The 144179-nt window shown below is 38.6% G+C and overlaps 10 protein-coding genes across 13 annotated transcripts in view; all 10 read right to left on the bottom strand.

The window, feature by feature from the left end:
• Window positions 1–19769: 19769 nt before the first annotated feature.
• hoxc1a (homeobox C1a) lies at window positions 19770–28832 on the bottom strand. Its single transcript, XM_072697230.1, has 2 exons — window positions 28289–28832; window positions 19770–20125 (listed from the first exon to the last, which is right to left on the bottom strand). Exons 1-2 carry the CDS (start codon window positions 28830–28832, stop codon window positions 19770–19772), a joined length of 900 nt encoding a protein of 299 aa, XP_072553331.1.
• A 13436-nt stretch (window positions 28833–42268) lies between these two features.
• On the bottom strand, window positions 42269–87900 carry hoxc4a (homeobox C4a). Of its 4 annotated transcripts, XM_072696865.1 has the most exons (5): window positions 87754–87900; window positions 69047–69097; window positions 46852–47030; window positions 46404–46662; window positions 42269–43922 (listed from the first exon to the last, which is right to left on the bottom strand). In XM_072696865.1, exons 4-5 carry the CDS (start codon window positions 46522–46524, stop codon window positions 43324–43326), a joined length of 720 nt encoding a protein of 239 aa, XP_072552966.1. In that variant the 5' UTR covers window positions 46525–46662; window positions 46852–47030; window positions 69047–69097; window positions 87754–87900; the 3' UTR covers window positions 42269–43323. The 4 variants fall into 4 exon arrangements, with proteins under 4 accessions (XP_072552966.1, XP_072552969.1, XP_072552968.1 ...); XM_072696868.1 differs by lacking the exon at window positions 69047–69097; XM_072696867.1 differs by lacking the exons at window positions 69047–69097; window positions 87754–87900 and adding an exon at window positions 63702–63739.
• On the bottom strand, window positions 77562–79205 carry hoxc5a (homeobox C5a). Its single transcript, XM_072696971.1, is given in 3 exon segments — window positions 77562–77799; window positions 78610–79147; window positions 79149–79205. Coding segments are annotated over 3 exon segments (810 nt in total). The 3' UTR covers window positions 77562–77584.
• hoxc6a (homeobox C6a) lies at window positions 80309–83828 on the bottom strand. The gene is made up of 2 exons (XM_072696616.1): window positions 81882–83828; window positions 80309–81431 (listed from the first exon to the last, which is right to left on the bottom strand). Exons 1-2 carry the CDS (start codon window positions 82279–82281, stop codon window positions 81130–81132), a joined length of 702 nt encoding a protein of 233 aa, XP_072552717.1. The 5' UTR covers window positions 82282–83828; the 3' UTR covers window positions 80309–81129.
• Window positions 87901–92031: 4131 nt separating the features above from the next.
• Window positions 92032–95774, bottom strand: hoxc8a (homeobox C8a). Its single transcript, XM_072696518.1, has 2 exons — window positions 94969–95774; window positions 92032–93708 (listed from the first exon to the last, which is right to left on the bottom strand). The coding sequence occupies exons 1-2, from the start codon at window positions 95402–95404 to the stop codon at window positions 93386–93388; spliced, it is 759 nt and encodes a 252-aa protein (XP_072552619.1). The 5' UTR covers window positions 95405–95774; the 3' UTR covers window positions 92032–93385.
• A 3717-nt stretch (window positions 95775–99491) lies between these two features.
• Window positions 99492–102283, bottom strand: hoxc9a (homeobox C9a). The gene is made up of 2 exons (XM_072696577.1): window positions 101333–102283; window positions 99492–100395 (listed from the first exon to the last, which is right to left on the bottom strand). Exons 1-2 carry the CDS (start codon window positions 101868–101870, stop codon window positions 100154–100156), a joined length of 780 nt encoding a protein of 259 aa, XP_072552678.1. The 5' UTR covers window positions 101871–102283; the 3' UTR covers window positions 99492–100153.
• Window positions 102284–109366: 7083 nt separating this feature from the next.
• Window positions 109367–113636, bottom strand: hoxc10a (homeobox C10a). The gene is made up of 2 exons (XM_072697015.1): window positions 112797–113636; window positions 109367–110261 (listed from the first exon to the last, which is right to left on the bottom strand). Exons 1-2 carry the CDS (start codon window positions 113557–113559, stop codon window positions 109987–109989), a joined length of 1038 nt encoding a protein of 345 aa, XP_072553116.1. The 5' UTR covers window positions 113560–113636; the 3' UTR covers window positions 109367–109986.
• Window positions 113637–118992: 5356 nt separating this feature from the next.
• hoxc11a (homeobox C11a) lies at window positions 118993–121943 on the bottom strand. Its single transcript, XM_072696837.1, has 2 exons — window positions 121250–121943; window positions 118993–120055 (listed from the first exon to the last, which is right to left on the bottom strand). The coding sequence occupies exons 1-2, from the start codon at window positions 121941–121943 to the stop codon at window positions 119823–119825; spliced, it is 927 nt and encodes a 308-aa protein (XP_072552938.1). The 3' UTR covers window positions 118993–119822.
• Window positions 121944–131109: 9166 nt separating this feature from the next.
• On the bottom strand, window positions 131110–132810 carry hoxc12a (homeobox C12a). The gene is made up of 2 exons (XM_072697166.1): window positions 132213–132810; window positions 131110–131348 (listed from the first exon to the last, which is right to left on the bottom strand). Exons 1-2 carry the CDS (start codon window positions 132808–132810, stop codon window positions 131110–131112), a joined length of 837 nt encoding a protein of 278 aa, XP_072553267.1.
• Window positions 132811–141303: 8493 nt separating this feature from the next.
• hoxc13a (homeobox C13a) overlaps window positions 141304–144179 on the bottom strand; it is a 2958-nt gene continuing 82 nt past the window's right edge. The window contains exons 1-2 of the mRNA XM_072696831.1: window positions 143598–144179; window positions 141304–141560 (exon numbers count right to left, since the gene is read on the bottom strand). The exon at window positions 143598–144179 is cut by the window's right edge and continues 82 nt beyond it. Coding sequence (XP_072552932.1) covers window positions 141304–141560; window positions 143598–144179 — 839 coding nt within the window. The remainder of the gene's footprint in view (window positions 141561–143597) is intronic.

Raw genomic sequence — 144179 nt, 5'->3', positions numbered from 1 at the left:
GAAGGGTTCACTAGGTGAACCCAGTTAACCCAACTACAACTTCAGCTAGCTAACTGCTTTCTGCACCAATAAGACACCATTATAACACCAAGAGGACCATGCTGTTTACTACGACTAGACTAGGCTAGGGTAAGGTGACTATAATTTGGGGGGGGTTGGGCCATAGTTTGGGTGTTGTGCAGCAGCAGCAGTGCTTCAAGTAGGACTGGGTTCATTTGTAGGACCACAGTGTGAGGGAGGGAGGGAGGACATTAAATAGCTCTAAAATCATGCAAGTATATTAGCAGTTAAAAAGGCTGATAGCTTACACTACTACTACTAGTATGAAAAATCATAAGGGTTGACCAGGTGCTGGCCTATAAGTTAACCCAGCTGACCAATTACTGCTTCATTTGCTCATTTACCAAAACTAATAAATAACCTTAATAGCCTCTATGGCCAAATCCTAAAACAATAATTAAAATTAAAGTCAAACTACTTTAAGTTTATTTACATCGCCTGTTGTCGGAAGCAGTTTGACCAATGGGTGATGTTGATGCAGGTATATAAAGACCAATTGTGGCGGTGAGAACGCAGGATTTAAACAGATGTGTTTAAAACGGTATAAATCCGCACATGGTTTGTAGCGACGGTTTTACACAATTTAGAAATCCTGAAAAATTTACATCCCAGAAAGGACATGTTCGGGACATGTGTAGGCTTTGCTATGCTACATGGTGACATAAGCCAGCCAAAAAATCAGATATTTTCATTTATTTTTATTTTAAGTCCATCAGAAAGAAAATCAGCACATTTTATTATGAGGCTAAATAACAGGGTGGTAAATAGGCTTAGTAAACTGCATCTGAGCACCCCGACCAAAGTCAGATACTTACAATTTAAAAAGTAAAAAAGTTATTATATTAGATATTTAAGTGGGAAGAACCTTATATAGGTTATAAAGGGTTCTTTACAGTCACATATTATATTTACAAAAAAATATTCTCTAAAGAACCACCCATTAAAAGGTTCTTTAAGAAACCAAATGTGCTTTTCCATGGCATTTTGTAAAAAAAAAAACAACTTTCTAATAGCGTTTAAAAATGGCAAATGAAATGAGTTAAATAGCAATGTGTTCATTAAAGCATGTTAATGTGTTTACATCTCACAAAGCAGATCAATTAGCTTTTCACTCCTGACACAGATACAGCCAAGCTTTAGCGTAAATGACAACATTGTTGATTATTTAAAAAAAAAAAAAAAAACGCTAATCTACTGTATGTCCATAGTTTGCTGATCTTCTTTGATTGATATATCTGCTGTTGTTTGGGTTAAGCCTGCGCAGTTAATCATATATTAACTGAACCATGTTTTTTGGCCTCCGCAAAGACAGTGATGTATTTTATTTAGTAACATTCCCATCAAGATGAGTCATTAAAAGTTACAAACAGCCTCACGCTCTTCATAAAAAGATGTCACAAAGGATTCTTTGAAGCCATGTCTGGTTCCATGAAATGGGAAGGTTATTTTGCCTGCAAATGAGATTAAATGAGTTTTCCCTGTCATGCAAAAAACAAATTTTTGCATTTTTCACTAGTTGACATTTTTTGAATCTGGCAGCTGTTCTGTATGTGTGTCAGATTTGTTTTGATATATGGAAAGTCCAGTACACTTGGAAAATGACTTGAAACAAAAACCTTTCTGCATTCACTTCCATTAAAAGTTAAGAAAGAGGTTCTATCTACTGTGAAGTTGCCATTTTGGAGATTTCTGGAGGATTTTGTGTGGCAGATAAAGGTACAGTTCTACCTCTATTTCTACCTCTAACCCTTAACTGTGTATATATTACATTTGTCAAACAATATCAATATCAGATGTACTGTAAATACTAAGGTTTTTGTAGAATGGTTTGAACCATGTAGCTGCTTCTGTACACTGTGTACACAATTCTGGCTGAATGGACCAATAGAAATGCTCTAAATGACTTGGAAAACTCTTATTTTACATGACTTTCTTTTATAGTGCAGACCATTTTTGCCTTCTCCTGTTAAGTCACCATTTCTGAGATTTATGTTTTTCATTGGGCAGTGACGATAAGTGGACTAGCGGTTTGATAGATTAGACACCAATCAGCCATAACATTAAAACCACCTACCTAATATTGTGTAGGTCCCTATTGTGCTGCCAAAACAACCCTGATCCATACTAAATACCAGGGATGTACTCCACAAGACACAGCCAGCATTAATGTTTTCAACTATTTGTGCAACAATAGCTTTTCTGTGGGTTAGCCTTTGCTCCCCATGCTCATCAATGAGCCTTAGACACCAATGACACTTGCAGGTTCACAGTTTATTCTATCTTGGAGCCCTTTTGGTAGGTTCTGACCATTGCCAGTTGATGTTCTAACCATCACAAGCTGGATTTGTTAGTGGTTTTAATGCTATGGCTGATTGGTGTAGGTGCTTTCATGCAGTTAGCCCTGACTGTGGGAAATATTCATGGATATTCACAGAAACAACTGAAATCCAGGCACCAAGCTCAAGTCCTAAAAACAGGTGGGAAAAAACAAGCCCACTAAAGTGTTCTTACTTGGACATCCTATGTTCGAGTAAGATGGAAATCTAGCAAACCTGGAGGCACTGTACTAAACGTGTCTGAAAACACTCAATGTGCTCTCAGATATGAGGTTTTATCCTCTAAACAGATGTGATTTGAGTCTTAGTTAGCTGTACGTTACTGGCTACACATCCATGTCCATGGGCCATTGCTTCTTTGGTGCTTTGGATGGATCGCTGCCGAGCCCAGCTGCCTTTATCTGTAGCAGATAATCACTTCTTTAATTCCCATTCCCATTAATTCCCATAATTTTTTGTGTTGCAGAATGTTTTGCCACTGAGTCCAACTAAAAGGGGCGTGTTCCAGTGGGACCGTGACATCAAAATATCGCCTTTGATTGCCTTTCTAAGTCTTCATTTTCACCTAATCCACAACTGTATTTAACTGTACGCACCATTGCTCAACTAAAAACGCATCATGCGGAGATGAACCACCAGATTTATGTAGCTCTTTTCCTGTAAGAGTTCCAGAATGCTTAAACGGCTGTCTGGTCCTAAGATAAATACGACTGAGACAGCTTTGCTCTGTCACTCCCATAACGTAAGAGACTCGTAACCTCAGAACCTTCTCGTCCGCCCCCCACTGACCCTCTTGAGAAACCACCATGGTGTGTCAGCTGGGAGTTGAAGAAGCCAAGTCTATGGTAAGTGCTGTTTTCACTGTTATTTACATCTGCAACAGCGCCAAGCCCTTATTCCAAACGCTGTTCTCATAAACACAGAGCTTTACCTCCCCTTACTTCATAATTCACCATCCTTTTTTTTTTATTTAATATCTCACTTATCCCCATGTAATATACCTTTGAACTTGCACTGGCTAATGCGCTGCTAATTTCTCTGGTATAAACCTCCTAGCTTTTATTTTTCAGCTCAGTCTCTTTATATTTGGCAATCAGATTAGTTCATGGACGAGGCCCAATTTAACGGTGCTACAGTTAGCGTTAAGAAGACGATAATCCAAATGGGTCAAATGAGCCCTGGTGCGCGAGCGGACGGATGCAATGGGTTAACTAATTACTGCATTAGCTGCTGCACAGCACAGGTGATCTGTCAGTGCTAGCATGTTCCAGACCCACAGCTCCGGACCGCTATCTTCTCCAAACACCTGCAGCGGTGTATCCCACCAGCTCGCTTCTCCTTTCTGTTTCTCCTGTTCCCCTCACCTCCTTTCTCTTGTTCCTCTTTCTTATTGTCGTATCTTCTCCTATTTCCTTCCTTTCTCCATCCCACCAAATCTTTTACACCCCCTTCTCGCCTCCTTCTCCACTCTCAATCCCCTCCTCTTCTCTCCTTACCTTGCTCCACCTCTCCTTTTCTCCTTTCTACATCTCCCCTCTACTTTGCCGCCTTCTTTCCCCACCATCCCTCACCTCTTATCCTTTCCTGCTTTCTCCCCAAATCTTTTACCTCTCCCTCTCATCTCCATTCTCATTCTCTCTTCTGCTCCTTATTTCCATCTCCTCCTACTACTACTTTTTGCCTCCCCTCCTCCACTTCTTCTCCTTTCTCCATCTTCACTCTACTCTCTTTTTTGCCTTTGCTCCCTAGCTCCCTTCACCTCTCCTCTTCTCCATCTACCCTCAACTCTCACTCACATCCTCTCACCACCGCCTCTCTTTTTCTCCCCACCTCATTTCAACTCTCCCTCTGCTTCTCCCACCCCCTTCATCTACCATATTCTCCTCCTTTCTCCTTCTACCATCTACTCTGTCACCTGCTCTTCCCACCTCCCTTTATCTCTCTTTTCTCTTCTCCATCTCTACAAAACTTTCTACTGTCTTCTCCTATTTTCGCAATCCCCCCTCTACTCTCCGTTGCCTCCTCTCCCCACCTCCCTTCAACTTTGCTTTTCTCCTACCTTCTCCATTTCTCCTCTGCCTTTCATCTCTTCTATTTTCCTCCTTTTTTCTTCTCCACTCTACTCTCTGTTACCTCCTGTCCTCACCTTCCTTCATCGCTCCTCTTCTCTTTACTCCATGTCCCCCTACTTTCGTTATCCTCCTCTCCCCACCTCCCATTAACGCTCCCTTTCTCTTGTCTTCCCTAATTTCTTTGTTATCTCTTCTCCCCACCTCCTTTTCTCTATCTTGTCTTATCTTCTCCATATCCCCTCTATTCTTATAGTTACCTCCTCTTTTCCCACCTCCCTTTATCTCTCGCATTGTCCTCCTTTTTGTCTCCCCTTTATTCTGTCACCCCCTCTCCCCACCTCACTTCATATTCCTTTCTTATATTTCCCCCTTTTTCATCTACCTGTATTCTCCTACCTCCTATTCTCCTGCTCTTCCCACCTCCCATCATTTCTCCTCTTCTGATTTCTCCCTCTCTCACTACTTCCTTTGGCCTTCTCTCCCCACCTCCTTTCTTCTGTCTTCTCCCATTGTCTCCATCTCCCCTCTACTCTGTTTATCTCCTGTCTCTCCCTCCTTTCAACTCTCCTCTACTCCTCCGTCTTCCATCTTCATCTCTATTATTCTCCTCCTTTCTTCATCTCCACTTTACTGTCTTTGTCACCTCCTGTCCTCACCTCCTTTCACATCTCCTCCTCTTCTTTCTCCATCTCTCTTCTACTCTCTTTGTTGCCTGCTCTTCTCACATCCCTTTATCTCTCCTCTCCTTCTTTCTCCAACTCTCTTCTACTCTCTGGCACCTCCTCTGCTCACCTTCTTTCATTACTCTCCCATCCCCCTCATTTTTCTTTTCTCCTCCACACCTCCCTGCTCTTCTCCTGCTCCCTTCATCTCTACCATTCTTCTCCACATCCCCAGTCCCCTTCTTTCCTCCTCTCCTCTCCTTACCTTCCGCACTCTAACTCCCCCAATCTATCCTCTAGAATACTCCTCACTCCTCTTCTTCATCTTCTCCATTATTCCTGTCTCCTTTTCTCCTCACTCCTCTTGTCCTCTCCTGGTCTCCATTCCTCAACTCCTCTTCTCCACCTCCCCTATACTTTCCTTATTACTTCCTTGCACCACTTCTGTTCCTATCCCCCCCCTCCCCCCCATCTGCTCCACTATTTTTCATTTCTCTGAACTCTTCTACACTGTTCTCTTCTCCTTGGTAGTTTTTCCTTATTCCTACCCTCTCCTGTGCTCTTCTCCATCCTTTTTTCTTGTATTCCTCCCTCTTCTCAATATTTAAGCTATGTGCGTTTTGAACTATCATTTATTGACACCAGCAAATTCAAGGAAAGAAATTCACAAGCAGCACAATCAATGGACTCAAATCCCATAGAAAACTTGTGGGACCGTGCTTGGGAATGTGTGGAGAAGACAAAATTGATCATTGATCAAGGCTATATATATTTTATTTACACGTTCCTGCTGCCCTTTACATTGCGGGAACATTTCATGATGAATGGACCAATAGAATTGGACAAAGACACTTAGATTCAAATCATTGATACACATTTCTAGTTTGCATGTCCAAGGTATCTCCTTCCCAGTCCAACGTCCTCTACTTCCCCAGACCAAACAGAACAGGCTTGGCCCATCATGTCAATCTGAGCACCCTGTTTATATTTATGTATGGAAGTGAGCGCAGACAAGCCACAGCACTCTAGGCTTTATTGACTAAGCATTAAGGGGACATTATCTGGTGATAGCAGAGTTATTTATGATGCAGCATGGGGGGAGGGGGGTTGGAGAGGCGCAGGGACTGAGTTATGTGAGAACCAATGTGAGGATGAAAGCTGCTCATACAGTCACAGCTGATAGCGGCCTGCCTATGTCCCTACGCCTCACTGTGCACACAGCATACTGAAACAGAGCCACAGATTTATGAAGAGCTAGTTTATGCCGGCCCACGGGTCAGCAGTGGCCTGCTTATCTGGCCCTCGCTGCCACGGCTTTGGGCCGGGGAGCCTTGACAGTATGCAGAGCAGTTGCAAATGCCCCCCAAACAAATATGACAAGCATATACGGCTGAGGAATGAGGATGGGTGTGTATAATGTGGATCCAGGCGCTGGGAGGGAGGCAGTGGTGCTTGGACCCCTGACCCTAATTCTAAGCTAGAGGACAACTTGAGAGGCTGGAATATGAACAGGCCAGTGATGAATTATACATTGAATATCTGTAGCGTGAATTATGAATTTCATACATCTAAGCAGCCTCTTTTCTTTGCCTCGCAGTATCGTGCTGAAACCAGGCAAGGCCTGCCAGAGAGAATTCAAATTGGCGGCTACGCAGAGTGTTCGCCAGCACAAGCTAATCGATCATTATGGATCCACAGACGTTTCCCATGATTCGCGCTTCTTCTCCCTCCAAACGATATGGGCGTAGTCCAAGACTCTTGATCCATTTGTGCGGCCTAATTGCGAGTTCTGCCTAAAATGCTCCGCCCACCCCTGAGAACGCCAGCATTCTTCGGAGATCTGGGTTATCATCGACTGATTCATGTGAGACCAAATGCATGCCTTGTTTACAGACGTGTAAACAGCCAAAGTGCTTTCTGACGAAAATAAGGGTTTGTTTGAAGATAGATGTCTGATGGAAGAGGAAGGGAGCTTCGCACGTTCAATTCTCCGTTTATTTCACATTACTTATTACAATCACAGCTGCTCATTCAGAAACTTCATTCCAGATTTATTCCAGTCTCCTGTTTACTTCACAGTTGCCAGGGAATCACATAAAAATGAGAAACGAGCAAAAGCACTTTGCAAAATAAAACAAAATTCCTCTCGGCCTACCAAACTTCACACGTGTCGGCCCCCGGGCCTTGAAGATACCAGGAAGATCAGATATCGAGCTCAAGACACTCAGAGTATGCAAGATAACTGGACGAACCCGCAATTACACACACACACACACACACATACCCTGCCTTACCTATACCCTCTGGCACTTTCACTCAAAAACACACCTACTCACGCACTTCACCTACAGAAAGCCATCTTTCTCTGCAGTAAACCAGGTCAACAAACAAAAAGCAATTATGTTGGGCAGCTGCCGCCTGGGAGTGGGTAATTACAGTGTGGTGTGGACAGCTTCATTCTAAACAGGTACTAAAAGCATCATTAATCATCTCCATGGTGATGTCTCAGCCCGCTCGCACTCATGTGACTGCCTGCCAGCGCGGAGGAGGCACCTGATTGGCTGCAGGCACGAGTCCTTGCGGAGGTCAGCCAGTCAGCTCAGCTGACCTGCCAATGACCTTGTATCACTTGACCTCTACAGACCTGGAGGTCACGCGTTGGTATCGGCTTGGAGAGCAGGTCAAAAAAAAAAAAACAGAGAGAGAGAGAGAGAGAGAGAGAAAGAGGGAGGGGAAGACAAATGAAGATGGATAAAAGAAATAGAGGGAGTGAGAGAAGGTGAAAGGGGGGGGGGTGAAGATGAAAAATAAAACAATGTCTTGATGGAGCACCTGGGTCCTGTCTTATGCACCATCTGACCAGTGGAAAGGAAAATTATTATTACAACTTACACATGCACGTCCGGCCTAAAGTCAGAAATACATCACATTAGAAGGGCAGCATGTGTCAAGCATGCCAGAATAATGTCATTTACCAGCTTAAACTCTTGAGGTTTTCGACGATTACTGTTTCGAATTGGATTACATGATATATCATCTGTTAATCATTATTGCGAAACTTGCGTCTTATGTGACACTGATATAACAAGAGGTCACGATACACAAAGGAGCCCTTAAACCAATCCAAAAACTTGTAAATTGTGTACAGGCCATTTACAGTCATTCTTTAATAAAGAAGTTAGTCTTTAGACCCCCTCTGTATGCTAGCCCACACTTAGTCATTCTCAAAGCTACTTCACTGTCATAATAAACATCAGTTTCATAGGCCCTAAAATAGAACTCTGTGGGACTCCACAAGATACGCAAAACATTTACCAAATAATTCACAACAGGTTCCGCATTAAGAATGACAACTGGATATTAAACCTAGTGTCATATCAAATGTTCTCCAATGCAATTTTAAGGGAATCCTGAACGTTAAGACTTGTGTGCTTTAACTTAGTGTATAATATTTTTATTGGACAAAATTCCTCTACTAGTAGATCATCATTGTTGTCACATGGCTGCACTAAACTGGTTGTTCTCTTGGGTAACGCTCTAGCTAAAGCTGTCAGCTATTCTTAGCTAGGGGGGTAACTTAGCGGTTAGTATTCTGGCTAATTCAGTTACCATAAACAGTATGGTTTAATTCGTTTTTTTAGAGCCAGTGGAGAAGAGACGTTCATGCTTAGACACAGCTAGCGTTAGCATTTTTTCTGTTTTGGGTCTTCAGAGCTGGGCTACCCCCTCAGAGGTCAGCGCAGTGGATGTGCACTCGAGCACAGTTCACCACGTTTACTGCTGGTTTTAGACAGTAAATAAACGGCTATATTTGTGTTGTAGACGTCTGCAGTTCCCTATCACCATTACTGTAAAGAAGTCTCTACACTGAATGATTTAGTAGAATTCCCCTTTAGGTACAGATGGAGGTATTGTCCACTTCTGGCAACAGGATATTTCGCCCATATTGTCCATATTGCCCATTTGCTGTCAGTAAGCTGGGGTTGGTAATGACAGAGAAAGAGCCTGCCTCTCTGCAGGGGAAAGGAGATGGAGGATGTATAGCGGTAATGGCTGTGCAAAGACTCGATTTGGGGAAAGTTCATGAACTGGGCCTCTATTCAGCCCAGGCGAGATTGACGGATGGAGCACAGCGGCTTATCTAAAAGACAGACAGAGAGCATCCTCACACACCCGCTGCCTGTTTCTATCGCCTTCCCCTCCCTTCTTCTCTTCTCTCCTCTCCTCTCTACCCTTCTCCCACCTCCACGACCCCCCCTTTTGCCCCCCTCCATATGTCTGTGTGTGTGTTGCCATGGCAACCTCACCCAGGGCAGCTTGGGTGGAGTGTTGACTTCAGACAAATAGAAGCATCGCGGGGCTCGCCTCGTCCTTGCTGTTGGAGAGAGAAGAGGAAGGAATCTGAAGACGAAGAAAAGTGGGAATCTGCTTGCGTGTGCTTGTGTGCGGCACTTTATGTACAGTGGGCTCTACTTGAACACAACATATGAAAGGGACAAAAAGAAAGGTAAACATAGTATATCATCTCCTGGCAAATTAGCCCCACAAAATGTGTTGAATCAGCCTAAAAAAAGGTGCAAAATGCACACAATGCTCTCACACGGTGCCCCCAAAATGTTCTTTTTAGTGCAGGCTGGCCTACGCCACTCTCCTTTTGTTAATTTTTGTTCAATTTGACCAGATACGGTTCTGCAGACTCTGCAACGCTCCACGTTATCTCTTTTTACCGTCCCTCCCATTATGCTAGCCTGCAGATTTCCAAAGGGCAACTCCAACCGCAGAGCCGCACCATAGAGGTCAGTGCTGTTTTCCCAGAATCCACAGCCAAAGGCTGTCTTTATTTATGCCAGTGATGTAGCGTGTTGAAGGCCACCCAAGTTGTTCGGCGCCCCTGTCTGTGTGCGTGGCAGATATGTGCTACAGAGAATTAGCGAAGAGAGAATTAATGTGGAATTGGTAGCACACTTATTATGTATAGTATACAGTGTGTGTGTGTGTGTGTGTGTGTGTCAAGTTAAGCACATTACACTTCTTTTATAATGCTTTTATTTAATAAAGTCTAAAAATTTATAAAAAATATAAAAATGATTTGCCATGTATGGTATAGTATAGCTTATTAGTGCATTGTATAGTGCTGTATATATAATCTTGTATCTTCATTATATCTGACATAATTTGAAACTGGCCAATAGAAACGCTCCAAAGTGGCTTAAAACTTTTTGTACACTGATATCCATTGTTTTTCTTTGTCTTTAAAGGTGTCGTTTGTGCCCAAAAGCAGTGATGTAGTATAGCATGTAAAGCATGTCATGTAGTAAAGTACAGTAATGTAGGAGTGGGACAGTAGGTTTAGTACAGTAAGTGTAATATGATATACTATAGTATGCTATACTACTGTAGTTTAGCATGTACATCATGACACAGCACAGTGCAGATCAGCAATGTTTGAATAGTACTGTATATCTACTACAGTATATACAGTACAGTTTGTATAGTAGAGTATATCTACTACAGTATGTACAGTACAGTACAGTTTGTATAGTAGAGTATATCTACTACAGTATTTACAGTACGGTACACTTCAGCACTGTTTAAATAGCATGGTATATCTACTACAGTATGTACAGTACGGTATAGTTTGACACATTTAGAATAGTATAGTATATCTACTACAGATTGTACAGTACAGTATAGTTTGGCACTATATAAATAGTACTGTATATATATACTACAGTATGTACAGTACGGTACAGTTCAGCACTGTTTGAATAGTATGGTATAACTACAACAGTATTTACAGTACATAGAGTACAGTACTGTTTGGCACTGTTTGAATAGCATGGTATATCTACTACAGTATTTACAGTATGGTATAGTTCAGCACTGTTTGAATAGTATGGTATAACTACGACAGTATTTACAGTACATACAGTACAGTACCGTTTGGCACTGTTTGAATAGTATGGTATATCTACTACAGTATTTACAGTATGGTATAGTTCAGCACTGTTTGAATAGTACGGTATATCTACTACAGTATTTACAGTATGTACAGTACAGTACAGTTTGGCACTGCTTGAATAGTATGGTATATCTTCTACAGTATGTACAGTACAGTACAGTTTGTATAGTACAGTATATCTACTACAGTATATACAGTGCAGTTTGAATAGTATGGTATATCTACTACAGTATTTACAGTACGGTACAGTTCAGCACTGAATAGAATGGTATATCTACTACAGTATTTTCAGTATGTACAGTACAGTTTGACACTGTTTGAATAGTACGGTATATCTACTACAATATTTACAGTGTGGTACCGTTCAGCACAGTTTGTATAGTATGGTATATCTACTACAGTATATACAGTGCAGTTTGAACAGTGTGGTATATCTACTACAGTATGTACAGTACGGTATGTGTAATTTGGAATGTAGAACACAGCACAGTGCAGTATAGTATCAAACTATTTGAATACCATAGTATAGAGTAGTATGCAGTTTTGCACACAGTTTAGCTAAAAGCAGTCAAATAACCCTTCCCTGATCTATGCTAGCTTATCGTATATATTCGCTTACCGTCATGGTTGATTTTCAGTGTTCTAGAGCAAAATAGTTTTGGGAATAAAACACTTTAATGCCCATTTATAATGTTTGTAAGAGCTGCATTCACTTGTCACAGATAGCATAGCCTATTTAAAATTCCATAACTCAGATATTTAAGCTAGCTAAGATTAAATATGTTTTGTTTATTTCAAATCTCTCTCCCCACTCTGCAGTGTTGAATTTCGCCCCTGTGAGGAGGGTAGCAGTCGTGTGACCTGGCCTGTATCATCTGTAGGTAGCAATAAAGAAGCAATTTGTGAGCACCGCTGAAGGCATTAGAGTGCTGCTTCTTGCTAACATACAGCACTGCTAAGAAAAGCTAACCCGACAACATAAACTCCACAATCGACTCCTCTGTCTTTCTTTTGACTCTCTCTTTTTGGAGCTTCGTCCTCCCTCACTTCCCTTCCTTCCTCCCTCCCTCCATCCTTTTCTCCCCTCCCACCAACCCCAGAGCCCATTTTCTTCCCCCCAGCCCCAGAAGTGCTGAGTGCTGCTGTTTGCTCTGCACACAGATTTTCGCTGAGGCTGTAAGCTGTCCCCAAACATCTGTTCTCAGGAGTCATGTAAAGGAGAGGAGAAACAAGGGCTATGCATGCGCACCCTACTTCATGTGTGCCTACCTATACGGCTCTTCATGCGGCCCACTGACATCGAACAAATGGGTGGCCATTCTTCATTTTAGAGGCTCCTGCTTGAGCCGGGGGAAAGCGATACTAAGTCAGTGCGTAGGTTAGAGAGAAAGGGGAGGGAGAGAGAGGCATTATGAGACGAAGAGATATAGCCAAGAGAACGTAGGAGGATAGTGTGTCCTTAAGGATGCAACAGCAATCAACCATTTTGGGAAGCATCCGTTCAAATTTTAAGCAGCAGAAGTGAAACCTTCAGCAAACTGACATGTAGGTACTTTATTGACACTGCACTTTCACGTTTCCCTCATATTTCTGTCACTTTTCAACGGTGTAATGGTGTAACTTCAGGTAAGAGCTGTTATTGTTTTATTAGTGATGAAGGCAACAGTAAAATCACAGTCAATCACACTACTTTACCCCTCTGCAGTTTGGAAGTTTGGAAACTTCTCTACCACCTTTGTTCATCAACTTCAGCTCTGTTGAGGCCTAACTGTGTTTAACTGAGATTACACTATATATATATATATATATATATATATATATATATATATATATATATATATATATATATATATATATCGATCACTGCCATGATAGCATTATAGCTCTGTTGCTGGATTGAGGTCTGTTTAATTTATATATTATTTTATTAGTGCTCACCCATTAAAACAAATCTGTGGGTAAAATAAAGAACTAAATATCCAATAACCAGTATTATTTAACCAGTATAACCAGTATATTTTAAATTCTGGGATTGAGAAAAAACTTGAATAAGTGAATTGTGTTCCACTTAAGGGTTATTTTAGCAGTTTACTCAAGTAATAATAAAACTGAATAATTTAAACTAATATTCCCAATTAGAAAATGACAAAATGACAAAAAAAAAAACTCAAATTGCAAGAAGTTTTTTTCTCTTGAAGTCAGTTGAATGTATTCCAAACAAATTCCTACTTCTGTAAAACGGGACTGCCTACAACTATGCTCATTTATCATTGTGCAAAGATCAGTACCGTTTATAAATCCCCAAACTGCTCACCACTGTTTCACACATCATCATATTCTACACTGATAAACAAAGAAATAAATTACTCATATTGAGTAAACATATTGGTTGCTTTATTTTTCCATTTTAGTGTAAAAATGTTTAAATTATAATTTGCAGTGTTTTCTCCAGACTTTTAGATTGTAATTACACACTTGGATGCAATTATTTTTAGACAGTACGGAATTGACAGTACCTTTAACTTTACCAATTCAATGCCTGTCAGCTACACAGGTGGTAGAAATTTTTATTTTGGTGTAGGGGTTAATCCATTTTTTTTTTTGCAATAGTTTATTTGTTGTCATTATACATACACACAGGTGCAGTTCATTCATTTGGAAACTGGTCCAACTGTTTTGGAACAAGCAGTACAATGTCATTTTAAATATGAAATCTTAAAGAGATCAATCTTAATATGTACGAAAAGGCAAAAGCATACAGAAAACCAACAGGTTAGAAATTATGTGGGGTTACCAGTCTACCCAGTGTCATTACAACTTTGTCCACATAGACAAACACATTGTTACATAAACTGTCAAAACACTGGAGGCAACATTGGATAATATCATTGCATTGCTTCCTTTTCCTACCTGGCCCGTGCTCACCTACTCTGTCACACCCTGCTGTATTCTATTAGTCAGGTTTACTAACATCCATATATTTGCATAAACTTTGTTTTGAGCTGCATAGCTGTAGCAGCTGTGCCCTTTTGATAGTGCTGGAGGTAATGCATTGCACACTGCTGCCATTTGATTTGACCAGTGGCCAGTGTACATCTTAGGAGAGTGTGTTTTGGGGTGTTGGGGGGGGGGGGTGGTTTGGGTGCTCATGAAGATCTATTGTTGAATAAGTAAGTTCCAGAAGGTGGTATTTTGGTCATGTAAATGCGTGCAACTCAACTCAACTTCATGTGGTCACAATCAGTTTAACTAGGTTTAATTCAGCTCAAAAAATGTCAACATCAGGAGCAGGAGAAAGCATTGTAAGTGAAATGACATCACATTCTGATCTGTATGCATATATGTATCTTTATGCATATACAATATGACTGGAAACTGTACCAGAAAGTGTAAAAATGAATATATTGTGCACCAAAAGTAATTTAGTTCTTAAACAATTCTTGATGAAAGTATACTTTATTTATTTATTTTTTTTATATGTATCTTTATGTATCTTTCTTTTATTTTTTTAGTAGCCAAAAATACCCAAATAGTAGTCTTACTTTATCAATATCCCATATGGACATGTAATATGTGGCAGTATATTTCAAACACATGACATATATTATAAGCATATATTTGTCACATATTTGCCAATTTATTTTCAGCTATGGAACAAAAAGTTCCGCCATATATCAACATATACAAACATATGTGTAACACAAATATGCAACAATATATGGTAGAAAGTGATACTACTATTATTATTATAAACACTATCATGCAAAAATCTCCACAGCTGTAACTTTACAGAAAAAGTAAAAAAAAAACGTTTTGTCTTTTAATGAAAGTCAAAGTAAAAAGGTTTGAATATATGCATGATGTGTATCATACATATATTGCATATATGTAGTATAATTAACATTTACTTAATGTTTACTATATATAGTTTACATGTATGCATTTACCCATCAATTAAACATGTATGTATAATCTATATATTATGCATGTGCCCAATATATGATACTGACATATATGTACACAATATATATGTACAGACATTTTCAAATGATGCTCTATTCTTCACATTTGTCAGATTTCTGTATGGGATGCATTATATCCAAGTTGCCAGGCCTGTCAAATAAAAATGTAGGCGGTACAGCAATCCAGAGTTGTTCTGTCTTAAAACGATACTCTAACAACGTTTAAATAAACGTTAGAGACGGGTTGTTCTTGTCGTATAAATGTCATTATATCGAGTAGCGCGAGTACGCCGTTATAACCCGCACATTATCGACTGTTTTAAGTCATTAAAGTCGTTTCTTTCTTCTAAACTTTGATGTCTTTTTTCTCCTTGAATAGGCTGTTCTGACAGACCGCTAGCCAGTGCATTGTATGCAAATGTCTTGCGTCTCAAACTGTGATGGCTTTGTATGAAGAGAGCCATTTCTGCTCGCTCAGGCGCGCGCCTTGCTTCGGCTGCTAATAAAGAGGAGCGGTGCAAGATCGCGGTCATCAGCGGCGGATTGCAGTGCGAGCTAATGGCGCTCCGCTCTCAATTACTGAGCAAAGAGCAGCAGTGCGATGAGGATTATGCGCCATGCCTTTGCCTTCTCCACCCTCAGCTCGCCTCCCACTCCGGCAGAATGAGCATTAAGCCTCGGCAAGTGCTTGTAACGCGGATGAAGTGCGCGCTGAGTGCGCACTGAGATTGCCGTCTGCTCGTGTAGGTGAAAGCTAATGAGCTCTGTGGGTGGCACGAGGAGGATTTTTGGAACTCTTTAAAACTGACACACGACGATGAGAAGCGTCTAAACGGGATCTACAAGTACCATTTGCCCGGGCCTGCACCAGCCATTAGCTTCCAGCTAAACACACGCAGAGGGAGGCCGAGGGGCAGCAGAACGCCAAGAAGTTCATAATAACATTTAAGAAAGTGTGAAGATGACTCCAAAACGATCCCAACTGCGATTATGAGTGTGAGAAAAAAAAACGTGTTGCTTTAGTTGTTTCAAACTTTGGCAAAAACAAAAGAAAAAGTTAAAAAACATGATTATTTCTTTTTGGTGACGTTGCGGCCCGAAGATAGTAAAAGTCCAAAAGTAAATAATAATAATAATAATAACAGTTAAACTATGTAATAATAATGATTATTCTTTATAAATAACCGTTTTTTCTACAATTATTATGCCTTTTTCACATCATTATTATTTATGAAATATTTTGTCAAGAAGAATAAAAAATAAGAAACATAACATAATCAAAGAGGAAAAATAATAGGTTGAGTTTGTTCTTTTTTCTGATAAAATATATTAAGAAGAAATACAATACCAATAACAACAACAACAACAACAACAATAATAATAGCAAGCACCATCATCATCATCATAGGTAGTGGTTAAATATTATATTTAGAAAAAGACGACAAAGAAGTAATGGAACAACAATAACCATACTAATCATAATGATTAGCGTATGTATGATTATTTCATGTTCTGATGATTATTATCAATTTTTTTTCTTTATTTGATTATTTTTTGACAACAATCATTATGTCATTATTAATAATAATAATAATAATAATAATAATGGCCATCATAATCACCATAATGATGTGTAAAGTTAATAGTTATTATTAGTGATTAGATATTGTGTAAAAATAGTAATATGTATGTATTTTTACTAATAATTTACAATTTTTCTAATTCTTCTTGGTCTTCTTCATCATCTTCTTATAATAACTACTACTGCTGTTTTCATGTTGCAGCATTTTGCACTATAAATCATTAATGTAACAGAAGTTTTAATAGGGGTTTAATCACGTTAGCTTTTCCTGAAGCCATTCTCATACAGTGTGATCGTCCTCCAAGGACACGGAGCTCAGCCCACATCAATAATGGAGCCTTCTGTCAGTGAGGCGCTGACCGGGTCACCGCTGTCCCGAGGCAAAGCCGGGGTCAAGAGGTGAAAGGTGAACTGTGGAGTAAGTGCATACATTAGCAGGCCAAGGCAGGCTCAGCGGCGCTTCATGCAGTTCGAGTGCACTTCAGTCCACCAGCAACGCCCTGTAGAAACAGTCGGAATCAGATCCAGTGGGGTTTTATATGGGCTGTGTTTTCCTTTATTGGCTAAACTGGATAAAGCCTGGATTGGTTCTCTGATAAGAAATGGCACAGTCCAGTTCTCAGCTGTTGCTTCAGTGCTATACAGTGTATAGATCCGTTAAAGAGGCAATGCAGAAAGCGTTTCAGATCGCATTAGCACCGTTTCGGCCATAACAGGTGAACTGTATTAGAACTGTATCTTTATGATGACATATTATCTTTACAGCGCTCTGCAGTGGAGTGGGCTTTTTTGCTAAAGCTGAGACCCATCAAACCCAATCAATTAAAAGTCAATATACTTAACCTACCTGTCGATAAATCTATTAGCCATAAATCTGGATAAGCCTCGTGCGCTTGTGAGATAATTCCAGCAATTATTTCAGAGCTAATGTCAGGCAAAACGAGGCCATGGAAAGTGGAAAGACTGTGACTTCGAGTAGCATTTCGTTTATATTGCGTAAACCATAAATATCGTCGCTGCTTTTCTTTTTTTTTACATTGTGTCCAAATTAGATGATGAATGGTTCAATAAAAGTCCTCAAAATGAATCAGAATAAAATTGACTTCTATTAAAAGTAAGATTTATCCTTCTACTGTAAAGTTACTATTTTTTGGATATTTATATATACATATGTGTGTGTATACACGTGTGTGTTTGTATATTATATGTATAATACACACAGATATTATATATAATATACATACAATATATGTTTAGGGTTATAGATAGGCCAGTACCAGTAAAACAGCCCAACAGGTCCTCTTATTCACTTAAGCCTTTTTTCGAAGGACAGGGGAGAATTGGTGAGCGTTTCCTCTATCACTCCATCCTTCTTCTAACACTCTTCATCTCAGCTCCACAGCTTTGATGTCATGAAAATGAAAAGTTGGTATCGGAGCAGGTTCAACCCGTGGCACTCGGCTGAACCCCGTTCTGGCCATAAATAGCTGGAAATCCGCGGATAAGTGGAGGCACTTAGCTCCGTGACAGCGTTTGGCCATTAGTTAGAAAGACGAGGAGCAGCGATCATGTTGCAGTGCTCTTTATTCGCAGATAAAAGCAGTGGCCGCGTAAACGTGACACATACAACATACAGGAAACTACCTGATGCTTGTGTGTATTGGTTTGGAGGGTGGTGGTGGGGGTAGATGTATTTTCAAACATTTACAGGTCAAACGAGCCTACAATATTAAGACTGATCCTGAAATTGTAAAATGACTCTAAAATTGTAAAGTGCGTTTTACACAAGGTATATGTTGTTTTAATATTTTTGTTGGCAAGGAAGAGCAACATGTTTTGTTATAGTTAAGGTTGTGTTTGATTTGTTAAATAGAAAGTAGGTACTTATATATCTTCATTTTCACGCAAAAAAATCGCCTATCCATTTGTATCGTTTTTCACTGTTTCACATCGTTTGAGTATGGACTGTAGACTGTTTTTAAGAAGTCTCCTGTAAAGGTGACATTTTTTGGAAGTTTGAGTTTTTTTTTTTTTTTTTTTTTTTTTTTTACCGAGACAGCGAATATATGCAACATTGTGTGAAAACAAAGTTGTGTGAATGTGGTTTCGGTGTGACCATAAGTAAAATCTGGCTCGTCGCTGTTACTCAAAAACATTTATCTCCAAAAATTTACATGAGAAAAAAATCTTCTTCCAATAAAAGCCAATGTAACGATAGTCAAATTATGTCTAAAATAGAAAAATAGCAAAAATTAAGATGCGATATAAGGGACGATGTAATGAATTTTGGACGTTGCATACACAAATGTGTGTATGTGTGTTTTATCCCCGGTGCTCGTGGTGGTCTCGGTGTGACCATAAGTAAAACCTGTCGTTCCCTAATAATCCAGATGCATGCAATTTTGTTTTATAACCCATTTTAAGATCCATATGTTGAAGTCCCATGTGACGAAGTCTTATTTCATGTTTTGAACTTGAACTTTAGGCTATAGTATAGATAGTTTCACTTGTGGATAATTTCAAGTGCTTAATAAAACCACAGCACGGTTCTAAATAAGAGTATTTATCATTTAATCATCACGCCTGCTTTTCGTCTGTTCATCTTAAGAACCATTTTTAAAAGCGCTCCTTCGTCTTACAATTATAAAAACCTACATCTTTGTGTCGTTAAATGATTTTTCTCTGGCTTTGTCTGGAAAGGCTGCTGATTATTAATATAACTTTAAAGTTAATATAACTCTAAATTAAATTCTCCTATTGCTAGCAATCATAGAACCATTTTTTGATGCGGTATAGAACGATTTTCCTCAATAACAATGCATTTATTATCATTTTTAGGTCCAGTCTGAAAATAAATCAGCAGCAGAACACGAAAACGTAAATGGCAAAACAAGAAGCTCACGTGTAAATAAAACCCATACAGTTGAATTTTCATCAAGTACGACAAATAAAGTGCGTTTAACGATATTTAAAAACTTTTGGGATGATTCAGCAGGTGAGCAGTTCTTTCGTCTTGTCTTTGATTTAATTATCTTCGAGTCTCTTCGAGATTCTGATTGTGCCCAACATTGTCTGTGCATAGCTTATAGTCTTTATATTTCAGTTCCATCCATTAAAAGCCTCTTTTAACTTCTTAACTATTCTCTGGAGAGGCGCATGGCTCTGCTCCGCTGGCTAGGTAGTCCTGAGTGCGCTCCTGTCCCCGTCCCAGTCCTTCCCTCTGTAGTTTCTTCTGCTTCATGCGCCTATTCTGGAACCAGATCTTCACTTGGGTTTCGCTGAGCTGCAGCGAACTCGCGATCTCCACCCGCCTCGCGCGCGTCAGGTACCTGCTGAAGTGAAACTCCTTCTCCAGCTCTGTCAGCTGCTTGGTGCTGAAGTTGGTCCTTGGAGCTCCGGGTTGTCCCGTGGAAGCGTCATCACTGCTGCCCTGTCCTCCACTAGTCACTTGTCCGAGAACATCCTGTCCACAGGCTGGTGATGTTCTGACTGTAGACAACACAGGGAAAATATCAATTAGTCGTCAAGACAAATCCAGAAGAACCACCTTGATGAAGAACCAGTCCAGAAGAACAACCAGTGGATGTTTTGAATTAATTATTGATGTGAAGAATATTTTTAAAGTTAACGGATCGTCCACATTACGTAAACCTTCTACCAAAGAGATATTTTTCATTCATCAATTTGGAATCCTTAAGTTTTAGGAGTGCATGTAAGCTCACCGTGACAATAAGCCTCAATTATATTTCACTACATTATTTTTTGCCATCAGGATTTAGCTCGTCTACAAAACAATTAGGAGTTGGCTCACCCCGAACATATGGCACCGAAATGTAATTTGAATTAAAACAGTTTGCGGTCTCTCTAATTGAAGATCAAACCGTCAAACTGCCGTCTGGTGGCTATCAAGCATATTTCCCAAATTATGAGGCGTACAGTTGTGTTTGTGGACAAAACATGACATTTGATTTAGCAAATAATCGTTTGCAGATGTTCTGTTGCACATTATTGACACCAACCAGTTTCTATTTTGTTGCTAAATAACTAAACTAAGTTAAAACTGGACGTAAGTGTTTCTTGTTTCCAGCTATTTTCATTTTGATTTGTTTAATGTCAACTTTAAAATAGTATTTGCTTGATTTCCTTTTTGGCCTTTGCAACAAAGGACAACTTGCTGAATGATTTGATCTAGTTTATTGGAAGAAGGCATCCACTGTAAATTATGGCCAAGTGTAGTACCATATGAATATAAAGGCTTAAATATAAATATAAAGGCTTAAATATAAATATAGGCAAAGGTGTGTTTTACCTCAAGAATACTATTAATACCTTTTATTTGCAATGCCCTACATCATACAACATTTGCATACTCAAAATCGGGTTTTCTAAATGTTCTTGTTTTGGGCACATGGCTATAGGACTGGTACCTTGAACTGGTATACACTCTTAAAAATAAAAGTTCTTGTAATTGCAAAAGAGATGTAGATGAATTATATTAACATGAAGTGGTTCTTCTATGGCATTCCCATAATTGCTGCCATAAGAGGATAAAACCTTGTACACACTCCCAAATCTTAGGAGTGCACTTATTAAAAAAACAGAGTAAATTCTGAACTCCACAGACTTCCTAGAATGCCACAGAAATGTAACATGTGAGGTTACAAATACAGTAAAACAAATAAAATGCAGAATGTAAGGTTCTTTAGGCAATGGATATACATAAAGAGAGAATCTTGACAAGAACCATTTGAATGCTGGAGTGGTGCTTTGCCTGGTTAAATTAATCATCTTTATGATGGAGAATCTCTTGCTCTTTAAACAACTTTTTAAAAATAATCATTTTGCTAAGAGTGTATTCCAGAATTATCCAAATTTTCTACTTTTCCAGAGTACAAATGACTACTTCTTCCAATTTCAGTTTGAAGAGACTCAATTTAAGCCTCTTTACGCATTTATTTGTCAAAACCGATGATTCCGGTGTTATGCTTTCCTCCTCTCAAATTCTTTTTACAAAAAAGGTTCATTAAAGAATTACCCATTTTGAGGTTGTATAGGAAAAGGTGTCTATAACATTCCATTTTCTTTGATTCCATTTGGCGACTTTACTAGAATTATTTTTTCTATTTTGGAGTGTACATGTTAATCAGTTCACCAAGGCTGTGATGGTGAAGGTCATTTTCATGTGGTCCTGTATGAGCTGAAGAGTGGACTGCCACATTGTTCTTGAACCCCCCGCCTCCCCACTATAGATGACTGCAGGACAGGGGTGGACAGGGGGGCAATTGGGAGGCTGAGTCACCGTCTATCACTGTGTCAGAGGGACCTTCCAGAGACACCTCCTCTGTGCACTGAACTATTGGCTGCTATGAATCCAGCATTCCAGCAATGAGATTAAACCAAGCTACATCAACCCCACTTCACAGGTCAAGGTGTTTCTACTCCTGGGTTCAAGATATTTAATGCAGCATGAGGAAAGAGGTCATACACTCTTAAACATTAGGGTGCCACAAGAGATTTTTTGAAGCTATAGAACTGAAGAACCACTTTGGGTGCCCTAAAGACCAATAGATGGTTCTTTCAAGAAGTATGAGCGTGAAGAGCCTGAAGTTTTAAGAACCTTCACATCATGGTTAAAACCACTTAAAGGCTTAAAGGTTTTTCCCAGAATTGTATTTTTAAACCAAGAACCACTCTGGGAGCTTAAATAGGTTGGCTGTAGAACCGACCACTAATATATTAAAATCTGCCAAACCCTGCATTGTGGCCAGTCTAGATTTTAATTGCTTGATTTAAAGCAATTCTTGATTTGCACTGAATTAAGAGTCAGAGAATTTTATGAGACCACAGGAGTAAATGCATGAGAAGATAGAGCTACTGCTAAATATCTCAAGTCTCAAGTGCAACACACACACAAACAATGTACTGTTTCCAAAACTTGCTATTTCTTGCAGATGTGGTTTGGCAGCGAGTCTGTTTCTTTCATGAAGCTTGCAGTAACCTTTGCCTTTATGGTGCACATTCTGCCGGGTGGAGATGCATGGAGGGAGAAGGTTTGCAGACATAAGCCCACATTCTGCTCTTGGCTAGGACTCGGTTCAGAACTGTAACAATTTCTATGTCTGGGTCACTCAAACTTTTGAACCACCTGCTGATTTTGTGTGTATGTAGCTTAGAACTCGGGTAGGGTTCAATTCCCTGGCCAGGCAAGCCCAACATGCTACACTAATAAGAGTCCTTGGGACTCCCAACACTACATTTGCTCACCTGTGTAAAAAGATTCAATTGTAGGCTGCTTGGATAAAGGAGTTAACCAAATGATAACACCATAACACATAACACAAGTGTAACAAAAAATTAATAGCCATAAAGTACAATCATGCCTTTGACATAATGCTAATTGATACTGCTGGCTACATCATTTTTTCGATATGATTGAAGAATTAGGATATAAACAAATCAGAATTATTTTCATACATATTTCCTGTCTGATGTTCTTTCCCAGAGTGATTTACATTTGTAAAATGTTACACAGGTAGGCAAATGTAGTGTTAGAAGTCTTGCCCATGGTGTAGCATGGTATCCCTGGGGTTCCTGTCTGGGGAATTAAACTTTAGTCTTTAATTTGGTCACATAATGACCAACCTTCAGTTGTTCACAGTTATTAAAAGTGGTGGTAACAGGAACCAAATACCCAAAGCTTTTAATTCCTCCTTAAATGCTTTAAAGCTCCCTCACAACAAGTAGTAGGGATGTAAAGGCAGGACACTACAAGGCAATTCAGTTCCAAAGAAGAAAACATTTAGGTGTAGCATCATTTTACCAATGATTATCAATTTTACACATACACGCTACTGTTGTCGACACTGTGACCCTTAGTCCCAAACACAACCATTAAAAATGACTGACACACTTGAGGAATTTCCCTTAAATGTGAATGTAAGTCTTTGAGAAAACATCTCAATGGGTCATTTGGTTATTTTATTTTTATATTCAAGAGTGAGCTTGGCAAAGCTCCACCAAAACAAGACAAGAAAAGCCATTGTGAGGCTCAGACATTTACTTAGTTTCTGCTTTCATTAGCATAATTGATCAAGATATGGCTTAACTGGCAGCTGATGGCAGTGGAATGACGTTTAACCTCAACCACCTTCAGGCAACCTCTACAAAACATACACACGCAGACCTCATAGACATAGTCTCTGTGGCGTTATCTGCAGATAGCACTGTAGTGAAATATAGTATGTATATGACAACTCTTGGCACACTTTTAAGGCCCCACTCATTTCACTGGCGAAACAAAAACAGCTCAAGCCAAGCCAAAGATTGACAAGCAAAAGTAGTTTTAAGGTCACCCCTAATACTCAGGGACATTCGAACACACTGTGCTTTCAGTGTGAAAAAGTAGAAATATAAAGTAATTAAGGAATTTTCTTCTGAGAAGCAAAAAATTGTTCATGAACACTGACAAATGAGGGCTTGGATAATAGAATTGGCAGTAGCCAAAAGGCATAAAGGAATCAAACTAAATATTTGAGGAATGGCTGGCCTCCACTTGAAGAAGGCCAGCCAGTCAGTCAGCCAGGGGGATGACGAGGCCCACTATACGACTTGAGTGAGAGGAGAAGAACAGAGGAGGAAGATCGATACAGATCGCCTCAGTCATCTGGGCATCCAGCCCACAGTAATTCAGGTGCTGTCAGAGCATAATTGAACAATGACGCAGTGGGAATATGTACAAAATGCTGGGAGATCCAGTTACACAGAGTTGGTGCAAGCTTTTATGCATGTTTTGAATAGGAGAGAGATACGCCAACATTACCCAGCAAGACAAACAACCCATGGTGTGTCTGGGATTTGTTATTGATCATCTGTGTCACAATTTATTTCTCAGAGAGTTGAATCATCAAAGGTGATTGCCTCTACAAGTTAAGGATTCTTAACTGTACTGAGCAGTTAAGAATGCACTATTGTAGCACCACAGCCAATGGGAAATGCTTCCTACCAGGTGGTGTGCAGCTAAACTGCATGATACCTGCATGAGGCCAACAAGGCACCTATGAGGCGCTGTGTGTGGCCAATTTTTAGTAAAACAAACAATGTGTGCCGCAGGCCTCAGACAAGTTGTAGCAGTGCTGCAAAAATGAAACATGCTATTGTAATGCTTTGTTGATGTATATCAACAAAAATAGGTACAGGAAGAAATTAGCTACAAAGGCTTTTTTTTTACTCAAAAACAAATTACACCCCCCCCCCCCATTTCTTTTTTACTACAGTTAGATAATATTTCATACAGTAACAGAATGACTTAAAGAACTAATATAGGAGGCTTTTGGAGGTTCTTCTGTTTGAAACTGTCCACGATCAGTGTACAAATCAAGTCAAATCAGGAAAAAAAAAAAGTTGAAACTAAATCCACCAGCAATGGATTAGCATTACAGATAAATATAACATTTATTTCTGTCGGATTACAAATCCAGTAAAATGAATGTAAACCAGACACTTAAACACACAACTCAGCGTGACATAATTCAATAAACACATAATTAAATATCAGTTTTAAATTTTGTTCAAAACTAGTTATCTGCCAATACTAAAATTAAGGTTATATAATTGTTATATTATAAATTGTAGGTTTTCTACAGTATTTGGTTAGCAAAGTCTGGTTAGCATTTATAATATTGTTAGTGCATTGCTTGTTGGGTAGTTAGGTCCCCTTATTGAAACATCCTTACTGACAACCACATTCCAACTTTCCCTTAGTCTTAAACTGCCTGTGCATTTAAGACTTCAATTCTGTTCTGGCTGTTCCCTAAAGCAGTCTGGTCTGAAACACCCCATATAACTTTAACATAAATGTTATACAGGTGGGGTAAACTGTTGCAGGCTGAATAGCAAGACATACTGTATAGCAACATCACTTTTACTATGGTAGAATGGAGTCTGATATACTATATGCAAATGCATCATCTTTTATGACATCACAAAAACAGCAACTTCAAAATGGGCAGTTTTTGCAACTTAGTATATGGATTGTCTGGACTGGTGGACAAATGCTTATGAACTATAAATGTTTACCCACCACATTTGCATTGAGAAATATGAGGGAAATTCCTTTTTCTCTGGTATGGACCCTTTGAAAGACCTTATATTTATAAGATAATCTTATTCTATTATGGATATAATATGGGTAATTATCATCTGATATTGTAATAAAATTGAAAATATTGTGACATTGGAGTTGAAGTTTAGCAATACCACTCAGCACTACATTCATACATTCTTCACCCCATTACCTTGGTGTTGACAGACATGTATGATTGCTGTAATCAAACATTGGGAGCAGACATGAAGGGGACATTCTCAAGCTTTTTACTTCCCTTCTTTAGAACACATTGATTCCCAGAGCAGCTAGAGACATAGTTCCCATTCTCAGCACTTCTGCGGTTTCCAAGGGTTTGGTGGATGTGCACCAAAACGCCAAGGAACAGATGCTCCTGAGCACTAAACAAATCGTGGGCCTCTGGCCTTGCCTCCATTGCAGCCTATGGGATTTCATTAAGCATCCAATTCTCCTGACCACAGCTGTCTGGGACTGTCAGGGCAATGTAGCCCCAAAAGGCCTTTACTCTGATGGATATGCCTCTGAGTTATTTTACATCATCAGCATGGCCAGCAAGGACACCCTTCCACTTGACAACATGGACACCACATGTGTGGTAGATTGCTGATTTTAAAAGAGATGACATCTTAAATAAAGATTATCTTGGGTTTTTAACTGTTATTACCATTCTGATTTATGATCAGAAGGACAGATGATCCCCAGGTTAACAAACTTTGCTCACAACAAATGTACAGTACTTCTTAGATAATACAGGTCAAATGTCAGTTGTGAGAGTGACATTTTATGGGAAGCTGTCGGATATTTAAAACTCAAATTTCAGCACAGAAGGCTCTGTTGAACATAAGGATTAGGTTTGGATCTTGGTTGATGTGTTTTTCTCCATTTTTCAGAACAGATAACTGCATTAAGTGCTAGGACTAGGAGCTTTCCACATGATGCTGTTTGGCTCTAAATAGACAGGGAGCTAGGGGGAGCTGGACTCCCTTAAATGTACTCCACAATTTTAGAGGGATGTGCTGTGGAAATGTGGTCCTGTAAAACCAGAGGATGATGTTTCTCACTGATGTGTTTTCATTGCTTTTTCTTCTGGGTATGAGCAGGTTATAGATCACCAGCTCTCAGGTTTTTGATATTTCTAACCCCTTAAGCTTTCCCATAAAGGCTTTCATCACTCTGTTTCCTTGATTGGTTGCCTAATTTGTAAAAGTGAAGTCTCAGACGCTTGCCAAGCCTGTTTGACCAAGAGTTTGGCCTTAAGTAGACTGCCACACACCATTTTCTCTTCTGCTGCTTGCTTCACTAGACGTATAGTTCACTGTATGGTTTAGTCTCTAGATAGCAAAGCGGACATACACTTTTTTTATATGCATGGGATTTTAAACACTCTGAGCAAAAGGTTCAAGGGTTCTACATATTACACAAAAATGACCTCAAAAGCAAAAAAAAAAACATTTTTAAAAGGTTTTCCATGACAGAGAAGAATTATTCTACTAATGTGTTAAAACAGGTCATTGAGTGTTCAGGGCCTACACTCTTAGAATGCGGTTCTAAATAGTAGGCTACAAAAAATATTTTACTTAAGAATTACAGAGCACCTTTTAGTGCAATAGAGAACCATTTTATAACATATTTATACACAACTGGTTTTCTATCATACAACCATGCAAAGAACTATTTATGCAGTGAATGCTGTTGTGCTGTTCATGGTTCTATGCTTTTAGCACAAGTAGTTCTATACTAAACCCTTGCTAGTGCAAAAAGGACCCTTAAAAGAGGTTTTAATAGAAAAGAATGGTTTAACTAATGCAAAGGAGCATATCTGGTCTATGTTCATTTATGGGCCTACACTTTTAGAAAACGTTTCTAAATAGTACCATAAAAGATTCTTTGATTTTACAATAGCAGAACCCTTTTTGCACTATATAAATCTAATTTTAAAACCATGCCCAACATGTAATCATATAACCATGCAAAGAAACATCTATGCAGTCAGAAGTTGATATGTCTGCACTTTTAGCAAAAAAAAACTTCCTATAGAGCATTGATTGAAAGGTTCTTTGACACATAACCATAGTATTACCCTTTTTTGTGATACAGAACAATTTTCACAAGGTTCTTTAAAGAACCGGCTTCAGACGATGTCCCAACATAGAGAAGAGCTATTTAACAGGGTTTAGAACCATTAGTGTTGATAATTATTGCCTTTACCAAAGGTCCCTTGATTTGCAATGTTTCAATGTGTTTGATTAGGAATCACATAATTTCATGTAAAATAACATTAGACGTGTTAAAAGTATCAAATGTACCAACCAGTGAAGTCAAACTCTCTCTACTTTGATTCAGATTTCATGTAATTGAATGAAACATGTCACGTGATAAACTATAGGCTAATTCCATTCCTATATGTCAACTGGAAAACCCTGAAATGCTCAAATTGTCAATAAGACAAATTGCCAAAGACTCTGGAATCCTGTCGAATTCAACACCGCCCTGTTAGGATGCCAAAAGTTACAGGAACTTCCCAAACTTACCTACTCGAGGTTGCCTTCGCTTCACCTTCATCCACTCGAAAGTTTTCCCACTTTGGATGCTCTGGTGCAACTTCTGGGGAAGTGCGAGCTCGGTGTTGTCCACGATCGCAAGGCGATTCCTCGGGTCATCGTTCGGGTGGACCTGAGTGAGCGAGTGCACCAGTCCGAGCTTCTGAACAGACGGACTTCTGAAAGTGTTTGAGGAGGGGCACTGCTCCTCTCCGGAGAGACCCTGTTCCCCAGCGCACATGAAGGAGGGGACTTGGGGTTGACCGGGGTAGAAGTCTCCGGCATCATTCTGGGGAAATGGGGGTGTGCTCGAGCCCCCGCACACGAGGTCCCGAGAGCGTTTGGAGCCGTTGTCCGAGAGAGGTGCGAAGCGGTGGTGGGCAAAGTCCGCGAGGAACCGTCCTTCTACCCTGAACTGGAGTTCTGCACTAGTCCTTTGATCGAGATTTTCGCGCCTGGCCTCGCTCGCACATTTGCCTTTGGGGAACTGGATCCCTTTTCGCCTGTCACACGTGAACTCATGGTAGGAATCCATGACAGCCTCCCCCTCGTGGAAGCCTCCGTCCGGCCAAAGCCTTGAACCCCGTAGTAGACCCATCTACAGATGGCCGGGACCGTGGACAGACATGCCTTGCAGTGACCAGAATCTTTCGATCTGTGATTGATGGGGGATGACGTGCCCTCTAACTGTGGGCCAATAGCCGGACATCTCCTTCATCTGACTGAGCTTTTATTAACCAAAGGCAGCAGGTTTTGGACCACTCCTATGACCTGGGGAGTGAGGTTATTGTAAATAGGGGGGGGGGGGGGGTACTTATTAAAAATAAAGGTACTACAACGGGTACTTTTTTGCCATAGACAAAACACCTTTTAGCAATGACATAAAAACCTTTGGCTCCATAAAGAGACATTTTCAGTGTGAAGCCAGTTGCCCTTAAATTTGGTGAAGAACCTTTGCATCAAGAGAATGTTATTATTTTTTTTAGGAAACTAGACATGGCTCTTCTATAGCATTTCCCTTTAGATCACATTGGTATAAGAGTATAACAACACATATTACAACAAAATAATAATATTAATATTAATAACAACAATAATGATGTATATATAATTGCTAATATATTTTCTAAAGATTAGATTATAAGCTTTCAAAACTAAATATATACACTATATTATATATGTATATACTACATTAATATGATAGTTAATATATAATTAATATGTGTGTGTGCATCTTCTATATATTGTTAGAAGAGCACATATCATATATGAAGTAGGCCTTCTTGTCGTAGCAGGTCAATAATAGTGGCTATTTTGTCGGCTCTTAAAGTCTTAACCAGGGGTCAATAGCTCATGAAAAAGAAATGACCTATCTAAGTTCTAGTGCTTATTTCTGTGCTTGCGTTTGAATGATTTTCCCAATCATAGACAATTTTTTTTCTGTTTTAAGAATAACATTATGATACTAATTCCTACAATTCCACGTGATTATATGGTATCCATAGTTGTCGCCGTTTCTGTTAATATGTCCTGTATTTGACCACATCAGTATTTTTAACTAGCCTATTGTGAAAAACACAAGTAGAATTTAATTAGAAAGATTGCATTAAATATGAAATAATATGGAATTCAATAATATGACATTCAAAACTGAGCTTTTTATGTGTTCTGAAACACACACACACACACACACACACACACACACACATATATATATATATATATATATATATATATATATATATATACACACATAACACACATGCAATAGCTATAATTGTATTTTTGATTGCAGTTTAAAGTTCTAAGACCTTCCTAAATTATTTCTCTCCCTTTCTCTCTCTATCTTTATCTCTTTCTATTTCTCTCTCTCTCTCTCTCTCTCTCTCTCTCTCTCTCTCTCTCACTCACACACACACACACACACACATACACACACACACACACAGCAAATGATGCTGACATCCTAAAACAGGACGCCCTGTTAGTTCCGTTGGACTCAGAGCAGCAGCTCTTGTATTTGGGCTCATTGAATGGGGAGCTCCTGCTTCATGATGCCGATTCTACACACAGCTGCTGCTCACAGGTCATCCACCGGCCAAATGATAATTAGCAGCTGCCTTCTATAGGAGAACCATCAGCTCTATACTGCCCGTAGATTCTGGAAAAAAACGTGTGGAAGCTTCCCGTACAAAAACGTAATATTTTAGAAACGATATCACAATTCTTTCTAATATGATTTTCCTTACCATATAATCCTTCATTTTAATTTCCATTTCACCCAACAGCCAAACGGAAAGTGTAAGAACGTGTAAGAGAAAAGTGCCTCACTGCTTGAAATTCAGTTTGCAATATATAAAAGAAGGTAACTGGCGAACTCTGCGCGAATTACAGTCGTTCAAAACCTAATATCAACAAAATTTTAACATATAGTTTTTAGAAGAGTACCCCACCTGCTCCACATATCGCTCGTCACCGATAGACGGCCCCAGAGATCCCGCTGAATTTACATGCAATTGTTTATGAACGTTATTTAATCGTTGGTCTGAGTAATGGTCGTATTGCCTTAACACAACGGAACAGCCACGACGTTTATTCTCATCAGTGTGAAACTGTTTAGTCTACTTCACTTGGGTCTGCTGTCACACTCAGATGTGTGTGCAGATATCCAAATATTTAAGAAAACCATTCAAACCTTTTTGATCACAGAGAGACGTTTATGTCAGTTATGCTGGTTAATAAATAAGGAAGCGTTAAAGCAGTGTTAGAAATATTAGCTGGCATGAAGACAGTAGTGTATCAGATAATACATCTTATGAAGTATCGAAAAAAAGGATTTTATACCCACACAGATCCACACACAATGTATATATATAATACAACTATATATATATATATATATATATATATATATATATATATATATATATATATATTGGGCCGTGTTTTTGATGTGTTTTGATTTACTTTAACACTATTTTTTTATTTAAGACTTTTATTGTAGATTATTAAAGATTAATGATTAATTACATTATTAATTACATGTCCATACCTTGAGGAAATCCAGTAGGTTTGGGCCACACTTTATTTTTAGGGTCACATATATATTATGTAAATGTTCAAAAACAAATACTTTCTATTGAAACTGAGTTTAGGTTTGGCTAAAAGATATAATTCACTGTATGGTTAGATTTAAGATTTATTACATATTACATAGAATTTACAGTTTAGCTGCATTTAATAGACATTTACACAGATATTAATTCAAGGTAAGCTGGGCATCACAACATTCACTGTAACTGTTTCCATCATTTGTAGTTATCATCCAGTGTAATTGTTTGTTTTTGTCAATCTGTTTTTCACCAAATTAAGTCAAGGGGATGCAGATGGATTAGAACTAGTTCATGCTATGGTTCAAGGTAGCGTTGAAAAACAAAAACTCTGGAAGCAATTCTGTCAAGAACGTCTGTTTTTCTAACAAGCTCAAAAGATACCAAGTCCTTCTTAAAATAAAACAAGAAATGTATGTGTTGCATTTATGCTAATTATTTTGGTATATTCAATTATTAGAATATGCCCCTTTTTTTAACTCTGATGTCATGAGCCTTGGGATACATTCCCAGAGGTCAAAAGTCTTCACAGTTACCCCCCCCCCCCAAACCCCCATCTTCAATGTCAAAAACATTATCACTGCTGAAACAAACCAGAGAGCTCTGCAGATGACTTTCTGTCCAGAAGGGAATCCTCCTTCATTCATTAAGTTTGAAATTGCTAATCTTCATGTTTTTATGAACTCTGCTTTGCCTCACTCCAAATAGCGCACTAGTTTCTACAGTCAGCTGGGTTAATAAAGTATGCAGCCCTTCAGCAAATAAAAACAAAAAAAGAAGGATGCAAAACATGCACACAGAAATCACAGAGATATACTATTACATGCAAAGTGCATACGCAAACCCTCAGTCTGACATGCAAAAGCTACACACACACACTATCAGCAGCACTAGGCCTATATTGTCTGAGGTCCAGTAATATCTGCAGATATTACTTCTACGAAGTTCAAATAAAAGCAGCAAACATCTCATAGAGAGCAAATCAATGGAATGCATTCTGTTTGTCAGTAACAATAACAATAATAATAGCAATACCTGTGAGAGCAGGCTGTCTAAAACTGAGAAAAATTAAGATCAAATGCTCATGATCCTATTCATTTAATTTACCCATAACCTGTAAGTGCTCTATCTAAGGTACAGCCCTCAACACAGGGAGGAACATTCACTTATAGGTTCCATAAAGGTTCTACTATTGCTTGGCAGTGATTAAAAAACAATTGGAAATAATCATCAATGTATAGTAGTGCTGGTACAAGCCCAGAGATACGGTCGCAGCTGGAGGAGTTAATGGAATTCTACAGGCGGCGATGTGCTGAATGACTGAGTGCAATATATCCCTTCCCTCCGTACATTTGCATGGTACACTTATCCATCTTCATGTCAGCTGTGGGGTTACCCAGGGTTCACACGCTAGCTTGTTTCTCTCCTCTCCGCTCAATAAATAAATCTCTGCAGCTCTCTGTTTACGAGCTGAATATAAATTTGTTTGCAGTCGATCGCAGACCTGTGTGAAGGCATTAGAAATTGTATTTCTGTAATGGCTTTCAGCAGAGTGAGGAGGGGGGCTCAGGGGATGGTGGTGGGGTGGAGGGGGGTAGTATGTGGAGGCAGAAGTGCTTGGCTGGAGGGTGAAAAAAATAAAAGAAAAACAGGTGTGTATATGCCTCCCTCTATGGGACTAACATGTTTTTTTTGTTTTGTTTTTTTATTGTCCGGATAAGTCAACCTAGCTCCAGGCCAAAATTGCAATGGATTTTGACTAAATTGTAATGTTGTTGCATTCTCACTTTATAAAGAGGTGGAGGGACGGGGTGGTGAGGAGGGGTGGTTTGCTGGTTCATCTCAGTGCCATATGCTTGATAAACATAAAGCAAGAGGCATGGTGTTGGCAAATTTACCTGGGCAAAATGCTGCCTGATCTAGGATCGGCTCCTAATTGACTGTTGCAGTTGGGAGATACCTTTCAAGAGCTGACCCTAGAACACCATCCCCTGAAAGTACTTAATACTATTGGCCTCAGAGTGGCTATGCTTTAAAGCAGCAGGAGAAGTGCTGGACCTGGCCATTGCAATGCCAGCTGGCTCCCTTCAGCACCTAACAGCTTGTATCCTATCTACAGACACATCCGCCAGGTCAGATGGCAGGGAATTGTCCAGCTCACGTTCTGAATGAGGTGAGAAGATGTTCATTGTTTTCCTTTTTGTGTCTGGAAGCAGACCAACCAGCGTCGCCATCTCACATTTGAAGCAGTTCCAATCGCAACCTGCCAAATGCTTTCAGTGCACTGGTGGTGAAAGGAAATAGCAGCACTATGTCTGTTACCTAGGGGTAGGACAATGTGACAGTTTCGTATCGTGATATCACTGACCAAAATTATTACAGTTTTCAGTGTTATCGCAGACCAAGCAGAAGTACCAGGCCTACAAGCAAAGGAGGAATTGATATGAAAATGTCTTTCAGAAATTACCTCGGTTTTCAATATCATAGATGTATGGTAACAATATATTGGAAAAGTCTAAGAAATTATTTGGGTTTCAAGTGCCTCATCGATTTAATATGCTACCACTGTGGCCCGGGGGTCATGAGTTCAAATCCTAAGCCATGCCACATCAACTGCCAGAGTCTGAGAGAGCACAATTGGCCACGCTCTCTCCAGGTGGGTAAATGGCGCTGTCTCCCCTCATCACTCTTAAGCCATGTTGGCCGGCACAGGCTTCCGTTAGCTGATGCGGTATAGCTAGAGACCTGGTGCCTTCCTTCGAGCATGTTGGCTGCCTGGTAGTTGCCGACAATTGGAAGAGAGGCTGGCTTTTCATGTATTGGAGAATACATGCTTTAAGTCCTTACCCTCCTATCTCAGAAGTGTTGCTAGTGCCAAGGGGGCTATGAGTGAATGGAATAATTGGCAATACCAATTATTCAACAAAGGGAAGAATTCAACAAAAAAACCCAAAAAACAGAAATGACTGAATCACTTGACATATTTTTTTTTTATTTTTTAGTTGAAGATAATTATCTTTGGATTTATATTGGAATACATCATCAACCACCCTATTCTTATTGGCCCAAGCTTAATCCTTATTTCTGCATTCAAAGGACTGACCTCTAAATCCCTTATAAAGAGCATTTTCCACTCACTTCCCTTCCCTCTTGCCAGGGAAGGGCGATGAATACCACACAGTGTGAAAGGTGGAGTTTCATGTTGAGTTGAATGCTTCCCTCCAGTCAGGGTGTGCAATAACACCATCCCTCTTCAGTGATCCCCTGTTCTTGAACCAGTGGATTATGCTTGTGGTACCCAGATCATGTCACTGGCTGGTGTTGACCCCTGACCCTTGCGACAGGAACAGTGAAACGATGCGGCTGCCAAGGCCACACGGCCCCGGTTTAACCCCGCTGGGCTGGCGGGCCTAATTATTTCTCCTCTTGGGGCGTGGAGAGGGCCGGGAGTGAGATGCTGCTGACAGATGACTGTCACCACCAGCGGAAAGGTCACTGGCGTTAATGTAGTGTGGGCCTGTCGCAGATGATTGGTTAAGGCCTGGCAATCTGTGCGCCCACACCCTCCTCTTACTTCATCACAGGGGTAACATGCATGGCAGGTGGAACGACGGAGCCCAGGGAATTTCAGCCCACCATGCAGGGAGACAAAGAGAGAGAAAAAGCTAGAAAGAGAGAGAGAGAGAGAGAGAGAGAGAGAGAGAGAAAGAGAGATAAGTCTCCAAAGCCATCGAAGAGCCAGCATGATAGCATCAACAGCACTAAGTGATGGGAATCATCAGGAAGCTGGTGCTTTGTTTCAGTGTGTGCTGGTGATTTCTCCTCTGGTGGATTATGACTGATGTCACATACAACACAAACTGAATGACTGGAGGTTTACTGGTCACATCAACAGACAAAATTATTTGTTTTAAGAGATGCAATCAGTGCATCTCGAAAAAGGTCTTTCTTTTAGTTTATGACAATCAGAAATCCAATATCTCAAATTATTTTAGTAGTTTTAGTTTTAGTAAATTACTATTCATACAGTACACAGTGCTCTAGTTTAGCACACACAACCACAGTCATGGGGACTTGACAGTTGTCAAGAAGACAATCACTGACATCATGGGGGGGAGTCACAGAAGGTCATTGATAAAAAGTCTGGCTGTTCACAGAGTGCTGTTTTAAAGCATATGAATGGAAAGTTGTCTGGAAGGGGAAATGTGGTAGGAAGAGGTGCATAAGCAATGGATGACTGCAGCTTTAAGAGAACTATAAAATCCATTCAAGAACTTGGAGTGAGGCTGGAGTCAGTGCATCAACAGCCTTCCTCCACAGACATCTCCAGGAAAGGAGCTACAACTGCTGCATTCCTATTATCAACCACTCCTGAACCACAGACAACATTAGAAGTGTCTAACCTAGGTTAAGAAGAAAAAGAATTCTAGAAAAATTCTAAGAAACAATTACAATTTTATGGAAAACAATATAAATATAAGTATAAATATAAATGTTTCAGGTAGTTGTAATGTAAAAATGTAAAAGTATTGACATTATCTGTATATTAACATGCCAACTGTTATTTTAAACATTATGCGAATAATGACAATTTACATGTGTTTTTTTTTTTGCTCTTTAGATTAAAACATTTGACTTGTTGCACCTCTGGCAGCACACAATCAGTAATGTCACACATGATAGAAACTCACTGCCAATCAAAAACAGCAAAATTACAGTCAAATATTCAAATTCAGTGAAAAAAAACTATACATTTACAGATTATTTTATTTAAGGTATTAACCTGTTAATTTTGTTGTATGAAAAAAACCTATTGGTCAGCAGGTGCCGTTCACAGTACATACACCACTGATTCTTACAGTCTCCTCAGCAGTCACAGCTTGCTGATACAGAAACATCTCCAGTGAGCCTGAGTTTTGTGGCAGAACTCTATATCTTGTGAGCTGTAACCCGTCTAAGAATATGAATGCCTAGAGTCCTTACTTCCTGCTCGAGCTCAGCAGGCTGCAGCCCAAACAGAGTGACAATAGGCCATCCGTCATATCAGCACACTCTGCACTGTGCTTCCGGAACTCCTTACTGCGGGACATTAGCAGGGTTAAACATGCGCTGGGAAGCAATGCTCTTGTCATCATACTGCCATATGCCTCATCTGCTTATTTGATAGCAAAAGTGGAGTGTTTTCCAGCCTCAAGAGCAGTGCTTTTCATTCGCTGTGCCTTCACTTACACATACAGCACAGTGCTGCATCAGATAGATGCTGTTTACTTAGGATTCAAATGTGGTGAAAGCTTCTTTTTCTTCTTCTCTTGAAGACCATTTTGATTTGAAAGGGCCTATATTATGGAAAAACATTCGGATTTTGAAATGTAATATTTAATAATTGCTAGAGGTTTGAAAATGTACCATTTACTCCCCAGTTCATTGCTCATGAATCCAGACTAAACAAAGCAGCAAAACTTTTTTTAAATTGGCTGTTTTTGTGATGTCACAAGAAGCAACACATTCCCAAATTACACAACTGTGTAAACAGCTGTCAGCAGTTTAACCCTGACAATTAATGCTGAGTTCAGCCCGAACTGCTTTTTAAATAAAGCACAATACAGGACAGCCAGCCATTATAGAAGTCATTTACATATATCAGTTTTGACCTCTTAAAAAACATATAGCTGCCAGTGGACCAAAAGTATTATTACTAAACTTCTATTACTAAAGTATAGCCCCACTGGTTTGTACAGAAGTCCCTGTTGTTAATAATACACCTTAGTGTGTAATAAGCCTTTCTGCATTAAGGGGATAAAGGCACAGTACCGAAAACAGCCTGTTAAAGAGAGGTTGAAAATGGTACGGCAAAACTGAATTATGACGTTTTGGTACGTTTTCAACTGTACTATGAAAAAAAAAAACATTTAAGCATCCAAAACATATAAGGATCCAAAACCATGGTTTTAGAAGCTCTGAAGATCCCCCTTTTTAAAAGACATATAGTATTGATCAACTGAAAGATGCTTGTTGCAACTTGATTCATGTGCCGGCATTAGGGTAAATGTTATTGTAGCCCTTGATGTAGAACCGGTGGGCTATAATGGGTAAGACACCTCATCTGGACGACAGTCATCAGTGCAGCTCCTAGTTCATCATCAGCAATCACCTTTAACTGGAGCGCATTTAAAAAGTCATTGATCTTTATAATGCATTGCTTTAATATGACAGTAACAGTTGTACGTGATGCAGGAAGTCAAATTGTGGGGATTGATGAGTGCTTGCAGGTGAGTTATAACCCATCTACCTGAGTGATGCTCACACTGCGTTCCACACCAGCAAGCAGACAAATAAATAAAACCCATAAAGGTGACACTGGGAATTGATACTTAACAGTCCCTCTGAGCAACAAGCACCAGAGGCTGATCCGTGAGCAGTAGACAGAGGAGGAGGAATACTGCAGAAGAAAGGAAGAATAAAAGAAGACACTACCTTGAAACACTACAGTAAAACAATCTTTGGTTTCCTAAAAAGTCTTTTAGTGACTGGTTCTTGAAAAGAATACCTTGATGCTGACTTTGAAGCTTCTACTATCAGTGTGTTTAGAATCAACTGCTTTTTTTATGTTGTTTAACTACCTACAGATTGAGCAAATTAATGATTCGTCTGTAATCAGGCCTGTTATACTGTATGTTTGCATGGTGTTTCTTCTCTGCATGGACATCATTTTCCTTGAGTGGGTTGTTGTGATTAAGGTGACATTTATGCCATTTATGCATTACCAGACATGGTGTTGTGGAATTGTCTAAAGCTTGACCCTCAGAGATGATTCAGGAACATTTAAGGTCTTGGGCTTGGCTGAGAGTGACTGTTGTGGATGCTCCATTGTGGACATTATCTGACTAATACACTTAATCAGTGATTTTGTGTTTAACTATGTTTTTGCACCAATCTTACCAAGCCGTTTAATTGTGTAGCAATTTGCGTGGTCAAATCTTTTCCTTTTTGGGCTATACTGCATCAAAGGAAGTATGAATGTGCATTTTCATACACTTATTACTCAACAGTACATGGAAATGTGCTGAACTTATTGTCCATGTTAACTGAACATATGCTACAGATGCAGCATATTAGGCTGAAAAATGCTGAAGTATTCATAATAATATGCTCTACTGAACCACCAGTGGTTCCAGACTTGAATTTCTCACTTCTATAACTATGAGGAACACCTCAGGCAGTCTTCCTGTATTCCATGTCATTGGCAAAGAAGTTTTAGAATCTAATAACATTTTAAGAGTTGGCTTGACTCTTAATAAAACACTTTCCAGCAATAAGAGTCCAGAAATAACATAACTAAGAAAGAAAGAAATGAAGGCCCATAGAATATAGATATTGTTTACATTTCTTATTATTATATCTATAAGTATTGTCACATTCTATTGAAAGACAATGGAAAAGAATGACCTTAGCCTTGTACACTCCTAAAAATACAGGTTCTTTGAATGACTCTAAGTAGGACCATTATTGGTTCCACAAAGAATGTCTGTAATAGAGATGTGTGCGTGAAGAACCTCTTAAAGGTAAAGAATCAAAAGTGGTTCTTCTAAGAGTCATCTAAAGCAGCTTTATTTTTAAGAGTTCACAGTCAGCACTTTGTTTATAATTATTTGGAGAGGTCAAGCACAGTGCTTGTTTGTGCAAGCTAATATGCCTTGGATTGCTGTTGATTAACGCTTCTGAAAAGAAGGCACCATGAATCTGTTCCTGTACAGTTGACAGTGCAAGCACAAAGAGGGCTGGATGAGCTTTAATAGCAATTTAAATAGGAAAAGCTTGGTCACATGGTTTGATCTCCACTTTGTGTAATTGGTCCTTGGAATTATATTTCATTATAATTCATTACATTTTGCTCTCCAATTTTCAAAATTGTAGTCAGCCATGAGATATCCGAGGACAAAACGTGAATTTTAATGCCTGGTGGGCCATCTGTTATGCTAATTGACTGTAGAATGAATTGATTACATCTAATTTCCAGATTCTTAACTAGATTGTGGGATTACTAACTAAATCTGGAATGTGATGTATAGATGGTGTCCTGTGGCTTGTGTGGTGGAGGCTGTTCCACCATTTTTTCTAAAAAGATATATATATTTACAGAGAAACAGGGAATGTTAGAGAGAGAGGGAGTGGGATAGAGAAATATGGGATCCTATCAAGAGAGTGCTCTGTAATTTCATTCTTTGTTCAGGATGTGTATTTGATTGGTATTTTAAGCGTCAAGTTCAGGACTTTTGTGAACTGGCTTGTATTGTTAGCTATATGGCCTGCTGTTTTGGGGTCTACTCAGGGTACATACATAAACATAGAACATTTATTTAGTCTGCATTTGGTCTGTTTTGTCGGTTTAGTCTGTCTCACTGCTCTTCAATGTAGTAAATAAGCATCCAAATAAACCTAATATAAGCAGAGATTTTCTTTGTTAGACGACAAGACATTGGTTAAAATCAAACCCCTGGTAGTGCTGACCTTTAGATGAAAGAAAGAGGCGAAGGATGTGGCTGAGAAGAAACCAATAACCAATTAGTTTTCTAAAATGAATAGGTGTATGCACATAATTGCTTGATATCAATAACCAGGTAGCAGAGGGGTAAAGATTATTCCTTCATGGAAAATTGATATTGATATGGAGTTATGCGTGCCTCTGTTTATGCAAGGGGTATGGGTATGTGCGAGTATGTTCATGTGTTTGTGTGCTTTTCTGCAGAACACTTTCTTTAATATACAGATATCGAGTTAGTGTATTTCCATACAAATGCCAGGCATGCACAAAGAGGCAAAATCTTGCTAAGAGAAAAATCTGTTTGCTGCTGCTTTAAGAATAACATGAGTTATTATACACAATGAAATCATAGATCATAGCAATCAAAAAACAATATTTTAAGAGTTTGTACATTGATAGTTCTCAGGGCCATTAATATATATTTTAAAGAACTGTGTGGGCTGTGGAGTGCTGTAATTAGGTTTGCTCTACGTATTACACAGTTGAAGAAAGAGGCAGCATATCACATTGTGGGCCTACAGGGGCTCTGCTGGCAGTGGGGATTTAACAGAGTTTATCCTTTGTAGTTTTGAGTCTCTAAAAATAGCCCTTTTTTATTCGATGTGCAGTCTGGATGAGCTCTTTCTTTGTCTCTGATCTTTAGCCAGGGCACATGTAATGCTCCTTAATGTGCCTATAAATCACTACTGGTCAGCCAGCACACGCAAGAATGTAAAGAATTCAATGCAGCTTCCATCTATTTTCCCCTTCCTTCTTTTCGTTGAAAGTCTATCTATAGCAAGGCATTGTCCCTGGGCTCTCACTGGGAGATTTCTCTCTGTCTGCAACTGATTTTCTGTGAATTAATTACGTATTGAATTCAATGATGGATTCAGGAATGTACTGTAGCCTATTATGCCGCTCTCCTGTCCAAGCCCTTTGCTGATGCAGTGATATGTCTGAATTAGGCCTGACCTTCTTCGGTGCATAACCTGGGCTCTCCAACTGAGGTAGAACCCTGCTGTGAATAAACAGGGTGGCTAATGTGGTCTTCAGGCCTACTGTTGCTCAGCGGCTTGCTGTGACTGCCTTACACAGGCACTTTGACCAGATCTTTGCGAAGACTAAAAAGGCCTCCTGCACCCAGCAGTGCCCAGCAGTGGCCCAATTTCATTTTTTGCTAAGATGACGTTCACTATGAAATGCTGTTCTAGATCAAAAACACAATAAAAAAAACTTTCACTATGTGCTACATCTGAATTCATTGCAGAAACCAAACAAGGGTAAATTTGATTTCAATGCAACCGTGGACTCAATAGAGTGTGCAGTCCTTTTAGTTGCACGAAGGGGCCACCGGGAGGCCAGCTTCTGCTTTGCATAACGAACGCCGCTGCCTGGTGATGGATGGTAAGTAAGACACACAGCAGGGATGTTCTTCAGTCTCTAGTGGCCACCAGAAAAGAGACTGGAAATGGGATATTTTGGGAAAATTTGTTTTTTTTTCCCACCATACATTGAAAACTGTCAAGTACTGCCTTTTTGAGAACCTTAGATGTTTCAAGAACCATTTAGAAAGCTTAACTTCTTAGAGAATGCCATCACCTACAATTTCTTTTCTGCACCACATTTTAAAATTGAAAAGGGTTTCCCTATCATATTGACCAGATTCAAATTACTGAGGTCAATTAGGCCTGAATCAAAAAATGATTTATCGCCTCGTTTAAAATGGAACTGAAGGCAATATTTCTGCAAAAAAGAGTAGATTTTGCAATTCCTTGCTTAGTTTATAAAATGACTCACGATGACACCTTAATTAAACATAATTAATCAAAATGAGCTATCGCCCACACAGCCCGGCGCAGCGCCCACAAACGTTGCCCTGCCGATGCTAACTTCACTGTTGTGTCGAAATATTTGGGAGATGTGAAGATAGAAGAGCTGCAGGTTTTATTGTGCTCCACTGAGGAAGAGCGGGTTGGGGGGGTACAAGCAGCACCCCGGCAGCGATGACGTGTGGCTGCACCGCTGCAGAGGGATAGAGAGAGAGTGAGAGAGAAAGAGAGAGAGAGAGAGAGAGAGAGAGAGAGAGAGAGAGAGAGACTTGTCCGGATGATTAATGTTGGTGGAGTGGTAGGCGGGGGAGGGGGAAGGCATGTATGTATCTATAGATTGTTTTACAGAATACAACAGACACTTTTACTAAATGCAAAAAAAGTATTATGAAAAAAAAAAATCCAAAGTCACCTTACTGCAAATGGTTAGAATTTTCTTTCTCTACATAATTACGACCAGGATAAAAAGTATTACAAAGAGCAACATCATGCTTCTGGATTTTGGTTCATGCATTTGTTAAATTTATTCAGATTTTATTGCTTTTAAACAAAGACCACAGCCACAAACACAGATTGAACAACATATAAACAAACAAAAAACAACTGATGATTGACTGCCTATTGCTAAAATGTGCACCTGCACTGAACACTTGAGGTAGTTTCCTTTAAAATTTACCACCATTCACAGAATCTAATAATGCTAAATTAAATCAACTTAGAACTTCCTTAATAGAAGGTAAGCATTTTATCAATGTGTGCCAAACGGTTTACCTGTCAGTTTATTACAGAATAGAGAGTACATTGAACGATTAATCAAAGCAGAAGTGAAATTAAATCTTTATCTAAGACAAAGTATACATGCCTTCTTCTGCTCAAATTTTTCCAACAGGGTAAATAACTGAAAACCACAAAGTGTCCAAAATTGATTCTAGCTGTCAAAAGTTCTTCTCAAAAGTGTCTCTGAGCTTGTAGCCACAGTCTGTCCACCGAAAAAAAACAGCATTATTTAAAAATGTAAACCCTTATAGCACTACTATATGCTTCAGCATAATTTCTGGAAAACATAAATATGGGTTGAGACAAGCCTCAGAAAATGCATTATCTCGCCTGATTTCCCATTAAAGTTAAAAAATGGATGCACTTGTTAACGTTAGGAGGGTTCTTATGCTTTTTTAAACATGCTGTTTTCTGCACTCAGTAGATAAACTCTCAGAAGTGGGCCTGCATCCATGTGTAATAAATCTTTTTTCACAGAGTCTACTGCAGCTTATCCACAGAGGAAAACCCTCCCCGCTTTGCTGCATATTGGCTGATAACATGTAATTCTCCTCTGGCCCTTCGCCCATGACAGTGAACTTGGCTCTGCGGTTCTTCTAAGTCAACGTTCTGCCTGTAAATCAGCTTGTGAGGGCAACAAATCCTGCCTCTCCTCAAAGCGGTGGCAGCTGGGGAAGCGCATTTAATCAGACTATGGCATGGGCATGGGCAAACTGTCAGGCAGAGATACAGCTGAAGGAGTGGTGGACCAAGAACAGGTATGTAACACACGGAATACTGGTTGAATCATTGGTATGAGGGGGCTGGAGGTACCAGGAGATATCCCTCGTCTTGTTGGTGCAGACAAAGGTCAGAGACTGAAGCTAAGGGGGAGTCATTGGGTTTGGACATTGGCTGAGGAGCACTAATAAAGTCCAGATGAACAGGTGGAGTTGGCTTTGTAAGCAGGAACCACTCTTTGTATGAGGGTTCATCATAGTGGCTTTGAGGGAAGTTAATTGATGTTGGCTGTCGATGATGGAAGAACTGGAGTTTGGCTGAAGCTTTGATATCTGCTGCAGCACCAGCTTCTGAAATTGACGGGGCACTCATCCCCTGGGTAGAGTAGGATGGCCATGCTGTCACCTTCCCCTTGTGATCCTTTTTGTACTTCATGCGGCGATTCTGGAACCAGATTTTAATCTGCCGGTCTGTGAGCTTCAGCAGTGAGGCCATCTCAAGTCGCCGCGGGCGACACAGGTAGGCGCTGAAGTGGAACTCTTTCTCCAGCTCCAGTAGCTGAGAGGAGGTAAAAGCGGCTCGTGCACGTTTCCTGCCAGAGCGGCTGTCATTCTTCCTCACCCTCTGTGGAGAACAGGCCTCATTGCTGTTACACACTGGTGCACCTGAGGGAACACAAAGAGATGGCGCTCTAAAAATACATCTTGTCTTAGAGTCCTTCTGTCTTAGAATATATACTTAATCCCCTCTGAATTGTTTGGAAATCCCCTTGGAGAGTCTCAGTCATGTTATGATTTTAGTTCACCAGCTGCTCCTTAAAACTTGTTTGAGCGGAACAAATGTACTTGAACAACATACATTAATATACATAGGCAGTCAGAATGAATTGTTCAAAGGCTGTTTATTGTGATAATCACTAACACATACCAAAAATGCAGAGGAATGGCCTTGATGACTGTATTACACTGCTTTTTCACATTTGTCCACTTTTTCTAAAATGAAGTCAAAGATTTCCAAGTTTGGAGGCCAAAAAAACAATATACAAATAAAGAAGGTATCTCTTACACATTTTATTACTAATATACAATTTAAGAGTAAAACAAGATTTGAAAATGACTGAGGGCTTGAGGTTAGAATAACTTTCTGGTGGGCCACATCAAATGCCCTAAATGGCCAGCTTTGGCAGGCCAAATCAAATATCCCAATTAGTTTGTATAGGGCTTTTTACATCTGATGTTTTCGCAAAGCATCTTTCCAGATATCCAGTAATGAGGCATCTTACATGCTGTTTAATTCAGATTGTGTTTACCATGACATCCACTCAACTTCCTCATTCATCAACCCACTCCAACACTTGAGAAGTAATGTGGCATCATGCTTTGCGTCATTGAGTGTAATGTGTATATTGTGTATAATGTGTAATTTTTTAATAATCAGAACATCTCCACTGAACTATTTATATTAACAGCATAATCATAATGAAGCCCACATAAGGTCAACATGAGTTTATATCTTAAAAGCTAGGGCTGTGGACGCAGAAGAAAAGGCAGTTTCCCAAAGTAGTGGTCTGCATTATTTACAGCCTGACCTTCATATTAGTTTATTCTTTATGTGCATGTGCACTGACTGCAAATAATTATCCATTCATTGTCTTATGTATACAAATTCAGGACCGTTAATACAATTAACTCTATTATTCGGCTCATGATTATGACAAAGGTCTTTGTAAGAATGCTAAAAACAAAAGAGTTATGCTCCTTGTTCTCTGATCACTGTTCCAATAAAAGAAATATATAGAAATTATCTGTGGCTCATGTTCAGTGGCTCAGAGGCTTAGGCCCTTGTGCCTATGAAACCGAGCTACTGTAGCACACATCTACTGTAGAAATGTCTGGTTTTGTATTCTCTTCTGATTCCCATATAAATCATGCAGAACACCTCTAGCCCAATCATGTTTTAAATGGTGAGCTATGGTTACATCACTAACACTAACTGGCCTACAAAAACCTGACATGCTATTTCTACTGTTAACAGAATGTGTGGAGATAATTCATGTTGAAACAGGCAGAACAGCTCCAGCAAACTTACCAGGCCTGTGTTTAATTCCCACTATGAAAACTAAAGGTAGTCATTTCCATAACATATTAATTCCTGTGCAAGTTCTTGGGTTGCTTTTTTTCTCTCTAAAGGTAATCAAATTGAGTATTTTCACTCCCATAAAACACAAAAACTAATCTTTGGGGGGAGAGCAATATCACAAATCAAAATCCCTGTACATTTCAGAAATGTTTAATAATTGCGTTTTTAATTATTTTGGTGAGTAAGAACATTTAAGCATTCCATCGTTATTTAATTGCCTGTCCCATGTGCTCCTCTGTGGCCATACATTCAAATATACTGTTTTTCCACACAGCAGTTTCTTAGAATGGGGATGACTTCATCTCAGGCATTTGTCTTCTTTTTGCTAAGCCTCAACAATAACTGAAGCAGTTAGTGGTTCTCATTCATCTTAGTGGACACTTATGAGCATTCTCTTGAACATGAAATAAAGCTTTATAGTAGTTTTGTTCATTATAAATAATGGCCTTATACTCATAGTTACAGCCAGAGCGAACATTATTGTCCCCCTTTTGGACAATTCTGACCTTAAACTTTGTTCTTTGACTTGGAACATCAGTAGAACCCTTTGGGATGCTATATGGATTAATTTTTACATTTTTTTCTTTACAGAACCATAGACATGAGATTTAATCCAGGGAAAGACTTGTTAATACATTCAAATGGTTCATTGTGTTGTCTTGTGCTGCCTAATGAAAGAAACCTGGGGGAATCTTGTTCTTTAATAGTACAAGAGACAAGAGATCTGCCACACATTACTGCAGATCACCGCAGTTATTGAAAGAGAAGGTACATTCATATCGATTCATTGATAAAGAAGTGTGATTAACAGCTCAGCCCTCTAATTAATTACTGCTTGTCAATTAGCTGATGCCACAGCAGATGTGACAAATCATACCAAAGTCAAATCCAACCTGGCTTAATTCCTTATTGATCAAGAGATGATTTATAGATCTGATTCACCGCTCTATAACTGCACCTACATATGTATGCAACTCATTTATCCTTCAGCAGCAAACTGTTCAAACCTGATTGACAGAAGTCAGGGGTGGGAGTAGATTGCCTTTCGTCCATCCAAGGGTACAGAGTCTTGAAGAGCAGGTTTTTAGAACTTGTTCCATTTGTTTTCATCAGATCCACCTGGTCCATGCAGCGAGGTCCGATCCCAAACGTGCTTCGGCTTGAATGGGATTTCTGAAGGAAAATAGGGTCCCACTCATGGCCTTCACCGGGCCCCGCTTGCTTAGGGTCACCAGGCTCCTCTGAGGAAGAAGGCACCAGCCCCCCCTGAAGAAGACATGGAGACGAACACTGTGGGTCCACGGGAGGAAGATGATAAAGCGGCTTGAGAACGATTGTGGACACATAACTATAATCAGTGTTCCCCTCGTGGTGTGATAACGTTTGCATTCCGAAAGCTTCTCGTCTAATTACTCACGCCGGATTATTAATCTTAGTAAAGTAGGCTGCACTCACACGTATTTAATAGTCTGGCAGCGAGGGTGAACCCTGCAGTCACGTGGGGCCGTCCTCCAATAGTCCGGCGAATGGGACGACGCTCGTGCAACTTCTCGCTGAAGGAGTCACGGTGCCTCCGTCACCAGGCTGTCCCTTTTCAGCTGCTACCTCCAGCCTTCGGCGACCTGTCTGTAAACCTGTTAGAAAGAGAGAACGCGGGAATGAGAAAGTTTAAAAAGTGTAATGTTTGGAGAGTCAGGATGGTCAGGGAGCAGCGGGTGAGAGAATGAGAGAAAGAGATACACACAGCGAAAGAGTGGAGAGATAGAGAGAAACTCAAACAGTCGGAGAGAAATGGAGCGCGTGGATATTTGGCATCTGGTCTGTCTCTGTTTTTGTCATCTGAGGATTGGAAAATATTCAAAACATTGTTTTCGTGAAATGAAACGAGGGGGGAGTTGAAACAGAGCAGTTTTAAATGTGTGACACTGTCATGGTAGGTATAATGCAATTGCAAGAAGTGTAGATTGCTAATGTAGACTACCGTGACGTTTTCGCTGTGTCAGTCGTTGTATTTTTTTCTAGTTAGGGCTACGACTTTTTCTTTTTAAAAATGTATCGAATTCCAAATGAATCTTGATTAAAGGTAGTTCTTTTCAATTTGTCAGTGTCACGTCGTATGCTTGTGTAACGTTACGGATGTGCTATATGTGACTAAATGTAGGCTATTTGTACCATAAATAATACGCATTATAAATTGTAATTTAATAACACTTATTAGGTGGCTAAAATGTCTTTTTGACATTCATCAACCAACTTGTTTGCACTGATTATTTTAAATCCATCATTATTTCTTTACCTGAAGTAATTCTCAATCAGTGGCATAATTGGGTGTGGCCAAACAAAGGGAATTTGACAATCATAGCCACGAACAAAGCACAAAAGAGGAGCACTTGGATTTATAGTATGCACTTAGCTGTGACACGACTTTCAAAGTTTGCTATTTCTTGGCGCCTGATTAAAGCTGCTGTCGCTATAGTCTAATCCTTTACTGTACTTATATATAGAATTTGGGGATAAAAACTATTAAAAACATGAACAAAGGACGCCAAATCATAACTCAAAATAGATCTTAAGAGATGTTCTTGTCGGGCCGTGATGGATTTTGAACACAGCATTGAGTCTGAGTTGTTTCAGATAAATGGGATTTGATATTAAAAAACGTAAAAGCTTATTAATCGCTTGGAAATTATACACTCTGACGTCATGTAGTCCATCCAGGAGTCGAACCCATTTGCTGGTCTACTGGTTTGCTTAGTTTTAGATTTTAAGGTACTTAATTCACACTTATATGTGTGTCACACGGTACATGTTTACTCTGTAAATAATATATGCAACTTAAAAAAATAGACACTTGTTTTGATTTTAATAAATAGATTCGAATGTTTAAGTACCATTGATGATGTCTTTTCAACTAAACACTTCACTTCACTTTCACTAAATGTTAACATATGTATTGAAACACATCTTCAAATACACATCTGTAACTTAATGTGCATGGAAGCACATATAACATCGTGTGATTTATACATGATCATGTGACACCTTGGAAACGTGTGTGAAACACATGAGAAACATGTAAATTAATTAACTGTGACGTGACAATATCACAAAAAAATAAAACGTGATATGTAATGTATTTACATATGTATAACAATGAACAAAATATGCATTACATTAGTGATCCGTCCATATGTGGATAAATAAATAAAACACGTGGTTTCTGTAGGGCTGGTATAGCCTTGCCTGAACTTCAACCATTCTCTTCACACACTCATTGGAAAGGCTCTACTGAAATCTCTACGCACACACAGTTGTATTGTTTCAAGAACAATACGCTCAAATGAATAGAAAGACCAATTTAATATAATTACGCAATTAAAGGTTTCGCTTTGGGACATCCTTAACTTAAAGACGCCTCTGAAACACTCCAGGCTACATTTTCCTATACAGTCAAGTAATGCTGAACATTTCAAAGTGGAAAAGTCCTGTGAAACAAAAAAGGAGGCGGGTCGTATTTGAGAGGGCCTTACGATGGAACAACACATGGAGCTCGCCAGGTATACAGCAGAGTCCCCAGCGTTGAATTAATACTGCGTTCATTTAGGCTCCAGCTGGACTCGAACGAAACGACAGGTGTTAATTAAGCACGGTGGGTGTTCATTTAAGTCTGGGGGATTCGCCGTAGTTGCTGTGCTCCCTCTACCTGAATACTGCACCAGAGCCACATTGCATACAGACAGCCTATCTTGAGGCGAAGATCTTCGCGGCTGTAGCGTTAGAATATTGCTACTTATGCCTCCTCGTAATTTCCCCCGTAAAGCCTCACTCACTATTTATTTAATTTCGGGCGTGTGGTTTTCCCCACGAACAAAATAGACCATTCATAAAGCCTTTATTAAGGGAGAATATTGTGAGGGGGAGTCGTACCCCAGTCCTCTTCATTTGTAACTCTAAAATCAATCTTGTTTTAAGAACGATTTGTTATTTAGAGTTCAGTGAATTGCTGTCACAAGGCTTGTCAAATAGAAGCATTCACCGTACATATTACAAGTCCGGCTTCTGCCGAGCTGCAGCGCCATTAACATGAAATATTACTGCGCTCAAGTATGCACCGGCGAATGTATGCGAAAGGCCTGCTCAATTCTGCAAATGAATTTAAGACCCAATAAGATAAACTCCACCTGACGCTGGGCTGCTTACAGGACATGGAGAGTCTGTTGTGATGTCTATTATTATTATTATTATTACTTTATTTTCAAGGGTCCTAAAGTAAAAGAAGTAGTTCTGCACTACTATTGTTTAACTGGACTTAAAGCAGTGTGGAACAATCAGAACATATACGTGCTATATACGTGTTATGTTATACATTCTGTATCTTAAATATAAAAGAGGTTCATTAGTGAAGGCAGAGGTTATATACAAAACCGTAACAACCTAAAGAACCACTTAGATGCCTAAATGGTTATTTCCCTTGTTATTATTGTTGTTGTAGCCTGTTCTCCTGGAGTTGTAAGGTCCATAGAAGTGGGCAATATGATGCTATTTATCATTATAACAATAAGTGATCCTATAATAAAGGAAAAAAGTATTTTAATGGTTTAGTATATATAACAGTAATAACCAATTTGAATGGTTCTTCATCTGGTTAATTAATTATTGCCTTTAGTGGATGACTTCTCGTATACAGTTCTTTAAGGAACCTTTTAAAAGGGTTCCACCATTGTTATGAGACATTGAGTGTGTATGCCACAATATGCTTTTCTGAGCATATCTTTGACATACTGCATGTTTCTTTTCAGAAAGAATACATTTAGTCTTGCTTAACTGGAACTTGGAACTGGAAGTTGTTGGACATGTTGAACAAAAATAAACCATACTTATGCCTGTTGTGGTGGTACTATTTAAATCGTATTGCTTTAGATATCAGAACAATAAATATTGTGACATATCATGTATTGTGATTATTTCTTGAAGAATCATGATATATTTTGTTCCATATCACCCACCATTATGTCCTAACACCATCTTACTATTTTCATTAGGAAAGGGTTCTTCAATAGAGTGGAGATGAAGGAAGTGGTCCTAAACAGAGCAGTGACAACTGAAAGAACCATCTGGGGGCTTAAATTGTTCATTATGTGGTTAAAGGTTTTTTTCTTTCAAATTGATAAACTTTTACAAATGATTCTACCTAGCACCAAAAAGGGTTTCAATATTGTTATGATTTAAATTCCCCACTTTTTTTTATTACCAAGGACAAAATATATGAAACGTCTCTCTCTCTCTCTCTCTCTCTCTCTCTCTCTCTCTCTTTCTCTCTCTCTCTCTCTCTCTCTCTCTCTCTCTCTCTCTCTCTCTCTCTCTCTCTCTCTCTGATATACACTATGAGCCCAAAAGTGTTGGGACACCTGCTCATGTATTGTTTCTTCTGAAACATATGATATTAAAAAAGTTTATCCTGTCTCTACTGTCCAGAGAAGTCTTTCTACTAAATGTCTGAGCATTATTGTAAGGACAAGAGCATTAGTGAGGTCAGGATGTTGGATGATCACCACCCTACCTCATCCCCAACTCCCAACTTATCTAAAAGCATTGGCTTGACCACCAGCTTTCCAGAGAACACATTCCACTGCTCCACAGCTCATTGCTTTGCACATGCCTGGTATAAAGCATGCCAGCCTATAGATTCATGTTAATCTGCTCCAGAGAGTCCTATTCTGGCAATACTACTCAACAGATACTGGAGAAGTTGTATGTAAGCATTTGCTTATCTGTATCAGCAATGGGTGCAACGTAAAGTAGCTAATTGCATTAATTTCAAAAGAGTTCCTCAAACATTTGGATATATAGTGTATGTGCATATATGTTCATATATCGGATTTCTGTTTGGAAGTGTTTAAGTGTTTGAGTTTGAGCCTCCTCAACCTATTTCTTTTTTTGCTGTTCTTGTTACTGTTTGAATGCAGATGGTGATGGGAATTTTCCTAATTAAGGTAAGCCCGTGTCTCACGCCGCTGAGCCCATTCAGTGGATCTGAAAAGGGATCTTTGATGTACTGGCTCAGCACGACCATAACTCAGCGCCTCCGCGAGTATACGCCAATTCTCCATGAACTCTGTTTGAACCACGACGCTGGCAATAAATCATTTTTCTTTCTCTCACAAAAGCGCGCCGGTCGCTCTGGGTGTCAACCCTTTTATAATTCCTCCTTACCTTCTGCGCTCTTGTGGTTGCTGACACAAACAGCTGCATAAAACATCGATAAAAAGGCCCACGCTTACGCCTTGGCTTCCAAAAGATAAAGCTCTATGCAAAGAGGGGCTAAACACTAGAGTGTGGCAGAAAGTAGCAAAATCAAAGCACAGCACCAAGCTAGTGTTTCTGTGCGACTGTGTGTGGTTGAGTGTGGAGGGGGACTTGTGTTCTCTTCTACACATCCTATTTGTTTTGACCACATTTCAATAAAGAGTCGTTTCGTAGCCAAGAAATGTTCTCGTCTAGTTTTACGTCTTCACGGAAAATAAATTGAGCTGTTATTGCTTTCATTCGTTTTTTTGCCTCATAAAAGCAGTGTATCTTTCGCCTTGCTGCGGCACAGCTCGCACGACATCCGACTTTCCCCAATAAAAAGCATTAGTAAACTGTTAATGTTTTTCAATGCTGGAGCAGATAAAGAGAGAAAGAGAGACACCGAGTCCAAGAAAGGATGCTAATGGGCAGAGGATGTTGTCGGCTATAACGATACATACAAATTGACCTGTCTCTGCAGAGAAAACATGAAGATTTATGTGACCCGCATTGCTGTAAACAATGTGCACCTATATGTAAACGTTTGAGTTATGGAAACTCAAACTCATTGACATACGAAGGTTATTTTCCAAACCGTTTGGGAGTTGGGAATGTCCAAGGAGCATCATCTGGATTGCAAACTGGTACCACAAGCTCAGGAGACGCTCACGTCAGAGGAGCCTCATAAGCCCAGCACTTTTTGTTCAATTATCTGATGTAGCAAACCTGCTAGACAAGGGCATTAACAGATGTGTTCGATCGGGACCCTCCAGGGTCCCTAGTTTCAGTTTAGACTGCTACAATAGGTTCTTTGAGCGATGCCATAGAAGAACAACTTTTGGTTCCCTAAAGAATGAGAGTGAAGAACCTTCTAGAGGTAAGGGGTGTAAAGGTTCTTCACACTGGCACATCTCTTTTAACAAATGAATCTTCAGGAAACCAAGTGTTTCTTCTATGGTTTAACTATTTTTAGGAGTGTGTCAGATCTTTTTTTTGGCTATGTAGTCATACGTTCAAAACTCCTTTTGACACTTTTTAAAATAATATTTAGAATGTATAAAATGATGTACCATTTTGCTGCTTCTCTTAATTTCACAGATTTCAAATAATTTGTAGGAATCTGTAAACAATTAATAGTCTTTATGAGCAGAACTGTGGATGATTTTGTGATTGTGATGGAGAAAGTTTAGAACATTGAGAATGATGTTATAAAAATTACATTCATATAGTTCTGAGAAATGTAAAACAAATCAAATATACATACATATAACATACCAAATAAAATATGCAATACTGTAATTAATAATGTGTTGAAATCTAGTGTAAATAAGTAATAAAAAGCTGCGTACGTAAAATTTCGTTATATTAAATTTGGTCGGTTATATTAAATCTTTATTCTTATCGTGTGTGGAAGTATTTATAATACACGTTATGCCCATGCTCCCTGTCACTTCATTTGTTTCAAACTGTGGGAATAGACCCAAAATAGCACCTTGTCTGATGAGGTTTTCTCAAGAGGTTTTGGCAAGATGCCTTTTACGTGTTCGAAATAATAAAGAGAATGAGTTATGAAGAGAAAGGTACAGTGACATATATTTGACCGCATCAGAGTTCAACTAAATCAGCTTCTTCATGTCTTATTTGATAAAAAAAAGTTTTAATTAAGTAATACGTATGGTAAGACGTAATTCTAAGATTTTAATGATGTTTTTCAGGTGTTCCAAAAACAGGAGTAACTTTAATTCGCATGCATTACTTCTAGACTTTCCTTGGGTTTGTTTTTGAGGACAAACCGTTGCCATTTATTGCATGTGTGCAAGCACAGAGGCCACATTTGCGCTGCGTGTAAAATGTTAGTCTAAGAATGGCACTCTTGTGTGTTCGCCATTGAAAAGATGACATTAATCACCGCTCGCAGCAGCGCGTCTCCTGACCTCCTCATGACCGCATATGTTTAGAGCCATTGCAGACACCCCAGCGGACTGGACAAAAGCCCTCAGCACCCAGCCAAACACCCCAAAGATGAAACACCCCTTTCCACCAAAGAATCACTGGTTAAAAACTACATCAACAATCGTAATATCTTGTTTTTCCTTAACACAGGATTTTGAGCTTTGATCCCAAAAGCTAATAGGCTATCTCTCTTTGATCCCAAAAGCTAATAGGCTATCTATCGTGCATTGTTACTTGAGCGATGCCATAGAAGAACCACTTTTTAAATAGAAATATGTTACAAAATTTGACCTCTAAAAAGTTTCTTCGCACAAAAGTTATTTTCTTTCTAGGTTCTTTTATGGCATTGCTCAAAGAACCGTTTGAAACAACTTTTTAAGAACGTGTGGCTCTTAAACCCACTTGGTTCCTGAGTGTCTTCTTTCTTATTTCTCAGAATTAAATATAGATTTTCATTTAATTATTATTGGTCCTGAATAGCTTTACACTGTTTTGTGTCTTGGCCTGCACTCTCAAGAAGGAGTAGTGTGTGGCTGTGTCTCATTACACAGAGACATAGATCTCTAGTTGAAGTCAAGACATGCTATGTGCCTCATGTGATATTGATAAGCTTAGTAGTAGGTGGATAATATGGCTTTGGAGATTCGTTCCTCTTGTTCCAAACATGTCACAAGACATTTAATGACCTATGTCTATTAAGATTGTAGATGTGAATGTTCTTTGAGATATATCTCCTGTAGGACATGGTCACCTCTTCTATATATCTTCTATAGGTCCACCTATTTTGTAAAGCTTTAATCTATTTTTAACATCTGAGTGACTGAGAAAGAGGAAACATCTATTTGCTGTTTAAACACATTTGTAGTGCAGAAGTGTGGATATCTACAGGTGGACCTCAATCCATTACCTTGATTAAACTTAGTATACATGCTTAAATGAAGTATACATAATTCTTTAGCTTTTCATACTTTAACAACTTCTTAAACTTTCTACATTATTTAATGATTTAAATGTAAACAGTCAAAATTGTAAAATGGTTAATTGTAAAGAGCCCTATTGATATTTTAAGATGATGGTAAATGCAACCAGGAGTCATGCTGCCTACAACACAAATATAGCCACTTATTTCCTATCCAAAATGACTTATATGAGTTCTCTTAGGAGCTCCTCAGACTGTACGTATGATTCTCTAGAATGCATTTTATTTTAAATGTAATTATTTAGTTGCTTTGCTTAACCATCATGCTGAAATTTTGAAAATGTGAATTCCCCTTTAACAGAACTAGTGGTTATTTCAAAGTATGGGAAGAACCTGAATCTTAGTTGCAACATGGAGAGACTTTGAGAGTCCATTGGTTTCGTTCTAAATAATTACCATTGGTCTTCTGGTCTTGTGACAATGAAGATCCCTCTGGATGCAAAAAAGAGAAACTAGGTTTAAGGTTGAACCTCATCTCACTATTCCATTCAATTGTCTAGGGATAAACGAGAATATGCACTCAGCTACATTAAAAAATGAGACTTCCTAAATGGTTCTTTAGGAAACCTTATATTGGTTATGTGAAACGTATTTGCTTTTTATATGGTTCCTTAAAGTGAATTATTTCCTAAAGAAAAGTTTTTTTTTTTGGTTATATAGTTCTGCAAAGAACATATCTTTACACATGAACATGCAACTCTACTCTGTACAAGCGTTTACTGTAGTGTCCTTTAGTATATATATATATATATATATATATATATATATATATATATATATATATATATATATATGTGTGTGTGTGTGTGTATATAGAAAGCTTATTTTTTTTCTCTTTTTATATTGATATATATATATAAGATTGTCTGTAAATGGAGGCACTGCAAAATAAGAATTTCATTGTACAGTGTAACAGCTTGTTTCTGCTGTGCATATGACAATAAACTTTAATATTTGCACTCCTTTATTTATATAAATGCATGTACACAAGGACACATAAATAATCATATAAATAGAGATACAAAAACGGATAATAATTAGTAAATGTAAGATATATCCTAAAACGATGTCTGTATTTGGTGATTGGTGATGATTAGTAGCTTCTTGTCAAAGACGTGGGCATGTTATGTTAAATCGCATATTAGATTTTTCTTCTAACATTTTTATTTAAGAAACTTTAGAACTGCAAACGTTTTAAGAATACCTGCAATTGTGAATTTCTTTGACTTTTGTATATACACTGTTTACCACATTTTGTAGCCAAATTGTATTTGATCCATGTTCTCTGAACTCTGAATGTCCCAGCACTTATCAATCAAATCTTATCAAATGGATTTAATCATATACTTCTATTTATATTTTTTATATTACCTTTAGTCTTTTGGTCTAATTGAAACTACCAACAATTTACAAAAATAACTAAATTCAAAGTTGATTTGATTGTGAATACATGTATTAAGATTACACCTAATCAAACAAGTCAACTTGGTTATGTTATGATGTTCATCTCAGATATGTAATCACTTTTGGATATAAAAAAAAACATAATTAAATGAATGACTTTGTACATACATTGAATCCTGCATACTTAATTCCTCATCTTATTGGTATCCTTAGACGTTCGTGTTTGCTATCGCTGATTTTCGCTCTCATGATCCAGTATTCTCTCTCTTAGTAAGGAAGGCCGTTGGGCATAGCGTTCGGGGTCACTGTAAGTGTAAGGGTTAAGGGGCAAGACCTCAGAACAAAGATTATGGAGATTGTGTTAGCTAGTCCATCCAGTCGGTGTGCGCACACACTGGTCACACTCTTATAGAAAACACGAACATGGACACTAATATTAACCTCATCTGCAATTGTAGACTAAAATAAAAGTACGGTCTAACTGTAATTGCTGACAACGGTGATCGTGCGAATGTATGGTTTGATTTATTCGCCCTGCTTGTAAGAAGGGCTTCGTCTCTGGGAAATTGCATGTTGACCTCAGTTTCAACTCTTCGGCTTTTTTGTGTCGCTGCCATGGCTCCGTTTACACAGACCACCTCTGAACAATACTAAAGACTGGGACCTTTTAACACTAACTTTGAGAAGACACTTATCCAATAAAAAGGCATGCGATTCAAAATACATACATTGGTAGCAACGACGAACATTAGTGTGCAGGCTGCAGGATAGCATACGTATCCTGTAAAACAGCATACTATTGTTTTTAAGGATGTGGAGAGCGTCGTACATGTATGCATAAATCTGGGAGGTTTTTAAACACTGCGGAACTTTGGGGGTTTATGATCAATTAACTAAACACTACTGTTGAATACATATATTTGGCTATTATTCCGTAGTGGTATCTCCCCCTATCTTGGATTATCTCGTGCAGAAAATATTATAAACAAATTTGGAAGTACAGCAGATACAGTGTTCGCGTTGTACACAAAAAAATCAATGTCTCCACATTCATCGCAATTTCCGGATGAACGGACCAATAGAAATAATACAAAATATTTTCCATTGACTTCCACTGAAAGCTAAAAAAATCTTTCAGTTTCAGATATACGAGATTTTGACGATACAAAAAATAACTATAATAAAAGATTATAACTAATGGATACATTTGCAAAACGTGAGGGAATACGATTTGTCAATAAAATCATATTAAAACCACATTCCACTGTTATAGCTTGTTACATTGTCAAAATAAGGACCCAAGCACCCAAAGCATGTATGTCTTGATTAGCTCAGCTTAGTAGAGCACAGTTCTTCCAGCAGCCTAAATGTCCTAGGGGCTCAGTAGTAAAAATGCAGTTATTATGCAGGTTGTCGCAAACTGTTGGCTATGATAAAACAAAAACTTTTTATTACCGTCAGTAGTACTGAATGCAGCGAATAATTATAAATGCTATAATCCGATAAATCCGAAAAAACTGAGCAAAATCTGACCATTTCCATTGTACCTAATACTTAACCACACCTGTGCTTGTTGTGTGCCATTGTAGTTTACACCGTCTTCAATTCGTGTGCTCTTCTACGGGCCACAGTTTACAGCATTATGCATCACATTTAAAACAGCATAGCCTGATTCCAGACCGCTAAAGACTTAAAATCTATAGACTGGTCTGTCCCATATTTCAGAAGGGGAACTGAGAACCCGTACTTAAACACTAGTTTCTGCTTATTGACTAGTCTATTTAAAGAAGATCCAATCTAACTAACAGAAATCATTTAATCGCCAAGACGACTGCACTCTCTGTATTCACTGAGAGATCATTAAATTGGTCTAAATTCCCCAATGTGCTTAATATGGCATTGCTGTGTCAATAATTGTTGAGCAGAATAAATCTATGGTGGTTTTCGTGATGTGGGTCAAGGTTTACTTCTGATCTTAAATGGATACGTGCTATTATATATATACTTACATTTTAGATGTATAGAATTTACAAAACGATATTGCATTAAATCTGGTTATTATTCTTTTTTTTTAACTATTTTAATTATTTTATTACGTGATCTCATGCATATAACTGCAAATTAAAATAAAACAAACTAAAAACACTCTATATCATAATCACATTAACAAGCGAACGCAACGTCCCTTCACAGGCATTTGGTTATGAAATAGTTCACAAATATTACATTAAATTTAGATATATAACCTTTTTGTTACAAACCTAGCATTTGCTTTGCTTACGAACCGCCATGAACTCCACTATAAATCACAAGGCTAGTTTGAGGTGCCACTGCAACCATAACTAAAGTAACTTGCATTATATTTAGTACATTATCTTTTTTTTATCATTGCATATACTGGTTATTATTACGATTCAAATTTGCCAGCCTTTAACGTTTGCCATTGGTGTTAACTTTGGACCATTGTTCAAAAGCTGGAAATCTGGTTGAGAAGAGGAGCTCTGCACCTGCGCACGCGCTAACGGTTCTGCTCCCTTTCCCAATGAAACGTCACCTCAGAAAACTATATGCAAACCTATACAACTGAGGGTGTTCTCTTTAATCCAATAAACTTTACAACAAAACAAATAATAATTTCCGAATCTCTTTTTAAAAATTCTAATTAATTATATTGAAGTAAAGCAGCTGCAAATCATTATATATATATATATATATACACACACACATAAATACATACATACAACAGCACATGCTGGCTGCTAACTACTGATTTAAGTTTATTTCTATTTATTTACAGGAAATACACACTTACTGCTGAGATAAACATTTTAATTACTAATTATCCACAGGACTGTATATTTACTAGCTATACTTTAGAAAAGATTGTGTATTTATCAACCTTATCAACAGCTATAGCTAACTATCTGTTGGCCAATGTCAACATTAGTGGAAGGCCAAGCTAAGTGTAGCTTGGTATTTGAAAGGTAACTTAAAAAGTATAAGCTGGAATGGTTGTCAAATCATCAACTTCTCGCTTTGTCTACAGGTTGTAAAAACATAACTTTTTCAAGTTAATTTTCCAAGTAAGCGAATTAAATAGTTACAAAGTAAACTCTCAATAAAACATAAAAAATATTTAAATTGAATGATTGAATATTAAATCATTCCAATGCTTTACTACTACGCAACTGTGCATTAAAATACAGGATGTTTTTAGTCTGACGTCCTACAAAAAAACGTCGTAACGTGAAGTTCTTGAAGCAATTTGTTTTCAAAACTTACTCACAAGTCAGCACAGAAGTTTACGACTTTAGGTTCGTGGTCCCCCGGAGAAGTGATGCCCCCCTGAAGGATAAGCAATCCTAAGAGTGGCCGAGAGTTCACCGATGCTTTGGTGTCATCCCGTATGGAGCAAACCATTTAGATTGTCCTGCTACCACATCAATATAACCCCACAATGAAAGCAAGCAAGTGTCCTGGCGGCTTACTTAGGAAGCCTACGAGGGTGCACACAGAAGGTACACGTTGAGAGAGAGAGTCGGGTCACAGGGTGGGAAAGGTCGGCCAACCCGGCTAAAATGAAGCTAATGGGACAGAAAATGTGGCCGCAGAGTGAACTCGCCTCTTCAGTGTTGCCCCAAGAAACTTCAATAAAGTAGCCTTTCAGCACCCCGACACGCAGGCGACAGCATCTCGAATGAGCGTGTCGGGATGCACCGATTTAGGCGTGCACATTCATTTCTCTCCGCTGTCCGGCGGCATAATGGACCCTCTGAATGCAGGTCATGGGCCCTGCTCTTTTCAAGTGCCTCTCCAAAGTCACGGCCAAGTCAGGACGGTTAGCCAATAATGCGCTATTTCTGTTCATTTTTAGAAAGTATATATTTTCTACAGAGTTGCATCAATTCATATATTTTTCTTTTGCTCGAAAATACATTTTACGATTGACTAAAGCATACCTGTATTCAACTTAATGCGTTACGAATAACTATTGGTGCCTCCGGTGATTGATGGTCTAGAATACCTCTCTCCTTTGTGCCTCGCAGCCCCCCTACAAAGTAAGCCGTTGTATAATCTTCATTCAAGTCAGGGTGATTTACAATTAATCAAAGCCATTCCTTATTTATTTATTTGTTGTCGGATCAATCACTAAACAGCTAGGGCAACGCACGAAACTGAACATTTCAAGCAACGAATTCCTAACCCCTTTATGGTTTATGTTGTATATTTCACATATAAAGCCAACTTATCTGGATGCATTCCGTGAAGAAAAGCACTCACACTGAATGACTGTATCTCCTGCATGGCGCATGGCAACTAGCCTTGGGCAGGCCTAACGCTTTTGGTTGTGACTAGCCCTCTGGAGATGAACTGGAGATGACGTTGCCTCGAACAGTAGCGAGCGCCACATTTTAAAAGAAGGCGTGCATCGTGGGGAGTAGTCTTAACATTAGCTATGAAGCTTTAACCAGCATATGTAACAGTGTTTACACAGTACGTTGTAAACATGCTAGAACAACGTATTACAATGCTGTTATATATTGGGCAATAACATGAATACGAGTTCAATTCTTATGTTCCGTGTTGGTGTGATGCTGTTTTTTAAAAAAGATAGTTAACATCGATGCTACTGAAAATTTGGATTGTTAACTAGGCAATAACCGTTGGCTTACAGTGCCCAAACGACTCATGTTTGAGTTTTTTTTGGTCTTCAAAAAAACAGCTACCTATCACTGATGCGCCTTTTGCACTAAAACCACCCCAGCAGTTAGCCTACAATGAAAGCATTGGCCTACAATGAAACATGACAGAACAGCATATTGCAAGGCGGAGTTTAAATGTCCTGGACAAAAACAAGCCTAGAATGTCAACTATGGGAAACGTTGTTGTGGAGCTTATTACTGGTTATATGAAAACCAGCTAGCTAGCATTGATTCTCAACACGCTGCCCTGCATTCTAAAAGCTAGCCTATAAAAGCTAGCCTACAGCAGTGGCAAAACTGCTCACACTATGGTATTAACCTGACAGAACAATATTCTCCAAGGCTGGTTTAAATATACTGGGAAATAACAAGCAAAGTAGTTCAATTCTGAGGCACCTTATTGTTGTGATCCAGCTAACTAGCAATGGTGCTTCTGAATACCATGTTACTTGCATTCACTTCCTCAACTAGCACCACCATCTAATTAACTTTATGAACTGCTGAAGACTATGACTTTGAAATTCCAGCTTAAGTTTGCATGAGAGCAGGTGTCATCAGCAGACCCTTAGCATTTTTTCCACATAAACAAACAACCTTTAACGTGTTTCTTAGTTCTTTAGTATATGAAAGCAAACAAATATCGTTAGGAGTAAACCATGCTTATGTTTGTGTAGGCCAGTGCTGCAACAATCACTGCCCCACTGGACCACTAAGGTTGTTGTTTAAATCTTGACTGGTGGCATTGATTTTCAGAGGCATGTGCAGCCAGGTTTTAGCCAGTAATGAGCAGGAAGGCATCCTCTCAAGTGAAGAGCGATAAGGTCCCACTAAAAAGGCCACGAATTATGAGCCACGTTAATCGAATGCATGTGAAAATAATGAGCTGTGTCCGTGTGCAGTAAAGGGCGCACAGGGTATCATTTGGTGTAGGCAAATATAGGGGGGCTGTTAATCATTAATACAACGTCTTATTTATTCCATGCTAGAAATATATGTTAATATCCCAATAAATGCATTGGAGAGCCAAGGGCATAGAGTTTCTTAATGAATAGACGATACTGAGGCTGGGGCTTTATAGGCCCACTGTTAAAAATGCACATTGCATTATTCACATAGATTTAAACAGTGGTGTTTCAGTATAACAGCTTGTTTTCTTAGTTTGTGATCAAGTTATTATTGTTTTAACTCAGACGTTATATTCATGCCTCCAGGGTCATCTAGACGCCTCAAAAAGGCTGTGTTAATAAAATCCACCCCGAACCTATGTAAAACTAAGAGACACTTACTTTTATTGACCAATATGATTATCACAAATACACTAAACTCGTTTTTATTGCATCTCACAATAATCTGCTTTTAATAGCCTAAACACAACGTCATCACAACAAAACTAAATGATAATTTAAAATCTTAACCTTGTTTACCCCCCATACGACAGTGAACTCATAGCATGTTGTTTTCAGATCAACAGAGACGTTTCAAGATCAGTAGCTTATCGATGCCATGTCGTCAATAGTGTTCTTCATTTACAGTAGAAAAGGAAAAAGCCCCCCCCCCCCAAAACTTCCCAATCTCCCCTTTCAGTCTCAAGTGTGTGAAATAAATAGAACAATTGTGCACTTCACCTTGGCAGCCGGGCTTAGAGAGGCCCCTCAATAACATTTGAATATAGTGTTCATATAACCTGCTTCGTCCGAAAACAATAATTATCTGGAAAAAGGGAAATAATTCCTGCTTTCAGTTTCGATAAATTAAACCCTGTTTCGCGTAAAAAGAATAGGTGTTCGCAATAATCCATGCTATATAACATGCATTTTATATAACTGTGGACTTAAAGCAAACCCCCAGACGCACAAGATAAGCTACGAAAAAACAAAACAAAACAAAAACAAACAAATATATATTATGTTCTATAAATAATGAGTCATTTTGGAGCTCGTTCCTTTCCCGTCCTCCTCCGTGGGATAAGATCCCTTATAACCTTGTAATATCCTCTCCCCGCTCGGATCCGGAGAGCTCCTCGTTGGCGGACAGGGTGCTGCTACTGGTTGAGGCAGCCGCCACGGCGCCCGCCGCGGAGCCTGCGCTGGAGCCGGAGGACATGGCCGTGGAGGACGAGGAGGACCTGACTTTGGTGTTGGGTAGCCTGTGGTCTTTTTTCCACTTCATGCGCCGGTTTTGAAACCAAATTTTTATTTGCCTCTCGGAGAGCACCAGGGAGTGTGCAATCTCGATACGCCGCCGTCGCGTTAAGTAGCGATTATAGTGGAATTCCTTCTCCAGTTCTAACACTTGCTGGCGGGTGTACGCGGTCCGGGACCGCTTGGGCTCTCCTCCATTGTAACTCGAGTTGACTGGAAAGAGGAGAAGCAAAAAGGGGGAAAGAAAGGAAGGGGAGAAGAGAGGAGCGAGGGAAGGGGTAAGGTAAACAAGCGTGTCTGGTGGAAAAAATCTGTATAAATGGTGGCTTTAGTGCGGGAATGAAGGTGGTGGTTGAAAAGGGGGTGGTGGTAGATATATTTAAAACTTATACAACTGTGCGTAATGAGGTTAAATTCGCACTGAAATCAGTCCTGAATTATTAATGCAACATAATAAAGCTTAGTTTTCTGTCTTTCTTCTTCTTCTTTTTCTGGTCCAAAGTCTCCCTCCCTGTTTCTCTCTCTCCTCTCTTTCCCTCTCACACACATACATAACACGAGGAGCCACATGGTGATACGGCTGCCCAGAGTATACCTCGGCTATAAAATTTATGGTGGGTGTAATTACCAATGCCGAGTCGTAAATCCGCCTCAATTGTGCCATTTCAAAGGCTGCTATCCTATGGTAGCAGGGGCTGGCCAGGGAGATGATGGGGGAAAGGGAGCGGAGAGGCAGACGGAGAGATAGATAGAGAGAAAGAGAGAGAGAAAGGCAGAGAGAGAGAGTTAGGGAGAAAGAGAGAGCTTTATGGTGCGTGTATATACGAGTTCACATACCGGTGCTGACGTGAATCTTCTTCATCCACGGGTAGACCACAGGCTGCTTGGCCGAAGCCGCGCTGTTGGGGTGCTCCGGGGTGGCTTGGTTGCAGGCGGAGGAGGCGGCCGGCGGGGTGGCCGGAGAGAGGGGCAACTGTGGGGGCTCGCACGAGGCGGGCTGCCCTTTGCCGAGCAGGTGGCCCGAGTGAGGTAGTCCATGTCCCCGCTGCGTGTCGGGCTCTGGGATGCTTGCACAGTTGTACTGGCGTTCCTGGTAGCTTGCCCGCGGTGGAGGGTACAACTCCTGGTGGTGATGCTGGTAGCCCGCGTCCCTGGCGCGGCCGTAATACTCGGGACTGTGCTCGGGGATGTAATTGTTTTGCGAATATTCCTCACAAGGAGGAAATTTCGGATCGATGTAGTTAGAGTCCATCAAATACGAGCTCATGATCATTAATTTCTGGAGTGGAAAATAATTTTTCTAGCTTTGTCGTTTTTCTGCTCCATAAAGCCCTCCTACTAGCGAGCGACCCTGTAAAGTTACTTTTACCACGTGACGCGGTGGCCCAATGGCAGTGGGCGAAGCAGTCCCCGGATAAGGAACCGAGGCATCTCGCTCACGCAGACATACCTTCTATTTGCCGCCATTGTGTAGGGAATCTCTCTCTCTCTTTCTCTCTCTCTCTCTCATACACACACACACGCACACATATGCCCAAACACAAACACACACACAAAGAGAGAAAGGGAGAGAGCGAGGCCCACCCTCTTTTGCCACACGTGGACCACCACTACCTTTTGCCGTTTGCTTGATAGAACGATTCATAGTCTGAAAGACAGACAGCTACCAAACATGACAATGGGTTAATATAGTCAGTAATGCAAAACATGCAAATGAGGTTCATTTCAGACGATAACTGCGATAATATCTCTTAGACTTACTCAAATGTGGTTACCCTTCTTCAGGTTTCAGCTTTAAAAGTAAGCATGCAATAAAAATACTAATAAACTATTAGTATTAGTATTATTATTATTACTACTACCCGCTAGAAGTAGTAGTGGTAGTAGTAGTAGAAGTAGTAGAAACAGTAGTGCTACTGTTGTTATCATCTGGTATTTAAGTCTGTTTTTATCCCATAGACTATTCAGAAACAGATATAATAATCATAATAATAATAATAATAATAATAATTTTATTATTATTATTATTATTATTATTATTACTGTACACTGGAGTCTGTAAGCATTTCTATTCAGCAGCTTTGACTCCTGGAATTCTTTGGTCGTATTTCATTATTGTTGTAGGCCTAGGAATTGTGTTTTAGTGTTGCCGTTTATGGATTGACCACAGCCGAGATCCGTATGGCTTTGGTGAGGAGGTTTCGATATTTTATTGGCCCATAAAAGCTGTAAATCCGTCTTTACGAAGAGGAAACACAGCCAGCGTGTTCACACTGTACGTTTACTTTCACAGTCACATGACCCTTAAGCTTCTTCACTCACTCATCCATATCCGTTACCAGACTGAATGTGAACATATCACTTTAGTGAGCGCCCATTAAGTATAAATCACCCCTGTGCCGTTTTGAATGTGTATTATTGTGTGTGTGTGTGTGTGTGTGTGTGTGTGTGTGTGTGTGTGGGAGAGAGAGAGAGAGAGAGAGAGAGAGAGAGAGAGAGACAGAGAGATAAACCAACTTTGTTTCGTGGCTTTCAAGTCGCCCATGTATTCCTGTAGAGACGTATTTGTGATTTCTATGTATGGACACAAATTCGGTTCTACAGGGTACATATAGACAACTACATAGCGTCTTGGGTTATGAGGTACCATCTAAACACAGGGACGCCAGTTACGGATACTTAGACCAACCAAAAGTCGTTTGGCCTGCTTCAGTAAGCGTCATTTTTCTCCAGAGATGGAGTGCCCTTGACATGTTTCTCGCTTTTGATGGACTATATATGTTGAAGAACAAAGCAATATTTGCTTTGCCATAAATGTTTAATTTGCACTCGTTAAAGGGGAGGGAAAATACTGCATTTGTTAAATCATTCCCTATTCATATCAGTCTCATTTGAAAGGCAGCCTATTTTTCAGTTACGTACAGATGAAGGATTTGAAAATACACTGGAAATTGACGGAAACATTTTTAGAGTGCATTACAAAACAAAGTTTTATGCCGGAACACAAGTTGTCAAAGTTAAACCATTAAGTGTCACTCGTAAAGTCTTAAAAAAAGTAATTGCAACAAGTGTTTCAAGTTCTGTATAACTAAATCATTAATTTATAAATAAAGCCATGAATATTGGTTTAGTGTGGAAAGTGAAAGTTATTGAATCAGAGATGTTAACAATGGTGCTGTCAGGAACCAGAAAACCATAGACAGCTGATATTTGAGACAGGAATTTAGTTTTGAGATAAAGCATAAAACGATGTTAATAATGTTTACATGTATTAATGGAAGAGATGTACATGCAAGGTGAACTGTGATATGTATGTTAATATAGTCCACATAGAGGTTCAGAAAGCTATCACAACCATTTAGAAATCTTAATACGTTTGTTTATGGTAACACAGTTCATATCAAACCAAACTGAATATCACATCTCAATAATTTAATCGCGTTCACATTTGGCAAAATACGGTTGAATTCGCTTTTACTACGAACAGAATATAGGAAAATCAAACATCGTATGCAGTATCGTAATATCGTACGCGGTATCAGATACTCAGTCGGTACAATTTTACTGTTTTGTATGGATCAACACACTTACAGACTGGATGGTATGCAATAAAACGAGAGAGAGGGAGAGAGAGAGATTTTCCAGCGTCATTTTCTATCAAAGTGTAAATTCCTAGGTGCACCCCACATGAATATTCAGTCCCAAACATGGCGTGCACAAAGCGGACGCGTGACAGCGCAGATGAAAAATAAGTTTCTGTTGTTCCCTGGGGTTTTATTGTGCGCGTTATTACCATATGACCGCTTCCTAACCTGGACCTCCACGTCTTACTTCTTTCTCCAGTTTACACATAAACAAGTTTAGAGGCCATTCTTGCCTTATGGATATGTCCTTTATGGATCACCGAAAATTGGCCACTTTTTCAGCGAATGCCTGCACGTCCTTTTGCGGCATAATTTAATCTGTAAACTACCGAAGTCCATTTATACGCTTTATCTTGTCTTGTATAGTTTCTTGATTCAAAAGCTATATCAGAACTGTAAGCATACAACAAACGAACCTATAAGGAACTACACACTTGCTTCATTTCTTTCCTCCATTTAATGGTAGACTACCACTTGAACCCACAGTGATTGAGATTTGTTTCCCTCACTCAGTCCGCCGCCACACCCCCCCCCCCCTGAAAACTCCCTCATCCACCCACTCGACCCAGCTCCTGTGTTGGGGACGCATTTTAATATTAGTTAGACAGCCTGACCCGCAATTCACCTCTCGCGTTTGACTCGTTCCAATAGTTCACTGCCAAGCTGTTATTGATGAGCGAACAGCGATGAATTTCTTCTGCACACAAATGGCCTCAGATCCAGCACCAAGCTCAATAACTAGTTATAATGTAGAGAGTTGTGGGGGAAACGAGCCCTGCGGGCAAACTTGCTTGATATTTCATTTGTATGTTAGTATGATTTTTTTTTTGCCAACACACACACAATGATAGATAGGAAGATGAAAGCTAGATGGATAGATAGACAAACAGACAGACAAGCGTATAGATGTGCTTTTCATTTTCAGTTTTGAGAGACTATTTGGCTGTTGTGTTAAATCTCTTCCGTCTATGCTGAATGATTATATGTGCTTTTCAAGAGAATCTCGGAACTGAATCCTGACACACACGTAAAAAACAATATATATATATATATATATATATATATATATATATATATATATATATAGAGAGAGAGAGAGAGAGAGAGAGAGAGAGAGAGAGATTATGATAAAAGAACATGATAAAAGAACATCTTATATCTGTAGCTATGAAGATATTTGTATATGATATGTTTCAGTTTCTACCTGAAATATGAGCACGTGGCATTTAAGAGCATGTGGCATTACCAAAACAACCAGTAAACTAGAAATAAGTACCTCAGTCTGTATTAAGCAGTTGTAACAGTTCTTTTTCTTAGTCTGGGCCTGAAACATGACCTTTTATTTGCATATGTATATTTATGTAGATCTATAATCACCAAAACAACTAATGCACTACCAATACAACACCCACTGTTATTTTAGCCACTATTTTTCTAATGCATTAATTTAAGAATTAATTCTTAAAACCTATACCTAAAGTAAATAATAACATACACAAAAATATATTAACACGGGTTCTTATTCCCATACATATTAGCTAATTGTTTCTCAATGCATTTTCTTTACTTAATGCATTGTGTTAGTATCCAAACTGACCTGATTCAATTCTATGCGCTATTATCCACATTTTGTTTTACACTGGAAAAGAGGTTCATTTTTTAAACGTGTCCATTATCAAAATGTGCTAGTTATTTTCAGAATGACGATTATTTTGATGTTTTTAAAATGATTCGACAAGGTATACGAGTATATAGTAATATTATCAAATTCTCTAATGTTGCTGGCAAGAGGAAGTGCCAAAGGAATCTCTGTAAATTACTCATGTATGTTTTATGAATGTATGTTACTCATATAAGAATTCTACATTCTAGGTTTAAGGTTAAAGGAACAGTGGAACTTCTCAAATAAGTTATATGCATATTTCCAATCGGTATTTTTGTTTGTGAATAAAAGTAGTTGTACCTACTAGTTGTACCTGTTAGTACACAATGCAATTAAAAACAAATGATTCACAGGCTCCCGACTTATTATTATTATTATTATTATTATTATTGTAATTTAGCCATTGATTTTAGCCATCGATTTTAAATCAATATGCGGTGGTTTTGGTGGTTTAATGCACTCAGTCTCTGGTTTTGTTTTCAGCATTTCAGCATCTTTATTTCCACATATTTGTTCGAGAGACTATTGTTAAAAAGCGAACACGTAAAACACGTTTTATTGCACTGTGAATAATAAAATAACGCTTTAAATGATTTATATCACTCAAATATAAATGGACTAGAGGTAAATGTGATTGGCTTGCTTGGTGTAAGATTAGTAAGATCAATAGATCATAGACTTTTTAAAACAGTGGTTGGAACCATTTCAGTCCTTATAATACGTAGGTTTTTAGCAATTATTAACAAACGACGAGGGTCTTTTTTCTGGCCTTTCTTGCTGTTCTCAGGGAACACTGCCCTCTGTGTTTGCTTCGTAGCGAAACAAGGGACAGGTAGATTTGGACGTGTCAGGAGAGGATTGAAACCAAGACTTACCGGTAGAGCAAAACCTTGTGTCTTCTTTGCATACTTTCATCTTTTTCTTTTCTATCATAGATGAATAGAGGAGACAGTAAAAGAGAAAGAAAGAAAAACAAAAACAATTAAAAGGGGAACCAGTAATATATTGATAGTGCGCCTAAATGCTAGTGATATATCGAAAAACAAAGAAGTAAAAACATAAAATATATATAATAACGTCTTAATACATTACAACAATGACATCAGAAGTGAATTACCTACCTCAGTTATAACATTATGAAGAATTCAATAGAATTTTAATTACACCATATAAGCTAAAACAAAGGAAGAGCTCTCTCTCCTTTTCTCTCTCTCTCCCTCTCCCTCTCTCATCTTTGTTTCTGAGGGTGACTTAAGTGAACTGTCCTAAGGCATGATTCTCTTAACTAGGACAATGTTATGCATTTAGCACAGGTTATTTTCAGAATGATTTCCTTGATGGATTTGTTTATTTCTGGCAGTAATGGAAGACCTAACTCCAAGCCAAAAATCGCTTATTTCGTTAAGAAAAACTATTGAATAATGTCAGATCCAGACTTATTGACCTGTATACTTTATAATCAGCCACCATATTTCTCTGAAATGAAAAGCAGAAAGGAAGATTTTTAAAACCATTTGATTGCTAATTAAATGTAATATGTTTTTTTAATGATTTTAAATAATACCTTCTTAGTCACTAAATTAAGTTTTTAAAAATGTTGAGATGATGAACTTTTATGTTTTAAAAAATCAAATATTCTTTTATATATTGTTTTTTTCCCAGGAATCCCAAACACTTCTAATCTGGATGTGTTGCAAAGACCTAAGCTGCTACAGTAGGCCAAATACCAGTCTGTAACTCTGTCATGCATTAAATGAAAGAGGTTTGTTATCGCTGAATTTCCTAAACATTACCACGCTATGTAATTTACCAGTGACTTGTTGGGACCTGCTTGTTCCTGTCCAAACAGGAACATAAACATGAACAGAATGTGGGCAGTTCTGGGAAGTAAATCTACCATTTTCACTCCTTTGGGTGCGGTGGAGGGGTTCTGCAACAAAGGGGTTATTTCTCCTCAAAATCAGTAAAGGAGGACAGCTAAGTTGACCCTAAATGCAAGAGAGCAAACAGACGGATATTAAAGAGCACCCCCTATTGGCGATTAATGTTTTCTAGGATTCTTTTCTGCTTTGTTATTCTAAACAATGCACATGTATTTAAAAATTGAACCTTATATATTATACCTTATGTATTAATTTATATCTTTTGTATATATTTATGTGTTATTTTCTATAGCCCCTTTCTATAGCTCAAACAGAAACATTGAGGGGCACATTAAACCCAAAACATTACACAGACAATCTTACTATAAGTGCATTTCAAAGAATATTAAAACACTAACTTTTTCAGACCTTCAGTACCTGATTTCTAAATAAATTACTATGATATATTTTCTTTTGCCAAAGGTAATTTAAAAACTGCAAGGTTAATTTGTGTAGTTATCTGTAATAGATGCTATAAACTTCACAAAAAAATCACAAAACCTAAGTCTGCTTATGGTCTGTTTGCTGCTTTCTTGGCTTAACATCCTTAACAGTTAATTTTCTCTTTTTGGCTTACTATTCCTAGTTCAGCATACATGAAATTTAAGGTTACAGTAGATATTTCCATTAAGAGGAAACTATAGAAGAGCCTGAGGCCTTATGTATAAAGAGGCAACTCTTTCAACTTAGAAACATCCCCGATCATGTAGTCAACACAATCTGTGGATTAGCAGCAGCCAGAACAAACTTCCTGTTGTACTTATGAAACAGGCCTCCATGCCAGCTCTATTAGACATCACATTTGGACAAGTTTGTAAACAAACAAGGTGTTTCTGAGACACAGGAAAACATCTGCTACTGTAATAATAGTGAAACACAGGTTCAGACCTGCAACCTGCTACATCACAACTGAAAGCATAACAAAGTGACCTTCAGCATGTTTTATTTCATCATTTTCATACCCATTCTGACCTGTATGTTTCCTTCAGGGCTAATGACCATCAGCTGACATAAGGCAATGTCTCTTCTAAATTTTGGCCAAAACTGGTTCTTTTAGAAAAGCCCTTTTTGTATCCCACAGGAACGTTGCATTGGTTGCGAAAAAAAGCCATTTCTATAATTGAGATTTACACAGTATGGGTATGAAGAACATTTATAGCATTTATAGATCCTCCAAACACTCTGATAAAGAAGGTGCCATAGTGTTAAGTGAAGCCATAAAATAACTACACACACATCCTGGACACCTCCTCTTCCAGACTCTCCCGTCTGGTAGAAGACTGTGGTCCATCAAAACCAGCACAACACGTCATGCTAACAGCTTCTTCCCCAGAGCTGTAGCGCTCCTCAACCACAGTGGACACCTCCCACTGTAAACCTCAAAACATACAACTGAACTGTACCAAACCGTACTGAACAGCTATCTTGCACTCTGCCTATTTGCACTATGTCTATTTGCACACTGTACAGATGTTCCTTTTCTGTAAATATCAGCTCTTTACTTTCTGTAAATATCAGCTCTTTATTACCTTTAGTACTTTTTACTTTTTTTATTTATCCCCTACCCTATTTATTGTTTAGTGTCATTTTTCCTTTAGTTTAAGACTGTGTTCTGTGTTTTTTGTTACTTGTCATATGTGCTCTCACCAAGACAAATTCCTTGTATGTGCAACATACTTGGTGAAATAAAGAGATTCTGATTCTGATTCTGAACTAAGAATGTAATAGTTAATATAGTTAAATGCCAAGGGGTGAATCTTCCATAATAAAAAAGTATGCATGGTCCTTGCTCATGTCTGACATGTCTGATACATGTGAGATAATTGATTGCCAGTATTTTGTGAATGAATGGTGCACATGAACTGACAATCTTCAATATTTGCAACTGGAGTAAATAAACAACTTCTTCTGACTTTTCCCAGATACATGTTTAAAAAGCTATGGTATTTCATTTGAAATTTGGATGACATGATATAAAGAATTAGGCCTAATTTATGCAGATAGAAATGTATGCTCAAAGTTGCAAAACAATATATACACACACGCTGCTACTCATATAATATATAAGTGTTGCTGTTTGCAAAAACCTCAAATCTCCCAAACTGCAGCTTTACAAGAGAAGGAAAACCATGTCTTAACCTTCAATGGAAGTCAATATAAAATGATTAATTTCATTTTAACATAAGGGCAGATTCACATTAGGTCAAAATTGAAACAGTGAACTTGGAGATGCAGCGTTTTTATGTGACATAACACAAAAACACATCATTTCATTCAATGTCAGGTTGTTGGGTTAACAATGTGTGTGTATGTTCACAGGCAGAGACTACATTCCATCTGTGTCCAACACAAAAATGGTGATTGTGGTTGTCTTGACTCCTATATATACCAAGTGTATTATATCATCACTGTAGTAGCAAATAGACATTCAATATCTCCAAAATTGTAACTATTTGAAAGAAAACAAGAAAAAGAGTTTCATAATTAAATAATAAGTAATTTAGGACCATTTCTATTGGTCCATTCATCAGGAAATCTTCACACAGAGATACAAAGTAACCATTTAGTTACTATTTAAGTAGTTATTTTTAAAGATACTAACATTAAACCTTTTGATGTGTTTGAACTACAATGTCTTCAATCAATCTACATAGCTAGCATCTTTCACTGAACAAACAACACATACTTAGGTGATCTCTAAAAAGCTGTATGAAAAGTGACTTTCTTGCCATTTAATGTCAGCTTCAAGCTAGCATTCCTGCTCTAGTTCTGCGTCTGAAAAACTACAGAGATGTCTCAATTGCAATGCCCTGAAGGAAAGCCCTTTGACTGGCCATGGTATTTACAACTCAACGGTATTTACAACCAAAAGAATAGACAGAATCAGTGATGCATTCTCTTAGGTCTCAGTAGCATAGAAACCACGTGACTGGACAGAAGAATATCACAGTAAACAGGAATGGTCAAACTGCATTTCAGTAATCACAATATTGTGTGTATTACACTGAAAATGTTTTGACCACCATAACTCAAGATTACAAAGCACTACTTACACTAGTACTAGTAAATTGACATTATTTTTAAATATACAAGTTACTGTAGAAATAGTTTTTGACACCTTTAAATGGAATTTTAGATATACTCAGACTTTTCTAAGACTTATATATAGATATAAGATTTTTTTATTCAAATGAATCACAGACATTAAAAAGTCTGGTTATTTTTACCCTATCCTTTATGGCATGTAAATGTAACATTAAGTTTCACATCAATATATTTGAAGAAAATAAGACTATACAATAAATTGGTATAGTATCTATACAGCACCACCCCAAGAAATCCTTTTTTCACTGCTATTTGTAGTGTTTTCTAGTACCAGTCTTGGTAGATGAGACAACCCTTTCATTACAGCTTTATCATGCCTTCAATAGTTCTCTAAATATTTTGTGTTTCCCCAGCCCTGGTTTACATCTTCACTACACATTTTACAGTAGACAAACCATTTAAGAGCAAAGAAACACTGGGACACTGCAAAATCAGGATTTTTGAAACACAGCCAAGCACAGCCTCAGTGTGAATGAATTCCTTATGCATGAGTGCAGGTCGGACTGTACCGAAAGGTCAGAGACATTTGAATGTGTAGATCTCATACATTTTTATCTTAAATATTGTTACCAAGGTTTTTGAAATATACTAAGATTGGATCTGAATGTATCAACTGTGTAAAACATGGTTTAATCAATGGATCTTTTAGTCACCTGGAAGCAAATGCATGACAGTTGTATTACATTTACCACCACATGAGACTGAGGCAAGAGACAGGCTGATTAGTTCATTTTCAAAATTGTACTATTGTAAAACAGTTTTTTGTTAATAAATCACAGAAAACAGTAAAATGTAAATCTAATGATGTGCAAAGGAAGCGCCAGAACATGGTGTTTGGCAAGTTACAGCAAACTAGGCTTAAAGAGAACTGTCAGATTGGAGAGAAGGCCCCAAGACTTTTTAGTCCAAATATAACATCATAAAGAAAGCTATGGCTTAAACTTTTCATACCCTGATTATAATGGTCAAGAAGGGTCTCGTCTGTCAAATAAGAAGCTGCAGAACATCTCAACTAAAATCAACAAATAACAATGGACAATTTTTTTTGGCTTCATAAGAACCAGCCTGTGGAATGTGAAAGTTGTTTTTAAACACCAAACACATGCATGGTTATGAAATACACAAGGAAATGTTTTGGTTAGTTGAGAATGATAGACTTTGGCTTTTGTTTGTTTAAGCATGTTGCTGTGCATTCATTGTTGTCCACACTGCCCTGTACATGACCCCGCTGCACAGCATTGCAGCTTTGCCCTGCACATGACCCCCTATAATGTCTCATCTAAAGATCTATGTGCTGCACTCCGGGCTTTTATGTGCAACCCAATACACAATCACTTAGACTGCTTTCTGCTTCACCAGCTTCTCTGTAACATTTAGGGGATTTGACTTAGCCTAATCATTTTACAATAAGAAAATGCTAAATACACACTCTACTTTTATATACACAGAGCCTACATACAACCAATCTTTTTGGGATATGGACCCAGTGTCTTTTTGAGGAGATTACAGATGATCAGAAGCAATCTATGAAATATCATTCAACACCAGCAATAACCATAACAGTAAAATAAGATATAATTCCTCTAACTCTTAACTTTCCAGCCCTGGCATGAACACCAGAGCAATTTAAGCAGAGCACATATTCGAACAGAAGAACAGAAGAAGAACGCATTAGGCGCTCTTCGAGACAATTTCTCAAAGAGTTATTAGATTACAGCGCTGATTAATTCCCGAGAGTGTTGCGAAGGAAAGTACATATTTAATTTAAAACGGGAGAAACGAGCTTATTAACTTACTGCAGACGCTTGGGATCCATTTGCGCGAGTCCAACTTTACCGGACTTCGGAGCCTGGCGCGAGATTGAGGCACACTAAACCGCCTTAAAGCTGCTCTCTCTGAGATAAGGCAAGCCAACAGCTGCGATTCCGGACAGTTAAGATTATATATGATGTAAATATATTGAGGGTTTGTCAGGTCTTCCAGGCCATAAACCCCACTCTAATGACCCCACGTGCTCTCCCTGAACCACTCGCAGGTCCAGCTTAAAGCAATTGGCATAAATAACCATCAAAACTTCAAAATACGTGGCAAGAAAGCTAAAAAGAGGGCTTACTTTAAAAAGCAACTTAGTAGCCAACAGTTCAGCAGAAAGTGTATGAAATGGGGGACTCAACGAGGGGTGCGGTGGCAATGTGGCAAAGGAAATCCGGTGAAAACTACGTTGTAGGTGAGTAACAGCAACAAGAACATATATGTGTTACATTTTCTATTTTCACGTATTGTTGCGTAGAGAGTCCAATTTATTTTATTTTCATTTCAAGTCATAGAGTACAGAAACATGGCCAGGGATAGCGAAAGAGCAGACAGACCCGTTAAATATCTTTTTTCAGTCAAAATACACGTTAAGTAAACATGGATTTAAAAATGACACATGTACTTTTTTAATACAATGAAGTCTTCACTGCTATTGTCTCAACCTTGGCTCACAGACAAGGCACGTGTAATGCATCTGTTAATCTTAATGACAGATTTTCCTTAAAAGACATAACTCATAATCAAATGGAAATATTACTGGGTAGAACTCAAAGTGAATCCAAAAAAACAGTTTCAACCGTTTGCTTTATTTATTTGCGTTGCCTTGCGCAATAGAGTCAACGTTGTCCAGAACATGTTTAAATCTGCGTGCGAGGTCTACTTTTCGTCCACCCGAAACCACGCGGCTCTTTGAAATGTGCGTGTAAACATCCGCTGCTCCGTAGAAAAGGAAACAGTTGTCAGTGTTTAAGAGGTGTGAGGAAACGCAGTAAAACTTTATTGGGGTCATAAAGTTTTATGCGCCTCTGTCTGAAGGAGTGCTACTGTAAATAATTGGCCCAAGGGATATGACCAAGGGAAAGCCCCATCGTGTCTCGATTGACGAACAGTTTGCCCCTACAGTACATTAGCTCGATTATTTAACTGCAACGAAATATGTTGACGAGCGTTTAAATAATAGTCATCGAGGCCTACACAACATAATCACGTGTAGGCTGAGGATAAGACGAGCAATAGCAAAACTAGGCCTATACACTTTGTTCTGCGCAGGATAATGAGGGATCCAGACTTGTATTAACACACACACTAAATACACCCTTAAGAATAAATGTTTCAAAAAGGTTCTTCAGAATAGAACCTTTCAGTTGAAGGTTCTCTAAAAAACAATTTGTCACATTAAATACTATAACACACTCACAATAATGATTGAAAGACCATCAGGTCGTAGGTTTATTGAAATTGTGAGGTCTTTTCACATTGTTTCTTTTATATACACAGAATGTAAACCAAGATTAGCATGTATTATCAGTTTAGCTCCTAGCAAATGATTTTTTAAAAATTAATAGACTGACATGATTTCACACTTGTGAATAACTTATTAAAGGCAACGCAAGATAAAATTTATATCAACATTGGAGTAACGTTACTGAACCTGCCGCTGTTGTTATTAATGGACCCCAATAGCTTTCTTTTCTGGTTGTCTGAAAAATCAGGCCAATCATTCAACATTTCCAGTTTGGACACAAAAAACACTTGTGTGACCACAAGTAAATAAAACACATGTACTTAGTTTGACAGTGGATGGAATATATAATGTACTGTCAATAATATGACAACATATGCTCGCGTGCAGTTCATCATTGCTGTGCTCATATTATTGGTAATGCGTTTACATTGTTAGACAATACAATAGGCAGACACATTCCATCAAATAAACAAAAGTAAAATACAGAACTCGCAAACCAATTAATTGCCAAAGCCCACATATTTACACATTTATTTTAAACAAAAGAGTGTTTTTTTATATCCATAAACAATAAACTATTAAAATGACACTTTTACAACCAAACTTGAAAAAAACTACACTTATAAAAATAAATTTGCTTCAAAGGTTTCTTTAAGTGATGACATAGAAAAACCATGGAAGTGACACTTGGGAAACTTGATTACCCTTCACTTAATGAATAAGGTTGTGTACCAATTTTTGGTGGAATGTTTCGTCACACTCGCACAGCTCTTCTCTAAAATGCTTCTTTATGGAACCATAAGTGTTTTTTCTTTGGCTCTTCTATAGTATCACATTGAAAAAAATCATCTGAAGCAGCTTTATTTTAAAGAGTGTATTGTAAAATAAATAAGAGGAGATTCTTCATGGGCGTGCCCCCAAATAAGCCCCTCCTTTTCCTCCGTCTCAGTGTAGTAAGACAATTCATATTACATAATTTTTTACAAATACATGTAAAGCCTGTTTTGAACGGCGCAAAAGAGCTGAGACATTTAAAATCTGCGACATTTAATGTATTGTTATAAACTTAAACTGGATTCCCTTCCTGTGTGCGCGTTTCCATGCCCTTATAATGAACCTTTGACTTTCAGCTTTGAGTCCTTCTTCCACTTCATGCGACGATTCTGGAACCAGATTTTAATTTGCCTCTCGTTTAAGCAGAGGTTATTGGCGATCTCGATTCGCCTGCGCCGTGTGAGGTACCGGTTGAAGTGGAACTCTTTCTCCAACTCCAGAGTCTGGAAGCGGGTGTAACTGGTTCGTGACCTTTTACCGTCAGATTCTGGGGTGGGCATCAGAAAGATATTGGTTATACCCACGAAAAATGGATCAAGCGATGTTCTCCCACATGCACATTTGCACCAATACCATGGTGAATCTGCCTATCACATGATCCACAAGAAATACGAAACTAATAGCAAATAAAAAACGTCTTCAAATAAAAACGTATGGAGCTGATGGGGCTCTTTATGTAGTTTGAAGCTTTCGTTGCACTCATGTGATCATGATGTGACTGTGGTGGAACTTGGGTGAAGAAATGCAACTGGGTTAAAAAAGTGTATGCCGAAATATATATTTCCCACATATTACTGCTACTGTTGCAGTTTTAAGCATTTTTGGACACAACTATTAGAGCAACTAATTCTTATTCAGCCAACGAAATGGCACTTTGAAAACACCAATAAAGGACGTGGACCTCGGTCCCATTTTTAGTGTTTTCCCTCAGATTTTAATTCAGATGTAAACCTGAAATGAAAAAAAAAATCTCTAAAATCTCTAATATTATAATCTAAGTTTGTCCCTTTCTCAGTTTTTGTTTCTTTTATACAATTATGACACAGTAAATTTGGCTGCAGATCACCTCTTCACCGTAACAGGACAGGTTTACGAGCAATGGATGCCTTTGTCATTAAATTTACGACCGTAAGTTTTATTATTTCCTGCTTTTGGCCTATAAAACTCAAAATGGTAAAAAGTATGGAGGGACAAATACACGGAAAGCAAGGTGGTGACGAGAATGAGAGGTGCACAGGTTTTGCTCTCCTCTAAAAAACGACAACAACAATTACGATAACATTAAATGTCACTTTACCGTGGCTAATGTGTAGCTTGGTCATCCACGGATAGATCTGCGGTTGCGACTGGTTCTGGTGCTCGGTCGAATTAGTTTGCTGTTTGATCGTTGGAGGGCTATCCAGCTTCATATCTCCAGCCTGGCTCTTGCCGCCGGGCTTGTCCGTAACTTCCATAACCTCCTCAGCTTTCTGGCTCAACAGTCCGTGACCGAGCAGGTTGTACCCGCGTGTACGGCTCGGAGAGCCCACCGCTGCGCAGGACTGTCGATGTGGTGGTGTTGTTGCTGGTGGTGCGTTGATCCTGGCGCGGTCGTGTGCGTGCATCGTCTCCTGTTTCGGGGAATTGGAGGGCACTTGAGAAGCAATGGCTCCACTGAGATCGAGCCCTCCGTAGGCATAATTGGACTGGTGGAACTCTGAGAAAGACCCATAGTTGCCAAAAGTGTGCATGGGTAAGGAGGATGCGTCGTGCGTTGGCTTACAAAAAGAGTTCCCTACGTACGAGCTCATTCTACTTCCGAAACAAAACAGCCTACAAAAGCCAGAAGAGGACTCGAGCACCAGAAGCACGCAGTACTTTACTCACATCAGATCTGAGATAAACGTAAAGCATATATTAGGTTGTTTGTTGTTTTTGCACTGTTTATTGCACTTGGTGGATCTCTTTTAGGAAGTTGAAGGGGGGTTTGTCCTAAATAAGAGCAGGATTTATAGGTGGGGGATAGCATTTTGCAGTGGGTTTTTTTTTCGAGGTGTAACGTGTAATGCCCAAATATGGGAAGTTTAAATAGAATCACGTGCAAATGTTGGCCAGTCATAAATTGGCTTGAACCCCGGGAGGTTATTGATGGATTGGGGGAACGTGTCCGATAAATTCGTGGAATGGAGACCATCTAGGGGTCTGGGTAAAATGGGGCGAGACAGTTAGGCAAGAGCGTCATCTGGTGTCTGATATTGGGCAAAGCTGACACAGTACACACGCACATACATACATACATACCCACACGCCAGTCCTATGGCAAGCTGTTGTTATGACATCAGCCTGTCATTTACTTTGTATTGATTTTTTAATGTGGATGTTCATCTCAATTAAGGGTATATTTTGAAAGATGTCAAATGTAGCTGTATATGTGTTCTTAAGTTTTGTGATCGTTCTGCAAGAGTAGACAGACGGCATACAAAAATCTTCTGTTCACTCAGTTAGATATTGATTGATGGTATTGCCCATGATTCTACAGTGGAATGATTTATAACTAAAATTTATATTTTATATTGGGGTTAAAGCAGACCAGATTCGTCTATTTTTCCTTTTTGACCAAAGCAACAAAATCAACAGCTGAGCAACGTTAGACAGGCAGAGACTTACTTCTGAAGCCTTATGTTTCTCGAAGTCACATTAAAACTGCTTAGAATCATTTGCAGTTCCTTCAAGACTAAAATACGCGTTAAGAAAGACTTTAACGTTACTTTAAAGTTCACTACATAAAGAGTAGCCCCTTTATAAAATGAAAAAAAAAATTCTCCAAACAGTATTATATATGCATTTATTTTGTATCAACTGTACATTGGGTTTCGTTAATGGATGATGAAATGTCACGCACAACCAACTTGTAAGCCAGTAATATATTAAAAACAAAACAATTTCTGTCTTTTAAAATATTTTATTAAATAATACACATTTGTTGTGACAAAAACAATATACATATACTGATGAACCAATGTATGTTTTTTTTATTTCATAGCTGCTTTTGTTCATTTTAAGACAACATTATAGGTATGGCTATAGGAAAAAGTTTTTGTGTGTTTGCTTTGTATCATTAGATTCACTAAACAGTACATATTTCGCCAGTACAGCGGCGTTTTTTGCACATCCATGCACTGACGGGATATAGGCTTAGACAATATGAAATGAACACAGAAAATAAGTTTACAAGAGTTTAGGTAGTACGGTTCATCCCGCCAATGCTGGTGGCTTTGTACAAATGAGCGACAACAAAAAAACCAAGACAATATGTGCATAGACTACATTTTCGTTTTCCTTCACATTTGGAATGCTGATGGCACTGCGTTTTCACAACTGCATTAGTGAGAGAATATATAGCAAAATAAAACCCATAGCCCACTGGCCTAACTAGTGTACAACTCGTTTTCTTAGAATAACTGTCTATAAACCTATAGAAACACGATCATACAAGGACGGGTTACCACACAAATCTATGAAATCTATTTGTGTTTTATTTTGAACTTTTCCATCGCTGCGAAAAAAGAGGCTTAATACGAAGTACTTAATACTTTAATACTTAATAGAAAGTCTCTCGCTCTCGCACTCTCTCTCTCTTTCTTTCTCTCGTTGCACGTGAATATTTGTGTGATACTGGTAGGGATAAGAAGGGTGTAAAAGGTAGTATAGCAGAATATACAGTCCATGCAGTTACAATTGCATTTCTGAGAGTTTAGGTAGTTACGTTGCAGTTTAACAGGCGTTTAAGAATCCAAACAAACAAAGAAACAAACAGACGAACATTTAAAAATGATTATTAGTCATTATTTTTGACTTCTTCTGTCTTCTCTTGAATGCTCTGTTTCTCAGCCTCCTGAGTAGCCACCGATTCCGTGCCGGTTACAGTAGAAGTTAGATTTGACTCTTTCTTCCATTTCATGCGCCGATTCTGGAACCAGATCTTAATCTGGCGCTCTGTTAAGCAAAGAGCGTTGGCAATCTCAATCCGTCTGCGTCTGGTCAAATAGCGATTGAAGTGAAATTCCTTTTCCAGCTCCAGGGTCTGGTATCGGGAGTAAATCTGTCGACCTCTCCTTCTGTCTGACCCGTACCCAACTCCTGTTTATAACAGCGGGGGAAACGAGAGAGAAAATTAGGAACCAAATGTCAACAACATTATTTTATAACTTTATCTGGTGATGAAACCACAATAATTGAAGGAGATTACAATTCAAGATGTTCCATGTATATATATATATATATATATATATTCTTCAATTATTGTGGTTTCATCACCAGATTACAAAACTATACAGCAATATATTTTATTTATGAATAAGTTTATAAGAATATAAGTTTATCATGAAACTATGTTTGGCGCTTGAGTAAGAGAGAGGTTAAAAGAAGGCCAAATGGGATTCCCCTTTTGAAAAAGGGCCCTTTTATAGTCTGACGATTTAGCAGTGGTTTATGGGGCCATAAAATGTAGCCGCTCCGTTGCTAGGATATATCGTAAAAAGCGAGCCCAGTTTCCACCAGAGGTATATCCTCTCGTAAGTGTAAACTCACCGCTGTGCGAGTTCATGCGCTGCATCCACGGGTAGATCTGAATGTTCCCTTTCTGATCCTGAGTTCCACTCCGGGCTTGTTCCAGGCTGTAGTCCTGAGCAACGTGGCTCTGCGCATTGAGTCCCATGCTCGTTTGCCTGCAACTGGGTAGCACGTCCTTGTCTTGAAGGAACACGTTAGATCCGTACTCGTACGGTCCCCGGCTTGACCCGAAGACGACGTTCTCTTGTGGGGAGTAGAAAGGGGACGCGTAAATCCGGTTCTGGGTCACCGTGGAGCCGTAAGACGAGAAATGCCTGACCGGATCATAGGTGGTCGTGTTCAGTGGCATGTTGGGCAAAACCTCTTGGCCGCTGGATAAATGGCACGAGAGCGACGGGTTCGCAAAATACGAATTCATTTCTTTCCCCCGTGTCGCCCTTTCATCAACTCTCCCTTCTTTTCTTATTACCCCTTTCTCTATCTCTCTGTCTGTCTCTCTGTGTCTATCTCTCTTACGCTTCCTCTCTGCGCGCCTAAGTAAGTGTGTGTGTGTGTGTGTGTGTGTGTCCCTCGCCCATATACGCAGCCACGCGTTCAGCTCCTTCCTGCCTTCCAAACTCGCTTTCAAATGAAGTTCAAGCGAGATTTCAATAATATTAATTTCTGGTCTCCGGTTAAGAGGCACAAAGCAAGTGTTATAGCCAAGGCTTGGCTCAAGGAAGGACAATATGACAACGTCACCTGACCACTTTCCACCAATTGAGAGCGCTGTGTACAGGGGGAATATGGAGCTTGTATCTTCCTATCCCACTGGTTTCGGTTGATAATGTTTAAGGAAAATAGTCTCTCTCTCTCTCTCTCTCTCTCTCTCTCTCTTTCTCTTTCTCTCTCTCTCTCTCTCTCTCTCTCTCTCTCTCTCTCTCACTCTCTCTCTCTCGCACTCATTCTCTTTGTTTCTCTTTCTTTCTCTCAATCTATTCAACCTAAATGTACAATAATCAATGCGCCAATGAGTACCATAATTCAGGAAGGGAGGCAAACAAACATGTTCAATGACTGTTCTTATGGGAATATTAGAGTTTTATGCACTCAATTGAGCAGAATTTTACCTCATCGAATTACCTGCAATATTAATGTGCACTGCATTCACAACACGGGGCAGGATGTCTTTCTTGTCATGGCACTTAGAAGTGTATGTGTTTACTTTATTTTACACTGAATCACTGGATTAGTCCTTACAAAACTGCTCGTGCGTTGTTGTGACGTTAAAAGAGATCAAATTCCCAGTCATGTTTTGGAAATCGCATGAAAGTTTAACGAGACACACGGATAATGAATAATGTAACCAGCGTTTTATGTTTTTCCATATATATATAGTAATGTGTGTGTGTGTGTTTGCATTTAAATGTCAGGTGGTCAAAATGAAAGAACTAATAAGAATGTTCTGAAGTGGTTTTGAATAAAAGCGTTTTACATTAAATTATTTTGAAAGTTAAGAAGATTTTTTCTTTTATCCAAAGTTTTGACAGTACGCGTGACAGCCACTATATGCTCCTTTAAAATGCTTGTTTGCTTTTCGTTTCCTTTGGCTTTTCTTGATTGTGAAAGGGAAATGTCCGTGACTTTCCTCTGCCTATTTATATTGAATTGATCATTTTCGCTGCTAAACGGACAGGAGTAAAGAGGGGGAAGGGGACATCTTAGCAAAGAATGCGTCAAACACGCCTAGGTGCCATAAAAGTCACAAAACCAACTGAAGACTTCCAGCTCTAAAGTAATTTACCGTCTTCACGTATGGGGGTCTGTGCAGGGAGCCGCTTATCTCATAGACAGTCTCCTGCTTTATTCCTGATCTAACAGGTTTACAGTGTACAGGCAGATTGTGATTGTTAATCCATAACTCCTATCATAGAATTTTAATTAACATTAATATCCCTGATACATTAAACCCCAAAACAAATCGGGTGTCTAAAATAAATGTGAGTACATATTACCTGATTTATGCAAATAAAGTTTTAGAGGTTGAATGGTCTGCAAAAAAATCAAAAAATGGAAAGACGGATGTTTTGAAATAAGCGCATGTGGAGAGCGAGAAACCCTAATGCAGTCCACATGACGGAAAGTGTGAGGCCAAAAACAGTGGTCCTGAAAGAGGTGCGCGCGACGTTAGATTGACAGAACAGTAGAGTTTAGCCCCTTCCTGACAGGGGGGAAGGCACTTAACAAGAGTGAGGTATGTAAATCTGTTTGTTAATTCAACTTGAAAATGCAGTGTTTTTCACAACACTTACTGTGAACACGAGGAATTAAACGAGGCAAAGCTTGAGTTGAAAAAAGCTTTATTATTATTTATGACATCATATTTCAAATAAAGAAATGAGAAATAAATGATTTAAACATTTGTTCAGATTACGTTTTAAAAACAAATAACTCATTTTTAATGGTTATCACTATATATGTAATGTATAATGTATTACGCTATATATTATGTATATGTCGTTTGTAAAGAACCATTATTATTATTATTATTATTATTATTATTATTATTATTATTATAGTGTGTTTTACAACGTATGCATTATAGTATTTTACAAAGACTTTTATAATGATTATTGATTATTACCTTCATGATTATTTATTTTTCATACTGCGGTATTGTAACATACAATACCATACCATATTGTAACATACAATAAAATATAATATTTATTAACACTGACTATGGCATAATGATTATATATGTATATGTAATGTGTATAATGTGATATACTGTTAATTAATAATAACAAATAAAAAGTAAAAACACATTTAAAATAATTACACTGTAGATTTCATAACATTGTAAATAGTGTCGACGGTTAACATACTCTCCAATAATCGTAAATAAGTTGAATGTACAACTTTTTAAAAATACATTTAAATCTGCGTTCTATTGTTTGAGACAGTCACTCTTTTATATATTATAAAAATAATTGATGTAAAAATGTATTCCAGCAGATGTGCAATAAAAAAGAAGCATAAGAAAATACATACAAACACTTTTTACTGTGTTTGTATGTATTTTCTTATGCTTTTTTTTATTGCACATTTCTTCTCTCATGCGTCTAGAGCCTAGGCCTGCTCCTCATCCTATCCGAAAATGAAAGATCAAAGTAGGTGACGTGCCTCTGCAAGTTGCGGGTCTTTGATGTTCGACGGTATCACTCTCAAACGCTTTGAAGTAAAAGCCTTTCTTTGTGTGGATATTTAATATTGCCCACTCCTCCTTCCCCTTTTTGACTATACCACTGTTAGCCTTTTTACCAGCGCGAGCTGTGAGTATGCCACGCCGCGCGCTCGCAGTGAACTGTTGGTATGTGGCTTTGGAGAGAGAGCTGTGTTTTATTGTGGCCCTGAAGACAAATCACATGGCTGTGTTTCAGCTTTGGAAGCGGCAATAAATAGAGAGCCCGTTTGGTCTGACTTGAACGAGAAGTGCTCATTGAGAGAGTTGCACCAAGTGCTACAGCAAAACTTTATCTTGTCCTTAAATGTGTGGACTAACAACTATTTATAAGGCTTCTTTAGAGTCAACGATGAGACGCAGGGAAAAAGAAAAAGAGCTGCCAGCAGCCGGTTTTGCTAAATGCATACTCAGCACATATTCCAGTGCTGCATATGAATGTTTATATTGGCCTGTTGACACGTAATGGATTTTTCACTACAGGAAATTCAAACGCCAAATCCCTCACCTCGATGTTCCAGACTCAAATTCTCTAACGTTTGCTGTCATCTGCGTCGATGGATCTATGCGAAAACAAAAATCCATAATTGTAACGTGACAGCTGTAACAATACTCTCAGATGCAGTTAAGCGCTTATTAGCAACGCATGACCCCAAAGGGGCATTATGGTTTTTAACCAGCACAAGATTATTTTGGGGGACGATGAGGCCGTGTTGCGGCCTCCCCGAGTGAGACGCTGTGCGGTAGGGCGAAATGCAGTGCCCTGCAGTTCTTCCAGTGGAGATATGGCTGGAATTGGAACTTCGCTTGGAATTTTTGGTACATTTACAGCGACTGTAAATTATGGGTCCTACGATTTGGACTGGACGTCAGCAGGCTGGCTCACGGTTTACCTTAAAGCTAGTCAGGGTTTATAAACGTGTCCTTTTTTATACGGTTATTTGGCACCTTATAAGACATTTAATATGTTATTGCATTTATATAATACAACATATACTGATAAACAGTATAAAAAATAAAAAACGTAAGCCCTAATGTATAACCAAGCACAGAACTTTACAATTCCTGACAAAATCGGCCGTTGTCTGGTCGCATAAACTGTTTTTTGCAAACATAATAAACATAATGTGTGGTTGTTTCTATTTATTCTCCTTTTAGGTATCAACCAGTGGACCAGTGGAAGCCAATGGACCAGTAGATATCAATACGTGAATTTCCCAAAAGCTATGATGGTTGCTCCTGTGTGCTTTTCATAACTCATCATGTCTCATGTTTGTTAATAGTTTGTCATAGCATTATGCTCACAAAGTATTATATTACATAAATCAATACTGAAATAAATAAATGGATTGCATACATTATATATTAAATAAACTGTACATATATTTAATTTGAACAGTGTGTACTGTTGATACTGTTTGATCTGTAAATAAATGCATGTGGATTAATTGTAAGAACAATCTGTCTTTTTCTGATCTATACCCTCTTACACACACCACTAGCTTTAACAAAGACTTTACGTACATCCATATGCCTGCCATACTGCCCCACGAAGTTATGATTTTCACTTTATGACGAGAGGAGGAAAGCATTTAGCTCTATTTTTATGACAAAGAAGGCTGTGGCCTTTCCTGGGCATCTGCGACTCACTGCAATTGCCTTGTATGTAGAGTGGGCACAAGGTGGCAGTATTGGTTGATTTAATCCTCCTGGAGTGACGTTGTTTGCAGATTTAATACAGCGTGTGTGCGTGCGTGTGTTGTTTGTGTGAGTGTCTGAGTGGTAGGGTGTTGCCAAATCAGCAATAATACACACATCTGGTATCAAGCAAGGCTTAAAGGTCATTGAACTCATTTGAATACTTTGTTCTTGGTGAGCACGGTAGGTAGTGGCCACTGAGCACTTTGCAATGAAGTATTTAATAATATAGTTTGTTATTGTTTTAACTGGGGAAAAGAAGATTAAGCTGTATTTTACAGCCTGAATACGTGATATGACTAGGAGAATGAATAGGCTCAAGGAATTTGCGCTTCTTTCTCCATTTCACACATACACACACTTCATTGCTTTTGTAGTGAATTAGAAAATAACTTTAACATCATGACACTTCTATTAACCATCAAAAAGGTGTGCGCAACCTGTCCCTTTTCCAAACGACTTTCCAAATTAGGGCCTTGTTGTCTTCACCATCAATGAAATATGGGAATACAGCTCTCTTATTCAAAACGATATCTTGAGACATGACAACAGTGCAACAACGACAGAACATTAGGGTGCACCTTGCCGCTTAAATGAATTTCAATTACAGCGTTCAATTACGTTACAACAAACTACAAACGTCATATAAATTACCTCAACCACACCCGTTTAAACCTCACTTAACTTACGCCATTTTAGACATCTCTCAAACGTCGAGGATATCAACCACACCGTATAAATCAAGCAGTGCTGTACTGACCCAAAACACCCATGCGATCTCAGAGGTGAAGGTAAGACTAGACCCTGCACGCCAAAACCGCACCACGTCAAGATTCAGCCTTAAAGCAGTCAATGGGAAGTAGGCTCCGCGCCACGGAAGGAAACAGTGTGTCCTGTATTAGATCTCCATTTCTGTCTAACTGAAGCCCTTTAAAGAAGCCAATAAGAAGCGTACAGTGGTTTACTTACCCCGCACTCTTGCTGTTGTGCACGATCGCTGGTCGAGCAGCCTTTGGAGTCGCTTGTGGTGATCTATTTATACAGTTCCAGCTTCTACGATCTGCGATCTGCTCCAGAAAATCAAAACCCAGTGGTATTTACAACTCTTCGCTCTCTTAACCAAGCATCGGCCCCCACCCATCACCACCCCCCACGCGTCAGCCATCGGTGCTGTCGCTTTTCCCCTCTTGGGGATAAGATAGGCAAGAAAGGGGCAAGAGGAGGCGGCGACTTCTGTAGGCTACAGTCATTGCTGCCGACGAGGCAGGCAAGACGGAGGATGGCAGCGAGGTGCTCAGATAATTCCTGCCTTGCCGCATAGAACAAGGAAAATGGGTCTGGTGCTAAGATCATTTGTGCACCGGCGCAAGCTCACAAGGCGATGGATGGGGAGATCCAGAGGGGAGACAACAGCATAAAGTTCATGTTCATAGAGTGGAGACCACGTGGTCCGCCGCAACCAATGGCGGCGTGGCTTCAGTCGTAAACTTTTATTACTTAGCTGTAAATTCCCCCTCTAAACAACTAGGAATGTGTTGGGTTTTCTCTACTTTTTCTTTTTTTTCCGCCCTTCCCTAACCTTTTTTCTTAGCACTGCTGGTTATATCTTAATTTTTTTTTATCTCTCTATTTAATCTAGTTAAACTCACATATGGGAAAAGGGTTAGAAGAAGAGTCACAAATGCTAAATATCAATTCCGTGTATCAAATGCAATAGTCATCATGTTACAGCTAAAAAACAAATTAACCCCTTATCTTACAGCATAAAGTCATCGTTGACCACAGCGACTTTTAATAAACAGTGAATAAAGCAGGCTTGATCATGCCTAGCCATACAGGGTCTATTCCGACTGACCATGTTTTTGTTTCATGAGGAGCACATGTCTGCGGCCATGGAGAAAGTATAGATCCATTTAGGGATATTATCTTCAAAAGAGAAACTGCTAGAATTGAAATTAATAGGATCTTTGTAAATATATTTTCATATTTCATTTAAAGGGAAGCAAAATGTAGGTTAATTTACTACAAGCAAACCTGGCATATACAAGCCAAAGGTCATCTATTAAATTAAATACATTAATTTAAAATGACATATTTATGAGCTAAGTCATTGTCTGAACACATGCATATTGTTAATAGGTACTGTATGCATGCTCATGATTAGCATGGTGTGATAAAGACGTAGCTATATGAAATATAAAAAATGTATGACGATGGCAATGTAGACGATTATAATTGCTGTCATGATTATTTCTGGGTTTAGACATATTTTGGTTATTGAACATTTTATCATATCTCTGTTTAACTAAAATAATTTTTCAACAGAAACAAATAACGAATTATGTGTTATTTGGAGTCCTTTATTTATTTAACCACTGTTCTTATTATTATTATTGTTATGTTATTGTTATTTTCAATACCAGACGTTACTCTCACCAACTTAAAATGAGGCGTTGCCAAAATGTTCGAAACTATACCAAAATAACTGCAGTCCAGCATAATGTTAAAAACTGTAGTCCCGTTAAAAGTAACACTCTGAACAACAGTTATTAGACAGATACCAAAGTCTTTTACAGCCTTCCTCAGACACTAAACCTAAAGAACAGTAAATGGAAGCACTGGAGTAGTCGCTATGCAGTAATAAATAGTAACAAGCATTATTTATCTTTATCTCCTCTTGCAAACGCACAGCCCGTGTACACTAGTACACTATTTTTCTTTTATAATTTGAAACTCGCTGTTGTCATTTATATTGTATCAGAATTGCCAATAGATTAACCAATAAACAATAGATATTCTTCAAGATGAATTGGAAAAACTTTTTCGTTCTCCTGTAAAGTTACCATTTCATTTTATTCCACCAGATACATACATAGATATATGTGTGTGTATTTTTCATTTGATTACGTACCTTGATTACGAATTACTACAAAACACAAACTCTCTTAAATAATTAACATACTTTAAATTAGCTTCCCAACTAATCATTTCACAGCATATACTCACATTGGCTAAATGAATGTACTTCATAAACCTTCAATTCCTGATGGCATCACCATTTCTTTTTAATTCTACATAGAGATATATACATACGCTAAGCCCAGCAGCTCCACGTCCATGTTGCTATCCTTGTCTCTTATCCTAGCACGTCTAGCCACACTGCCCAGAAATCAAAAGAAAAAACGTCTGCCCGGATGCCACACTGTCGGGTTTACACCACCAATAAACTTTACTGCAGGTATAGTAAAGCCCTGTTTGGAAAGTAACAACAGTTTGACATACAATGGCCAGACGGATGAACAATTCTCGCAAACAATTAGCTTGTTGGATAATTTCCGATACTGAAATAGCTTTAAAATGACGAGAAATCAATTAACAATCACGAACCAGGCTGCCTCACCGTAAAAGTGAAACGAATTAGTGGTTTGTATCCTGACGTGTGTCTATAATAAAGGTTATGTGCTTTAAACTAAAATTTCAATGTCTTACTTAATTGTGATCTATATAAATAATTTACATTGAACAAAAATAGTTCTCCATGTTTATTTCATGATTTTTATATTTTGAATTATATTTTGAGTTATTTTAGTTATTTTTTACTACATAAATCAAAAATTACGTTCGTCTATTAGGTTTCAAATTTCTTTATATCGCTACCAGGACTGGCTGCTTCGATGTTGTTGGCTTAGTGCAATCAGGACTGGTTTATTATGCACCAGTATATATTTATTACCTGCCATTACTAGTCGTAAAGGAAACGACACTTGTGAGTTGATAGGGCCCAATATACCCTGAAATAGTTCTCAAAGCACTAACCTACCTAAACGTTCAACTTTAAACATCAAATGTCGTTCGAGAGGAAATAAAAATTCGATTATAATTAAGTCGTCATAACATGCTTAAATTTTTTATTTTAGTTTAAAATGTATTTGTCTTGATATGAAAGGGTAATCTCTTTTCTTTAGAGGGAATTGTAAATTGCAATATCCCACAAACAATCTAATGCATTTAATTTTTAATTTAAGTATGGTTGTGTCACAATAATCTTTACTGTGTCCACTGTGCTACTAGTTTAAACAGAGTCTAACGGATGGTGGTGGCATATACATTTGAATTTATGGAATTTGACATTTGGATGAAAAACTTGACTTTTTAAATCTCACTTTAGGAATGGCAAACTATTTGGAAAGGTATTTTTGACAGAGTATTGTTCGAAAGGCAACAAGGATTTACGAAGGCAAATGCTGCAAAATCTGCAAATGTTCAAATGCTACATACTTTCTTAATGTTTTAGGCTAATTCTATTGTTCATAAAAGCTTAGGTTAACCTACAAGAGTTCAGGTAAACGACAATGATTGCAGGGCTTTCATTTCTTCGTTATGCTTTGTATCAAAATACCGATCTTTTTACATTTAATGAGAAAAACGGGAATGGAATAAGATGATTGAATGAATGGATGATTTGACAACAATTTGCATCGTCGGTGTGCATAGCGTCCTTTCTACCTTTCTGAATATATTAGTCCTTTTTGACAAAGAGCTATATTTCTAGTTCCAATCTGTAAAAGGGGTCTGGGGCTTTAGTCAGCATGCCTGGTTTTAACAGTGACCCTGGGGCTTACAGTAGTTTTACAGATAAATCTGTAAAGATTTGAGCTGAACTTGTCCCTCCTTTACATTGCACCAAATAACTTGAAATTTAACTGCTAGTGTTTAGGTCATTGATCTCCGCCTTGCTGATGCCAAAGCATACTTTCAAATTACTCATTGTACTTGAAACTGTATTGAGGTAAAAAATGTTTACAAGCAATGTGCATGTGCAACATTTTGCCTTGAAATATTAAATGCTAATTGGGATCCATGCGTCCCCTTTGCGTCTTTATACCCCGCATTTTATGACACATCGTTTTCTCATCACACCCATCGAATCTGAAAACGTACATAAATACAAAGATTTTCATCCCTTTATGGTAATTCTACTTTGCAACTCGCTGAAAAGCCAAGCAATGGGGTACTAGGATTTGAAAATTCGAAACAGAACATAGGCAAATAATTCCAACTACACTGCCATGGACAGGTCGTGGATGTATGAATATGGATTTCCAAAGATTCTCATAGAGTATATTAAATGTTTATTTGAAACTGTTCATAATGTCCTCAACCCTGTGGTCCAATTAGTGGGCTAGCATAATCGTCTTGCTAGTACAACCTAACGGGTTGAACTGAAACACGGATCAGAAGCAGGAGAATGTGCCATCATGTTTATTCTTCTGTTGATGTCGACAACAATGGCATGTACACACTCACAGTTTTGTCTATATTCACATGAGGAACAGCAAAAACGAGCATATTGATAACAGCAAGATATTACAAGACGTACATGAAGATTATACTCAGTGCAATTTAAAATCTACGCTATAACACCAGCACAATAAAATAAAAACATTTCCTTTAATAAAGTAGGGTAGTAATTGTAGCAGGTATGGTAATCTACACACAAATGTGCGCTCTCCATAGGCAGTTTAAGTTGTTGGGGGAAATCTGTTTTTGTTATATTATTGTTGTTATTATTAGTAATAATAATTATTATTATTATGTTTATTAAACAAAGCAGCTCTGTGATATGGAGGATAAACCCTTTCTTGTAGGCAAAGCTTTGTCTAGTTAGGTAGTGCCGTGGTACAATCTTTTGAAATTGTTAGCTTGGCTCTGAGCTCGCTAAGTCTTCACAAGACTCAAAAAAAGTTCGGTAAACGTAAGTGTTTCAAAGGGCAAAATGATATAACTTAAGTTTACTCTATAAGAAGATTTTTACGAAATCTTTAGGTAGAAATCTATATTGCAAATCCCCTATGATTAGGTAGCTTCTTTGAGATTGCAAATCTCCATGATCCCAATAAAATAATCAAAGAATTACAAAATGTAATCTTGCTCATTTTCACCACAAAGCGTAAGAATAAACTACAAGTACTAATCGATAGTAAATATGTGAAATTCAGAATACATATTACAACACGTCAATGCCGTTTTTAAGTAAAATGGCACTAATGAGACATTTTTTCATATTCTGAAGAATACTGAAAGAACACTTTACTCAAATACTGGCTTTTATTGTATTATCTTCGGTCGTAGAGGCATCATTAAAATACTGGGACTAATTCTATGTACAAGATTAACACAAGAGTTTAAAGTCTGGAAACGTGATAATGCCAGTATTTCACAGGGTCTTGAATAGAATTTGTTACTCGTGACTATTTTCGTCACATATTATTACTATTCACAACTTCTTGCTAAGAATAAAATGCAAGTTACACCAATAACCAAGACGTATCTTCTTCCCCAATCAAAATTATGGGTTGGTAACAGCTACGTAAATTAGGATAGTTTTTAGTTTCCATATTGGTAAAACTTCTCAAGCGTTGATAAAAAAGAGCTTTCTGGGTTGATTGAGAGTGCTTTTATGTGGAGACTAATGTCTGTAGACTTTTTTCTCTTTCTTTTTCTCACTCTTTGACCCAACTGTTTGGCGCGTCTGCTCTTTCATTGGTCATCCTTGAAACCGCTTCTATTTCTGCCATATAACCATAAAAAGACCATAAAATCACTCCTTGCTTTCCTCTTTCTCTTCCGTTTCCTTTTCTTCTGCTTCTTCTGCCTCCCCTTCCTCGTTGCCCTCTTCCTCTGCCTCTGCCTCGGCCTCTGCCTCGCTTCTCTGGCCCGGAAATTTGTCTTTGTTGTTCTCCTTTTTCCATTTCATCCGCCGGTTCTGAAACCAAATCTTCACCTGCCGTTCGGTCAAGCTCAGCGCGTGGGACACTTCGATCCGCCGTTTGCGTGTGAGGTACGGGTTGAAGAGGAACTCCTTCTCCAGCTCAAGAGTTTGGTAGCGGCTGTACGTCTGCCGTCCATTGCGTCTCCCGGGGGCTTTGGGTGAAATGGGAAATGGATACATTATTGTGCTGATCAAAGGAAATCAAGTGTGTTTCTTCTCTTTGTGCTTCCATTTTTGTTCATGATCTGATTAATATGAGAAAACCAGCAATGTGTAATCGTGTGTGTGGTACAATAACCTGCAATTAGAACGATTTGTGGATCTGTTTCACACTCACACAGACTCTCTCTCTCTCTCTCCCTCTCCCTCTCTCTCTCACACACACATACATACACACACACGCACACACACGCACACACACTCTCTCACACAACTCACGATTCACCTGTATGATATAGGCCTGAGTAGGTCATCGTCAAGCCAAAGTGTATTTCAGAAATAGAAATGATAAGACCATGATTAACACACTCCCTTAATCATTTAGAAACGAATGACATCGTAGCCACTGGAAGCGTATACAGCATATAGGTTGACTGGCATAAGCACATTTCAGTAATATGAACACGTTCCAAGAAACCAATAGAAGAAAATCTAATATAAAACTAATTTAGCTTCAGTTGCATGTGCAGAAAATACTAAAAAGTGTACTTTAAAGCCTTTTTGCTAATTTGTCTCACATTCTTTCTCTCTCTCTTTACATACACACCCAGTTCATTATAACCGTTACAGACACAACGGTAGCTTATACCTTGAATAGCCATTTAATAACGATTCATAACTCCCCGTTCTGAGCTAAACGTGCAAAATGGTGAATGCCCTAGCTAAACACAATCGTACACCGTTACTTCATTGCCAACCACACATAAGACGCGTCACTCGATCTCATTCAGCCAAAACACAGTTTGGACACAATTGCCGGTATTACCTTGTGCTTATTAACGACGCTATGACAGCTATAAGCATTACTATCTCGAATTCGGACTACACTGAACCAGCCTGGTTGCTTTTGAAACAACATGATGTCTCCTTGCAACACGAAGTAGCAAGCCGTATGAGCCTCTAGATTGAACGAACAGTCGAAGATTGTCTTGGGAAGTCGATAAAAGCTGTTTGTAATAGCAACCGACCTGGTTGCGCACTGTAAGCGCTGATAATGCTACTAAAGTTGGCTCTTGGCGCTGCTAAACAATATAGCATACATGACGGATAATAGCTATAGCACACAAACAAGAGAAATAGTGTGTGTGTGTGTGTGTGTGTGTGTGCGCGCGCGTGTGTGTAAGAGAGAGAGAAGTGAAAATAATAATAATAATAATAATAATAATAATAATAATAATAATGAGTGCTCTAACCGTGGGGTCGCATCCATGGAAACATGAGGCTGGGAGAGGAATTTTGATTTAAATGGCCTTGTCCTTCTCCGGGGTTAGAGCTACTGGACGATTTACAGTCTGGGTACTGCGCTAAGCTCGTCTCTTGCTGGGTACCATAAAGAGATTGCCTCGGAAGAGCTTCGTATCCATAAAATTTCGTCGCGTCGCCGTGACACGCCAAGGCGCAGGGGTTCTGCTGATAGCCTGGGTTGGAGATACCCGTGGTTCCGTGGTGGAAAAAGTCCTGTACGTGATGGGACGGGTGCTGAAAGCCCGGCGCGGCTGCTCCATGTCCGTACACCAGCGTGTGGCTTCGGGCAACGCTCTGTGGGAACCTGCAGTCGTAATAAGTTGGCTCTAGCGTCTCGCCACCTTTGTACTTGGAGAAAAGAGGGTTAACAAAATAGGAGCTCATGTTTATCTTGCATTAAAAGAGAGAGAGAAAGAAAGAGAAAGAGTGTGTGCGTGTGAGGCAGAGAGAGAGATAGTCTGTTGGAAGTATATTCCTCTTGTCTAAACGGTGGCAACCTATTGTTGCTGTTCCAAATGGCATACGGCGTAGAGCAACCGGAACTAGATGGAGAAATGCTGCCCCTTCGGACAATTTGAGGCAGCTCCCACTTCGACTCCCCTCTCCTCGAGACTCTCTCTCTCTCTCGTGCGCGTGCTATCGCCAACCTTTTCCCTTTTGCAGCCTCAAATCATGGCGTGCACGGCGAATGTGTGTTAAGGTTAAAGCAAGCTGGCTAGCTCCGCCGGCTGAGTCGCAAGCGCTTACTTTTTTAGCTTCCTCCTCAACCACCCCCACTACAATGAGCACCCCCCTCCACACTCTTTTCCACCCCACCCCACCCGCTTCATCTTTCCACAGCGTCTACAGACGTCTACCTTGAGGAGTAAGACACTGTTGACCCCTTTCTAAAAAACAAAACAAGATTTTAAAACGCGTAGCATATATTAGGTATTTAAGCCTTTATATTGCTCATCATCTTTTATTATGAATATGAAAAATATTGTGTATACTGCTTAATCATTTTAGATTAATATAAAAATGAGAAATTAAGCACTGTGAATGTTCGTAGTCTGATTGTTGATTTATGTACAGATTTGGATTTAAATGCCACATAGGTTATAATGGCATTGCACTCAATGGATGCTGTTATATATGCTTCCATATAGACACGTAGTTAAAAACCATTTAAAAGCAAGATCCGACCGTCTAGCAACGACTGGACACAAATGTAGAGGAGCTGACCTGAAAGATTGCACGACTGGTACTTTAACATTTGCCTGTCCCTGAAATGGAGAGCGAACGTAAAATAGAGCGAGACTACCAGAGAATCACCAAATACATTTAATACAAATAAAAAGAAGGAGGCAGTTTACTTCAAAACCAAGTTTACAATACACATACTTTATTACTACTTATTGTTATTATTATTATCATTAGTAGTAGTAGTAATTTTATTTTTTAGAGGCAGTACTTATTCCACTACTAGCATGGTAGCAATACTACGGTTCTGCAGTAGTGACCGTTGTGGTAATGATAGCATGGACAACAGTAATTACAAGCAATTGTTACTTGGTTCTTTCGTTGTATAACTTTTATTACGTTGAGACTCTCCCACACACCACACACACACACACACACACGCACACACACACCTGTGTGAGCACGCAGGGTGCTCCGTATACCCTTGCAAAGAAGTTGTAAATCTGCCTGCCCAAGTCAATAAAATTGCGCATTGGATGCTTTAGTTATTTCAGTGGGCACATTTAGACAAATTTATTCGTTGTTGTTGAGCATGTTGCACCGCCCCCCACCCAAAAAAATGGAAAAAAAGCATGTGGGTTTCTGGCGTTACTGACGATTTTTACACGTCGTCGTTAAAAATGAAAGTCACACAGTTAAAATTTATAGACCCCGCACAGTCTATAAAGATGAAGATTGTTGGTCACTTTATTTTAGTACCACGGCGATGAAAGGCCACCACTGCCCGCATGTGGACCGTTGATATGATGACGCGTTCATTTAGTAGAAGAAGTAATAATAATAATAATAATAATAATAATAAAATTATAATAATAATAACAATAACTATAATAATAACGTGTTATTATGACAATTATTGTTGTGACTGAATATTTTGGGGATTATTATAATTACTTCTACAGAATGAACGCGTCAGCATGTAAAAGGAAGTCATTCATGCAGCGACGGGTCAGTAAAAGCAGCAGCACTAGCAGTAGTAGTAGGGCTAGTAATAGTAGAAGCATTACCTTTGTTATATAGGTTAGTATCATGTATGGAAAATAAGTTTTAAGTTATAATCAGTGGTATTCTCTAATATTTTCTGCTTTGCTTTTATTCTCTGGTCCAAGATCTGAATATTTTCTGCACTGCTTTCATTTTCTTGGTTCCACAGCAAATGTTAACATTTACGGCAATGCTATTTGAATAAACATTTGTGAAGAAATGAGCACTTGGATGAGAGGCTAGATTTGTGTTAACATTTCCCAGTGTCTTGCATAATTATTGTCAGACGTGACAGTACATCACATCGGCCAGAGCGTGAACGTTCGGCACACTGGTCTTTAAAACGGCAGTAACTGACGCGGCTTTTGAACGGCAGAGAAAAAGACTTGGGGAGTAGCATAAAATAAAGGGATACAGTGCATTTGAGAGTCTAACGAAACAATCGGGAACGATGAAAGCTGTGGTATTTAAGGTAATGATAAAGTGGAAGGGAGTTTAATACATCTTGGTGTTGACGTTTTAGTTTTATTTTAGTAGAAAAAGTGATTAATGGCGGAGGCCGCCATTCTTTTCAGCACTGCTTTCCCAGTGCTCATCGCAGGCCTCAGCGGCCCAGGGTGCGCTAAGTGTAAGCCAACAGCACCATCTAGTGTTGACTTCGCTTATTAAACCTACCAATCAGGACATTCGACGTCAATCAAAAGTAGTTCAAACGGACTGGCAAAACGCATTGCTAAATGTTTATTTCTGAATGCATAATATTTAAATTTATTACTTAACTTTATTTTAATAATAATTTGTATACCTTAGTTGAAAGCGATATTACAAAACAGCGTGTGGATGTTGATGTTTTAAATCGAAACATTATTTTGCAAAAATACACCAAAGTTTTCTGTACATTAAAATGAGTTACGTTTACTGTCCTGGCGTTATGTGCACTACGACTCTGAATGCATCTTGAGGGTGTTGGCGGAAACGCGAAATAAGCTGGCAGCTTGGTGTTGTCTTGGCCTAACACACTAAGTGGGACGTTTTCTTTGAACGGGACCTCCACCAGCACACTAGGCCTAAGCCATAAAGTAATTTAGCCCAGACGTCTAGCCAGTTAGCCAGGGTTGCTTTGTTCGTCTGCATCTGCGACAAACAACGCAAACTCCAACAGGGCTGTAAAACTAGCATTTTTTGTCCTGTGCGGAAATGCGCTGGATTGGGCTTTGAAATCTCTGCATCCTGTGCGTATTGTTAACAGCCACAAAAAGGCAATTTCGACTGTGCTCAGGAAACCAAAGCCAGACATGTCTTATTATTTCACTTAAATTCACTGCACGACCTTTGAACACGCGTCTGTATACATATGGGCTGGAGAAAATACCATTATATTTGTTACCATTATGGCAAATGAAAAGGAAAAGACATTTAATTCAAGGAGGACGGCATTACTGATATGCATTAATAAATGTCCCTTTTAACTCATAGTTTATTAAACACATTTGGATCACAACTCAGTTTGAGCATACGTGTACCCATTACTCAGGTTTATTTTAAATCTACAGGTCTGTTTAATTATATACGGCCATTTTACACGTTATTGCTTTAAAAAATATATCTTTTAGTTTTTGTTAGATTTGATCAACATCTTCGAAGTTACCGAATAAATTTGAACTGTGTGTGAAAGAGCAAATTGATTGGTGTGTATAATATTCTGCAAGAACCAGTTCATGAGACGCCTAACGGAAATAGTAGAAGTAAAAATAATAATGATATCAATAATAATAATTGTTATTATTATTATTATTATTATTATTGTAATAATAACGATTTTGTCATCAATAATCATTGTAATAATGCTTATTATTTGTATGATGGCTGTAATATTGGTCGTTGGTTTTCTTGTTGTTTGCCTTGTAATAAAAATTCCAAAAGAATCTAACGCCTCGAAGACCACAGGAGTTCTGGTCTTTCCACCAACCTCAGATCCTTGGTCAGGGTAAGAAAAACATGCAACAGCTCAGAAAATGGCCAACTCACCAAGGCCTTGGGTAAATAATTTCTCACTGTGGCCACTGTATATGTACTGAGTGTGAAATGGCCGACCATATTGAGCTTTGTAATGATATATAACGTTTTTGCCTGTTTTTGGACAATTTCTGACATGCTGACATGCACATCGGCCAACACTTTACAATGTAGGTTTGTCACCGTGCATGACTTTCCCTGTTGAGCTCAAACCCCGATACTTTCCAGATGATGACATTGTTACATGCAGAACAAAATCACTTCTTTTGCTGATCTAGCTTCTTTTGCAAGTGTTCTTTTTTAAGCGGTGGTCAAAATAAGAGTTACACATTCAGTCACGTTAATATCAAGTGGGTGGTTGTATATATTTTGGCAAATCCATACTGAAGACTATATTTACAATTGAAACAACGCAAAATGCACAGACATACAAATAAAGCAACAGGGATATCACATCGACAGAAACATGTATTATGTGTTCTAAGTGTTATTCGTTACAAAATATATTGGAGTTTTACACATGTTACAAATGAAGAAAACACAAACATTCACGTCAAAATCATAAATTACGAAATTGAAAATAGAGTAGTTCAAGTATTTTTTTGCTTACACTTCGGGTCAGCTTCTCTACAGGCTACAAAGTCCTTACTTTTGCTCATCTACATCCGAACAGATGCCTAAATGTGCAATTTAATATAGTGTTATTATAAACTCAGATTGGTAAAATCACAGTTACCAGAAATTAAAATCATACCATAACAAAGTAAACTGCCAATGTGTTAGCCTATTCTTACTGTTACAGCGGGAAGGCGGCAACTGTTAAGACATTTGAGAACAATCCTCTATTTCTTTTTCCTTTAGTCTCTTTTCGGTGAAACAAATTTTGGTCGATTATTCTTTGCTGTCGCTCTTTTCCTTGTTCATTTTCTTCATCTTCATCCGTCGATTCTGGAACCAGATTTTGACCTGCCGCTCCGTTAGGTTCAGCACTCTGGCCACCTCGTATCGCCGGTCTCTGGTTAGATACATATTGAATAAAAACTCTTTTTCGAGTTCTAGCGTTTGGTATTTTGTGTAGGGGCATCGTTTTTTTCTTGTGGAGCGCGCGTGGATCCAGTTGGCAACGGGGTTGTCTGCAAAACAAAATGAAAAAGAGAATAAATATTTAGCATTCCTTATATTTATTATGCATATTTCAGTTGTAGTATGTTAGACACAGATAGCGGAACTTGAAAAAATAGAAATGTAAAGCATTTGTGGTGAAAAGAAATATTATGCCAATTAATAGATAGCCTATATTACAGTAGCTGAAACCTAATGAAAGTGCACAGAAAGCCTCGTTTTCCCATAGCTCTCAAAGTGCTTACTAGCTGCGAGAACTGGCGTCGTAAAATAGTGAATACATCTATTCGCTTTATAGGCCCATAAACAGCGTAATATGCCTTGTGGCTCAAGTCTGCAGACAAAACGTCTTGCTATGCACTGAATGCAGTGCTTACGTTCAGTTTGTCTTGTATTTTTTGATGAGGTGCTCAAACGTGAAAAATCACATTATAAATATATTTAACTTTGTTTTTTAATTAGCCGTATTATCATTTGACATTATTGAGAGAAATACACATGATTAATCCTACGTGTATTATAACTTTGGAAGTAATGTGCCAATAGCATTTCTCATAACAGTACTAAGCTGAATTTTTAGGGTGGATAAACAATCTAATTCGCGTAAAAACAAAACATGCACGTTATTGCATGTTATCTTTTCTTAATGTTATATAAGCTAACACCCAGTGATCAGCACTGGTTCTTCAGAATGCACTGCCTCACCAGACCTGTCTTTCAAGGGGACCATTTTTATAACCCGCTACCCGTTTTACAGCCCTGTCTTATGGCGTTTTGCCTCAATGGATAGCCCCCAAAGCAGACTTGAGCCAGCCGAGAACGGCAGGGGCTAGATGAAAGGGTATAGAACTTGGTTTTTACGACGGACGACAGCCAACAAGCTAAGCGAGGGCAATAAAGCGAACTGCATCTCAAACCCAGTTGTAAACAAGAATGTCTTTTACTTACTCGGGTCTAATTCAGTCTTCTCGTCTTTGTGCTTCCCGGAAGACAGGGTCTCAGACTCGGGCGAAGGTGTATTCTGTTGCTTTTCTCTGATGTCGACGGCCGAGCAATATAGATAATCCGAATAAGTGCGTCCATTCGAAGCCACACAGTCTCCAGTTCGAGGGTCCTGGAAGGCGTCAGGCTTCAGTCCATAGTGCCTGCTGTTAGCTGGGTAGCCTGAAAAGGACACGGTACCGGGGATAGGCTCTAACCACGAGCGGACATACCTTGAGTCTGTTCCTAAGTGAGGCTGGTGAGTGTACGGGTGGTAAACCACTGACGACTGAGAGTGACCGGGGGCCCAGGAGGTAGTGAAAACGGGTGGCTTCGGAGCAAAGCTGCATGACGGATAATCAACGCAGTCCGGTACGAGAGGCGTCGGGCGTGAACCGGAGGATATCGAAGCAGTGGTGGAAAAACGAGTCGCCAGAATATCCTCGCTCTCGTGGTTGATCAAGGAATCCACATAATAATTGCTTATGGGACCCGTAGTAGACATGGCGATGCTGCCGTCTCTTTTACATGCATCCGATTATTATATGGAGTGTATGTGTACTTTTTTATCTGCCCATAGAACAATCAAGCCAGGTAATTATTTCTGAAAGCTCCTCTAGCTGCGATTGGACGACTGCGGAACACGTGATCACATTTACCCCCTGAAAAAGCACACAGCAGATCAATGCGCGGTTGTCTTGGGATAGCGTTGCACTTCGGGATTGCAGTAGGTTGCTTAATTCTAATGTTGTTTTTTTTCTTAGTGACTCTCATACGAAGTGGTATGACACCATATTTGACTGTCGTTGACCTTAATTTCTATACTGAAAGGCTTTTTTTTGGTATTGGTTTAGAGAGTAGAAGTGTGTGCAAGGTCTTACCCAGGCACTATTTTTTGGTGTAATTAATCTTGGCGGAACATGTACTGCTCTCTGCTCTGCCTTGGGTTTTGCGCATCCTTTCCCTTATAATGCTGTTGTATGAACTCACTTTTACCTCTGTAAGTGTGTGGGTTTGAAAGTTTTATTATCGAAGACGTTTACACTGATTATAATATAGAGATAGATCTTACTGAAAGATAAGTGGGATTAACTTATCTTCGGGCAGATGTGGGACTTTTGGCTTGCTGTTACGCACTGGAACCCACGGTTTACACCAGTTTCAAATAAACACAATTCGGGATATCCCTCATAAAATGGAGTTTTTACAAAAATCTCAAAGGTGGGAATAGCAAAGCGCTTGCAAAGTTGGCCACTACAGAAGCTATATTCGGCAAGTGGTCGTGCATGCTTTTATGTCCTTCAATAAATTTTTATGAGGACCATTTGATTGTTCATAAACGTGTCGTTAATGAAACTGCAGTTGAGTTTCTAGCTTAACATAAAACAAACACCGCGCTTGTGAAACAAGTCTCATCAAACCTGAACGTCGAAGACAGCACGAAGGACCGAGTGGAGTGCTGCAGTTTGTATACTAAAAGCTTGAAACCTTGGAATTACTCTGTAAAAACAAGCCTATGCAATTGTGCTAACCCACTTGACCAGTACTTTCACACGTAACATGAAGTACATTTAGACATAGACATGGTTGCTTTGATATTTTTTTTAAATAACAGGGATTCGAAACCTAATATACCATCTGAACTTGCATTTGTACAAAATAGTTATTTAGTTGTTTTGACACTTGTTTTGAGATATCACCACTTACAAAAATAAATATTATTTTTGTGTATGTCGTTAGTCTAGTCTAATGTTCTATGCTAACACCTTGTGGTAATTATTTGTAATATTAATAATATATTTGTTAGTGTAACAATGCGTTTAATGAATATTTAAAATGATTTGTCAACGCTTTGTATTTTTGTAAAGTGCACATCTAACTTTTGGGGTTGCATTTAATGGATTTTAGTTTTAAATACAAAATTAAACATGAACACGAATTCATGCGCGGTGTTCAGTATTGCACGCTTGCTTCTAAGCGCATTTTGACGCCTGGTAATGTAATTTTGGGTAGCAGTCATTGTCAGTGTTGGGCCCAACCTCGAGCTGGCCACATGAGGTCAGGCTTCTTTTCCATTTTGCCTTGAAATTCCAGCCATTATCAAAATCCAGTCTAGCAAGATAATAACAAGCTCTAACAACAATAAAACAATAATGATCGCCTTTATCGTTTCAAATAATTATGTAAATTCATGTATATTTAATCTGCATGAGGCATTTTAAACTTGCTTCTAATTTAAATATCAACTTACCACTGACAAAATTGTGCTCGTAGTAAAACTTACCTTAAAAATATTATCTTTCGTTTACTGCGTCTAACACTTTAAAACATTTTACCTGACATTATTTTGTTGTATTAAATTTTAATTAACTATTAGTCTATTAGTTTTTAGAATTATTTGGTGACATCAGAATTGGGAGGCAGCCAATTATATTTTTTCAAATAAGTCATACCAACATAAAAAAAAACGTAAACAAGTCTTGTTATTAAAAGCCGTGGGTAACACTGCGAATAAAATGTATTATATATTATGTTTATTTTCTCTAACATTTAGTGTTTTAGGGATTTTTCAGTTGCGATATTTAAAAACAAGTCATACACATGCTTTTGAGGCCTACTCCAAAAGATCCTTGGTGTTTTAAAATGGCGTTTTTTACCTAAACTTATTACGGTCTTCACGAAGTGGCGAGTATTAATGCGATATGTTGTTCCTCGTTTCTTTGTAAAGCCATACAATTGTGTTTCACTTTGCTTAATGGATTTTTCTTGGGTATTATATCTTTAGACAAATAAAAATACATCATGCAGAAAAATGTGTCTCTTGTTTGTATAATGGGTCATCGCAAAGCACAAAAACATTTAATGAATTTTGTAGTGAGTACAGAATTCTATTTCATGCCACGATATGAATTATAAACTAAATAAATCAGAACAGGCCAGGCCCACTATTTACTTATTATATTACTTATCTGATTATGTAAATGTCAGTGTGTACGGTGCACAGATATAGTATTACTTGCCCATTTCAAGCCCAATTCAATTTATTCAAAACATACTCGTTTTAGTGATTCAGTGTATATATATATATATATATATATATATATATATATATATATATATGACATTGAATCACTAAAACGAGTATGTTTTCACTGAAACATTCAGACCATTGATGAAGATTTTAGGAGTGTCAGACTCAGATAGAGGCCATAAAGTGGGGGCAGTGTTGACAATACTCAGCGCAGTCTGGTCTCACTGCCATGCACAAACATATGTGCGGCTAGACAGTGATTTGATTTCTTTTTTTGTTTCGTCTTCTTCTGTATGACCAAATTTTACATTGTGGTTATTGCTACTGATATATTATGCAATTCTATACAATGATATATTTCGACTTTACAAACAGGGAAAGTCAATATCAGGTTTGCACAGAACTAATAAAGCTATAGATAAATTTGCTTGTGCACCCCCAACATATTTTATCTATCTTCCACCTTACAAAGGCGTCAACAGTAAAGAAGAACAAATGAATATTTGTGGGGTTTTTTTTAGATTTTTTGTGTACAATGATTTTACTGAAGACAGTACAATGAAACAGAAATAACAAACAGCCAATCTGCATAAACATGGTACTCAATAACTAACGCATGCTAAAATAATTAATATAGCATAGAGCGTTATCTTACACGTGCTTAAATATCAAATTTAATATCCAAAAGCAAAAACAAAACAAAAAATGTTTCTTTGTGCATTTATCCTTTCGTAGCATGTTTTAGCCTTTAGATGCCAGTCGTTTGTAGCGATGATTAAAAAGGTCGTTAAACACCACGGCACCTCCCTTTACGTGTCAGCATTACTGCACACGCATTATGGCTTGATTTACTCATTGTTACTGTCTTTTAAACCTTATAAGCCCACTATTTCAGCACGATTTCTGTCTTTATCAATTGCCAATTAATAAATGTTAGCTTCAAATGACAAGGATACACTACAGAAGCTCTGTGTGTGTGTGTGTGTGTGTGTGTGTGTGTGTGTGTGTGTGTGTGAGAGAGAGAATTTGCGCATCTTTGTCAGCAATGGGTGCAACTTGAAGTAGCTGAACGCATTAATTAGACAAGGGGGCAATGGGACATACAGTGTATGTATTTTGTACTTCAAAATATTAATAAATCTGTTCGTTACATAGCTATTATTTAATGTAAACTATTACGTTCAATTCAATCCATAAATGGAACCATATGCTGCCTGATGTAGACTAATTAACCTTCGAAATGTTACTCTCCATTATGTTATGCAATTCGGTATTGAAATACGTAATGCTAACTGGTAGAATAGGTAAAACAACGTTACAAAAAACGGTGGGATTAGCATATGTATTTATGCAGCTCACTTTTACTTTACGTACAGTCTGAATCACGACTTTTCCTACATTACACATTTTCCTCATGTGTTTTAGCACTGTTGTGGTCTGTGTGAAAGGGATACAAAAGCGTGTAGTCCACAGCTCTAACCCCTAGATCTGAAGCTATGCACTGTGTTTAATACACATATGTACGTCTGGTTTAGGCTAATAAGGCCATATCTAATGCTAACATTTGCTAAGTCACGATCAATAGGCTAATACCTTGACCATGCACTTTGATACTACGCACTGACAACTTATACAGTAGATTGGGAGGTACAAAACCTTAGGCTGTTGGAAGGAAATTGCCTCTATATCCGTGTGCTAGGCGGCAGTGTCCTGTGGGGGTAATTTCGTGTGCTGTAAACTCTTTGTTGGTGACGCATTCCAGAGGAGATCCCCATTCACTCAACTGAATGAAAATGACTTTGGATTCCAGACTGTCTCCTCCAGTCGCAAACAGCTGAAGGAAAGGGAGGGGGTTAAGAAAACAAGCAAATAAAAATGGCGAACTCGATACACAAAAGCAGGTTGTGTTACCATGTATGTATCTTGACGTTACATAGTTACACAAGTCAACGCGTCTCATGGTTTATTTTTTAAAAGAGGCATAATATAAGCAGTTCTTCTATCTGTTCCTTCAGCATGTGCACTTATTATTCATTGACAACAATCAGGACAGTGGTGCAGGCTAACATAGAATGCCAATCTCTTGATTGGAAAATTGTTAAATAGCTAAATGAACAGGCATTTAGCTTGTATTTATTCTAAAAACTGAGATGCTCTACAGTTCATACTATTCAACCAATACTTTATTTTATAAAGGTATATAATGGTAATTATTCCAATGTAGGGTATTCTTTATATATTTTGGATTAAGTGGGAAAAGATTAGTAATTCCTGTCCTAGCATGACCTAGGTTAACAATGCTTACTTTGAAAAACAAGTATATTTTAAAATAAATAGCAAGGCAACCTATATTGATTACCCCAGTGCTACAAAAAGCTGCAGTCCTGCACGTATTATTTTATTTAAGAGGCTGCTAATAATAATAAACCATTCTTTAAAAACCATGCTTTGTCAAAAGCTACAGTTGCAAATTACTTGTGTTCTGACTTTATGTTCAAGCTTTGTGGTCCAGACATTACGTAGACAGTACCAAAAAAAATCACATTACAGCAAATACTCGATTTAACATCTGCCAAAAGAAAGGCAGATTACATCAACAGAATACGAATGCACATCACATGCCTATAATCACTATTGAAATCTTGTAGAAATATAATTTGTTAATGTTATTTTTGTTATTTTTTGTTGTTTTGCTTTCAAACGTGCATTGTTACCATCAATATCTCATTTTAATTGTAAAATAAAACACAATATAAGATTAACAGATCTATTCATCTAAAACACCGTTATATTAGGATGCATATATTGCATCGTAATGCGTGTAAAATCATTCACTTACAACTGATGTTTTGCTCATTTGTGCCCATTACGTCGTGTCAATCGTCAATAACAAATATCTGGTATATCTGGATTTCCGTTTGTGTACAATTTTGTTGTCATTAATTTTGCTGTTGACCTTTAGATAATCCGCACACACACACACTTCTTATAACTTACATTTGTTTTACTTTCCCTGCAGTTTAAAATACACTCTCCTGTACGATATTTGTTTATTATCTCAGTGTGGAAAATATGCATCTTTGTGATTAGTATATGTATCCTGTCAAGTAATGAAAACTACATTTGCTTCATTTGCTCTTATTTTCGTCAAATCTATTCCTCCGCCTCTCCATCCACGGATCCACCTATTCATCCATCTTTCCATGCACCAGTCTATCCATCTGTTTGTTCATCCCATGTGTTCTTCTCCACCTTCCCTGTCTAAATTTTTTGATCTCATTTCAACATTAATGTCACTCTTAACCCAAGTCCAAACGTAAACTAAAACCTGAAATCAAAGTTTGATCGTCACTGCAACCATGTCGAAGTTTACCGCGTGATGTTTACAACCTTTTCTCTCTGTGAGAGCCTAAAGTCGTTTTACAACGGGGCACTTAAAAGGCTTAAAAAGGAAAGAAAAAACGCCGTGGCTATAACCGTTCAGTTCATTTACAATGCCATTTGCGAAGACTTCGCTGCACAGGGTGTAATTTAACGGCAATTGTCGCCCTTGATGAAGACGAACTGACGTAATCAAGGCAGTTTCTTGTTGTCGAGCCAGGAAGCCAACCCCAACAACATGAAACTACCTAAACCACGCACCAGCTGCGCGTAACGACATTATCCACTGGGGAAGACAAACAAGACATGTTCTAGAGCAAGTAAGATATTTTAATCCTCCTTTCAATGTCATAGAAGCAGTTCCCGATCCCAAGGATTCTTCTCTTTTGCGCTCTCTTGTAGCCAGCAATTCAATCAATCTTCTGAACTTTTAATAGGCTAGCATTTGTTAATTAACCTTCACATTACCTTTCATAAAGATGTCTACATGTTTAGCATGCCAGTGAAAATGCAGCAATAGTAGCATTTGTTAGAGCTTTTAATGTTTGAATAGTCCAAAGAAAATGTAAACTGATACCAAGCATACTCATAAAAGCAACAAGCATATGAACATCTGATATTAGCAACGTCAGTTAAACTTGGGTGGGTTTACCAATTATCGCATGGTAAAACTACTCACCAAAGCTATAGCTGTTTCAGCAATCAGGTGAATTCATTTCAAGCAACCAAAACTATAAGTAACTGTATCAACAATCAGAATAAATAACCGCAAGAACACCAGCACAACCATCACTGTGTCTATCAACCATTTAACATAACAAAAATACGTCCATCACATCAATATCTCTCCAAGATATTGGCCAACATTAGACAAAAGCATATATATTTTCAAACCGTTGCCCTGCCTTTTAACGTGTAAACACAAAAAACTCTCCTCAAAGCACTAGAGAGTAATAAAATACGTTGTCTTACCTTTTTCGTCTTCTTCCAGGACGGTCTGCTTATTTGTATTATGATCCACACATTAATCATAGCCGTCGATGTCGTCGTTGTTATTGTTTTTGTCGCTGTCGTTATCATATATCCAGGCTAATAGCTTCTTGCGCTTCTCCATAGCGATTGTGGAAGCTCACTGCCTTCACTAGCCGCTAGACAACCCGCAGAGCGCGCCAGTGAGGCCGGTGCGTTGCAGCCCCGGGTATGTGGATTAGCCCTCCTCCACTTCGCTTTTAATGCATCTTTACTGCACCAGCACATTATATTTGCAGATCATAAAATCCACCCCCAGCGCCGTTCCAGGACCGTCATGACATTACAATTTTATGACCTTGACTTACTGTGGTCACCTGGATAATATTTAAATCAACGTTATGGGTCTCCCACTCTTATTGGAAGTGCTACAATCTTTGTCTCGCTCACTCTCGCACACGCACTCATACTCTCTCTCCCTTTCTCTCTCTCTCTCTCTCTCACTCGTTCTCTCTCTCGTTTTTTGCCCTTACCGTTAATTCTCTTTCTGAATTGAATGCCAAAGAGGATGTTCAAGGGGAAGGAGATACCAGGACATTAGATTTCCAAACCCCCTTTTTTATTAATCTCTCGGGTAAGAAATCAAATGGACAAAATCAGCATGGGCATGCAAAATACAGAGTATGCCATTTTGAGGGCACACGCACACTAATTGACAAACACGCTAATCTAAGACATCAGGTAGACAACTCATGTTCGGCAGGCTAAGAGGAAAGCAACGTCAGCTTTTAGCAAGCTAACGTTTCGCACCGGTGTCATATTTACAATGTTTTAGTCTGTGGTATTGTGCACGTAGGCCTGTTCGAGGGCGCTGAAAAACATATTTAATATTGTGTTTTAAGTGTCCCTTAATGTCAAATGCCAGGCTAACTCTCAAGCCCCTGTTTTGTGCTGTAATGGGCTCTGTGTATGAGAGAGAGGGAAAGAGAGAGAGACAGAAAATGTATAGATAATGCACTGAACAACTGTACTTTACATGATTCCTATTAGATGACACTCATGTGTTACATCAACCTAATCCTGGTCAAATTAAACCAGTTTTATTCACATGTGAATTCACATCCCCATACAAATTCGAAAGCGCTATTTCTTTCAGTGTGGCAGAGAAGATGCAGGAAACGTTGAGTGTTGCTTATTTGTAGTCATAGTTGTTTTCTTTGTTGTTTGTTTTGTTCTGCCTTCAGTTGAAGTTATAGCCAGTTAACTCCCGGACTCGACTTTCCCTGTTGAGCTTCTTCAGTTTCATCCTTCTGTTCTGAAACCAGATCTTGACCTGTCTGTCTGTAAGGTTGATACTCTTGCTGATCTCCAGACGGCGCTCTCGAGTCAAGTACATGTTGAACAAAAACTCCTTCTCCAGCTCAAGTGTCTGATGCTTTGTGTAAGGGCACCTCTTCTTGCGCCCACTTTTAGCTTTTAGCCAGTTCCCCGTCGTGTTTTCCAACTTTACTTCATCTACAAGAGAAAATGCATTGTTTAGACTGGAATATGGTGTATATTGGTAAAGGAACAGAGTGTATAGAGCTTTAAAAAGATATTTCCTTGATGGGCTTTCCTATTGCGTATTACAATGTTTGCAAGATACTAGTAATATGTAGGCTATGTAATACATATTATATAATATAACTGAACATACATAATGCCATTATTAGCAATTAATGTTAAAACCTAAGCCGTTGTTTCATGTCGTCTGGCTACCGACTGAGTGTGTGTAAATTCGTGTTGTTGAGTCTAAAACCTTAGAAAGGCCCAGCCATAACGTTTTCCTATATTTGCTAAAATATTTTGTGGCCAGGACTGTTTGTGAAAGCATGTTAAAAGCGATGGTTATTCTTAAGTATGTGAATTTGAATTCCCAACCACATACACATCCACATACAACAATAATGACAACAGTGTTTTGAAAGGAGTTAATTTTGTGATTTAAATTAGTTCCTATTTTTGATAGGATTGAGAGCAAGTGCGCGCGAAAAAGTCCGCGTGGAATGTTAAATGTCAGGCAGTAATAACGGTAAGGCGAAAAATACATACAAAGAGAAATGGCATAATATTAAAGCATTGTTTACATTTTATTTAAACATTTGAAAAGTATCTGCAACTTTCTTATTTTCTTTTTACCTTTACTATTTGTCTTTTATCTCGAAACCAGACAGTGAAATAAAGACGAGCAAATAATAAAGGTTAGATTTTACAGGCTGTTACTTCTGCCATTTATGAAACTAACAAATTAAGTGAACGTTTATAACTAGCCTTTGAAGTCATTTTTACACGCCACATATTTATTTTCGTTCTAGAGTTAACATTTAGATTATTGGTTCAATTTTACAGACTTGAGCACTTGAGGTTAACTAAGATTACATTACAACTACATCATTGTTAGTTGGACTATATTTAGAACAGTCAGCAGCCGCAACAGACAGCCGTATCGCTGCTGGAAACACCTCTTTATTATTACAATGCCATGGGAAGCACATTTCGCCCCGGGGTCTATTACACTTTACTTCCTTAAACATAAAACGATTGCGCGTAAAATTGTATCTGCACAGCTGCCCACTGTGGCGCATGAAATTACGCAACCATTTAATTAACATTACAGTCAGTTTATTTTGTTTTGTTTTGATGTTGGTGCGTGTGTGTGTGTGCGTCTGTGCGTGCTGCGTGCTTGTGTGAGCCTGTTTATTTCGATGCTAAGTGCCCCGGTGCATTTTGTGTCTTTATGTGGCCATGTTAAACACTGTTACCATCGTAAACACCGATACAGAGGGGCGTTTAGACGTCTGCTTTGCGTCTGTTTAGACGAAAATGTACGCAGAACATTTCTGGGCCTGCAGGCTCAACAGAGTGACCAACTGAACTGATGGCTAATTCTAGTACCGTAACGGGCGTTCGAGTGTGAAACCTTGAACCTGCAGTTAATGCAAAGGCTTCAGTTTTAAATAGTGGTTTTGCAGACAACGTGCTTTTTTCTTTGTGTGTTTTTGTGCGTTCGTGTGTGTATATTTTCAGGACACACATTTCTTGACTAGCTATTTAGGAACCCTACAGCAAACTCTACAAACACTACATTTTTTATGATAAAAGAAAGTTGTTGAGTATCAAAAGACACTTTGTTGATTTAAAGTTTAAATAAGCCAAAATGACCCAAAAGAAATAAACGTAAATGTACATTTTTATGCTTAGAATACATTTCTATTCTGAATCTGAATCTGCTAAATTAAACATATGGCATAGTTTTATCAGTTTGGACCCTAAATATGTCATAGAGAAAACAGAAGAAGTGTTCTTTGTAGAGGAACTATATACCAAATATTAAGATGTAAAATTAAGATGAGAAATGAAGATGTACATAAACGTTGATCAAACCTTTGCATTATACATAATGATACATACACAATTACTGTTAGTGTGATGAATTTAACATATTTGATGACAAAACGGGAAAAATGTGGCATGTACAAAAGGTATGATCCATTTAAAACATTATTTTATTTTTTCGATATGTTAAATGCTGTCCGTCTCTCTCTATCTCTATATCTTTCTCTCTCTCTCTCTCTCTCTCTCTCTCTCTCTCTCTCTCATTGTAAAGAGCAACAACCAGATTACATATATATATATATATATATATATATATATATATATATATATATATATATATATATATATATATATATATATATATAATCTGGTTGTTGCTCTTTACAATGTTCACATTTACATAACAACCAATATAAATGATGTAATTAAATCTTTTTACGTTGACTACCATTTAAAGTTATTTTTTTTTCTTCTCCTGTAATCGTTTCCTTTTTAAGATCGTGGGGGTTTTAAGTGACAACAACTCTGTGTAGAACATAGTATCAGACATCTACATATATAGAATACAAATGGGTCCAAGTCCTGCCAAGGCATAAAAACAAACGTTCGTGTACGTGTGTGTGTGCCTGTGTGTATGTATGCGCGTGTGAGTGAGAACTACCTTAGTTGGATTACCTTTCAATTCGCTCTCAGATTCGTCTGTACAGCTATCTGTCTTCGGCCCACCGTCTTCCTTCCTGAGCTGCCTCTGTTCTGCGCCCTGTTCCTCCGTTGTGCTCTCCTCGCCCGCTGCGTCCTGCTTCGCTTTGCTGCCTTTGCCATAGGCATCTGCAGCTTGTGCCTCTATTGGCGTCGTTATTCTGGGCAGAGGATTAAAGTCCGAGCCGAAGCCGTCTCCCTGCTGCCCCCGCTCGCTCGCGTACACCTGGTTCCCTCGGAAATAATCGGAGGCGGAGACGCCACTTTGATCCGAGTGACTGCTATTGTCCCCCAGGCGGATGTAAGTCGTAGACGGCTCCTCTGCAGATTCTTTGGGGCTATCGATGTCAGTCTGGTACAGACAGGGCAGAGCCTCCTCTTTGACGTGACTACTCGGGAAAGAGCAAGGGTGCAAAGGCTGGGCAACAGGTTGCGCGCTCCTGTAAGTTTTGGAGCCCGCTGTCCAGGCGTCCCGCTGCGACAGGTAATGCGCGTGCTGCTGGTGGTGGTGGTAGGCTGCGCTCACCGGCAGCGTGCTGGGCGGCAGCTCGTCCCGCTTGGAGTGAGGTGTTGCACCTACGATACCCACGTTCCTCATCATCTGACAGCCATATTCTGCAGGCGATTGCATATACATCCCGGTGTTCGTGGAATAGCCCTCACCTCTGTACGGCGATGTTCCCGCGACCAGCGAGTCCATCAGAAAGGACCCGGCTGCCACGTTGTTCGGACATGACATATTTGCCGGAGGGCGTAAGGATCTTTTATGCTTTAAAGTAATCCCGCTTACGTCGAAGACGGTAAGGACAGTAGGACGCTGACATCTTTTGGGGGGGCGAAAAAATATCAGCAACATAATTATGGATTCAACGCGCCCTTGTCATGTGATTTTCAGACCAATGGGCTTTTGGAAGTGGCCTTGATGCTCTAGACGGCGCTGACGTCACCGGGGTCAAGTTAGTGAGCGCATGAGGCGCGGCGTGGAGCAATGGCGCCATCTAGTCGACGCGCTCGTGCAAGGACATGTCCGTCACAGACAACAAAGAGTTGCAGTCGACTGGGTAAGACTTCCACTTACTTGGCTTGGATGAACACGGGAAGGCAAAACGAGAAACGCATGAAGTGATGAACTTGATAAAGGTGGGAAATGACCACATAACTTTGTTACAGCTTTGCCAGACTGTACAGGGTGGGGTTTCACCTAAATGTATCTTGTGTTTAGACAAAGAAGTCTAATTATCATATTGCGCATTACGGAGCTTATATTTCTTCATACCACTTCTCGATATTTGTCATCTAGTTGGCTGCTTGTCATGTCGTCGGAATGTTCGATGACACATTCTTATTCAAAATACGTACATTTTAGCAAGTGCTGTCGTTACAGTTGTTTTATCAGGTGTAGGAAAGGCCAGTCTGCCAGCTTGTAAGTATCGAAATTGATCATTGCTTATTACACTAGCAAGATGGTCAAAGATTGCTGTGTAAGACTAAAACGCTGACTAAAACGTAAGGGTGGTAAAGAGCTGCATTGGGCCTGTAAAAACGTTGGTTACTATATTTAATTATATTGAAATTGGTATATATATATGTATATATATGTATATATATGTATATATATATATATGCTTTGATAGTAATTAAAAAACAATTATTTGATGTGTACATTTGAAGCGTTTTTTAAATGTTAAAGGAAGAGAGCTTTTTTCCTCCTACATGACATTCCAGCGTTATACGACGATTAACTCGCCAGTCTCTACCAGTATTATACGTTTTTCTGATGCGTCAAAATATACATTCATTAGAATTTGTGTGGACTACCATAATGCCTTAGCTATATTTTTAGGATTACAGAAATTGCTTTATTTTTGTCTATTAAAACCTGTTCAGATTCTCTCTTTCAAAATTGCTTCAAACATATTTAAACCTCATGGGCACGGTAGTGCTGGTTTACACGTAAGCCAGCAAGTGTTTACATTTTAAGAAACTAGGATGTTGTACAAATGTTGTTTGCACAGCCAAAACATTAACGACTAAATAAATAACATTTACATTGTTTCTAAAAAAAAAAAAAAAAAAAAAAAAAACAGGAATACAGTTGTATAGGTTACTCTAAAATGTGTTTTTCCCATAAATTTGCTGATATGATTTATTCGTCCAGTATTTTGCTTTAAATACCCATATTTAAACCCGAATTTATTTCCATTAAAAAGACAAAGTGAAAACACGCAGATAATTACTGCATTTACGCCGAAAGCTTGTTATCTTACACGTGCAGTGTCCACTATGGTGTTTTTATATGACCTAGAAATAACTACAAACACCACGGATCGAAATCAATACTTCACGGTAAAAAGAAAGAAAGAAAGGAAATCTACGTTTCCCTATCAATTTCATGTGAATTCATTATTATGAATGTAAAGTCATCTTACTCTATGTAACTTAATAATTGTTACATATTTTGATAATACACAACAAACTAAGAATATTCATAGGACTAGTGATCTATAAAGAGAAAAGAGAAACATTAAGCACACATTTATTTCAGTAATGTCGTCTACAATTGAAACAAAAAAGTTTATTTTAAAAGCCAGGCGTTGTTGGTTTGGTGAGCAGCGCGCGTTTGTTCGCTGCCGTACCGCTCAAAGCGTTGTCCGAGAGGTCACTGCCAATGACCTTTCAGGAGACTCAGTGGATTACTTTCATTGGTCGGTTCTCCTGTCTGTCATTCAAACTGACCAGCAGTTTCCCCTGTTGGATTTCTTTAGCAGCCTTGTGGGATCGTGGGGTCTGGAAGTAGATGCAAAATAGATGCTCCATAAACTGTGGCGAGATCGACAAGACATTTGCCTGTTCACCCCCCACCCCACCCCCTAATATTCTGTTTCAAACCTAGCACCTGTGCATACATGTCCCGCGTAGTGCTGCTAAACTTATTTGACAGTCAGTTATGCGCCTGATTAATTAATTGTTAATATTACTTTATAGGTGTATTTAAGAGATAATTCAGACTGAGTGTTTTTTCAGGTCTGGTACAGATCTGCTAATCCAAAAAGGTAGCCTAACGCAGGGTGAACGTAACTCGAAACGTAATTTCTAATATAAACCTTTAAATTGTTTAATGGCGTTAATTAAAATGTGGGAGGTGCATACACGTAAGTAAATGTACTACTTTCGTATTATATAATAAAATATCTGACTGCATTGATTTCCATGTTTGAAAAAAAGTGACACAAAGACAGCCATCGATATTTCAGAGACCTTGTTAAACTAGCGTTGGTCAGCAAAAAAGTGAGGTTTGTTGTCAGATATTTTTTTTAATCATTGTTTTTCCTGAATAATGTATTTTTGTGAAAATATATAATAATCTAATTATTTCTTAATGTCAATAAAGTATGTATAATAATAAATAAACTGTACATTGTTGTATGTTGTATTTTTAATACTTTAACAGGTGAATGAATATGAATGAATAATTAGGAATTGATTAGAGAAAGTATATTTTCCCCTTTAGTTCATATTCAGTGATATTTGCCACTGTTTTGTAATTTGGTTTGTACATACATATATTTGAAAAGAATCACTCGGTACCTTATGTGCACTTCAAGTACTTTAAAAAAACATTTCAAAGTAGCGAGCTTTTCCTCACCCAAACCGGCGTCCAGCCACTGCGCCGAATGGGAATTTATGGGTTTTGCATGTTACGTCTTAAAGATAATTATAAATCAGAGAGTGGTAATCCGAAAGCACATCAGCATTTTATTAAACTTTAATATCATAAAAGACCACACCAATAACTGCTGAGCACCAGTGACGTGGATATTTACAGCTTTTCATTACGTCCATGGGAGTGGAAGTAGGTAAAGCTCTTCAAGCAAACAGTAATAGGTAGGACCTACAAAACCCACCAAAGACACACACAAATGGATTTAAACACCATGCAGTACATTTTATATAATGTAAGAAAAATAACAAATACACTAACAAAGTTCTTACCTTTTGTTAAGAATTGTGTTCATTTAAGCAAATTTGTTAACATGCGACTAGTTCTCTCATAAACACGTTTTGTTTGTTTGCGCCACAATATATATTTATATATTACTTTTAGACCTGAGGAGCAATGATGTAGCAATTCAGGCGCAGAGTCGAGTCTGATGGCTCTCCGTTTCCGCCATTTCTTCCCTGTACTCGGGACTCGGGTGGGATCCACCCCGTGCTACAGCTATACTGATTGGTTTTGGCGAATAAATTAAATTCTCTCCACAAGATATCAAACGACGCGGGCTAAAAGCCAGCTCATCAAAACTAGGGTTTGTTTTAAAAGGTCATATTTATCGATCACACGAGCAACAGACTATACTTTGGTTTAGTGACAGTTATTCATGAGATGACACACACATAAATGTTGCTTTCGAAGAGGCAGGGACGACCCCTCTTGTAGGCGGAAACGCCAATGGCCTCTTCTTTAACGTGACCACGGCGCAAGGAAGTCGACAACTTCTCGACGTCACCAAGCCAGGGCCAAGGTTGGTGGGTGTGACAAGAAAAGGCTTTTAGCCTTGATCCTTAGCCCACCCCTTCCCTCTATTATCTTCTCTCTCTCTCTCTCTCTCTCTCTCTCTCTCTTTTGCTCTCTCTCTGTCTCCCTCTCTCTTTCAGTTCTGTGGGCAAAGCTCACTTGCAATGAATGTCCTCAGCTAACACCCTCTCACGCACACACACAAAGACACGTCAGTTTCCTAATATGGATGTAAACTGAATGGAATAAGTAAACGTGCGTACCAATTCAACCGTGTAACATAGCCTACATACAGGTTTTTTGTGTAAATGGGGTTGCCTGGTGTACTCTTTCTGTTATTTTTCACTAACTGTGTTCAAACCCCTACTAAAATAGCTCCCTGTATGGCCTACTGCTCACTGGAAAGCATCAAAACGTAAACGGCCAAAGTACACGCCAAGCCATTCTAACACATTTCATGCATGATAATAGCACATTTTACAGGGACAATAAAGTGTATTTACTGGGCGTGCTAAAGCTGGCCAAGGTACCTGTGTAGTTTTAATGTGAAGGGTCAAAGTTTGGCTTCTTAAACATTCCTCTTTGCTTCCGCACTTGCTCTCATTGGTTCTCCACCCTGGTCCACACATTTCCTGGCTAAAGGGGTCCTTGATTCCACTTTATTGCAACGGGTTAAAGGTGAAGGCCTTGACATTATTGAAGTTCAAAGACAAAGTTTTTTTTATAATTATTCTTCCCTATACACACACTGCACACACATGCAGAGCCCACAAAGACCATATGTTAAGAACCACAAAAATGTTCGCAGAAATCTAAGTGTGTAATGCACACATATCGGGCTAGACCCCGCCTCCTCTCTCTTTCTCTCTGTTATTCACACACACATCTGTATAGAAACACGGTTCTATACAGCATTTCAGTATTAGTAGTGTTAATGGATTAAAGTTAATTAATAAAATATGAACATCAACACAACATAGTATATTTTTTTATACTATGCATTTCTCGTGGCAGCGATTTTGCTTAATTAACCTGTATTAATGTGCAATACAGTGATATATTTGAATCATGCAAATTCAAAGCGCGAGAGAGAGAGAGCGCGTAAGAGAGAGAGACTCTCCAGCAGCAAATGAAATGAAGGCGGGGACAACCCAAGATGTCTACTCTTTCTCGTTGGAGAAAAGAAGTCTGCATGTGAGGGGACTGAGTTAGCGGTGTTAGTGGCGTTGTTTGTACACGTAGTTCAACCAGTGCTCATTTTCGAACTTCTTTCATGTTTCTTTGTTCCAATAGTCAGACTTTCTTGTTTACTATTTGCTGCGGAAGTGAACACCATTCCCCACGAACAGACGGTGCAATTAAGAGAAGAAAATAGCCATTTAGGGCCTCTGTCTTTATGGCAGTGTCTAGACTAGAAGAGTGGCGATTCCATTTAGTAGGTACTAAAGGAGGTTATCTTTTTCCCTCTGTCTTTCTCTCCTTCGTGTCCATGAGATACAATTTCAGTGCCCTGGTTGAAAAGCAGTGTCCTGCTTATCAAAAAGTAAAGATGCACCAACACAAAGAACTGCACGTTTTTATTGCAACCTGATCAAATAAATGCTTTTTTAAAAAGTTCACCAACATGCTCTCATATGTGTGTTTTATTATTCGACTGTAAAGTGTTTTTCTTTGGAGTGATGTAACTGTTTTACAGCACCTTTGCATACATTTCTTAAATTGCTGAAACGTTAATTGCAATGCAACACACTAAGGACCCCCACACCCTCTAAAATGAATTCATAATCCACTAGCAAATGTTTTGACATTATTTCTATTTATTTCTTAAGTGAATTATCATAACATATTGTACACAGACCCAAGTGTAGCCTAATCTTTCGCTCTCTCTTTTCTAGAAAGAGAGAAAAGACTCGCTCACTGGGCATAACATAAAGCAAATAATTTAAGGAAACGAACAATAGGCTAAAGCGCGCGAGGTTGCTCGGGCATTATAAAGAAAATAGCAGCAAGGTTATGGAAAACAAATGTGAGCTTAATATTATATTTACAGTCACGAATGCACATTGCATAGTCTCTGTACAAGGAATACATTATTACTGATTGTACAAGTCACAGTTTAAGAAGACGAAAATGTAAAAAAAAGAAAGACTCCATCCCCCAAGTACGAATCGACTGTTTTTATGTTACATATTTACAACACTTAAATGCGAGGTTTGCCCAACATGATGTCGTTCGCTACTTTTGAAATGTTGCTGTTTTATTCCAAATGGCAGAAACGTAAACGTAAATTTGAACTTGGATTTCAACTAATGCGCCGTTTATGTTTCAATTATTTTCTTACAAATTTAGTCTGCATTAATGTTGGCTAACAAATACGTCACATATAGGTGTATTACATTGGCAGAGCAAGGTTGGACTTGACCAGACACGGTTTTCGGAAATATCAAGTAAAGTCAACAGTTTGCCTGCTGAGATCAGTTCGAGATTTATAACAGCGGGTTCCCAGAAAAATACTGCAAGCGGTCTCTGCTCAGCTTCTTTTCTTTCATTCTCCTATTTTGGAACCATATTTTCACTTGTCTATCTGTCAGGTTTAACATTCTGGAGAGCTGCAGCCTTTTCTCCTTGTTGATGTAAACGTTAAAGAAAAACTCTCGTTCCAGTTCACGAATCTGAAATTTGGAGTACGGACATCTCTTCTTCCGCTGGCGAGGGGTACCTAGGAAAAATTGAAAGGACAGTTTAAATATAACATGTTTAAACAAGATAAAACCAACACTATTGCACTACGGCGTTTGCATCCAATGCACGTAAAGGCGCGTCAATGTCGAACAAATGCATTGTGAACTTGAAATGTGACGTACAGGGAAAGGGAATTTAAGCGTTTCTGTTTTTTTTTTTAATGTGATTCAGTTTTAGGATGTGAGCCTGTGTGAGTATTGTCTTTGGGTGTGTGAATGGGACATAAATAAAGTGAAGCGGGCAGATATGAAACCAAATTTGTAACAAGCAATTAAACACGAGGTTTGCGCAATATATATTATTGAAATTTCAGTTAAATGGTTTTTCGCTGTTGGGTTGATTCCAGGAGCCGATAGGATTTTTTTTACAAAGCTACATAATTCGTATATTTGAGAAAACACCCTGCAATGGGCCTCTAGTACCATTTAATTCCAAGGACATGTTGTTAATCTGTACTCAACTGTTGGCTATTGCCTGGTAAAAAATGGCTCCATACCGGCTAACATTTTGAGGCAAGAAAAACGGTCAAACGAAAATGTTGCTATTTACTTTTTGAAAATGTGTGCTTCTTCATGTTTATGGCGCTTAAAACGTTCGGCGAGTAACACCAGACCAGCAGATAAAAACAAAAACGTAGCATTACACAGATATAAATACATACATAAACTACATCTGCTAATACGACAGGTTTTTATAGATAGATAGATAAATAGATAGACAGGTCATCGTACTATTGTGTCAGCTACTATTGTGTCAAATGCATAGCATCCCAAATCACAAAACGAATCGGTCTGCATAGGCTTACCTAGTTTGCATACAAGCTGCTAAAAGAAAATTCACAGGAAGCAATGTTCTGCCCAATTGATTTTACTCCCGCCAGCCCAACGCGAAAACCCCCTAAAATGCCCTACGCAAGTTCATGATCAAAGTTAGCATTTGTCACAATAGCGCGCTCTTAAATTTTCACAGACTCTGGGATAGCAGCGTCTGTGTATAACATCCCCTATTTTCAAAGCACTTTCCCATCGTAAAAATTCTTTTCGTTGGAGGAAAGAGCTTTGTAGGTTATAATAAAATCCTTTGAATGCTTATAAAACTCCACATAAAATCTGACCGACAAAACACCGGGCTAGTCCCTTAACCTTTTCCCATTTACAGCTTCGGTACATACTCGAGTGGCTGATGGTCTTGCCTGCACTGGCGTCCTTTGTAGCTGAAGAGGTACACGAGGCAGAATTTGTACGTTGCTCCTCATCCTCCGGCTCTTTTCCCGTTTCTTCTATCCCCGACACGTCGCCGGGCTGCTGGGACACACTCTCCAGCTTAGCCCCCTCGCTCTTTTGTAAACAATGGTCTGACTGATTGTCCGCACCACAGTACGCCGTCTCAAAGAATCGGTCAAAACCTTGCGGAAGCACGTTGTTTTTCCCCACGCCCGAGTAGAAGCCGGTCGAGGGGTGGTTAGAGCTGGGATGGTGGTGGTGGTGGTGGTGGCTGTACACACTCTCGTTCTTCATGAGCATTTCTGTCATGGTGGATGGCGGAAGGCAGTCCCTGTGCACCAGATCCTCTCCAGAGTAACAAGACGCATAGTTGCTTCTGTGGTGCCATTTGCTGGAGGGGTCCAGGCCGTAGGAGACGTCTCGTACCGGCTGCACTTGAGACAAATTTGTGGAATAAGGGTAGGTGATCTGCCGCGAAGGCCCCTGTGGTAGGAACGACGAGACGGTAGAAAATTCTGGGACGTAGTAAGTGCAGCTGGGGAGGTAGATGTTAGAGGCACAGCCAGTCCTGTCCCCAAACTCGGATGTCCGGTCTTTACGCGTCTGGGAGCAGAAGTTGCTCAGATTCACAGAGTTAAACATCTTTTCCCTGTACCCCGAGCTATAGATAGATGTTTTGGATTCGAGCTGCAGAAGGAGAAAATTTGGGAAGGCGAGATGACGCGCAATCCGTCTAAGTCGCCCCGTAACACGTGATCGAAAGTAGATATTGTCATATATCAATTTGGAACACTTGGATGCGTAGGAGTGGTTCACTTAGGTACGATCTAAGAGATTGGACCGATTAATTTGCAAAACACCACAGGAGCACGACTCAAATGAGTTACAGATTTCGGTTTGTTGTCTTTCTTCACTTTTTATGATAATGGAGGGAAGCATTTCTCTCCTATTTATAGGAATGTTTGAGAGCCTGTAGACTATATGTAGCGGTGACTTTATGATTTTATGAGGTAAGACGTTTTAACTTTCTTTCACGTTTCTATTCTTTTGATTAGCTTTGAATGTACGCGTATAAGCCTTTGAGAATTGAAACATTTACGACGCGTTTAATTGTTATTAATGCTTTAATTCTGGATAAGAGTGATGTGCTAAGGATTGTCATCAGCTATAATGTTGAGGAAAAGTCGGACCTGTATATGGATATAAGTATCAGTTGTTAGTTCCATTTTGTGCAGTTTGTACGTATTTACATGTTTACCTGCATTCAGATGCTGATTACAGCAACCATGGACTAAACAGCTGAGAAAACTTGCATTAACTTTGACAGTTTAATATTCTCAAGTCTTTGCAAAAGGCGGGAGTTACATTTATTATAATATACAAACAATATAATTGCATCACATTCAAATTATATTGGTCTGTATTCTGTGCCTGGATCTAATTATTTAAACTAATGTATATGTACTGCACACATCATTCCCGAAAGAAAGTAAAATATTGAATAAAAATAAAACAGTACTGAACCATGTATGTGTGTTTGGCTCTCTTTTCACTGCACACCACCCTGAAAGCATATAAACACAGACCATGACTATTTACGTTGACACTTCACGACTATAGATCTAAACATGATAACTAAGCACCAGTGTTTATATTGCTGTAGTTTTTGTTTCTTATGCAAACTATTAAAAACGAATACTGTTTTTTTTCTCAGAAGCGAATCTGTTGTGAAATAAACAATTGCATTTATTATTTATTTGACAGTCAAGATTTATCCTTTTTTGTTGTTGAATATATTCCGAAATTAATAATTTTAATAAGAAAATATAAATAAACGTTGCTCCATATATATGTATGGATTTGTCATTTCATTTTGCCCGGTAAACACTTGATAAGCTAATCTGATGAAGGTTATTACTGATACCCTTTATAGACAAGCATAAGTAAACTAATGATGCAGCAATTCTTTATGAGGAAAATTGTTTTCGTTGTCTGCACTGTAATGACACTGAGGTCTAAATAATTCATTCTGAAAATCATGTCTCTATTATCCCCTGTTTATCTTTAAAACGCCAGGGCTGGCAGTTTTGCCTAATCAAACTACGTTGTACATCACGAATGTCAAATTGAAAGCTAGTGAATGGATACACAGAATCTTTTTAATCACATGTACCATGAACCTAGAATTCAGACAAATTCAAACTCGTTTAAACGTTTGTTTAAAGGGCCTATCACGCATTTTTGAGAAAGCAATTTGGTATTCATTTTAGCTTGTTTAGAGCTTCACATACACAGACAAAAGGTTGGCGTGCAAAATGCCAGCAACCAAGTACAAAGAAACCAGACAGCTGCCCAGACACAGCACTTGAATTTGACCACTAAAATTCTCACTGCAGCCACCATAAAAGAGCGTAATGACTGAAAAGGAAAAACAAAAAAGCCTTTTCTCCAAAGAAATGGGACACTTTAAAGTTACTAAATAAATTCATTAAATAAAATTACCAAAGAAATGCGCATGTCGACACAGGTGAAGTTGCTAGAAGAATTGTGACCCTGGAGTTTTACAGTGATAATGTATTCACTGATAAATGAAGCTATATATATTTTAATCAAAAATAGAAACATGTGGTGTGGATTGAAACGATACAATATATGATATATATTCGAAAATATAATTTACTTCCTAAAATATCTAAATCTTTACCTAATGTAATCTTTACCCATCTTGTCAAGATCCACAAACAGAACCTCACTGCGGTCACTGTTATCTTAGTACAGGGCGTAATACTGATTGTACGACTTGATTAGTCTTGCATTACGACAAAGATTTTGTTGGAAATCTGTGTATCCTATCTGTTCATGATCTTACATTGCACTTCAAGTTTCCCACTCGCAGTAGGACCCTGAAGTTCAAACAAAGGCTCGCCCCCCCCCCCCCCCCCCCTCAAAACAAGCACCATTTCCTCGCAAATGGTCAGCCCCTGCTGGAGATTTCGACAATTGTGAACTCTATGAAACAACCTATACGTTCTGAATTGAACAAACGTTCGCGTTCATGAAAAAATAACACACATGAAAGCATTTAGACGTATTTAAGAGCTCGACCGAATACAAAGGTGTTGAAAATATTTGCCGTGTTAGTTACGAAGAAGACCCACAAGCTTTACGGCTGTCTGTGGAATCTAAACAATGTCCACTTCGGTCTGTAATTACAAAGTAAATGTGTACTGCCCGTCTTGAAAAACACAGGTCTGCTAAAAATGAGTCGCACCTTGGTCCCAAAAAAAAACCTCCAAATGCTTCTTGTAATAATCAATGGTGCTTAGAAGACAGAAAAAATGAACCCGACCATGAATTTGCATAGCCCTCAAGTGGCCAGTTTCTTCGGCAACCCGTGCACGTTGTGTCGAAAACTAAGAAAATAAGCTTAACATAAGTAGAGGTTTCGTGCTTTCAGAAGTGATCTTTCAAAGTCAGGACAGCTCAGTGTTGGCTCACTTAGTCTACGTTTGAAAAGCAGGCTAAAATGGGAAGCAGTGTAATAATATTACTGTCCCCTCATGGCCTAGATAAATTTAATTGGATGTAAGTCGGGCTGTTAAACCCGCTTGTATGAGCTGTGAACAGTTTCAAGCAACAACAAAAATGGCCTTTGTTTTTTACTGAGATCTCGAGGAGTGCACGTATTCCGAGTCTTACAACAAGGCTTAAACATGCAACCCGCAATCCATTATAAAAAATTTATTTTTTACAAACTTTTTTTGCATTTATAAAAGGAACATCTGAAGTCTGAATTTTGGAGTGGTCACAGTATGCTTTTACTTTTTTGTGAACGTATAGGCTATGCCATTAATTTCGCAGGAGTATATATTGTTGTTAAAAGAAAATAATTTCTATTTTTGCCTTTTTATTTCATTTATTGGCCTTATTTATTGTTTGCAAATTATTGTAACACATCACTAGACCCATGCTAAACAGTTAACTCTTTTTGTTTTTTGGTTATGTTTTCTTTTCTAACCCATAGCAATTTATTAAACGTAAATAATGTAAAAATGATATTTATATATATATTTTTTTTTTTCCTGATACTATTGCCATCTATGTAACAAGTAAAGAAAATAGCAATGAAATTAATATAATGCACCTACACTTTTACAGCAACATACACCGAGCGCTCTTTCATAAAGCCCATAAATATAAATTTAGACCTAGTTTGAAAATATGTTTTTTTTTAAATATAGGGTTTGTGTCGAATTTGCTGTCATATGAAAAGTATAGAAATAAGACGAAAAGTGAACCCTTTTAATTTGTGCTCATGGTCATGGCCTTGCACCTCATGGTTGCTGCGACTTGCACCCGTATTGCCCCACATACAAAGGGGGAAACTGGCAAAACTGGCTTTTTGACGCAGGCAAAATGCATGTTATCAGACGGAGATTCGGCATGTCTCTTTACTGTGCCACCGTTTGTCGTGCCTGCTTTCCATAGTATTTGCGTTCAATTCCGAAGACTAAGACGCACCCCCGGAGAGAAGTTCGATGTCGAACATGAAAACCACTAGCGGTCAAACACACACCGTAGATCCAGGATCCAGGACTTTGAGGGTTTCTGTTTACGTCCAAAACGAGGTTAGCGTGTAAAGATCATTTGGCCTGTTTGTGATATTGTACCATCTGTCTGTTAGAACACATGGACTGTATATATGGCGCTTTTAGTAAACTACACTATGATTCTTTCTACACGATGAATCTTTCAAAACGTGTTTTCGACCCAAGATAAATATAAATAGCCTCGAGGTCAATTATTGGGTGATACATTATTTTCGGTCAGCCTGTTGTGGAAACAGTACTGAACTGAAAGAGTAACCATGTACGTCCGCGATAATCCTATACTAATACTTCACGCCTCTTAAAACACTTTAGAATTGCCCTGCTTGATTCAACAAGATGTCACAACTACAGCCATGATATCCATTACTTCACTAAGCAAGGTAGCATATATATAAAGTCCATTAAAAGCGCGTTTAAAGTGGAATAACCTTTTAACAAATCCACAAAAGTATTTGTCATGCAGAAACGTCTAAATAATAGACTGGCAGCGACGAATCATTTTTACATTGCATTTCTTATTTTGTAGTGTGAATTCTGTCGACACTACAGTATTGGATACGTGGAACCCATATATGGTGCATTCTAACTTGACCTTCAATTTCTGTTTTGTTCCCGCCCACCAGGACGGGCCTAAAGCAAGGGGTGGGATGGAGAAAGAGGCTCATCCTAATAACAGGGATGCCAAAAGCTCGCATATATTTATTGGGTAGTGAAACATGGCTAAACACCACATGCACATTTGAGTTTCTGCGTTTCTGAAGAATCTTTAGACAATTCAGTCTGTGGAGACCAACATACACATATATGTATATGCCGTTGTGCATTTTCTTACACTGTTCATACGGTCATCTTTGACCCATGGACCCATAAGCAATATTAAGGTGATCATGAACAAGATATACAAAATAGCTTTAATTGTATTGTTGATATTTGTTTATTTAGTGTCCACCACAATTGTTCACTAAGAATATCAAAGCAATGGGCTTCATTTCGAAGAGGTCCAAAAACTAAATGAAGAACATAACATTAATTACACAGTTATAAGTAGCCCACTCATTTAACCTTTTATAGTGCGTTTAGTTAGCATGTGGGTTCTGTCTTGAAGCACCGATTTGTACTGGCCTTTTCAGCTTCACAAACACAAATAAAAAATATATATTAATGTTTACACAGAAATAACTTACTATATATTTTCTAATGGAATAGAAAGAAATGTACAACATCTGCCACTTCCAAAAGTAGCAAAAAGGCAAGGGTCTATGGGATTGCATGCACCAACATCAAGTTTCTTAATATGTGTTGACGCACCCTTCCTTTTTAGCAAAGTAGTGTTCCAGCAGCTGACTTCATACATTAACCGAGAGATCATTATTTACCATAACGTTACAAAATCACAGTATTTCTATAGTTGGTCAACTATGGGACATTCAAGGGGAGCTTTGATGAAAAGTATGAAATGCGTTTCGAATGCATTTAATATGCATTCGTATTCGGACGCAAACGCAACAGTTAAATATTACAATCCCTTAGCAAGAAATAGCAGCACTACTGCTACTACTATCTCTGCTATTACTACTACTACTACTACTGCTGCTACTACTACTACTACTACTAATAATAATAATAATAATAATAATAATTACTACTACATATTACTACTATTGTTACTGCTAATAACAATTATAGCACTTTAAATTTTAAACCCATCAAACTGATATCAAAATGAAATGAAATTTTATTCCAGAACCAAAATGATTAAAACATGGCGTTTGGTTTGTAATTGCTCGATAACATGTATTTAAACCTGGTAACTGTGCGAAAAAAGTGTTTGGAGACGTTTTGAAATCAAACATTAACCAATAGAGAAAATTAACTATACGTCGATCTTTCTCTTGCTCTCTCTCTTCCCCAACACACGACTCAAGAATTTGACGCAGCCGACATACTGGAGGTGTGTGTGAGGGGGAGGAGGTGGCGACCGAGAGCTTACTAGACCACATGACAACACAAGTTCTGTGTGAAGGGCACGGTGGTGCTCAATGACCTCTGGGCCGGAGAGACAAGCCCCCATAAACAGATTGAGCCAGTCTCAAAGTCAAAAGCGCCGCAGCGCATAAAATGCCATTGTTAAGTTTGAAGCGCTTGCGCTTTGAAAGAACGTCAGGTCCAAACAGGCCTACTTGACATACACCTACACTTAACTTGAGGCCAGTTCTGTTTTTATATCCACGGTAGCAGAAAGTTGGACTAAATAATAACACTCACAAAGGCCCAAATACGAAAACTAGACAACACTGTAAGGTTGTGAAACAGTTCTTGGACATTGTCACTTTAGCTAACCACAATAAATGCTTTTGCATGTATTTTGTATGAGAATCAAAAACGACAGTCCAACTCACAGCTTTGATTTGTTTGAAGTTTCTAATTAAGCCGTCTTTTAAAAAATAACGCAATTAGATAATATAAAAAAGGGATTTATCAGCCGTTGTTCCGAGGATTCATTATGCCCCTAAATCAAAATTTAGGCTCAAATGCGCCTGTCAATGAGGGAAAGCAAAACCGTCGCTGTTTTCCCTAGCTAAAGCTTGTGGTCCTGGGTTTTGGTGCTAGTAGCAAGTATCCACTAGGTGGGTATATTTGCCTTTAGCCAGTGTGTGGTGGAATACCTAGTGATCTCGAATTACAAACGAATAGATCGCGTTTATTAAATCAGATTATAATTCTAATATTTATCAGTTTGAATGACGATCACATTGTAACTCGTTCAAATTTAATGTCACCATGTTTTCGCATCAGCGCGACGAAAAATATTTTATTTTCATATTTTATTCAGTAAAATATATCAAGCAGCTGAAGTTGAGAAAAACGATTGAAAAAAGAAATCCTAGTACGCAAATGTGGGTAGAAGAACACCTTTAATTCGTAGAAAGACGCACTTCTGCAAGGTAAGTAGAGGCGCAAAAGTAGCAGTCCAGTTTTAATAAAACATCAAATAGAGGGTTGCTCTGCTGGTTAAAGCCCACAAAGTTTGAGACTTAAGTTAAATTTAAAAACCAGCGCACGAAATTTGATCCGCAATGCATGCATCTATATCCATTCCAGAATGAAAAATCACAAATTCCTGTCATTGATTCAAGGTGGAAAACTGCTCAAGGTGTAAGAACAGTCATTATAGTCAGCAAGACGTTGAAAAAAAGCTGCGGGTTACAGTAAAGTTTATAGACTTTATTTATCAGAAACCTTAGATTACACCTACATCAATACATTCATAAATTCGTAACGTTATGTACAGAAGAAGATTTAGATAATGACATGAGGAATGTGACACTGGTGAAACATACAAAACCAAAAAGATAAACGGGGACAAAGTTACTTGAAGAATAATATTATATAACAAATCACATGTAAACCGGACCTTATGTACGCGTTTGACATAACATGTTTTTCACAGATTTACCAAAAAAAACACAAAATATGATAAAAAAATAAATGACTAATGTTGAAGTTGCGTGACAACACGACAAAAAGGTAGCACCGATTTAGAAGTGTCATAATTATATCATTTTACTTGTAATACTCTTGTAATTAATAATAATAATAATAATAATAATAATAATAATAATAGGAACAGTTTGCATTTCTGGGCGTTTAAATAAAATGTCTCTTTCCACACGTGTGAATTTTGATAAAGTGTCTTAAAATAACTCATGCGCAACACTAAAACGTAAACAAGGTCGAAGAAAAAATAATCTTATCAATGGTAGCTAGCTAGAGCCATAATTGACATGCAGCAAATATAGAATTCTTGAAATATTTCTGGCAATTATTTTATTTTTTGATAACAGATAACATATAAGAAACAACAATGGGGACACATTTTACTTATCGGGAACATACATAAGATCGTTCTCAAAGTACTTTCCTATTAGGTACGTTTTCTTGTACTTTTCGACTTCATAATCCATCTATCGCAATTGACATTTAATCATGCACTTATCTCCCACAAGTATCTTAGTGGCTTAATTAAGTAGGCCTAAACGCATTGTCCAAACTCGGGTCAAGGGACGTGCAATTAGCAAATAAATTATCCTCTAGCGTTGCTTTAACAATAACAGCACAGTGATCATCAATTGTCTGTCTTGACCAGTCTGATTTTCAGGCCGTGCGTAAAAGCAAACGAGGGAGGGAGAGTATGCGAAATATATGGTACTGATCTTCTTTCCATCGTCAGAACGAAAAAGAAATTTATAGCCAATCAGATTTCTGTTTCTATTCATGAACTACATTTTGGCATGACGAGCTGCGATTTGGTTTTCAAGTCTCTTTAGATCTAACCGGCGGCCAAAAGGACAGGGCTGACTTTGTGTCCATGACCGTGAACGTGCCCAAGAACACGTGGCGATCACTGAGGAAGAGAGATAAGGATTTCACGGATTTTCCTCAGCGCGCTGTTTTCCGCCCCAGCTGTAAAGATCTGCTTTTAGAGAGGATTAGCCATGTGGCTCCAATATAGTTGAAAAAAAAAACTGCATTTCTTAACACCGTGCGATAGTTGTTGTGGCCAACCCTTACTGGCGCTCATAGGTTTTATTTTTGAAGGTACACTAGTTTGTATTTACTTCTTAAACTAAGATACTGAAAAATTCTTGTAACAAAGTAATAAATAGCTTCTACTCATGAGAGTACGTCTCAAGAAGTAGGTTTAATTGCCAGTAAAAACAAATACAAGCATGTCATCTCGCTTTTGTGGAGTTTCTCACAGCTTACTTGACTAAACGTATAGTGTATCGTATTCATTTGCAGTTGCGAACAAATAAAATGATGTGGCTGAGAGAGAAACGCAAGAAACATATAACAGATAACAACAACAACAACAACAACATACACATCATAATACAGCATATCAAGCTGGACGCTGCAGCCACTTTTTAAATACATCCTACAGTAAATTTGTGGTAACAGTGGGTATATCTTGAGTTCCCCTCGCTGTCATTTGGTCACTATGCCCCTGACTTTATTTCTGCATGCTTATGCACTTGTGCATTTTGACGCAACACAGTGCAACGTAATAGGAGCAATTTGAAACTTTTCTTTTTTGTTGTTGTTGTTTTGAGAATAACACTGCTATTGGTGCCACATTACAACAGTGGAACAGTGGTGTGGATGGATGCTAACTGCTCAGCAATGCTCACGGCCCCTTAAAAGAAGGACAGCGCCTGTTCCCTCAGTAAAAGTCTCTTCTTCTTCATTCGCCGGTTCTGAAACCAGATCTTAACCTGTTGGTCGCTGAGGTTCAGCCGGTCTGAGAGCTCCCTCCGCCGCTGCCTGGTGATGAACTCGTTCAGCATGAACTCGCCCTCCAGCTCGGCTAGCTGCAGCTTGGAATAGGGCTTGCGTTTCTTGCGGGTCCTGGTGTGCATTGGGTACCATGGGGCACCTACAGAAAACAGGGTAGGTGTGTGTGTGGGGGGGGGGGGGTAGACAACGAATTAGAAGCGAATGAAACCACCATATCTCAAAAACCATCACTTGTCCACGACCTTATGACACCCGGCGAACTATCAACCTGACCTTTGGTCAATTGGGTTTTCATTGACAGTACGCAGGACTAAGCTAGTCTAAATGATAACTGATGCTAAGCTGTCACACTACTGCCTGTTCTGAGAGAGAGAGAGAGAGAGAGAGAGAGAGAGAGAGAGAGCGCACCGATTTACACGCGTCCCGTGAAGTTTTTATTGTTTTAGTTAAAGTCACGTAAAAAAAAACACGACAATTAAGTCTTGCTTACAAATTAGCTTCACTTTCCTTACATATTAAACGGCCAAGTCCAGCAAGGCGTCAAATATTAATTCGTTTTACGGGAAAAGCAGACATAAGCTAATCTTTTGTTATGTAACTGCTAAGCTACTTTATTTGGGTTACTTGTTTTAAGATCTTTTCAGTTTGGGTCGAACGCTAATAATAATGCACTGCTTCTGAAAGGGAAACTGATGTCTAAAACACAAACAAACACTCGCATAGGAGCTGAGGGATTTTATGATGTTGTGTTTACTGGTGGTATAAACAACTGAGCTAAAGGCTGATGAACGTGGAGCATTTTAGGGCAACCCCTAGTGGCACTGATCCACCAAGCAAGTATATCGTGCAGAGAAATCACTGCAATGAAGTAGATGCTCCCTCGCCGCCAACCAAATAAATAAATAAATAAATAAATAAAAAAGTTTAGCAGAGAAAGCCTGGATGCATGCTCTGATAACAGGGCATTTTCTGTCAGTGCACTCTTGTAACTGCTGTCACCCACCTCCGCCTCCTGTAGACATATTGCTCGTGTGGTGGTTCCCCGGCGACACCAGGGTCTGTGGGTCGCTGCCCGTGGTTTTCCCCCCATCGTTGAGCACCGACGAGCTAGAATCGGATTCCAGAGATTGGCAGGACGGCGGGTTTTGGGTCAGATGCTCGGTGCCGTAGTCGTACTTGGTGAAGGTGGCACCGTTGCCCATCCCATTGTGCACCCCGTGATCTGACGCTGCTGATACGGATGTCTCTCTCGCCCTCTCTTCTCGTTTGAGGCTGCCTCCGTCCGAGCAAGCCTCTCGACTGGCGCCGCCGTTGCCAAAATAACACTTCTCCTCCGGGCGAGCTATTTCACCGCAAGACCGATTGAACGACGGATTAATCGACACGGGACTGCTGAAGTAGGACTGGGGATATCCATTGCACGACTCCGATGGGTTCCACGGGAGGGAGCAGACATTGTCCCTTCTTGGGTACGAGAGAGACGGTAGCCCCGCCAGTTGTCCCCCTGAGGCTCTAAAATTAGGGAAGTAAAACGTGTCTCCAGTGTGGATGTTTACCAAAGGTCCCACAAACCCAGGATTAAGGAGATTATGCTCGCCCATTTCCGCGGGCCTGACCAACAGCTTCTAGTTTATTGCAATCTGACATTTAACATAGTTAAACCTGGAGGCGCACCTGATTGGTCATCTCGGCGTCACGTGAAGGAACCCTGCTCGAACTCTACAAGGCACCACCCACTTGGTTTACGTTAGACAAAACAAAACATTAACTTCTGTATTACGGATTTTATATGCTTTTTAAAAATACTATAAAATATCTTATTAAAATGTAAAATTATTGGACTTTGGCTCTTCATGATCCAAACTGTCCCTATGCTCGTCATTTCTATCAGAACTATACACAACTGTCCCTATAGCTGACTTTAATATCTTTATTATCCAGCAAATGATCTTTAAATTTCCAGTTTTCATACAAATCTGCTTTTTTCCTTGACGGGGAGAGAGTGTTCATGACATCTTGTTTTCGTCCAAATTACGGTTGAATTCAGTGTCATATAAAGCTGTGATGATCCGCTTTTACAGGCTTGTTTTAGAGAAAGACTGATGCTCAGTGCTGCACTACACTCGTATTTACTGTAACGGGGTCAGCAGGTTGAAACCGTTGGCTCTGTAAAATAAGATGATATTCTATAAGGTTACTTTAGGAGCGTAGCCTATATTTCAAATAATATGTTCTCGTACACCTCACATGAACAACTTTACCAGATATCCCTCTATAAATACTCGCAGCCAAACTCTAGGAAGATTGTTACACATCTCGCAATTCCTTTATATGAACTTTACGAGTTGGTGGAGGATATTTAAACGATTCAACCCTCCCAAGCACACCACGCTGGATCGTTTTAATTGATGTGTGATTACAAATACGCTGGGGTACACGTGTGCATTAATGCATGGACTGTACGTCAATGCAAAAAGCTCCATATAAGCATAAGAACATTGATGCGCACATTTTGTTTGCAGAATAAATGCTATGTATCTGGCATGTGTGATTATTCCCCTTAAAAGTTGAAATCGAAGCAAGCGATTCAACAGCAATGTTAGATCTTTTAAAACAGAATTGTAAGACAAATGTACAATTTTGTAATCGTGTGCATGCTAGTCAATGTGTTTAAAGGCAACTAGGTAACTTCAAAAATCCCACAAAAACACGCTTTGTTGACTGTTTTGTAGTGGTATGTAATCTAACTACAAAACAGGTAACTTGCAAATATTTGGGCTTTCCGCAACCACACTGATTTGTTTTGTTCAAAGTTCAAATACTGGCGTAATAGCAATGGAGCATTTACAGACTAGCCAAAAAAAACAATCAAAACAACTTGCCTGTAACTATTACCGCCTTACTAAAAGAAAAAATAACGTGGCCAAGCAATGACAAAAGAAAGGGCAGCTTTACACGTTAATTTATTTATTTTTTACCAGAGATATGCAAAACGCTCAGGTTCTAATCTACTTGCAGCCTATGTGGTGTTTAACGTTTCTTGTTAGCGCACTCAAACTTACCAGAATACTAAATAAGCACATGAGGGATGTGCTTCATTTTGTCGGTAGATGAGGTCATTGTGATTGTGCACATACGAAATCAGTTCCCTCTGCATCTTTAGCGAGACCACTCGGTGCTATATGTTTAGCATGTCGAGTTTTCAGCTTTGTTTACTTACAAATACTTTACAACTTTGGATTAACCATTTAACTGGCAAAACAAAAGACTACGTATTTTCGTGATTGCAAAATAAGACTTACCACATGTAGGGGAAAACTTAAGTGCCGAGAATTTCAAGAAACTCGCAGAAAGTAGCTGTTGTCAGTTCAAGGTCAGTGTCTAGTGCAACGTCTGCCTCGTATTGAGAAAGCTGTCTTGGAATCCCCTTCCCGACCAGACAGGACAATATAGTGTAAACAAAGGCCTTTGAACTGTCTTTGGTTTTCTAAAGGCATAGGTCTCACGTTTAAACACCTAGTGCCATGTCACCCCAAAGACATTGAAACCACAATGTAAAACAGCAATATCTGTATCTGCAAAAGCTACTTAATAAAAGTATTAAGTAGATTCAGTATAGGTGAACAAACCCATTCAAGATGTTCCATGAGTCAAACTGGTGAATAAAAACATTCTCGACTTAATTAATCTAAGCTATTTTGTGACCCTTGAAAGTAACTTTAATTATTAAATGGATGTTTGTATGGTCAAAGTTGTAATTTCACAGCAGCATAACATTAGAATTTATATAAGATTTTTTATTAAAGTGATCCAATAAATAAATAAGAAAGAAAGAAAGAAAGAAAGAAAAGAAAAACAGACATAAATATACTTACGGACAAAATGCTTGTATATGATATATATAAAATAAATTAAAGGTTACATAGATATGTGAAAATAACAATATAATAAATAACATGTAATGATTATAATAATAATAATAGGAATAAGAATAAGAAAAAGAACCAGTTGCGAATGTGCTAATGTTTGATTTTCATTGCGCTTTTCTGTTATTTCTAATTAATAGTTTTCTCTCTGCATATTTAAGTGCGCAAAACTGTTGTAGCATTATTTGGCAAAATACAGTACTATTATATAAGATCTATTTTTATGTCCGTGTGATCTAATACTTACGTCGGAGTATTTTTTATTTTTATAATTCAAGCTAAAAAAAAAAAGTTGAGACAGATTCACAGATTTTCACAAATATTTCAATTTCACAAATAATGTAATGCATCGCATGTAAAATAAGATCAAATTGTACTCTAGAGCCTTAAAGTTCTGAAGAATTTGCATTCTGGACACACAAATTAAGCTCTTCTTATTTTTATTTTCTTATTTTTATTTGTTCTTGTTTAAGCAATGTTGTATGTTTCAGAATGCGTGTTGTTGCTTTTTGTTTTTTACCAACTAATATATTGTTTGATTGTATGCATAATGTAGCCGATTGTTTGTTTTACATTTTCTTTATCTGTCAGAATTATGTTTTCTCTTTATTACAGGTAAGAAACTGCGAACGACTTATAGAAGTTGATCTAATGACTGCAGCCTTGTGAGCACGAGGACGCTATGTGGATGCTGCACTGTTCACTTCCTGATATTTCCACCATACGACCACCAGAGGATATCAGCCCCCTTTCTCAAGGGCGCTTTGCACTCTCTCTGCACATTGCATTTCACTCCATCTAAGCTGTCCAGGCGCTCTGGTTTAAAAAATATATTTATTAAGATATATTTAGTAAATTAGCTTTCATTTAGATATATTTAGTAAATTTCAGTTTTGAACATAACTTCATGGCATGATAAGTACTGTAAGGAAGAGAGCAAGTGTTTATTTAGAATAAACTGTTATTGTTTGTTGGGATGCTAGTTTGTTTTGTCTTTATGTCTTTATAGAGTTAAGTAAAAATGTTTAGACTGCTACTTAATTAGTTGTTTATTTCCCTGAGCGCTGTAGTACACTGTAATGTAATTAATATATTTAATATTCAGAACTGTGAAATAATATGCAAACATTTATAATTAATTAAGCATGTACGTGATCTTTAAACTTTAAAGTTTGTGGCACTAAACATTATTTAAAAAAATGCTCCTCATTTATTAGCTATTAGAAATCAACAATAGCATACAATTATTATTTTCATCAGCAAGGATAGAATTATATCAATAATAGGGGACTAAATATATAGGTATACTAAATTTATTTTAAATGTAATCCATATCCATATATAATCCATATATTAAAAAATTGCATGTCATATTTACAACAAAATCCAATTTCGAATAACCATCTTTCACAATATTTCTACAGTATTTTTAATCTTAATATATATCTATCAATATCTATCTATCTATCTATCGCTCTCTCTCCCTCTCCCTCTCCCTCTCTCTCTCTCTCGAATTAGCATTTGAATACAATTTTATTAACAAATATGACATAATTATATAAAAATGCCACTAGTTAAAATGACGCTAGTTGTAATAAATATATTCAGCGAAAATACTCGTTCATTGTACATTACAAGTAGGCCTAAATTGCAGTAAAAATATGAGTATGTTGATGTACGTTATGTTCGTTTATGTTTTTTTTACTTTTTATTTTTTATTTACTATCCATTTATGTAATGCTTAATAAACTAATGAAGATACGTAAAATCTTAACGCGAATTGGTTAGGCCGCTGGCTTGCACCCGGTATATGAAGGTTGTTTTCTTGTTCGCGCATGATATACAAAAGCCGTGTGGTGGAATAGTCAGCGATCGGTGTTCATTAAGTTGCGATTCACATCCTCATGAAGTCAAAGAGACCTAGACAGACTCCCACATTAAGCGCTGTAGCCTGCTTCCACGATATAAACAAAGAAAAGCAGCCCTACCTTTGAACATGACCCTGCGGAAAACGGTTATCTCTCGCTTTTGGACAGAAGTGTCATCATTTCACGGCGCGTACCTGTGGCCATAACATGAAAGGACACCGTCTCTTTTGGAGAAGTAAAGGCTCTACCTGTCCTCGTGGTCAGTATAACGTGCGACTCACGATGAGAGAATACAACCATTGGTGGTTTTTGAATTATATGAGCTGAGCAAGTGCGGAAGAGCCATTGCGCGCTTTGCAAGGCCGCGAGAGGAAAAAAGAGAAGAAAACCGCTAAGGTCTACTATGCTTTAGATGGTCAAAAATGGCGAAGGCATGGTATATCTGTGCATTTCCTCCTTTTTATGCATTTATGGCATGCCATTAACTCGAGGCGTCTAGACAGGGAAATAACACCTTGTTTGCCTGCAAACAAACCGCGGGCATTCGGTGTCCAACCCCCTATTTATTATTCACAAGTCTCTGATGTCAAGGTCAAAGTGACTGCATAGTCACGGTCAAGGGTAAGGAGCACGTGACGTCAAAACAGTGAGGAATCATCTATCCAAAAAAATGAAGGACTACATTTAAGTTTTCTTCCGTTAGATAATGAATATAATGTCTATGATACCAAAGATAACGCATATGATACCTAAGCCAATGAATAAACTATGCAATTCCTATATTAAGCAACGCACTAAGCAATAAGAAAGCAGGCTATCCTCGAAATGTTGGCAATGCAACTTAAAGTAAATGTGCGCGTGTTGTGCAGAAAGTGAATCAGCATGAACAACGCAGTTCAAATCTCAAACAAAATACTTTCTCGCTCCTTTGCAAGTCTATTCATTTATTTCATTTATATATTCATGCATGTATGTACTGTGTAGCGGGCATCTAAGCACATTATTTAAAACAATGTATCCTAGCTTTTTCTTTGTAAAAAAACAACAACAAAATCACATAATATTGTGAGCTAGTTTGAAAAATACATTTATTTTTTATCCTTTTATCACATAATTGGGACTCAATAAAAACTGACGAATTCAAAATATGATCAAAAATTAGGTTTATATATAGTCCCATTTTGTGCCTGTAATGCACATTAATGCTGTTTATTTGCATAATTACATATTAGAAAATGTGGCAAAAGCATTTTTTTTCAGATGTAACATAGATAGAAATATTATTATTAATATTATCATATTATTTTTATTCATTCATCACAGAACAAATTCTTTCACTCATTACATTTAACAAAAACTTTTAATTTTCCACACGAATGAAAATATATTCCTCCTCCCTGTCTAGAACGCAAAAACGCTCCATAGTTTCTGTACGTTAAATGTTTTTGCAAAGTTTTGCAAAGAGTTTTCACCTTGCACACATGGCAGGTGTGTGATGGTTAGTCGACGACGTCACAGCTGAGAGTGATATTATATGATTTTTTTTGCTGTTTATTAAAAATACAAAAATAAATAAATCATCTTTATATCATCTTCTCTGACAGAAATCTTATATATGTTCACGTTAGACTTTCACATATATTTTTTAATACTATACCTGCTTCTTCCCCGTGTGTGTGTGTGTGTGTGCAGTCTGCCGTCGTGCTGATCTGGATGAACTTGAATCCCAAACGCCATCCCTGTGGATGCGCAGTTTTGTATTAGCATTTTTGGTGAAATTATTCTTTACTACGCTTTTAGAGTAATGTTATTTGATGGTGAAACTGTTCCTAAAATACAGATTTACTTCACCCATTATATGTAATATTAATACTGTAAAAATAAAAAAAAGCTCTGTTATACGACACACCGATGCAACCCTGTTTTTTTTTGTGGAGCTAAAAATAGTAAGAGAAATTGGCAGTTTTACATATTTTGCTATTTTCCGTCACAAAATAGTTTGACTCAATAATATACAGACTATCGCTATGAGCTAGAAACCCCCATTAAATCATTCAGTGAATCAAACGCTGTTTATACAAAATATCTTCGGTGCTTCAACCAACTGTTGTAGAGGTAGAGGTGTAGGTGCAGAGGTGCAAAGTATTCAAACAAAAAGCTGCAGCTCCCATTGACGAACTGCTTTAATTAAAAACATGATGTTTGGGCCCATTATCTGATGCTTCCATCAAATAAGTGATAACTAATGAAGGCATTGGGGCATGGGCCGAAGCGCCCAGTTTTTCATTTAACGAAGAAGTTTGTCTATGGTATAGCTATTGTATAAAGTTCTGTATTTTTGCACGAATAATGCAATTTCGTCGCTGTAATGACAAAAAATGTATGTTTCCAACCGCCAGTTTTACAGTAGATGGACAAAACCTCAACTTTCAATAGATGTCAATGTAAATTGGTCCTATTGGTCCATGCCTCGTGACATGTGGCACAGTCTACAGACCGATTCAAATATTAATACAAGTAAAAACTGGCAAAGTTGGCGATTGAAGGTTCTTGTTTTTGCAGATTTGGAGATCTCCGAATTCATGACAGTGTAAAGATCCCAACAATTAAGTAGACCAGTAATGAATTCCTTTTCATGCGTTCTAATGTGATATTAACTTTCCCGTGCTTTACGGTAACTATGTGAAAGATCTGAGTCGTGTAGGATAGCGAATTTGATACCCAACGATTCTCCGTATCTAACACCGGTCACGACTTTATTACTGCTGCTCTAAAAGAAAAGAAAAGGATAAAAAAAATTGCCTGCGCTACTGCTACCCGTGTACAGATACAGTGCATAATAATCTTATGACTACTGGACAAGGAAATGGAACCGCGTAGCACTGTTCTCTTGCAATGAAATACTCTTTTGTGCGCGGTTTTGCATATTTGGTGAAAGTAGTTGCGCAGCAATCATTCAACTATCCCAAGCATTTATGTTCAAAAATAAATAAATGATTCATGACACGACATGGTTCTCCTTCAAATTTCCAGTGATCCCATAGTTTCCCAAAGTATCTCTAAAACAGGCCGAAATCACTATTTTAAAATGTTCAAGAAGACATCTACTATCTTGGAGGTAAATTATGCTGAGCTTTATAATATACCGCTTGCAGTCCCGCTCAATCAAAAGTATTTATTTGATGTACGGCAGAGCATTACCCACATTGATAACTGGCATTCAATCACAGGCACGATGCAGTAAATCCAATGCTTTCCATTGTCATTATTTATTTAAGAAATACGTCTCCATTCAGTACTTTAGGAATTAAACACCACAATACAGTTCACATACTGCACAAAAAAGAGGTACAGACTAACAAGGTGTGTGAACAGCTCCGATGCTTTACGGTAAATAATTATATTTATCAAAACAAGAAAGATTGTGCATTAACGTTTAATACTAAATGAATTGAATTGCTTACAATCATTCCAGTTGCATGGCAAATACATACAATTCGCTGCTGAAAAGATTGTGTAAGTTGGGAGGGAGCACATTAATGATCTTGAGACATTCCATTTTACAGCCCTGTCATCATTCGCGAGAATATGAATTAAATAATAAAGGCATTGCACTGTACAGTTAAACATTAGCAGCCTGGTTGACCCTCGGCATTGAAAAGTAATGTATCCCACAGTGAAACACTTAGCGTTTTCCATTTGTTTTTTATTATTTTTATTTGTTTTTGGAATTCTCGAAGGCATGTTTGGAGCAAAGTAGAGGCTTTCCATGAATGTTCATCTCTGAGAAATCTCACATTGTTCGTTTGCTGTAGCCATTCGAGTTATGTTCTGAAGTTCTCCTTCGACCTCGGTTTGCACTTGTAGCCTATGAGTCGTTTTCGTGCTTGTTTTTTCTGTTGTTTTGCGCTGGTTTTTAGTCTTGAATGAGCACATGTGAAAAGTTCACGCTTTCTTTTGCTTCATCTGAAGGTGGCACGTGACTCAAGTGTCCCTCTGAAACTCAGATAGCGTTTTAAATATTATATATTTATATATGTACATTCATAGAATAAAAAGTTGAAGTTGAAATGACTTGTTTTGTTTGTTTTCACAGTTTTAGGGGGTATATCCCCAAAAGCTTAAGCATGAGGGTTGGATGCATGTTTTAAGTTTTAAATTAAATATGTGGAACAAGACTCGAGAATGGGATGAGATAGGGTGGGACATGGCCTCGGGTGCAGGTTCTTCATTCATGGTTTTGAAAAGAGGTAAAATAATCAGACTGTCAAGAGATTCAGAAATTCATCTGGGCATTCCACTAAGTGTGCATATGGTTGTTCGCCTTGGACTTGCTGACGAATTTCTTCTCCTTCACCCTGCGATTCTGGAACCAAATCGTGACCTGCCGCTCCGACAGGTTGGTTGTAGCCGAGATGCGTCGCCTTTTGTCTTTGGTAATGAATTTGCTGGCAGCGTACTCTTTTTCCAGCTCCTTCAGCTGGATCTTGGTGTAGGGAACCCGCTTCTTGCGCCCTCGCCGGTAACTACTGACCTCAGGCTGCAGAGGGACGACGTCTGAAAAAGACAAGCGAGAAATGGCCATGACTGTCAAACGCTTCTCTAAAATTCCTGCTTGAAAATTCTTGGATTCCTTGAAATATAGGTCTTTGAATTTCACTCATGGGAAGTGGGCTTTCTTGTGAAAGTGTGTGGCATTATTAGTTTTTTTTTTTTTTAAATGGAACATCATTATGTATTAAGCAAGTTAAAAACAATATATAGTTGCTACCAATCAATACCCTCGTGTGCCTACCTAAACTTTAAATTGTGGTCACTGGACAAGATTTTATTCAACGACATTTTGGGCAAATTCTATTGGTCCATTCATAATGAAAGTTTAACACAATGAGCACATTAGCTGTCAAATTCAATTAAGTTCAATTCAGAATAAATTGAACCTACGAGTTGTAATATGCTATCTATTTATGTCATTTTGTAAAATAACTCACCAGTTGTGATATAGGTTAGCAATGAATATGCCGTGGACACCACAAAACAGGTGAAACCCAATTAGCTCCGGACACCAGTGAACCCCACCGACAACCCACCTATATTACCCTGAACTCAACTCATGCAAATGACTCCTGATTGCACCTGTATCTCCCAGCAATGAAACATATATCAAAGAATATATTTTAGATAAAGAACAGTATACCATTATCATGTTTCATCCAATAATAAGAGAACTAACTAATCAAATAAAACAGCGCACATTTTATCTACCAAAACGGTCTAGGGTAAAATGAGGGAAGGGATACGACTCCACCTGTCACAGTGCCCCTTTGAGATGCGGGCAGTCAAAACTTCTAGTTAAAACCTGGCATGAGTCTTTCCCAGTCGTTGGTAGATAATGGGTTGGTGGCATTTCCTCTAGTTCACAATATAGTATTGTCTCGCGGATGTGGTGGAACGGAGGGGAAAGATAGTCGTAAACTGATTGAAGGGATGTGAGAAAAAAGAAAACAGCCACATCTCTATCTCCATCTCCTCGAAAGGAACACTAAAATGAAAATGATGAAAATAGGTACCACTGGTCACTATTTCTGCGCGTCTTTCGCGTCTGAATAACTGTCTCCCATGGTGCGCGTGCCCTGAGAGCGTGCATGTACGAACATCTAACTGTCTGTCTATTTGCGTGGCTGTCTTTCTGTACTCTCTTGCTCTCTCATTCTCTATCTGTCTATGGGGAATTGGGATTCTCAATGAAAGTCACACTGAATGGTGGGGAGAAGTATTCAGTGCTGTTGTCTTATATTTTCCAACAAACCTTACATTCCATATTAAAACCCATTTAGACCAATTAGCCTTGTGTAGCTTCAAGACTATTTTCTACTTTGTTCCGTTTCTATGAATAATACTGGACTAGAGTTTGCAACCCTTGAATACTTTTCCTCACATGACTCGCAATCTATCAAATGCTTTTGGCATCTGCGGAGGGTGACACATGGCGGGGCCACCGCTTTTGAGACGCTGCTGACAAAGATTCTGCGGTTTATGGGTGCACTACAAACAGGACTCGCCATGTTCTACAGGGGGGAGCAAAGGTAGCCTATGTTGTCATACCCTGCTCCACCCTGCATGACTGCACGGCTTAACCAAAGTTGCGGGCATCCTGTGACTTTATAATGTATAAGTTAATAAATGACCAAACCTCTGTAGGCTCACACGTCATATAAATTATGCACTTTATGTTACGTTTGGTGAAAGAAGAATTTAGGTTTGCCTCCATCAAGCTATTTAAGCTTAACATACTTAACATTTGTTAACTAAAAAGAGCGATTTGTCATTTATCATCAGCCCAATCAACAGCACGGTGGCAAAATAATAAGAAGCATAGCAAAACTTGCAATATGTATTATACATTTAGTTAATATGGTGAAAGGGTGCCAGCTTTAAATTGACTTCTTCATGCCAAACCATCAAAAAAAAAAAAAAAAAAAAAAAAAAACAAGCACACAAAAAGCAGATGTATAGACTGAAACTCAGATTCAATTATGGAAGTATGTTAAATGCATGTATTTTCTGAAATCCAAGAAAACAAGATGGACATACCTGGAAAGGGAGATTTCCAAAGATGCGACGACTGCGTTTGTTCCTTTGAACAGTACACCTGCCCATCCCAGCCGTTCGATAGAGCCCAGTGCTGGTAGCCCTCCATGGGAATCAGGGCGTCGTGCCGCGGCTCAGGATGCGCGCTAATGCTGGGCACCACTGACACGTCCAGATAACCAGGGACCGCCTGGTACGAGCCAGCAAAGCTGGGGTAGAAAGCGAATTCCTTGGCCCTGCTGGAGAGCTCCTCAGTGGGCAAGGCGCCACTGGGCTCTGTGTACTTCTCTGCGGGGTGGTATGAGCACGGCTTCTGTTGCAGGTTAACGTTGTGCGAGTGCGAAAGCCTGCAGCCGTAGTACGGGTTTCCGAACGGGTAGCCGTAGCCGAGGGAAGCGCTGGACGACGTCTGGGGCGCAGGACACTGTCGCCCCGCGTCGGTTGAGGATATATCCGAATAGACGGAACCCTGGTGTGTCGCGATTGTGCCGGAGTGGCGCCCCAGCGCGGGGTGCGAGATCAGGTCCCTGCAGTGGGTGGCAGGGCAATTCCCGCTCAGTCCCTCCATGGTCTGGTTTTTATTCG

This window comes from Salminus brasiliensis, chromosome 14, assembly GCF_030463535.1.
Source record: "Salminus brasiliensis chromosome 14, fSalBra1.hap2, whole genome shotgun sequence".
In the NCBI taxonomy this organism is placed as follows: domain Eukaryota; kingdom Metazoa; phylum Chordata; class Actinopteri; order Characiformes; family Bryconidae; genus Salminus; species Salminus brasiliensis.
This window is presented reverse-complemented; position numbering and strand designations above follow the sequence as displayed.

Excerpts from the sequence above, each read along its gene's own strand:
- hoxc4a (XM_072696864.1), bottom strand. The coding sequence starts at position 64,137 with ATGATCATGAGCTCGTATTTGATGGACTCTAACTACATCGATCCGAAA. Across the intron at positions 63,078-63,701 it reads GAAGATTCACGTCAGCACCG|TCAACTCGAGTTACAATGGA; the intron begins GTATGTGAACTC and ends TCCTCTTTCCAG.
- hoxc12a (XM_072697166.1), bottom strand. The coding sequence starts at position 132,810 with ATGGGCGAGCATAATCTCCTTAATCCTGGGTTTGTGGGACCTTTGGTA. Across the intron at positions 131,349-132,212 it reads TATGTCTACAGGAGGCGGAG|GTGCCCCATGGTACCCAATG; the intron begins GTGGGTGACAGC and ends TGTTTTCTGTAG.
- hoxc1a (XM_072697230.1), bottom strand. The coding sequence starts at position 28,832 with ATGGATTCCTACCATGAGTTCACGTGTGACAGGCGAAAAGGGATCCAG. Across the intron at positions 20,126-28,288 it reads GCGAAGGCAACCTCGAGTAG|TCAGAACATCACCAGCCTGT; the intron begins GTAAGTTTGGGA and ends TGTTGTCTACAG.
- hoxc9a (XM_072696577.1), bottom strand. The coding sequence starts at position 101,870 with ATGTCTACTACGGGTCCCATAAGCAATTATTATGTGGATTCCTTGATC. Across the intron at positions 100,396-101,332 it reads GAAGACTGAATTAGACCCGA|ACAACCCCGTTGCCAACTGG; the intron begins GTAAGTAAAAGA and ends TTTGTTTTGCAG.
- hoxc11a (XM_072696837.1), bottom strand. The coding sequence starts at position 121,943 with ATGTTTAACTCTGTGAATCTGAGCAACTTCTGCTCCCAGACGCGTAAA. Across the intron at positions 120,056-121,249 it reads CAAGACCATCAGCCACTCGA|GTACCCCTCGCCAGCGGAAG; the intron begins GTATGTACCGAA and ends AATTTTTCCTAG.
- hoxc6a (XM_072696616.1), bottom strand. The coding sequence starts at position 82,281 with ATGAATTCGTATTTTGCGAACCCGTCGCTCTCGTGCCATTTATCCAGC. Across the intron at positions 81,432-81,881 it reads GCGCATGAACTCGCACAGCG|GAGTTGGGTACGGGTCAGAC; the intron begins GTGAGTTTACAC and ends TGTTATAAACAG.
- hoxc10a (XM_072697015.1), bottom strand. The coding sequence starts at position 113,559 with ATGTCATGTCCGAACAACGTGGCAGCCGGGTCCTTTCTGATGGACTCG. Across the intron at positions 110,262-112,796 it reads ATCTGAGAGCGAATTGAAAG|ATGAAGTAAAGTTGGAAAAC; the intron begins GTAATCCAACTA and ends TTTCTCTTGTAG.
- hoxc8a (XM_072696518.1), bottom strand. The coding sequence starts at position 95,404 with ATGAGCTCCTATTTTGTTAACCCTCTTTTCTCCAAGTACAAAGGTGGC. Across the intron at positions 93,709-94,968 it reads TCCATGGATGCGACCCCACG|CCCCCGGGAGACGCAATGGA; the intron begins GTTAGAGCACTC and ends TTTCACCCAAAG.